The sequence below is a fragment of the Schistocerca nitens genome, chromosome 12 (assembly GCF_023898315.1).
Source record: "Schistocerca nitens isolate TAMUIC-IGC-003100 chromosome 12, iqSchNite1.1, whole genome shotgun sequence".
In the NCBI taxonomy this organism is placed as follows: domain Eukaryota; kingdom Metazoa; phylum Arthropoda; class Insecta; order Orthoptera; family Acrididae; genus Schistocerca; species Schistocerca nitens.
The window spans coordinates 36,492,386-36,636,564 of NC_064625.1; the positions used below are offsets into that span (position 1 = coordinate 36,492,386).

General features: G+C 39.1%; 1 protein-coding gene across 1 annotated transcript; it reads right to left on the reverse strand.

Annotated features, from left to right (window-relative positions):
• Positions 1-281: 281 nt before the first annotated feature.
• Positions 282-117,270, reverse strand: LOC126214886 (DNA (cytosine-5)-methyltransferase 1-like). Its single transcript, XM_049941531.1, has 17 exons — positions 117,179-117,270; positions 109,555-109,704; positions 108,035-108,247; positions 105,188-105,256; positions 94,310-94,400; positions 84,057-84,300; positions 72,488-72,684; positions 55,973-56,066; positions 55,728-55,879; positions 42,497-42,628; positions 42,217-42,419; positions 32,183-32,294; positions 24,849-24,998; positions 24,560-24,747; positions 21,367-21,592; positions 510-626; positions 282-385 (listed from the first exon to the last, which is right to left on the reverse strand). Exons 1-17 carry the CDS (start codon positions 117,268-117,270, stop codon positions 290-292), a joined length of 2,526 nt encoding a protein of 841 aa, XP_049797488.1. The 3' UTR covers positions 282-289.
• Positions 117,271-144,179: the final 26,909 nt, after the last annotated feature.

The window sequence follows — 144,179 nt, forward strand, 5'->3', positions numbered from 1 at the left end:
TGAGATTGAAGCTTTTACCAGAGTTCTGAGAGACACAAAATGAAAACTTTGAAATATTCAGGAAGGAAAGAAAGTACACCTTACTGTTCACACCTTCTATAAATGTGTAATATCATCTTCCTTTCTTAATGGTTTACATAAACGCTGCAGTTTTACACTTGAAAACTGCATTGACAGTTCCTTTGCAAATCCTTGTCTGGTCTATCTTGTGTCATCTTTAATGGCATAGTGTTTTATTATCACTGTCACACCTAAAGTAGAAAAGTAATTAAATTTATAATATTCTTGTTCATTCACTGCACTGTCTTGCTGTGTGAATTACCAAGCATTTTGCTATTTCATGGCCAACAGCAGCACTCAGTGGTGGTGGGACAGCATTTCCAACCTGAAATACAAAAGTATATGCTTCAAACCATGAGCACGCACCCATGCATTCAGACACACACACACACACACACACACACACACACACACACACACACACATTGGAACTTTCATTAGCTTCTTACCTGACGGTACTTATCTGCCATTGATCCACAGAAAATAAAATTGTCAGGGAAGCCCTGCACTCTTGCAAATTCTCTAACACTCATTATTCTTGACTGTTTTGGATGAAGAACTCGACCCTGAAAATTGTTAATGTGCAATAGACGAGTTTAATTGCATGATAGGACAATATTTGATCTATGTTGTGATGATGATAGGTACTGAACATGAAATATTGTTTTGAATCATGCATGTGAAGCAACAATAGCTTAACCTACACAACATAACAGATAAATACTTCAAAAGAGCTAGCATTCTTGCTGGAGGTTCAGCCTGGAGTTGATATACAGGTGATACAGATGTTGTTGTTGTCGTCTTCAGTCCTGAGACTGGTTTGATGCAGCTCTCCATGCTACTCTATCCTGTGCAAGCTTCTTCATCTCCCAGTACCTACTGCAACCTACATCCTTCTGAATCTGCTTAGTGTATTCATCTCTTGGTCTCCCTCTATGATTTTTACCCTCCATGTTGCCCTCCAATGCTAAATTTGTGATCCCTTGATGCCTCAAAACATGTCCCACCAACTGATCCCTTCTTCTAGTCAAGTTGTGCCACAAACTTCTCCCCAATCCTATTCAATACCTCCTCATTAGTTATGTGATCTAACAATCTAATCTTCAGCATTCTTCTGTAGTACCACATTTCGAAAGCTTCTGTTCTCTTCTTGTCTAAAATATTTATCGTCCATGTTTCACTTCCATACATGGCTACACTCCATACAAATACTTTAAGAAACGACTTCCTGGAACTTAAATCAATACTCGATGTTATCAAATTTCTCTTCTTCAGAAATGCTTTCCGTGCCATTGCCACTCCACATTTTATATCCTCTCTACTTCAACCATCATCAGTTATTTTGCTCCCCAAATAGCAAAACTCCTTTACTACTTTAAGTGTCTCATTTCCTAATCTAATTCCCTCAGCATCACCCGACTTAATTCGACTACATTCCATTATCTTCGTTTTGCTTTTGTTGATGTTCATCTTATATCCTCCTTTCAAGACACTGTCCATTCCGTTCAACTGCTCTTCCAAGTCCTTTGCTGTCTCTGACAGAATTACAATGTCATCGGTGAACCTCAAAGTTTTTACTTCTTCTCCATGAATTTTAATACCTACTCCAAATTTTTCTTTTGTTTCCTTTACTGCTTGCTCAATATACAGATTGAATAACATCGGGGAGAGGCTACAACCCTGTCTCACTCCTTTCCCAACCACTGCTTCCCTTTCATGCCCCTCGACTCTTATAACTGCCATCTGGTTTCTGTACAAATTGTAAATAGCCTTTCGCTCCTTGTATTTTACCCCTGCCACCTTCAGAATTTGAAAGAGGGTATTCCAGTTAACGTTGTCAAAAGCTTTCTCTAAGTCTACAAATGCTGGAAACGTAGGTTTGCCTTTTCTTAATCTTTCTTCTAAGATAAGTCGTAAGGTTAGTATTGCCTCACGTGTTCCAACATTTCTACGGAATCCAAACTGATCTTCCCCGAGGTCCGCTTCTACCAGTTTTTCCATTCGTCTGTAAAGAATTCGCATTAGTATTTTGCAGCTGTGACTTATTAAACTGATAGTTCGGTAATTTTCACATCTGTCAACACCTGCTTTCTTTGGGATTGGAATTATTATATTCTTCTTGAAGTCTGTGGGTATTTCGCCTGTCTCATACATCTTGCTCACCAGATGGTAGAGTTTTGTCATGACTGGCTCTCCCAAGGCCATCAGTAGTTCTAATGGAATGTTGTCTACTCCCGGGGCCTTGTTTCGACTCAGGTCTTTCAGTGCTCTGTCAAACTCTTAACGCAGTATCTTATCTCCCATTTCGTCTTCATCTACATCCTCTTCCATTTCCATAATATGGGGTGATACAGATATAAAACAAAAATCAAATAATGCCCAGAAATTTAAAAAAAATAACTTATACATATAGCCACTTCCTTGTTTAAACTGAGGTGATCAAAGTCAAGGGATAATGATATGCACATATACAGATGGCTGTAGTATCACGGACACTAGGTATACAAGGGAAGTGCACTGGTGAAGCTGAATTGAATTGAATTGAATTTTATTTGATCCTATAAGATTACATTGTGTACAGTAAATGTACGTGTAATATAGGACGTGTTAAAGTATTAACATTCTTTATCACTTATTTTTCTACACCTTTAGCTTACATTTTTACATCACAGATAATGAGTAACAATATATACAAATTTAATGGCATAAGTATTCTGCGACACTGTAAAACTCTTTTTCAATGAGATAGTCTTTAAGTTTCTTTGGAAAGTCATTGTGAAGTACACTATCTTGCAGGTTTTGGGGCAGACTTCTTAGTAGTCTGATACTAGAGTACTGGGGTCCTTTTTCTAGCATTGCCAGTCGGTGGGGTATGCTCTGTACTTCATTCTTCTTTCTTGTATTGTTGGTGTGTACACTAGCATTTGTAATCCAGTCCTCACTACCTTTTGTGATGTACATTATTGTTTTGTATATATACAATGATGAAAAAGTTAAGATACCTAAATTCTTGAAACAGTTTCTGCACGTTTCAGAGGTCTTTCTTCTTAAAATGGTCCTAATTGCTTTTTTTTTGTAATGTGAACACTCGTTTTGTCTCTTGTTTGTTTGAGTTTCCCCACACAGTCACTCCATACTGTAAGTATGGTTCGAAAACTCCATGATACACTGTACACAGAAGGTTCTTGTCTGAATACTGTGATAGCTGCATCATTAAGAATATGACAGAGCTCAGTTTCTTACAGACATTATTAATATGTTTTTTCCATTTCAGTTCATTATCCACAAGAATACCTAAGAATCTAGCAGATTCTGCTTCTTCCAGCCTTGTTCCATCAACCTCTAAATCCATGTCTACAGCCTTTTCCTTGTTTTTAAACACTGCATACGTAGTCTTTTTTAGATTTATAACCAGTTCATTTTCCAACAGCCAGTGAGCTGTGACATTTGCAGATATGTATGCTCTTTTTCTGTTTCATATTTTGGTCACTATTTAGTATTGTCATGTCATCGTGTTGTTGTTGTTGTGGTCTTCAGTCCTGAGACTGGTTTGATGCAGCTCTCCATGCTACTCTATCCTGTGCAAGCTTCTTCATCTCCCAGTACCTACTGCAACCTACATCCTTCTGAATCTGCTTAGTGTATTCATCTCTTGGTCTCCCTCTACGATTTTTACCCTCCACGCTGCCCTCCAATGCTAAATTTGTGATCCCTTGATGCCTCAAAACATGTCCTACCAACTGATCCCTTCTTCTAGTCAAGTTGTGCCACAAACTTCTCTTCTCCCCAATCCTATTCAATACCTCCTCATTAGTTATGTGATCTACCCACCTGATCTTCAGCATTCTTCTGTAGCACCACATTTCGAAAGCTTCTATTCTCTTCTTGTCCAAACTGGTTATCGTCCATGTTTCACTTCCATACATGGCTACACTCCATACAAATACTTTCAGAAACGACTTCCTGACACTTAAATCTATACTCGATGTTAACAAATTTCTCTTCTTCAGAAACAATTTCCTTGCCATTGCCAGTCTACATTTTATATCCTCTCTACTTCGACCATCATCAGTTATTTTACTTCCTAAATAGCAAAACTCGTTTACTACTTTAAGCGTCTCATTCCCTAATCTAATTCCCGCAGCATGACCCGATTTAATACGACTACATTCCATTATTCTCGTTTTGCTTTTGTTGATGTTCATCTTATATCGCCCTTTCAAGACACTCTCCATTTCGTCCAGCTGCTCTTCCTTTGCTGTCTCTGACAGAATTACAATGTCATCGGCGAACCTCTTAAGTTTTTACTTCTTCTCCATGAATTTTAATACCTACTCCAAATTTTTCTTTTGTTTCCTTTACTGCTTGCTCAATATACAGATTGAATAACATCGGGGAGAGGCTACAACCCTGTCTCATGTCATCAGCATACAATATTTTCTTTTCTTCCTCCTCAACACCTATATCATTAACAAACACGTTAAATAAGAATGGCCCCATTACGGAACCCTGTGGCACTCCATGTTTGATGGATTTGGTTTCTGATTGGTACGAGTTTCCTAATGATACATAGTGCTCGCGGTTGCACAAGTATGATTTTATCCATTCCCCTGGTTGCCCCCGAATGCCATAGTTGCTTAATTTTTGTATCAGCATTTCATGGTCAATGGTGTCAAATGCCTTTGAAAGATCCAGAAACATTGCAGAGACAACCTTTTTCTCATCTAAGGACTGTAAAATGTATTCTGTTAGACTGACAATTGCTGATTCTGTAGATTTACCCTTTCTGAAACTATGTTGTGAGGGCATGAGAATGTTATGTTTGTCCAAATAGTTAACTAATCTGGTATACATAAGCATTTCTAGGATTTTTGAGAAACCTGATATCAGTGAAACTGGTCTGTAGTTGTTGGGATCATCCTTACACCCTTTCTTGTACACTGGCACTACCTTCGTTATCTTCAGTTTTCTGGAAAAATTGCATCTCTGAAAGAACAGTTTGCTATGTTCAGCAGTGGTGTTATTATCTCCTCACATACCAGCTTTATTACATGATTTGATATTTCATCATCACCAGCTGATTTCTTGGACTCCAGTTTCTGTATAGTTTTCCGCAATTCATCTTCCGTGACTGGTCTTTAGAACATAGTACTGCATGATCTTTTTGGTACCTTAATACCCTTCTGCTTTTTACTATTTCTTTCCAATTTTAGGTTTTCTACTACACTGATATAGTTATTATTCAGTATGTTTGCTATTTCCATACCATCTGTGACCACTGTGTTGTCTATTTTAATTGACCTAATACCTTCTTCTTTGTTTGACCCATCTTTTTCCTTTCTTTCAGCATTGATTGCGTTCCAAGCTGCCTTTGCCTTGCTTTTTGAGTTCACTATAGTGGTGTCAATTGCTCTTGCTTTCGCTTCTCTTATTGTTTTTCTATACTTCTTTTTTAACATTTTATATTTTTCAGCTTCGCCCATCCATCTCACGTCCTGAAGCTTCCTTCGCTGTTGTAGTATTTCACTGGTAACCCACTGTGTTTGATCTTGCTGCCTTTCTTGTCTCTTTACTTTGGGAAATGCTACATTAAAATGGTACTTAATTGTTGAAATAAATGCATCATATTTTTCATTTACACTCTGGGCCTGTAGGGTTTCATTCCAGGTTTCCTTACTTTAACATTGTTCTAAAGATGTTGATATTTTGTTCACTGATGATCCTAATTTCTTTGGTGGTTTGTTTTGGTTCTGATAGTGTGTCATTACTTCTGCAAAAGCTGATTAGTTGTCCATGATGATCAGACATTTCTGTCTGAACTACATGTGACTCATGGTTACTTATATTAGTAAGTATGTTGTCAATAATTGCCTCACTTTGTGAAGTCACTCTTGTTGGTGCAGTTATTGTCACTTTCATGTTATGCTGTATTAACAATTCTTCAAAATCCTGTCTTATTTTTGTGTCTTTTCCCATGTCAATGTTGAAGTCTCCACATATAATAAGATTTCTCTTCATATTCATTCTCAATAAGCTATCAATTTTTTTAGAAAGATGCTAATATTACCACATGGTGACCTGTACACACAAAACACTCTAAAATCCTCTGCCACTATACCAGTAACTTCAAAGTCTTTTTCTCTAGCTATGGGACATATAGCAGCTTCACTGTTTACATTCTTTGATAGAGTACCTGTTTTAATATATATACAAACGCCACCACCCTTATATTTAGATCTGCAGAAGTAACTAGCTAGTTTGTAGTCTTTTATTGCCACATTATGTATTTTATTTTCAGTTAGTCCATGTTCACTTATGCATAATATGTCTGGTCTTACTTCACTCAGGAGTACTTCTGCTTCTAATTTTTTGTTACCAAAGTATTGAATATTTTGATGAAGTACTTTTATGTAATTTTTCTTTTGTTGATTTACATGTTGTGAGCTGTATTCTGGGGCAAATTCTTTAGTATCGTCTTTTTTTGTGTGGTGCTTATATTTTTCTTTTCCAGCTGGAGTGTATGATTTTTCACCCCCTTCAGGTCATATTAGTTTCCCTTGCATCTAATAATTTTGCAGACATCTGCAAACATTCAGCTGAACATTACAGACCCCAATCTATTTAAATGCAAGCCATCCTTCGCTAGTGAGTTTTCACATAGGAATTCGTTTGGGTCTATAAAAATTGCCCCAAGACGATCACATTGTTCTTTAAGAGCACAGTTTATTTTGGCGATATATTTTTCACTCACCGACCTTCTGTTTATGATTCGAACTAAGTATCAGACGAGATCCTGCATACATATTTCTTGCAGCACGAATCATGTTTCTTGTTTCGCTTGCCATTTCTCCCTCACTGCTGCTCCTTAACGAATTCGTTCCAACATGTATAAACACCCCATTATAGTTATGTCTGGTTTCAGAATCTGGTTCTGTAGTATCTTGTCTTGCATTTACCATATTTTTAAAATGTTTACCGAGTTGATGCGTTCTAATACCAGGTCGTACGTCAATCTTGCAATTGGAGACAGCGATATTCTTCAGCAGCGAATCACCAATTATTAAAAAGTCATTTTCCTTTTGTTGCGTATCTGTCGCCTTGTTTTTCCTTTTGCTGTATGTCGCCACCTTCCATTTATATTTATCTTCCAGTTTTTGGCTTACTGAGCTTACCGAGACATCAACGGGACCACTTGAAATGTTGTTTTTAAAGTACGATCGGTCACTCGTATTTTCGCGATCTTCTTGCTTTTCCGTTTGATGGCTTTTACACACACAGGACTTCTTTTCTTGTATTAATGTATTGTTTTCTTTCTTGATGGTTGAAAGTTCGGTTTTTAATGCCTCAGTGTCACTTCGTAGTGATTTTATAATTTCGTTTTTTGTATCAACTGCACTTACAAGATCGGCCGTTTCGTCATGTAAACAACCGTGACATGTGCACGGAAAATCATTGCTGACGAACTTTAGATTTACTTTCGCGCACTTTTCATGTAACCAGAAGTTGCATTTGATACACAGAATACCCTTCACTACACGCTTTTTACATTCTCTACACGAAGAACTGTTCATTTCTCGCCTTTTTAGCGGGAGAGAAGCGTCACTACACTTTCCTATCGGCGCCATCTTGTTTTCAAAGTACTAAGGTGATTCATGTGAAATAGTTTCCAACATGATTATGGCCACACGAAGTGACTTAACAAACTCTGAATGAGGAATGGTAGTTGGAGCTGGATGTATGGGACATTCCATATTGGAAATCATTAAAGAACTCAATGCTCAGAGATCCACAGTGTCAAAAGTGTGCTTAGAAAACTAAATTTCAGGCATCACCTCTAAATACAGACAACGTAATGGCCGACGATTATCACTTAATGACTAAGAGTAGCGACATTTGTGTAGAGTTTTCAGATGACAAACAAGCAACATTGTGTGAAAATACAGGGTGTTACAAAAAGGTACAGCCAATCTTTCAGGAAACATTCCTCACACACAAAGAAAGAAAATATGTCATGTGGACATGTGTCTGGAAACGCTTACTTTCCATGTTAGAGATTTTATTACTTCTCTTCAAATCACATTAATCATGGAATAGAAACACACACACACACACACTTCAGACACTTTGTTACAGGAAATGTTCAAAATGTCCTCCGTTAGCAAGGATACATGCATCCACCCTCCGTTGCATGGAATCCTTGATGCGCTGATGCAGCCCTGGAGAATGGCGTATTGTATCACAGTCGTCCACAATACAAGCATGAAGAGTCTCTACATTTGGTACCGGGGTTATGTAGACAAGAGCTTTCAAATGCCCCCATAAATGAAAGTCAAGAGAGTTGAGGTCAGGAGAGCGTGGAGGCCATGGAAGTGGTCCGCCTCTACCAATCCATCGGTCATCGAATCTGTTGTTGAGAAGCGTACGAACACTTCGACTGAAATGTGCAGGAGCTCCATCGTGCATGAACCACATGTTGAGTTGTACTTTTAAAGTTACATGTTCTAGCAGCACATGTAGAGTATCTCGTATGAAATCATGATAACATACTCCATTGAGCGTAGGTGGAAGAACACGGGGCCCAATCAAGACATCACCAACAATGCCTGCCCAAACGTTCACAGAAAATCTGTGTTGATGACGTGATTGCACAATTGCGTGTGGATTTTCGTCAGCCCACACATGTTGATTGTGAAAATTTACAATTTGATCACGTTGGAATGAAGCCTCATCCGTAAAGAGAACATTTGCACTGAAATGAGGATTGACACATTGTTGGATGAACCATTCGCAGAAGTGTACCTGTGGAGGCCAACCAGCTGCTGATAGTGACTGCACACGCTGTACATGGTATGGAAACAACTGGTTCTCCCGTAGCACTCTCCATACAGCTACGTAGTCAACGTTACCTTGTACAGCAGCAACTTCTCTGACACTGACATTAGGGTTATCGTCAACTGCACGAAGAATTGCCTCATCCATTGCAGGTGTCCTCGTCATTCTAGGTCTTCCCCAGTCACGAGTCATAGGCTGGAATGTTACGTGCTCCCTAAGACGCCGATCAGTTGCTTCCTATCAGGACATCTTCGTTCTGGAAATCTGTCTCGATACAAACATACCGTGCTGCAGCTATTGCCCCGTGCTAATCCATACATCAAATGGGCATGTGCCAACTCCGCATTTGTAAACATTGCACTGACTGCAAAACCACGTTCGTGATGAACACTAACCTGTTGATGCTACATACTGATGTGCTTGATGCTAGTACTGTAGAGCAATGAGTCGCATGTCAACATAAACACCAAAGTCAACATTACCTTCCTTCAGTTGGGCCAACTGGCGGTGAATCGAGGAAGTACAGTACATACTGATGAAACTAAAATGAGCTCTAACATGGAAATTAAGCATTTCTGGACACATGTCCACATAACATCTTTTCTTTATTTGTGTGTGAGGAATGTTTCCTGAAAGTTTGGCCGTACCTTTTTGTAATACCCTGTATAGAGAAGTCAATGTGGGACATATGACAAATTATCCTTTAGGACAGTGCAGCAAAATTAGACATTACTGGGTTATGGCAGCAAATGGCCAATGAGAGTGCCCCTGCTAACAGTACATCATCACCTGTGGCGCCTCTCCTTCAGTGTTCCCAAACAATGATGAAATTTTTATGCATGACAATCCACCATGTCACTGGGCCACAATCATTGTGATTGGTTTGAAGAACATTCTGGACAGTTCAAGCAATGATTTGGCAACCCAGATCACCTGACATGAATCTCACTTTTGGGACATAATCAAGAGGTCAGTTTGTGCATAAAATACTGCTCCGGCTACACTTTCACAATTATGCACAGCTGTAGAGGCAACATGGCTCAGACTTTCAGCATGGGACTTCCAACAACTTGTTTAGTCCATGCCACATAGAGTTGCTGCACTATGGCAGGTAAAAGGAGCCTTCACTTGATATTGGTGGTATCCCCAGCTCCTTTCTCGTGTGTGTATATCAGACTACATGGAGTTTTAGCATTGTAAGAGCAACTGTAAATATGACTCAGTGGCTAGTGCCACAATATGAGTCCAGAAGTCTCAGTTTTCGTTGCTGGTCAGTACTAGGATTTCAATGTGTCTCTTATCACTGCTTTCACCTCTGAAATGTTTGTTGATGTGAAAAATGCCAAGGTGAACCGCGGTTCAGAGTTCTCGTTAAACTGTCATATCCCTTTATTTTTATTTTTTGGATTGTTAAAGCAAACACAGAAGAAAAGAGCTTCAATCCCAAGATGTCATATCCCCCTATAACTTGCAGTTCAAAAACTGTAGGACGGTAACAGGATAATGCCTAGTAAAGCACCATGATGTTCAAAATAATTTTTGGCTAACGACAGCTTTGTGTTAGAGTAAATGACATATAAAAGAGCCTCCTATTTTACCAGGTGTAGAAGTATGAAACCAGAATTTTGTTGCAATAATTACACACCTGTTGTTTGAAACTGATAAACGATATTTTATTCAAAATAATCTCCATTGCTATTTATATATTTCTCCCACCTCTCCGGTGAAGAGAAACAGCTTTCTGCATCACATTCAATTGTTCCACAACTTCCTGTTCAGTTAGAGTATCACCTCCATCCAATAAAGCTTGCAATTCATTGTATTTGAACTTTTTAGTTGTTTCCCACGCTCATCAATTCTTGCATCAAAATCGGCTCTTTTGAATTGTTTGAACCACTTGAAACATTGTGCTTTCCCAAGAGCACGTTCACCGAAAGCTTCGAAGCACTCGATACAATTCTGCACCAGTTTCTTTCAAATGATAACAGAAAATCAAAGCTGTCCACAGATCATTGTTCGTAGGCACAAAACTCGACATGTTTACAGTTTTGAAACAGATACCAGTGTATGGAACTTGGGTTACTGTGTGTTGACATTCATTATCAGCCATTGCAGGAAGCAGATGCCACTGCAAATGTGGTCTCACGGGCCCTACACTGACGGCTAGTACCATGTATAGGGAAATTATGGTTTCATACATCTACACCTGGCATATTGCACAAAAATTTGTTTTCCATCAATTTAAGGAAATATTGAGATTTTATTGATATTACTCCAATAACTTGATCCACCAAGAGTGAAAATAACAAGGGAATGTACATTTTTACAGACTACTGGACATGGGACTCAAGCTTGTAAAAAATCTGCCTGACAGGCAAGGAAGCAACTGCAAGACACGATCAGATGTCACTGTAACTTCACACATGTTGACACCATCAGCTGTCGTGTAGGTGATTAGAGCTGCATCTCTCTCTGACAGAGTGGCCACCACATTGCATTACTGTTGTTCATGTTTAGTGTTTTCACCAGCCATGGTAGGGCATATAAGGGAGGTGGGGGAAGGCGGGAGCAATGTCAGATGTTGAGTGATCATTGTGGATGACATGAAGAAGCACTCATATGGATGTTTCAGCAGGGGCTGATATCTGGTATCTCAGAACCACTTGTACTATTGATCTGTAAATGATTTCATGCACTCCATAATACATACTGTTGCAACAATAAATCTTGAGTGAATTGGAAACCTCTAAAAGGGAGTACTAATTTTTTTTTCCTGACAGTGTATGTTCTTAGCAGCCTCCAGCCACCAATCTTCATGAAGTGTTTATCCAGCATATATTTCATGAATGGCAAAAAAATTCCTAAATAGGACATTTCAAGGTTGTTTGCTTCCATACCACAAACAATTAGGGAGCGTAGTTCTGCTCACAACCCTTTCAATGCTATAGGTGTGCTCTCTGCATTACAAGCTGAGTGCAGCTCTGTTGTGGTGGCACTGCTTACTAAATACCAATACCTGTGATGAGTCGTGATGTTCTGGCCACGATGAGATACTTATCTGATTTTAAGAAAACTATTCACCGAAAAAATTTGAGTTTTGTGCATATTACAGTCCAATATCTTTGCTCAATAAAGGACTCAATTTCTTTTGATTATTCCACATAGTTACTGCACTGCAGCAAGTTAAGTAAAACATGTACACTACTTTAAAGAGTTTGCAGATGTAGAAGTACAGTGCATTAACTTTGTGTATGGTTGATTTTATCTCATACACTTCAATGTATAAAACCTAAATAAGATATCAAAATTTTACTAAAAACTGAGCAAAATGATATCTCAGTCCATTCTCAAATTATTGATTTTTATACGTGATGGACAATTGCATGCAGTGTGCCCAGTTCTGTCCATAAGTACTTGCTGGCTGCTATGAAATACTTATCATTCAATTTTAAGAAAATTATTTGCCAAAAACATTTGATTTTTGCCCATCTTTTAGTCTGATAGTTTCACTCAAAAAAAGGACTGAATTTCTTTTCATTATACTCGTACATCATAGTTACTGTACTGCATCAAATTAAATATTATTTAAAATTGAGAGTAGAACAATATGTAATTTATCTTTCTAATTATTGATTTTTATATTTGACAGACAGTTGATGCACCCATTTCTGCCCCTGTGAATTGGGAATCATGTGGTCATAACAACTTTATTATTTCATAAACAGTTCAAGATATCAAAACATCTTTTGCAAATTATAGCACGCAAAGAGGCACATATGTTATACGATAAATACTCAAAACCTTTTTATTCACCATGGTATGAAGTAACTTGTCAACAGCCATGTGAAGTTAGTGGTACAGTATACATAAACATGTCAACAGTGCTTTAGGAAAACCAAGGGGTCATGCTTAAACAAGTCCCCATCACCTGGGGGACGACGGGGCATTACAAGTTAACTTGTTCATAAAGGTGGTTTTACATGAGTGACTTATTGGTCTAAATCAACTACTTGAAGTGTGTGCACCTTTTGTACTTGTGTACAAATGAGCAACCAACCATGATGCAAGTGTGTATGTGCTGAATGTGGAGTTCCACATTTCTGAATATGCTGCATCCTGCGCTTGTGCAGAGACAAGGGACTTAGGAAGCATCTGCTAACACTGGGAGTTATAACCTATTCTGGTAGAGTTCAGTCCTATTACAGAAATGGATTTTGTGATTTTGCGTCTTCTCAAGCTTTATTGTGTTCTTTTTGTGGCACACTGAAAAGTTACACAATGTCCTGGTATTTTTTTCTACTAGTGTTCTCCTACAAGAAAGATGAAACATCTGAAAGCAAAAACTATTTATATTTTACAAGGAAAAAACTACACTATACATAAATAAGAAAATAAATAGATAAACATGTTTTAATGAAAGGTATTTCAATAGTGAAAAGTCAAAATTATTGGACAAGAAAAATAATTTTGTTGTTGTTTGGCACTTAGCAAGAAATTGAGATACAAAGGATAAAGCAAAGCATTTTACATATTGTCTGATGTGTTGGCAAGCATATATTTTCTCAAGCAAATAAATGTGCATGTTCTGAAATGTTTGGATGATACTTTTCCCACTCTTCAGTTCTCAGGAATGTGAAGAATTTACCAAACGACCTCTGACATGAAATTCCATTAGCAATTCTTCTTTGGTCATTAATAACTTCTATTTTCACAGCTCTTTCCCACATTTTGTTACTATGGTTGATTTTTCTGTAAAAAGCATAATCCTTCATAACCTCACTTTCTCCATTCACATGCCAAACTCCACAGTAGATAGCTTTCACTACACCGGCAATTTTGGTGCTGATGTGTGAAAGAAAATGACCACTCAACACAGATGAGACTTGGTAAGGAAATAAAGTGCCATGGGTATTGCAGTTGACACATTGGTTTTGAGTAATCAACTGAGACAAAAAAAATAATTGTATAAAAGGGGCTTAACAGTTAATGGGGTAAGGGTCATACCTCATACTGATGTTGAGAATGATAAAAATGAGTTTGAAATAAAATACAAAGTTTAATCTTTCAGTAGTTTCTCCCTAATAAACACCTCTGCAAAGTTCTATAAATTTCCAGTTTTGTCTTAATAACGATATTGGTGGAATTACATTCTGAGTACTTAGGAATCTGAAACTTCCTATAACTTTTATCTCATGTCACCTTTGTCTCTTAGACAGCTACTATTTCTACTACCCAAACTCAGACAATCTTCATTCCTTTAATATTTTCCAACTAAATTACATTTTTCATTACCAACACAGCTAGGTTCCTTCTGTACAAAATTGGAGTAAGTCTCAAAATATTAAATATTTCACTTTTATACACATTACGTTTTAGACCTTCCCTCAGACAAACTTCCTCTCCTTTCCTATCAAAACATTGCAGTGAGTTAGCAGAGACTGAGAAAGGAGTATTGTGGGAGTAAAGGATGTGCTTCAAGAATAATTCCCATTGGTGTTGCATAGTTCATAAAAGCCGGTACTGTGGAGAATTATCCAAATGGCACAGGTTGTGAATGAGCCATTGAATTGGAGCATGTTATGCTTAGCTGCATTTTCTGTCAGTGGGTGGTCAACTCTGCTCTAGGTCACAGTTTGGCAGTAGCCATTCGTTCAGGTTGACAGCTAGTTGGAGGTCATGCACACGAAAAACACTGTGCAGAAATTTCAGTGGAACAGGTATACGCTGTCCATTCAAAAAGTTTTAGGATTGATTTTATTCTTGGTGTGTACAAAAATTAGCGCAGTAACTATGGTGGCAGGTTCAACTAACAACTGCAGACAACATAAGTGCATTCAACCAGTCAGTTGTGATCAGGCAGTGTTAAGTAGTGAACATGCAACCTTACTGTGTCAACAATGTTCTGTCACAAATCACAAAAGAGAAATGTCTGCGCAAATTCCATGTACAAGGGGTGTTTGAAAAGTCTGTACAAAGTCTGAGAGATGGCACCACCAGCGCATATCAAGGCCATGTTTAGTCAGTAGCATCTTTGGAAAGAACACACACCAAGTTTCAGCCATATTGGTGTATTTCTTTGTGTTTGGCATTCATGTGAATCAAGGAAGTTGAGTGACTGTCAAAAAATGGACGAAAAAGAATTTCGTGTGGTGATTAAACATTACTTTATACCTCAGGATACTAAAGAGAAACTTGATAAACATTACAGTGACTCTGCACCTTTGATTAGAACAGTTTATAAGTGGTTTCAAGATTTTCGGAGTGGCCATATGGGCACAAGTTATGCTGAACATTCTGGATGTCCTGTGGAGGTTACGACTCCAGAAATCATTGATAAAATCCATGATATGGTGATGGATGACAGAAGAGTTAAGGTGCATGAGATTGCTAGTGCTGTAGGCATCTCGAATGAATGGGTACATAATATTTTGCATAAACATTTGGACATGAGAAAGCTATCCGCAAGATGGATTCCACGATTGCTCAAGCTTGAGCAAAAATGGAATCATGTGAAGTGTTGCAAGGATGGTTTGCAGCTCTTCAGGAAGAATCCAAAGGACTTTACGCATCATTTTGTCACTGTGGATGAAACATGGATACATTACTATACACCTGAGACCAAAGAACAATCTAAACATTGAGAAAACAGGGAGAATCTGCACCAAAAAAGGCAAAGACCAATCCTTCGGCCGGAAAGGTTATGGCAACTGTCTTTTGGGATTCGCAAGGGATAATCCTCATTGACTATCTGGAAAGCAGTAAAACTATTACAGGTGCATATTATTGATTGTTATTGGCCTATTTGAGAACAGAACTGCAACAAAAACGCCGGTGATTGGACCTCAAAAAAGTCCTTTTCCATCACAACAATGCACCAGCACACACCTCAGTAGTTGTTGTCACAAAATTAATGGAAATAGGATTCCAACTCATTTCGCATCCCCCCCCCCCCCCCCCCCCTCCCCTCCTATTCTCCAGACTTGGCTCCCTCGGACTACTATTTGTTCCCCCAATTTGAAGAAATGGCTGGTGGGACAAAGATTTTATTCAAACGAGGAGGTGATTGCAGCAACTAATAGCTATTTTGCAGACTTGGACAATTCCTATTATTTGGAAGGGATCAACAAATTAGAACAGTGTTGGATGAAGTGTGTAAGTCTAAAAGGAGACTATATGGAAAAATAAAAAAGGTTTACCCCGCTCATGTAAGTAGTTTTTATTTTTGCACGTACTTTTCAAACGCCCCTCGTACCTTGACTGTTGAACAAAAACAGTGATATGTAGACACCTGCCATGACCTTATTGGAATGCAAAATGCAGACAATTACCTGGTACAGTCACATTACTCTAACCACCACCTAAGTTTGACATTAATGTGCAATAACCACTCATCAATGGCAGGTAGCAGCACTACCAGTGGAGGCATATCAGGGGACATGATGCGCTCCATCCTCCAGCCTGGATCCTTCCAACAAGTGTTACAGGATGTTTGCTTTCAGACGTTTCACTCTTTACATGTCAGCAGCCACCTGTCTAATGGAGCATAAAACATGATTCATCTGAAATAGTCACCTGTCACCATTCAGTGGACATCCAGTTGCATCACTGATGTGCAATTCCAACTTTCATCACCAATGAACAGCAGTCATCATAGGTGCATGAATCGGGCACCTGCTGCGAAGGCCTATATGCAGCTATGTTTGCTGAACGTTCTGTGAGGAGACAGTGTTGGTAGCCCCTCAGTTCATCTGGGCAGTCAATTGGTCAATAGTTACATACCTGATCACCCGTACACATCTCCACAGCCATCGTTCATGCCTTTCCTGTATGGCCCATCGTGCACTGGTTTTCTCAGTACCAGTTTTGGATGGTGGCCATTTTTCCATGCACAGTATACTTTAACCACAGTGATACATGAAGAGTTTACAAACTTAGCCCCACCCTAGACCCGAAAGTCAATTATTGTGCCTTTTGATGTCGGATAAATCATTCTGTTTCCACATTTTCCATGTCTGCTGATACGCTTTGCGTAGCCTCCACTGGTAGTGCTGCTACCTGCCATTGATGAGTGGTTACTGCACAGTAACGTCAAACTTAGGCGATGGTTAGAGTAATGTGATTGGACCAGGTCATTGTCTGCATTTTGTATTTCAATCAGATCATGGCAGGTGTCTACATACCACTGTTTTTGCTCAGCAGTCAAGGTACTTTCTTTCTTTATTTCTTTCTCGGGCCTTTGTCCTGGTCCAATGCGGGGTCAGCTCTGTTATGACAGATTTGGCAGTGTTAATTGCAGGGGGTGGCCATATGCCCTTCCTGCCGCCACCCCGAACTCCCCGGGATGGAAGTACTGTACCTCAGCTGCCTGTGTCTAGTGTAAGTCATGAAATAGTGCGAACGTTTTTCAAATGTCTGTGAGTCGTTTAACTGAGGTGGAACTTGGGGACCGGCCCAGTATTCACCTAGCGGGATGTGGGAAACAGCCTGAAAAGCACATCCAGGCTGGCCGGCATACCGGCCCTCATCGTTAATCCACCGGGCGGATTCGATCCGGGGCCGGCGCGCCTACCCGAGTCCAGGAAGCAGTGCACTAGCGCTCTCGGCTACCCTGGCGGGTCCAGCAGTCAAGGTACGTGGGACAAATTTGCGCAGACATTTCTCTTTTGTGATTTGTGACAGAACATTGTTGACACAGTACAGTCGCATGTCTACTACTTGTGGCATTTCCTGCATGATCTTGTCATTCTGAAAGGCACAATGGATCAACAGAAGCATGCATCTATCACTGGTGATCACATCCATCCCTACATGCTGTTCATTTTTTCTCAGCACAATGGCAACTTTCAGCAGGACAATGCAACATGTCAAACAGCTCGCAGTGTATGTGCACGTTTTGAAGAGCATCAGGATGAGTTTACTGTACTCCTCTCGCCACCAAACTCAGCAGATTATAACTCGGTCAAGAAACTGTGGGACTACCTAGAGTGGGCCGTTTGCACTACAGATCCTCAACCGAGAAACCTATCACAGCTGGCCACAGCAGTGGAGTCAGCACGGCTCCGTATTGCTGTCGGTGCTTTCAGAACCTCACTGACTCTCATACTGCTTGTCTCGCAGTGGTCCACACTGCAAAATGTGGTTATTCAGGCATTTGAAAAGTGGTCACATTAATGTGACTAGACAGCGCATTTTCTGGAAGAAAAATGATCACAGGTGACAAAACACAGTGTTACAAATACTAACAGATAGAGGGGCTGGTCAGTACTTACCTCAGCTCAGTACAGCCGATAGATACACAAAAAAGAACAGAAAATTTTTATCCTAGCTTTCGGAACTTGGTTTCTTTGTCAGGGACGAGAGAGGGGAAAAAGGGGAAGTGGATTCAATTACTCACAATCCAGGTTATGAAGCAACAGGGGAAAGGTAAACAGGGAGGGTAGCAAAGAAGGGGGCATGGGTGGCAGAGGGAAGCCAAAGATATTCTACTGTAAGTACTGTGCCAGCTTCAAACCAAAGAGGTAAAGAGGTATATAGTATAAAGATAAACACAACTATGTAGGATGAAAAGATGCATGAATCGCTAAAGAGGAAAGGGAAAGAGGAGAAGACTGAAGAGTAAATGGGAGTGACGTTGGTTAACGTAGGTTCAGTCCAGGGGGATGGCGGGATGTGTTGATGTGCAAGTTCCCATCTCCGCAGTTCTGAGGGACTGGTGTTGGGTGGGAGAAGCCAAATGGCACGTACAGTGTAGCACGTTCCTAGGTCCCTAGAATCGTGCTGGAGGGCATGCTGTGCTACTGGATATTGGACATCTCCTAGGCAGACAGTTTGTCTGTGCCCGTTCATGCGCTCAGCCAGTTTAGTTGTCGTCATGCCAATGTAAAAAGCTGTGCATTGCAGGCATGTCAGCTAATAAATGACATTGTGGCCCTGGCTTGAATTGTGTATGTTTTACCCGTAGCGAGGCTGGGGTATGTGGTTGTCGGGGGGGGGGGGGGGGGGCAGGTTTTGCAGCAGGGTTGGTTACAGGGGTAGGAACCACTGGGTAGAGAAGGTGGTCTGGGAATATTGTAGGGTTTGACAAGGACTTTATGGAGGTTGGGTGGGGGGGGGGGGGCGACAAAACACCACTCTGGGTGGTGTGGGAGAATATTGTCAAGGAATGATCTCATTTCAGGACTTGACTTGAGAAAGTCATATCCCTGGCGGAGTAATTTTTTGATGTATTCGAGGCCAGGGTAATACTGGGTGACAAGGGGGATGCTTCTGTGTGGTCTGGGGGTAGGAACATTGTTGTTGGACGCAGAGGAATGTATTGCTCGGGAGATACATTTGTGGACAAGGTCTGCAGGATAGTTGCGAGAGAGGAAAGCACTGGTCAGGTTATTCGTGTAATTGTTGAGGGATTTGTCACTGGAGCAGATAAGTTTGCCACGAATACCTAGGCTGCAGGGAAGGGAGCGTTTGATGTGAAATGGATGGCAGCTATCAAAGTGAAGGTACTGTTGTTTGTTTGTGGGTTTGATGTGGACAGAGGTGTGTATGTGAGCTTCAACAAGATGAAGGTCAACACCCAGGAAGGTGGCTTGGGTTTTGGAGAAGGACCAGGTGAAATTCAGATTCGAAAAGGAGTTGAGGTTATGGAGGAAATTAAAGAGTGTTTCTTCACCATGAGTCCAGACCACAAAGGTGTCATCTATAAACCTATACCAGGCCAGGGGAGGCAGCTGTTGGGTCTTCAGGAAAGCTCTTCCATGCGGCCCATGAAGAGGTTGGCATACTATATACCTCTTTGCTTCTGTATGCATGCTCTTTGGTTTGAAGCTGGCACAGTACTTACAGCAGAATATCTTTGGCTTCCCTCTGACACCCATGCCTCCATCTTTGCTACCCTCCCTGTTTACCTTTCCCCTGTTGCTTTGTAACCTGAGTTGTGAGTAACTGAATCCACTCTCCCTTCTTCCCCTTTTTTCCCTCTCTCCTCCTTGATGAAGGAACAAAGTTCTGAAAGCTAGGATAAAAATTTTCTGTTCTGTTTTCTGTATCTATCAGCTGTACTGAGCTGATGTAAGTACTGGCCAGCCCCTCTATCTCTTTGTTAGTATTTGTTTCACATCTTTATATGAGATTTTCCATAATCATTTAAAAGATAGTGTTATCGGCATGATCCAGGCACAAAACAATATAGTGCAGAAATTCACATGAATGATTAATGCTCTGATGACATAACCAACATTCAAGCCAATTTGATGGGAGAACTGAGCAAGATCACAAAGAAGGCCTTTTCTGACTGTTTCTCATAGTTGTATATACGTTCTGTGCATTGTAGGGAAGTGTGGGCAGACAATGTAGAAGACATGAAGCATTAAAACCATCATCTCAACATTTCTTTTCTTTTTTATTAACCCAGTCTCATAACTTTTTCAATTGATGGGGTATGGCATTGCTCCTTTCAGAGGTGGCCTTGCCTCTTATGCAACAGGATAGGCCTGTGATGCAAGAGGAATAGAATGAGCTGAGTAAGTGGGTCTTCCACAACGATATCCTCGACTGATGTGGCAAGGGGTTGGGAGTGGAAGTGGCACAGGGATGGAATGGGTGGGTGTAGAATGCCACTTTAAGAGGGGTGGTGGTCACAGTTGAAGGAGGTCACATGTTGGACAGAGGAGGGCCAGGTGAAGTGAATGGGCTCTGATGGCTGGAGAACTGCAGTCCTAGTACTGTGTATTTAACCAGCATAATGTAGCTGCTTGTGTGTGTGTGTGTGTGTGTGTGTGTGTGTGTGTGTGTGTGTGTGCTCAAGCTCATCTGAAAGCTAGCAAAGTTTTCAGCCTTTCTTGTGTGCCTGACAGCTACTTAATCCCTCTGGAATTTGATGAGTTGTTATCTACATTCCTAAATTAGTTATATATCATTTTACAAACTGTTATTTTTATATAATTTCTTCTTAGTACATTGTATTATTTCTTTGCATGTAACTGATAATGGTACATAAGCCGAAACTGCAATAGTGTAATGAAAACAGTTACAGCTAAAAACTGAGAATGACATCACTTAAGAATCTGAATTCTCTCTAAATAGATTGATAGTTGCAGCAGATGGATGACTAGTTAGATCACCAGCCCTGTACATCTGATTCTGTACATTTATACCAGGTTTACATTAATTATCTTCTCCATGAAACGTCACATAATATCCTGAGTATGGCATATGAACACATTTTGCACACTTATTAAAAATTCTAGTATTATTTCAATGAATTTTGACTGGATTTCAATGCTTTTTATTTCTGTACCAAAAGCTTAATGGGAACTTGAAAACTGTTGCAATTGACCATCTTGAACTAACTTGACAGAGCAAAAATACCATCTATGTTGATTTTTATGGTTATGAATAATGAAAAAATATCAATCTAAGCACACAAACAATTAAACCAAATAAAATGTTTACTGAAGTTCAAAATGTGTGTAATACCTGTATTCCTGATGGATCTGGATTTGTTGTTATTGTGCTGAAGAAACCATTCCAGTTTACACGGCCAAACCTCCCTCGCCAGTTGTTGTGGTCATAGGCAGTGTGAACATAAGACCAAGGGATGAGTGTGTTATTCTGCTTGTATGCAGGATCACATTCCTTGCCTTCAGCACAAGGACAAACACCACGCATCTGTCCACTTTTTGGGTCATAGTTGGTATACATGCTGCAAGTAAAAGGAATATTTTGGACTAAAGCTTAATAAACTACTTATTAATCAATTTTATTATTTTTATTTTTCATATGCGCACGGGGGCGCGCGCGCGCACGCGCTCACACACACACACACACACACACACACACACACACACACACACACACAATGTCTCATTATATAAATCAAATTGATCTTTCCACTGCACAGTACAATATCACAAATTCCCTATTTGCGAGGTACAGTAGCATTCAAAAACATTATACAAAGTTTTTCACTCTTGCGTGTCGTAAATCCTACAAGGTGTACAACTTTGCTTCTGCCGTTTTTCCCCAACATTTGAGGCTTTAATGAAACAAATTTGTTATACATGTGATTTTCCATCACTGGCCAGTACTTTCTCCCATCTTTCGGGCAGTATATGAATCCCGTGTCGAAAAAATTGTTCATCTCTTGAAGGGATCCACAAATCGATCCAATTTGTAACTTCTTCATGAGATCGGAAGTGTTGGTCAGCCAGGCCATGCACCATTGACCTAAACAAGTGATAGTCAGAGGGAGCAATGTCTGTAGAATATGACGGGTTGGGTAGGACTTCCCATTTTAACATTTCCAAGTATGTTTTGTCCTCCTTTGCAATGTGGGGTCGAGTGTTGTCATGCTGCAAAATCACTTTATCTTGCCTCTCGCTGTATTGTGGCCATTTGGCTTTTAATGCTCTGCTCAAATGCATTAATTGCATTCGATAACAAGCACCAGTGATTGTTCCACTTCGTTTTAACACCTCATAGTACATGACGCCGAGCTGGTCCCACCAAATGCAGAGCATGATCCTGCAGCCGTGAATATTCAGTTTGGCTGTTGACATGGAAGCATGGCTGGGATATCCCCATGATTTTTTGCATTTAGGGTTATTGTAATGAACCCATTTTTCATCCCTGGTCACAATACGATTCAGGAATCCCTTCTGTTTTTGCCTCTGAATCAACTGTTGACAAACACACAAACGCCGTTCAACGTCTCTTGGTTTCAGCTCACACAGGACCTAAGTTCCTTCTTTCTGAATCATGCCCATAGCCTTGAGATGTTTTGAAATGGTTTGCTATGTCACTCCCACAAATCGTGCCAATTCTTCTTGGGTTTGATGTGAGTCTTCACTCAGCAATGTAGTTAGACCTGGAAAACCAAGGTAAGTGCCATTGCCAACAACCTAAAAAGCAGGCTAAGTGCTACGATCATTTTTAGTTGAGCATATAAGACCAGAAAGATAGACTGAGCAGTATGTGCTGGCCCACTGGTGAGGCTAAAGTGGGCCGAGTGGCACAAAGCTTTGTAATTGTTTGCAGCGAGTGGCAGGGATTTTACCCAGACTGGAAAACGTAAGAGACTGGAAGACTGTCAGAGTGTTAAGCACCTAAGGTCCTTGAAAATGTATGAGAAATGTAACACCTGAAAATCCATTTTTGGTTGCTACGCTCCAGCCTGAGGACTTCTTTTATTTTAAAAAAGCAGCTGATATACATATTAACACAACAACAATAAATATTTCAAAATTTAGTTTGAGTCAATTGTCATCAAGGCAAGAACAATGTTTAGTGAACTTGAAGAGCAGAGCACCTACAAGATTTTCATGAAAGGAATTACCACTGACATAATAAACAACTTTGTTTTACCATCACAACAATGTAAAAACAACTTGTCAGCTGAAAAGAATGTGGATCTGCTACAGATGCTGCTATATTTGAATGTAGCTAATAGCACATTTTTTGAACACTAAATCAATTTAAATTGCTTTGTGCTCTAGAAAATGAAACTAAGAATTAAAAATAATTTAATCACAGGACAGTGTACCTACAAAACATATCTAAAATTTTTATCATTGGAAAAAAAACTAATAACTGTGTGAAAGATAGATTGCTGCTCACCATATAGCAGAGATGTTGAGTCACAGACAGGCATGACAAACAGCAGCCAGAGACTGTGGTCATGTGTATTTAGCTGTGTTTGCATGAGTGTGTATGTGTATGTATGTGCGTGTGTGTGTGTGTGTGTGTATTTTGGAAGGAGGAAATCTGGCAGAAAGCTTATGTGTTTAGTAGTCTTTTTGTTCTGCCTGCCTGTGACTCAACATCTCCAATATACAGTGAGTAGCAATCTGTCCTCCTCATAATATTGTCATTATTTCATCCTGGAGTTTTCATTATTTGCTTGAGATTTCTTTCATTGGTATTTACCTCATTTTTGCTGATACCTTTATGGTATTTAGCATGTTTGGCATTTTCCTGAAGAAAATACATATTTTCATTGATAAAAGAAAGAGAACTTCAAGCATATCACAATAGTTGTGTGACTCTTTACTGTAGACAATAAATAAAAAAATCATGTTGAGGTTTTTCATTAAAATATTTTCGTCAAAAAAAAAAAAAAACCTTGGAATCAGTTTTCAGGAAAGTCACTCATCTCAAAAACAATCCTCCTTAAAATAAGAGAACTATTTTCTTGTCATGCTCTGACCAGTGGCATTATCCCCATGCATGCACCAAGTGTTTCTGGCTGCCTCTGCTGCTTTCACCTCTCTATTGAACTCAAACAGAAGAATATGAGGGAAATGTTTTGATTGCTGCAGTCAGCTCTCCATTTTCTAGTGTCAACATCGCCACTTATCCCCAAGTGACAAAATGACAATACGAAAACTCTTATAACGACAGTGAACTACAAATGAAAAAGGACAATCCATAAATAAACCCATTGCAACCAGAATACCAACATACAAAACTAAAATGTTATGAACATTATGCGTCAACCTAATACATAATTCCTTAATTCTTTGCAATTAGAACTAAATTAGTTACATCAGCATAACTGCAACCTACAGTTGATTACTGAAAATAAAGCTTGAAGTATGTAAGTTAAAATGTAAAAATGTGACATTAAATAAATAGGCAGAATGTAACAATGTGAAATAGCTGTGCATCTTACAGTTCCTTCAGGTAAGAGCCATCACAAAGCCGCATGGAAATATTCGGCAAATCCCTCCAGTCAGCTCCTGCATTTTTAGGGATATTTGCAACACGTGCTTCATTTAGAGGGTTCAACTTCTTGCAGATGTGATCTCGCAACATCATCATATGACAAAATTGCACCTTCTGTTTCTCATTGCCACGGACCTTACAAGTAATGCAGAAAAAAAATTACAGAATGTAGTAAAAGGTAATTACAACTCATAAAATATTCTATACATTTTCTTTTCATAACTAACAAAACATACCAAACGCTGGAAATGTGTCAGTGGTCTTTTCTTGTAATGAATTTCACATTTATCATGCCCGTTTGGAATTTCTGGAAGATCAGAAAGAGCATCACGCACTGTTACAGTGCGCATTGGGGCTGAATACATCCGATTACAATTTGAGTAGTACTGTGAAAAATAAAGAACAGAAAAGAAGTTCTATATACAGAAGTAATACAAATAAACAGATAATATAGGACAGATCAACAAGATATCAGTTTTATTAACTGTGACACAATACGAGAAGTATCAAAAAGACAACCTCCATCAAAAATGCAGAACAGAATTCAAGAAACTGAAATAAAATTTAAAAAACTGATTCAGAATGGAGTATTAAAAATGGCTATTGAACATGGATGGAAGCAAATGTCAGCTTACAAGGGGACTGTCTTCCCTGAAGAGTCAGATATGCAAAGTTTTCTGTGCCCTTGTCATCTATAAATGAACAAGTGTGTTGTTTATTAGTGTCATGTCACAGAGTATGACTCAGATCATGCACAGGGATGTAGTTTTATACATATTATGGCATGTGTTGCACAAATATTTATTTGTATTGTATTTGCCTGAGGTACTCCTTGGGTGGCGTGGAGTTTGCCGAGAAATGCATTTGCATCACAGTACATACGGCATGGAGCCACCAATACCGTAAGAACTGCTGTATAAAGAGCCCCCTAGAATAAGGAATGACTAAAATCATTGCCATTTCAGTGCTGCCTGTGTTGTTGACCTGACTTGCTCTGTTCATCTGCAGTGATTTTTTTTGCTAGTGCTGTTTTGTTCTTGTTTTGTCTATTACAATTGTAACTTTAAGTGAACAATGTGCAGCTGTGAAATTTTGGTTTCCAATCAGTAAAAATGTTTCTGACACTGTTTTAATGTTGAAAGAAGCTTAAAAAGTTGACACTAATAGAAAAACTCAAGTGTACAAGTGGTTTACACAATTTAAAAATGGTGACATGTCAATTGATGACAACCTTGTTCTGGATGTCCGTCAACTGCCCAAATTGACAAAAACATTGAAAAAACATGAGATCTTGTGCTCACAGACTGCTGACAGATCAACTGCAAGAGATCAGTGGGTATCTTGAACCTCGGTTCAGTGAATTTTAATGGAAGATTTGGGAATGAAAAGGATTGCTGCCAACTTTGTTCCTCGGGTTCTGACTGACAATCATAAGGAACATCGAGTTGAAACGTGTCATGCTTTGAAACAACAGCTTGAAATTGACCTAGATTTTCTGTCAAAGGTCATTAGTGGTAATGAGTTATGGTGGTATAGTTACAACCCAGAAACTAAGCAACAGTCAAGCCAATGGGAGACATCATCATCACCCTGTCCTAAAAAAAATGTCGTCAAGTCAAATCACACAACAAAACAATTTTTTCATGCCACAGGAATAGTTCATTTGGAGTTTATTCCCCCAGGTCAGACCATCAATCAAACATTTTATTTGGAAGTTTTAAGAAAATTGTGCAATAGTGTTCATCAAAAAAGACCTGATTTGTGGCACACATGAGACTGGTTCTTCCACCATGACAATGCACCTGCACACACAGCCATCCCTGTTACATAGTTTTTGGCTAAAAATTGCATGGTTCCATGGCCCCATGCACCTTACTCACTTGACATGGCTTGGTGCAACTTTTTCTTATTTCCGTGCATGAAAATGGGAATGAAAGGACACCGATTTAACAACATTGAAGAAATCATTTCGGTACCCCGTCTTAACATTTAGTCTTATAGGTCCTTTGAGGTTCACATTGTAACCACAATTGAGTATAAATCTGAAAGCAGAGTTGTGAATTTATGATATTTAGAACTGAAATCACATTTGTTACAACAGCCAGACTAGAAGTGCCTCCTGGAGGGAGATTGCTGCTATGTAGATAAGCATCAAATTTTCCAGAATATGGATCTATTATAATCATGGAGGGGAAACAGCTACAGATGATTCATCATTTTAGATATCTTGGCAGTGTTATCTGCAATACTGGTTCTATAGACAAAGTAATCACTCAAAGGATTCAAGCAGGTAGTATCTTCTATCAAACAGTTAAAGGCCCAATATGAAATGAGAAAGTAGCACTAATGTGTAACAGAGGCATCTATGAAACCTATTGGTAGTGAAATATTGACCATGAAAAATATAGAAATTAGCAGAATTCAGGAAGCTGAGATGAGTTTTGCTCGTAGCACGGTAGGAAGAACATGGAGGGATGGAATCCAGACTGAGGAAATCTGTAAACATGTTCAAGTTATAAGACTACAAGACAAAATAGCCTTGCAGGGGCTGAGATAGTATGGACATATGCAACACATGTACGCTAACAGGCTACCGAGACTAATGTACAATCTAAGACTCAGAGATAAAAGATCAAGAGGGCAACCAAGATTTGGGTACAAGGATATAGGAAAATCTGACATAAAGCAGAGAGGACACAACTGTGACAGCCTCAAAGAATGACAGAAGTTCAAGAACCATAACTGGTCGAGACACCTCACATGCTGACCCATCAAATAAGATGCAACCAACAAATTGAAAAACCATAAAGCACCAGGATCAGACTGCATAACTGCAGAATTAGTTAAAAATGGGGGACAGAAATTGGTGAAGGTAGTTCACAAAGTGATAACTGAAGTATGGAACTCAGAGATGATACCTGAAGAGTGGCAGGAGTCGATTCTGATCCCAATTTTTAAGAAGGGCAACAAAATAGATTGTAGTAATTATAGAGGGATATCGCTATTACCAGTATGTTCCAAAATTTTCTCGAATATTCTGCTAAGCAGGATTACACCATATGCAGATGAAATTGTGGAGGATTACCAAGCTGGCTATCGAAGAGACAGATCAACTATAGACCAAATATTCACCCTGTGTCAAATTTTGGAAAAGAAGAGGGAATACAATAAACCAGTTCATAATCTTTTCATAGATTTTACAAAAGCATATGATTCAGTATTGCAGTCAAAATTGTACCAAATTCTTTTGGAACTTGGAATACCAAAGAAGTATGTTAGACTTATAGAAGCAAGTTTGAAAAACACAAAAGGTAGAGTATGCGTGGGGAAATTGGAGTCAGAAGAATTTGTAATAAAGAATGGACTTAAGCAGGGAGATGCCCTGTTTCCGCTACTTTTTAATTTAGTCCTAGAATATATTGTACGAATGGCAGCAGATAATTCAGAGGGTGTGGAGTTAAATGGAAATATTAAGATATTAGGGTATGCAGATGATCTAAATTCATTAGCGATAGGAAAGAATCTGTAACAGCAAATGTGAATGCGTTAATCAAGGCTTGTGAAGATGTAGGTCTAAGGATAAGTGAAGACAAAACTAAATACCTGGTTACTACTAGAATGCCAACAGCAGTAGATCAGGAAATGTTATGAGTTGGAGACATGCAGTTTGAAAAAGTGAACACATTTAAGTATCTAGGCGTGGACATCACTTCAAGAAATGAGATTGAATCCGAACTGAAGAAGAGATTACGGGCGGGAAATGTATGCTACTTCTCACTGAATAGATTACTTTCATCACGGATATTGTCTAGGAGTTTAAAGATTAGAATATACAAAACTATTATTCTACCAGTTATGCTGTATGGGTGTGAGACTTGGTCTCTCACAGTGCAAAATGAAAAGCCGTTTTGAGTATTTGAAAACAAAATTTTGAGGAAAATTTTTGGAGCAAAAAGGGATGACATTAGTGCAAAGTGGCAAAAACTGCATAACAAAGAGGTTCACGAACTCTATTCAACGCCTGACATAATCAGTATTATTAAATCACATAGGCTGCAATGGGCGGGTCACATAGCTCGAATGGATGAGGGCAGGGCAGTGCGCAGAGTACTGGTCGGGCAATTAGAGGGAAAACGTCCTGTGGGGAGACCGAGGCGTAGATGGGAGGACAATGTGGAGGCTGATTTGAGGAGCTTAGGTATTGAAGGTGAATGGAAGGAAATAGCCCAAAGACAGGGACAGATGGCGAAAATACGTTGCTGCGGTAATGGACTCTCAAGTCCGGTATGACCAGTGAGTGAGTGAATGATCAAATAAGATGGAATGACTTGGGATATGGTGAGGACCATATTTTTATATTGATACTTTAACTAACAGCGACAATTCATGGGTATGTAGCAAGGTGGCGGAGCCTCACTGGCCTTGCTAAAATCACACTGATTAAAAGCAATGGTACATTAAAAGCAATGGTACATCAAAAACAGTAAGAAGTCCAGTTCTTCATTCCTTTGGCTTTAAAAGTATGCCCAGCAGACTATTCTCTTTGCCTTTGAAACAGAGCTAGTGTCATTTATGTTTATTTTTTATTAATTTATTTACAACACGTTTTACCACATTTATGATGCAGGACTTGTCAAAATACAAGATAGTATACAATTTTAAATCCAGATATGTAGAAAATACAGGCACTTATAAGTTATGATATTAGATGTAGACCAGTAGCTTTCTTATCAACATATCTTGACTGTAATTAATTATCATTTCCACAATATTACTTATGCCTATTATCTATGCTGATTAAAGGTCCCATGTGCCTGACATAGTAGCTCCATTTCTGGCAACTCATAAGTATAAGATTCCTTTCTGTCTCAGTGTAATCAATTAATTATCACTGCTATGGTGTGTTGTCTCATACAAGAGGTGCATCCAGAAAGTAAGTTCTGATGACATCCATAGATGGCATGAGAAGTTGGATACAAAAATTACATCTATAGATGGCATCAGAAGTTGGATACAAATGTGCAAACACAAGAGCAGAGAGTAGGTACATGGGGATAATGCAGTGCAGTTTGTCTTGTGAGGGATGTGGTTACTGCACAGTGCTAGGGTATAATGGCTGATACTGTCTGCCACCAACTGCAAGGTTTGTGCAGTTATCTTTTTTCACTTTCAGAAGCACTCTGCAGCAGAGATCTTTCACCAGTTGTGCCCTGTGCATGGACACAAAATTATGAGCAAGAGCACGGTCTGATGATGGTTCAGGACGAACCATATTTGTGATGAAGACCATAGTGGCTTACTGCCCCAGTGACACAAGAACTGAAGGAAAATGTGCTGCAAGCAATTTTGCAGAACCAGCACTTCATGATTTGAGAATTCTCTCATCAATTCCTGCAGCTGTTGCACGCAATTGTGCCCCAATAGCTCAGCTTTCGGAAAGTATATGCCAGATGGGTGCCAAGGCAACAGACAGATGAACACAAAACCAAACATCCAGTCACAGCAGTAGGCAGTAGCAGAGATCCTCAAACGTGTTGTTACTGGTGATGAAATGTAGGAATAGCACGGCACACTAGAAACAAAACAACAGTCCTTGCATTGGCGGCATTGTGGTTCACCTGTGAAGACCAAATCCAAGCTATCTCTGTCAAAAATCATGTGTACTGTCTTCTGGGACCAAGGTGGTGACCTCCTGGCAAGTTTTTACCATGAAGGGAGACTGCTATTGCACACCAACCATGTATAGGACAGTAAAATGGCTAAAATTTTCATAGACCCTGAGCAAAGCTATCTCACTACATTACAGCAATGTCGAGATGAAGTGGTTACAATGAAAACATTTCACCTTGGAGACTGTGTCATGGCAAAACACAACATTGGCATTTCTGGTGAGCCAGGCAGCAGACTAAAGCAATGTAGTGGGCCAGAGCAACCAGACAGGGTCACATCACCTTTGTTCTATGACAAAAGAAAGGCTAAGGCAAATGCAACAAATGGTACCAAGAGCTTTTATGAATCATTTCTACACTCTAACAGACTTATTAAGCAAGCATGGCAGAAGGAAAACTGCTGATACCTTCATAATAGCAAGCCCTATGATGTGGTCACAATGAATGATGTTGGGTAAACTTTAGCCTCCATCTCCCTCCATAAATACCGCAGCAGTTTAGCTCATAAGGCAGTTGGTCAGACGGATTGAGGGCATACATAATGTTCACACTCGATTTCCTCATTGCAGAAAAGTGACATCTTGCAACGCACAACTCTGTTGTAGATTACCTGCAAATTACTGACAACAACAGCTGCTACTCAGAGAGATGTGTATCAAACCATAATCACGAATCACTGAGTTCAACACCACAGTCTGCTTCTATCACAGATGGGAGGGCCTGGAGCTCTTTCCATCCCACCAGGGTCAGGACACCAGTGTTCCTCACATTCCAGCAGGCTGAACAGAGCATTCCTGGATGGCACACCAGTATCATCGAACTTCGTGGCTAGACGGCAATTATTATCGTGGTATGACAGACGATGAAGAATGGTGGTGAGCGGGGCGAGACAGAGCACCTCCCAAGTCAGCGTGTGTAAGTTCAATACACACACCCGCCATCACTCACTGCTGTGGCATCATGGTACAGCCAGTGCTGGGTCCACCAAAACAGCAAACCACCAGTGTCACAGTGTGCAGTGTCAGTTGCCTCAAGCGGGGTGAAGGCCACTTATGATGCAATTCCTTGGCGGGCATTGACAGACAGGGCCAACCGTGTGTCAAAATGCTACCTGTATGTTTATGGAAATGAATAACTAATTTTGAATCTTCTTTCACTGTGCCTACCAGAGACCACAGGTCACTACCATCCTATTGAGGAAAACAGGCAAGGAGCTAAATGGGAGAGTGCCTCGTGAAATAAAACCAACTCTACTTATGCCCTCCCAATAGTCACCTTTCCCACTGTAAATGCTGGTCAGTGTTGTCAGACACTGAAAAATTGGAGTAGGATGGTCCAGAACAGGAGATGTGGGATGTTGACAAGAAGTATTACACTTTTGCACAACAATGCAAGGCCCCGTGCAGCCAACATCACACAAAATGTGTCGAATCAGTTCAGAAGGGAGATCTATGACTGCCTTGCTATGGTCCTGACCCCAGCCCAACTGACTTTCATGTCTTCCATCTCGTGAAGCCTTTTCTGGCAGGAAAACATTTTGACAGAGCTGCAGACTGAAGTGACTTTGTGGCTCCACACATTGGTGACAGTCTCTTATGACACAGGCACACAACTGACAGTGCAAAACAGTAAATGCCTCAACAGTGGTGGTGACTATATTGAGAAGTACCCAGTGAATTCATGTAAATATTCCTATAAACATTTCTCACTTAGTGATGTTTTGGCTTTCTTTACTGGTCATCGGATTCTGCTTTATGGACACACCTTGTAACATGTTCATTTAGAGGTGCCTGCTCCAGGTATTCATCACAACGGAAATTGTATTTTCAGTGTGATACTTGATGATAAAGGTCTTCTTTTTGTACTAACCAATATATATACTATGATTTAGTAACACTTACTGTCTGTCCATTTACTGCAGCGTTCAGCTGACACAAACTTTGACTAAATGCATGTGTCGGTTCTGGAAAGCTAGGCAGGAGCTCTCCAGGGGCTGCGGCAAGGAGTATTACCCTGGAAAACAATATATTTACCTTAGTGCGATGTTAATTTTATACCGAATTAAAGACTTTGTGGTACTGCAAGAAGATTACTTAATTTTGCTTTACTTTTTACATAGTTTCAGTTCAACAGATATCAAATTTTTGAGTATGAGTAGCAAATTAAAAGTATTCATTTCTGTCACATAACATAAAACAAATTACAGTCTAACATCAAACAGGTTGGAAGTCAGTCCTCAAAGAAGTATATTCACATGATTTTTGGAGATTCAAGAAAGTGAATTAATTCAGAAGCATTGAAAAACATTTGATGTAGCTCAGACTGAATCGGCTATGATACTTGGCCGGATGTCTGTTATGTCTTTATTTATATTTCAAGTGAGTGGTTTATTACTGAAACTGTTTTGTCACAAATCCTTTACAATTGTTATACAACATAACACAATGAAACAAAACAGATTTGCAAAATTATCAGCTAAAATTTTTACTACCCCTGGTTTGTTTCTTTCTTATCCAGCTCAATACTATTTCTGTTTACAGATTTTTTATGTTTCAGTCACAGTATACTCAACATGGACAAGTAAATGGAAAATCACAGAGACATATGTATGGACAAGTAAATGGAACATCACAGACACATATTATTAAACTTTAAAAAGATGAAGTTTTAAATTTATTCTCATGAAATGCTAAGAACTATTCATGGCATAAGCAGCAGACACATTTTGTCAGTTACTGCCATGATTATTATTGCAGCACTACACATCACGATGAATTTAGACAGTCATTAAACCTGATGCTGATTCCACAAAAGTTTGAATCCTCTGTGCAGACTAATTAAAATGAGTCTACAATGTAGACCAAAATGACAGCTATTGATAATTATAGAAATTAAAACAAAAATTAGGAAATACAGTTACTTTCAACATTCAAAACCAGTATATCATAACTGCTTCATTAGAAAACAGTGCAAGTAAGACGCAACATCAATTTGCTTTGAGCCTTCACTTGTATGTCAGGAAGATAATGTGAAGTATGTAGTTGCTGCATGAATGACTTACAGATACATTCTGATGTGTATTATATTCACATATAAAGAAATATAGAAGTAATTTCTGTAAGAATGACTTTGAGCAGGTTAACACTAGGCATAATTTGTTGTTAGTATACTTTAAAAAAGTTGCCTGTAGTGCCTGCTTCTGCCAGTTAATGCAGAACTTGACTCTTTCTAGATCCATGTACGATGTGCTTAGGCTATCAGTTTGCTCAAAACACTTCTTGTTTATCATAAATCTCAATACTATACGAATATATATTTTTCATCAGTACAATTTAAAAAATTAAATCTTTTGAAAACTAATATTTACCAAATTTAGCACAATAGTTATGTTAGCATATTTTTTCTGAACTCAATCACATAATTTACACTGGTGTGCAAAACTAGGATGAAAGTAACTTTAGCATGATGTGTCCACTACAAAGGAATGCAGATCAACAAAGCTTCGATTATACATAGGTATACATAGGGAGAAGTGCTCCACAATAGTACAGAAAATAACTGAAAGAAATACATAAGGAGACAAACAGAAATGACACTTTTACTTAAAGACAATGATTTCTATGTATTATGGTCTCGTGGACATTACAAAACAAAAGGTGGGACATGGTTCTTAATAGTATGTATGATCACCATGGGTGGCAATGCATGCTCTGTCATGTGCTCCCATGCTGTCCCTGTGGTTCCTAAGGAGTTCTTGTGGTAGGAAGTTCCATTCCTCAACCAGCATATTGATGGCTGGTGGATGGTTGAGAGAGAGGAAGAGAAGTAAAAAGATTGTAGGTACGATGTGGAATAGCATGCTGTGTAGCTGTGTAGTGCTGGAATTGGAACAGGGGAGGTGATAGGTGGGTGAAGGACAGTGACTAACAAAGATTGAGGCTAGGAAGGTTACTGGAACATGGGATATTCTGCAGGGAGAGGTCCCCCTGTGCAATTTGGAAAAGTTGGTGTTGGTGGGAAGGATCCAGATGGTACAGGCTGTGAACCCATTGAAATGAAGAACTTCATGTTGGGCAGTTGTTTCTCAGCCACAGTTTATTAGTGGCCATTCGTGCAGATAGACTGCTTGTCAGTCATCGTGCCAATGTAGAATACAGCAAAGTGATTGTAGCTTAGCTTCTAAATCCCATGACTGGTTTCACAGGTAGCGCTGCCTTTGATGGGATAGGTGATGTTAGTAACTGGACTGGTGTAGGTGGTGGTAGGAGGATGTATGGGACAGGTCTTGCACCAAGGTCTATTACAGAGGTGTGAGTGATGAGGCAAGGGGTTGGGAGCAGGTGTTGTGTAGGGATGGACGATGATATTGTGTAGGTTTGGTGGATGGCAGAATACCACTGTGGGAGGGGTGGGAAGGATAGTGCATAGGACATCCTTCATTTCAGTGCACCCAGTATGCTCCCCCACGTGGCATTTCATCATTCCCCACGCTTACCCTGCTATCCCTCCCCCTCTCCACCCCAGCCTCCTCTTTACCCCCAACACCCAGACTGCTTCTCCCATCGTGCACTGCTGCTCACAATCTGGCCTCGGCAGCCAGAGACAGTGGTCATGTGTGTGTGGGACACACTTACATGAATATGTATGTGTGTGTGTGTGTGTGTGTGTGTGTGTGTGTGTGTGTGTTTGTCTATTGTCTATTTCAGAAGAAGGCCTTGGATGAAAGGTTAATTGTTTAGCAGTATTTCATTGTGACTGCCTGTGAGCCAACATCACTACATGATGAGTAGCAATCTATTCTTTTCATAATACTTTTATATTAATGCTTTTTGGTTACACTGAGATTCATAATGTCAGTTCATGGAATATAGTGTTCCATGGTTACATGTACCACTGAAATATGAAAAATCTGTTGCATTCGTTAACTTGTCAGAACTACTCTTACCCTCCATCACCAAAGTTAACTTCACTTAGCCTTGCACTCATTTAACAATTGTGCAGCCAACAGAACTGAATTGACATATGAGATCAATAAAAATAAAATGAAATAAGATAATACACCAAAAATGCATAAAATAAGAAGAGTGTTTACTGAACAGTACTGATGAGATTATTGCTGAACAGCAGTGTTAACACAGAAATATAGCATGGAACAATACTGTAAACAGACAGCATAACTGGGTGAGAGCCACAAGATGAAAGAGTGGCTGCAGGCTGATACTTCACCCCAGATTGAGTGTGAAGGGGAACTAAGGAAACAAACAGAATAACACAGGGATTATTAAGTGTTGTGGGTAGTGTCAATTCTGTATTCAAAGTGATAACAGAGAAAAATCTGAATAGAGAGAGAGAGACAGGCCTTTCAAATGGGAACTCATGGTGTACGACATTCAGTAGTACTATGTGCAGATTTAAGGAACACTTATACATGTGTTAAAGATGACATCTATAAACAAAATTCAGACAAACTAAATGAAATATGCAAACAGGAGAAACAGATTTACACTAATGCAAGTAGGAAAGTGACTGAAGGTTCAGAAGTGTGCAACGATTCATTCACACCACCATTAAAAGGGGCAGTCAAAAACAGTTGACAGTGTAGTGGACAGTTTTGAAGGGAAAGAGAGAATACAGATGGTGGTGTGGCACAGACAGTAGCAGCAAAATTAAAAGTTCTAGAGAAAGTCTGGCCCAAAAGGAGAATATAACTAGGCAGCAAAAATTCTGTTAAAAAAAAAAAGGAGTATGATTACACAAATTATCTTACAAATTTTCTCTAAATCATGTATCAGTGTGCCTCTTTACACAGTGTTAGGACTGTGTATGAAGTCTGCTCAAAAAATTCTGGAACTTTGTCCACAAAATTTTTCTACATTTAGCTTTTGCTTATTGTGCACAATCTACTTTGAAATACTCTCCTCCACAATTTATACAGGGCTCCCAATGTAGTTTCCCCTCCCGGGAGCATTCTCGGTACGCCTCTTGCTGGATCATGTGAAATGCCATCTGCGAATATTATTTTGTGGATCATTGCAAATCTTCATCCTTTCTATAGAGTTTTTAACTTTGGAAATAAAAAAAATATCCACAGGGGCCAGGTGTGGAGGGTATGGAGGACAAGGCAGCACAGTGATTTTGTTTTCTGTACAATAGTTAAGCACCAACAGGGATGAATGTGTGAGTGCCATCATCATGATGCAAGAGCCACAAATTGTCTCGCCACATTTCAGGCTGTTTCCTTCTCACATTTTCTTGCAGGCATTGCAACATATCCCAATAGTACCATTGACCAGCACTTTGTCCCTGTGGCATGAAATCATGATGAACTAATCCTTCAAAGTCAATGAAAAGTATCAGCATGGCTTTAACATTTGACCTGACCTGGCAAGCATTTTTTGGTCTTGAAGAACCATTCCTGACCCATTGTTAAGACTGAATGTTGGTCGTGGTCCATAGACTCACATCTCATCACCAGTTATGACTCTCTTAAAGAACATCTCGTTCTCATTAGCATGATCCAAAAACTCTTCACAGATTGCAAGGCGAAGGTATTTCTGGTCTGGGCTTATGAGCTGTGGGACGAATTTGGGGGCAACACAGTGCATTCCAAGATGCTGTGTCAAGATTTCATGATATGATCCAACTGAAATGTTACATTATTCTGCAATCTCTCAGACAGTCAGTCTTTGATTGGCATGCACAATTCCTTTGACGTTCCTGTCACGAGTGTCATCAGTAGACATCGAAGGGCATCCTAAACAAGGGTCATCTTTAACTTCTGTCTGGCCATTTGTAGCACCAAGTATGGCTAAAGCACTCATCACTGTAGGCCTCCTGCATCATTTGGTGTGTCTCTGTAAAGGTTTTCTTGAGTTTCACATAAAATTTAATGCAAATGCATTGCTTCTCTAACTCTGCCATCTTGAAATTCACAAACTGTATGACACAACATTCTACTCAATACAGCACTGAACAATAACTAATAGACATACAACAATGAAACTTCTGGCAGTTACACATTAAACACAGGTGTGCAGGGATGCCAAATGCATTTCACTCCAACACATCATTGGCCCAAAATTACAAATTTTCCAGAATTTTTTGAACAGACCTTATTTGCTGCACCATTTTCAGTTCTAAAACAGTTTTTGGTTATTAAGTGACCTCGGCGTGCATGCAGTTCAAACCTTATCAAAAGGGCAGTGTATTGCATGAAAATTGTGAAACTATTATCACATTTACCCATTTTTTGCCACATTCCTCACTCAAAAAACACAGTGTCATCTAATCTCAGACGGAACTGTTTACATTGTTTCATTCAACAATAGTATACATCCAGATAGGGGTCAGTGCCATACTAATGTACCTGTGTCACCTCTCATCATAAGGTATGATGGGGGCAAAAGACGGTGTGTCAACAGCTGGTTCTACGTCGTCAGTGTGAAAACAAGAGGAAGAATACATCTTTGGAAGAGAGATGAAGGAATACTGTCACATCAGTGTAGATGCTACATGCTAAGTGGTTACAATTAAAGTGCTGGCACACACAGAAGTCCAGTGTGGGCTGTAATTGTTCTATGATAGCAGAACTAGTTAGATATTCTAATGCATTATAGCAGAACAGATTTCTGTTGGAAAAAACTTAGTTCAAATTTTGACCAGCACGTGCAGACCTGGTGGTTGGAATGCGAGAAAGACATATCAAAATGTTTCCATATGTGATGATTAGGAATGGTATTTGGGCAGGAAAAGTTAAACAAGTTAGAAAGGCGTAATGTTGACTTTATTATTCACTGCTGCTTACACAGTTTCTTCAGTATGAGCATCAGAGACATCAAAAAGGTGCTGTACAGTGCCAGATTTGCACCTGGTGGCCAAATTGGAATTAATTTTTCTCCAGCGTAAGTCAGTTCCATATTAACACTTTGGCATATCTACCAAGTTTCACTGCTGTATGATAATTACAGCACACAGGAGCTACATGAGTAACTGCACTTTAATTATAGTCAACCAGTAATTACTCAGAAAAAAACAGATGGGTTCTCAGGTCTCACTATAACAATCACATCAAAAATTGCAACATATTCAGAAGAAACAGCAAAATAATAGGTGCGGAAGATGTGTGTGAAATCTCCACCAGCAATACAAATTTATTCACAGCGATATAAAAAAATACATCAATTTACAATGCTTACAGTCTAAAATGACCATCAGTTGAAAATGACATCATGCAGGTGGCTGCCATTTTCCTTCAGATACATTTCAGCCTTTTATGGAAATTTGACATCACATCTTGCAGGACTGACACTAGAATTTGATTAACTTCCTTCCGAATAAGATCCTTCACTCCTGGATGGTGTGTGTGAGTCACATCAGAAGATCTGAGATTTCTAATGAACCCACAGAAAGTAATCACATGTCAGAGGCAAGGAAATGTCTCCTTCTCGAAGATGAGATGAGAAGGAAAGATGTTCTGTACTACATTAATGGAATGTTGCGAGGTACGGTTTGCAGCCCCATCTCATTGGAAGAATGCATTCACAGTTACAGGAAGGTCGGTGAACTGTCACACATGGAAATGGTTTGACTTGCGAACACAATGTTCTGCATAACGCCGAGCAAGGTGGCGCAGTGGTTAAACACTGGACTCGCATTCGGGAGGACGACGGTTCAATCCCGCGTCCGGCCATCCCGATGTAGGTTTTCCGTGATTTCCCTAAATCGCTCCAGGCAAATGCCGGGATGGTTCCTTTCAAAGGGCACGGCCGACTTCCTTCCCTAATCCGACGAGACCGATGACCTCGCTGTCTGGTCTTCTTCCCCAAAACAACCCGACCTCCTCTGCATAACAGCATTGCCGCAGTTGTCTTCAAATAAATAAGGCTCTGTGATGTGGAATGATGATATGCCACACCTCATTATCACTTTCTAACTTTAATGAAATACAATGTTGAATCAAATATAATTCAATTTTTGTTCCTAAGCATCAACAATTCACAGGGCCAGTCTCATGCTTCTAGTATTGTTTGGTGGGACTGTTAGGAGTGGGGAGAGCCAGCCGTTACATACTCCCAACAGCTTCATCAGTAACACTCATGATGGCAGAGCAACAGGTGCAACCCTCGACTGTGCAGCACATAGCTATAAAATTTCTTGTTCATGAAGGAGTTCAAGTCCTCAAAATTTTCCAGAGACTGACTGCATAGTTTGGTGACCACACATTGTCAAATACATGTGTGTTTGCCTGGCATAAAGAGTTCAGGTAAGGATGAGAAGATGTGGAAAATCAGCAATACGATCACTGTCCTTGGACCAGCATTAGAGAGGAAAACATTTGTGCAGTTTGAGACAGCCTTCAAGGTGATCGATGGATGGGAGAATCATAAATTACAGAACAGGTCAGGATAAGCTACAGGAGCTGTCAAGTGATCATCACAAATGATCTACAGTTCCATGAAGTGTGATCCGAATGGGTTTCTCACTTTTTGACCAAATATAAGAAGTTGAGATATTTGAAGGTCTGTCAGAGACTTTACAGCAAGGTTTGTGAAAAAAGGCAATGCATTTTTGAGTTAAATTATCACCTGTGATGAAATGTGGGTCCTCCACTACACTCACAAATTTAAAAGAGGCAGCAAGGTATGGGAGAGGGAGGGGGAGAACTCCAGTGTAAGCCAAGACTTGACTGTCAGTTGGTAAGAATCTTTCAACTGTGTGTGTGTTCTCCCCGCCACCCCCTTCCAGCCAGGACTCATTGATATTTTACATGAGCAATTCGTAAATAAAAAAAATAAAAAAAATTGTAAATCTATGGTAAGATCTTATGGGACCAAACTCAAACCTCGATGGGGGGAGCCACGCGGCCCATGACAGGACGCCTCAGACAGCACAGCTACCCCACATGGCAATGCACTACTGCATGCTGTTGAAGAAGTTGAGGAATGGATATCGACATAAAAGACGAGATGAACCAATTCAACAGGTCATCCTCCTCCATGACAATGCCTCATACTGCAGCTCTAACGGTCTTCAAACTACAGGAAATGCATTAGACTCAACTCCATCATCCCCCTTACAGTCTGCATCTATCATACTGTGATTTCTGTTTGTCTGTACCACTTAAAGAAGCTCTAGGAGGGCACCAATTTCAAGATGATGAGGGCACAGTGGAATCCACTGCACAGATGGCTCCTGATGCAACCAGCTTCATTCTACAGTGCTGTGATAGAAAAACCCTTCCTTCTCATTGGAAAAAATTTATTTATATTGGGAGAAACTGTGTGGAAAAATAAACTGTGACTGCTTTTTGTTTTTCAATAACTGAATTTTTAAAAATAAAATCCCATTTATACTTGATTCACGTTCGTATTTCAGGTTTTTCCCATGGACAGTATCTAATGGTTTGCTTGTTAACAAATCATGACAAAACTGGCCTCTTGACTTATGAGCAAATTGTCGCAAAGACCTGGATTGTCACTCATGAGTTCCAACCGTTCACAGCAAACGTATAGTCTCGTTGGGAGGTCCTCCATATTCAGTTTTTGCACTATCCAAATTTTGTACGACGGTTCAATCCCGTCTCCAGCCATCCCGATTTAGGTTTTCTGTGATTTCCCTAAATCGTTTCAGGCAAATGCCGGGATGGTCCCTTTGAAAGGGCACGGCCGATTTCCTTCCCAATCCTTCCCTAACCCGAGCTTGCGCTCTGTCTCTAATGACACCGTTGTCGACGGGACGTTAAACACTAACCACCACCACCACAAAATTTTGTATGGGTTTTATTACAGTTCCTTGTGCAATATTTGCCTTACATTGCAATCTTATACATCAAGTTCCAGTGCACGCTTGCATGCATAATGCGTGGGACTTCGGCTGAAGACTTCTTCCACACTCTGGCTTCCCCATGTGTTTTGTACTTCCGTCCTTCCTTTGCACCAAGTCACGTGCTTCCTCACAGTTCTGTACCCATATTTTCATAACGTGCCAACAGGACTGGAGCACTATATGTGATCTTGTGATAAGCATGAAATACACACAGTGTGGCCACATAGCTCTTATTGGTTTTCTAAAATGTCTTCATTGCAACAGTCCACAATGCCATCTTAACTGAACATTGATACTGGGGTCAGTAGCAAAAGTTTGTTGTCCCAGTTTCTGATTCCTAATGTAATGTATTTCCAGGGTTGCCAAATTGCCCATTTCACTCTTGCACCTGTTAATTGTGGCAGCCAAGATTCTTCATTGATGTCCATTTCACTTTCAGTAATTTCAGCTGTGAACTGTGCTGTTGGCATGATAATGATTAAGAACAGTGATACCACAGATAGCTAGCTTAGAAAGTAATCAAAAAAAGGAGGTGAAACAAAAATTAGTGTAAACCATTTCTTTGTGTTTATTTTATTTCTCCTTCCATTATAAAAATATAGACTATCAATAAATTGCATAAGTTTAGAACAGGTAAAATTTTAACTTGTTTAAGCAGATTATTTCTAAATCAGTAAAACAGTATGTAATTCTGATTAATCAGAAGATGTTGAAAATAAATTTTTCATAAGGAGCCTCTTGAAAAAGGGGGTTGTTTTATATTCAGGGTCTTCTTACATTTGGTTAATACAGCATTCTAAATACAAATAGCTTACATTGTAGCCCATTCAGTAACTATATGTATTTTCTTCTATTTACAAAGGTGAAATTGGAGTCCTAGCAGATTTCATACCCTTCATTTTCTGAAGTATACTTTCTAATAGATATTTTATAGGAATGAATGTTAACACCAAAATATTGTCTGTGTACACTTACAGTAAATTCTAAATGCAAACTGTTTTCTTAATTACAAAATAAAGGTTAATAATTCAGTTTATTTACATGGGGAACTACTGTACTTAAGTAAATTATGAGAATGTAACTACTCCTGCTATTGGGTGAGTATACTGACCTCTTTCTGCTCTGTGGCACACCAAAATTCCCTGCCTGAAGTACTGTGAATGTACACTGGTAACCAATCTCCAGCAAGGCTCTAAGAGTCAAATTTAAAACCACACTCTGCTTAAATGCTACAAAATTGCGAACATTCTCCATGATAACAAATCTTGGCCGGTAATAATCACAGTATGACAGGAAAGATGCAACCAGAGAATTCTGAAATGAAAAGTTGCTATGTGATTTTTGGTAACAGATTTCGTGTACTTTACATAATACACTTTATATATACAAACCTGGAAACGTGAGTATAGCTTTTCGCTAAACCTATTCATTCCACTGAAACCTTGGCATGGTGGTCCTCCACATATCAGGTCAACTTCTCCTTTTTGTGGGAGCTGCTGACGTTTACTATTTTCTATGCCTCCCTGAAATGAACAATACTATAAACATTTCTTTGTACCTTAGTGAAATGATATCCTCTGTCTCTGACATGACAGTGTAATTCATGCCTGCGTCCAGTGGGAAGTCTACCAAGAAGATTTCTTCTCCGTAGATGAATTTCTTGTCTGGTTACACTAAATATTGGGTTAGTGCTTAAAAGCATTTTTCCATTTAACAAACATAACAGATACACATAACAGACACTGTAGTCACCAATAATATATTCTCCTTCACTATTTATAACAGTCAGCCAGTGTTGGGGTAACTTTTCAATTCAATGGCTGTTAAAATGAAATCACATGGTTCTAAGATGAGGCCATGATTGGAGGTCATTTTCATCCATGTATGAGCTTCCATGAAGGTTTTTCAATAAATAGTGGGAAAGGTTAAGCTCTGAAGGTACAAGATCAAATGAATAAGGTGGGTGCAGAGTGACTTCCCAAAAACTGCTCTATACTGTTTTTTATCAGTCTAGCTGAATGCAGCAGGGCGTTATTGTGGAGTAGCATCACTTCGTGCAGTCTCCCTGGTCATAGTTCCTTCATTGTGTCTGCAAGATGTCTCAGTTGTTAACAATAAATGTCAGCATCAATGGTTATGCCTTGGGGAAGCAATTAGTAGTGCAACACATCATCACTGTTCCATAAGATGCATAACATTATCTTTTGTGGATGCTGGCTAGTCGTCGTACAGGGAATGAAAGTGAAATTTGTACATAGTATTTGTACATGGATCATTGTGGATTAATGTGTTTAAATGATCATTATTTCCTGAATGTGGAGGGCCACAAACAGAAAAATATGGCAGAAATTTTCCGATTTCTCCATTTAGCACTCCATTTTCTAGCATCTGTAGCTCCACTCACCATCTCCAAATTTCAAAATGACAATATGAAAACTCAAATAGCAACAGATAACTACAAATAAAAAATGACAGTTGATAAATAAGCCCATAGTGACTGGAATATCAAGAGCAAAATAAAAATGCTATAAAATTATGTACCAATCTAATACAATTGTGTGTTTCTGTGTGTTTTTTTTTTTTTTTTGGGGGGGGGGGGTGTTTCTGCACTGGGATTGGATAAATATGTCTATGTAACAATAGGTAGCCAGAGAGCCATTTAAGGGATAGAACTCACAAAAAAGTTACATATCACAACAAATTATTATTATTATGTGTATGACGAACTAACTGCCAAACATAAATAGAATTATTTTGGAGATTTCATAAACAGATTTCTTTAATTTGGCCTGACATGTACTCATATATAGATTATTTGGGATGAAAGTATAAGTAAAAATGATGTGTATACTTCGCCCACAAATTTCATTCCTTATGGGAAGTCTTATGAATAACAATGGTGAATACTACATGTCAATAATTGAACTAGCCCAAATATGGCTATGTAGACTGTGTTTCTTATGTATTCAGAATGTAACAAATGTTTTTGCAGAATGTATAAACTCTTGCAAATTTCACATACATTCACCTCATGCAGAAATAAACCTTCGGCACTCTTATGGCTAGGTCACAGATTGCACTTGGTGAAGCAATCAACTACCAACAGACTCTCAATTAATAACAAATTTAACTGGTCCTTGGATCTTTAATATTACGTTATTAAATAAACTTTTGTGGAGATGCTGAGTTGCAGATAGGCACAACAAAAAGACTGTCAGAAAGTGAGCTTTTGGCCAACAAGTCCTTTGTCAAAAATAGACAAAACACACACACACACACACACACAGTTATACAAATGCAACTCACACACACATGACAGCAGTCTCTGGGCAGCTGGAGCCAGTCTCTGGCTTTTCATCAGTCTTTTTGTTGTGTCTATCTGTGACTCAGTATCTCCATGACATGGTGAGTAGCAACTATCATTTTGAAATGGATTTTCCTTTGTTTCATTTTAAATAAACTTTTGGCTATCTCAGAACTTCACTGGTTTCTGAAAACAACATTGACATGTTAAAATGAAAAGAATTTAATGGACAGTTAGGACATATAAATTAATTGAAAATTCAGAATGAAATGCAAATCTCTACATCAGAACATACCACTACTTCTGAATTAAAACACACACACACACACACACACACACACACAGAGAGAGAGAGAGAGAGAGAGAGAGAGAGAGAGAGAGAGAGGGGGGGGGGGAGGGAGAGAGAGAGAGAGAGAGAGAGAGAGAGAGAGATGTGGAGTGTCTAAGAAGTTACAAACAAATGTTCTTTATTGCCCTTCAAAATAGTCGCCACCCGCTACACACACTTCTGACAACGTTCGTACAGCTTCTGGAAACTATCAGCAAAGGCCTCCTGGGGAATCGATCACAGAACAGCTGTCACATGATCTTTGATGGCATTCATGTCTGCACAACATTCACCTTTCATGGCCACCTTCAAGCAGAAAAACAGGAAGAAGTCCACAGAAGCCAGATCAGGGCAGTACGGAACTGGCACACACAGGTTGTGCAGTGTGCAGGGGCATTGCCATGGAGCAGCATCCATTTTACAGTCCTGTGCCACCCTGGCCAAACCCACCAGATACACTGTAGCAAGTGGCTCAAAACAGACTGTTTAAACTAGCATTAATTGTTTCACCTGCAGGAACAAAATCCTTGTGGATGATGTCATTGTTGTCGAAGGAGGCTATCGACAATGTTTCCACCTCAGATTCTTTCAGCAGGCTTTTTTTTTGGTCATTCGGAAGACAGTGAATAACATGACATCGATTGTTGTTTTGATCCCGAATCAAACTGGTAGCACCAGGTCTCACCTCCTGTGACAATGGTGTTCTGAAGCAATGGATTTTGGGCACACATGGAAATTAAATCACCAGACATTTCCATTTGTTTTGCTTTCTGCTCATCTGTGAGCTTGTGCAGCACAAATCGGGAGCAGATCTCCCACTTACCCAAATCATCATGGATGATGGTGTGCACGGTGTCCTTGCTAATGCCCAATTCCTCCACAATCAATCTGAGAGTCTGTCACTGATCTTGTGCCAGCATTTGTCGCACTTTCCCAGTCTTTTCTGGGATGGGCAACCTAAATGTCTCTCATCCTCAGTTGTATTTAAACCATTCATAAACACATTTTCCGCTGACAGATTTCCTTCCCAACATCAGCACTAACATTCCATGTGTCTCCATTGCAGTCTTCCACAATTTGTAACAGTACTTGATGTTTACTTGTTGCCCCATTGCACTGTGACACTTCCTCTCACACTGACTACGTGCAACTGGTTGCAGTCGTTTTACACAGCCAGTCACATACAGTGCATGCAGTGTATCAATTCTCTTCAAGTCTCTGAAGACCCATGCGCGTGCACATACACACATGCAATAAGTTACCGTTCAGATATGACACCATTCACTGAACTTTTTAGACACACCACATACTTCAACTCTGTCAGCAATAAAATCTTGTTGATAATCTGGCAGTCTATATTCATGTACTCAGATTTTTGGAGGTAACGCTGTTACCTATAATGTAGTATTATCTGTAAAACACAAAATAATTATTCAAGCAGATCTTTATAACATTTCAAAACAGTGCAAAGTTTGACAACTTGCTTCAAATGTTCAAAAATGTAAAAATTTTGCACTTCACAAACTGCAGAAATATACACTCCTGGAAATGGAAAAAAGAACACATTGACACCGGTGTGTCAGACCCACCATACTTGCTCCGGACACTGCGAGAGGGCTGTACAAGCAATGATCACACGCACGGCACAGCGGACACACCAGGAACCGCGGTGTTGGCCGTCGAATGGTGCTAGCTGCGCAGCATTTGTGCACCGCCGCCGTCAGTGTCAGCCAGTTTGCCATGGCATACGGAGCTCCATCGCAGTCTTTAACACTGGTAGCATGCCGCGACAGCGTGGACGTGAACCGTATGTGCAGTTGACGGACTTTGAGCGAGGGCGTATAGTGGGCATGCGGGAGGCCGGGTGGACGTACCGCCGAATTGCTCAACACGTGGGGCGTGAGGTCTCCACAGTACATCGATGTTGTCGCCAGTGGTCGGCGGAAGGTGCACGTGCCCGTCGACCTGGGACCGGACCGCAGTGACGCATGGATGCACGCCAAGACCGTAGGATCCTACGCAGTGCCGTAGGGGACCGCACCACCACTTCCCAGCAAATTAGGGACACTGTTGCTCCTGGGGTATCGGCGAGGACCATTCGCAACCGTCTCCATGAAGCTGGGCTACGGTCCCGCACACCGTTAGGCCGTCTTCCGCTCACGCCCCAACATCGTGCAGCCCGCCTCCAGTGGTGTCGCGACAGGCGTGAATGGAGGGACGAATGGAGACGTGTCGTCTTCAGCGATGAGAGTCGCTTCTGCCTTGGTGCCAATGATGGTCGTATGCGTGTTTGGCGCCGTGCAGGTGAGCGCCACAATCAGGACTGCATACGACCGAGGCACACAGGGCCAACACCCGGCATCATGGTGTGGGGAGCGATCTCCTACACTGGCCGTACACCACTGGTGATCGTCGAGGGGACACTGAATAGTGCACGGTACATCCAAACCGTCATCGAACCCATCGTTCTACCATTCCTAGACCGGCAAGGGAACTTGCTGTTCCAACAGGACAATGCACGTCCGCATGTATCCCGTGCCACCCAACGTGCTCTAGAAGGTGTACGTCAACTACCCTGGCCAGCAAGATCTCCGGATCTGTCCCCCATTGAGCATGTTTGGGACTGGATGAAGTGTCGTCTCACGCGGTCTGCACGTCCAGCACGAACGCTGGTCCAACTGAGGCGCCAGGTGGAAATGGCATGGCAAGCCGTTCCACAGGACTACATCCAGCATCTCTACGATGGTCTCCATGGGAGAATAGCAGCCTGCATTGCTGCGAAAGGTGGATATACACTGTACTAGTGCCGACATTGTGCATGCTCTGTTGCCTGTGTCTATGTGCCTGTGGTTCTGTCAGTGTGATCATGTGATGTATCTGACCCCAGGAATGTGTCAATAAAGTTTCCCCTTCCTGGGACAATGAATTCACGGTGTTCTTATTTCAATTTCCAGGAGTGTAGTATGACTATAATACTTATGATATGAAAGCAATAGATTGCTACTCACCAGAAAGATAAGACACTGAATTGCAGACAGGCATGATGAAAAGACTGTTAGAAATGAGATTTTGGCCAAAGCCTTCTTTAGAAAAGATAAATACACACACACAGTCACACAAGCAGGAACAGCACATATAGAGGTGACTACTACCTCTAGCCACTCTACCCAGATTGTCTGATTAGATTAGAATGTGACTATGTCATCAACAATAAAATACAGGGTGAAATCATTATCTATTTACTTATTTTATCACTATGACTGAAGAGATCAATAATGCAAGCAGGCCCTTTTCTTTTGCAATGAGACAACGGGGTGTACTACCAGCATTCATAGCCAAATTATTTCACATTGTTACAAATACTTTGTGTGCTAGCCTACATACCATAGACCATCAAATTACTGACTACTAACAAGGGAACCTCCCCATCGCACCCCCCTCAGATTTAGTTATAAGTTGGCACAGTGGATAGGCCTTGAAAAACTGAACACAGATCAATCGAGAAAACAGGAAGAAGTTGTGTGGAACTATGAAAAAATAAACAAAATATACAAACTGAGTAGTCCATGCGCAAGATAGGCAACATGAAGGAAAATATGAGCTTCGGAGCGCCGTGGTCCCGTGGTTAGCGTGAGCAGCTGCGGAACGAGAAGCCCTTGGTTCAAGTCGTCCTTCGAGTGAAAAGTTTAATTTTCTTTTTTCAGACAATTATCAAAGTTCAGGCACTCACACATAATCAACTTCACTCTCCAAAGTTCCAGGACATTTTCAGATTTGCTTGGACATATGCAGGATTTGACGGTCTACGCACGGAAAGATTTGAAAACGTTAAAAACATACGTTTTGACAGAGCACAGGGAAAACTGTGCGACTGTGAAACTGTTGCATTCATTTGCTGCAGTTTATGTGACAAACTCTTATGTTTTCATCACTTTTTTTGGAGTGATTATCACATCTACAAGAAAACCTAAATCGGGTAAGGCAAAAGAATCTTTTTACCCATTCGCCAAGTGTACAAGTTAGGTGGGTCGACAACATATTCCTGTCACGTGACGCACACGCCGTCACCAGTGTCGTATAGAATATATCAGAAATGTTTTCCTGTGGAGGAGTCGGTTGACCTATGACCTTGCGATCAAATGTTCTCGGTTCCCATTGGAGAGGCACGTCCTTTCGTCTACTAATCGCACGGTTTTGCGGTGCGGTCGCAAAACACAGACAGTAAACTTATTACAGTGAACAGAGACGTCAATGAATGAACGGAAAGATCATAACTTTGCGAAAATAAAGAAAGTAAAAATTTTCACTTGAGGGAAGACTTGAACCAAGGACCTCTCGTTCTGCAGCTGCTCACCCTAACCACAGGACCACAGCGCTACTAAGCCCACATCAGCCTTGATGTTGCATATCATACACATGGACTACTCAGTTTGTATATTTTGTTTATTTTTTTTTTCATAGTTCCACACAACTTCTTCCTGTTTTCTCGACTGATCTGTGTTCAGTTTTTCAAGGCCTATCCACTGTGCCAACTTGTAACTAAATCTGAGGGGGGTGCGATGGGGATGTTCCCTTGTAAGAGGTAGCCAGTATTCAGGCAAAACTGGCTCGGGACACGGTGGTGTAATGTTACCAACTGCCAGGCCTTGTACCTGTGTTCTGGATTACATTCCAGAGCCCTCTGCAGTGTCTCACAAAGTAAGAAAATAGAACACTGTTGATAGTGATCTGTGTGCTGACATAGGTTTCATACTCTCCCTTCACTCACCATCATACACAGCGAACATGACACACACACTATATGCACCCATTATAAATGCTTATACTCAGCAGATATGCTTTAGATGTAACTCACAAACATCACATGTAAAGGAGCCATTGTGCATGGAGGAAGCATGTCCATTGCAAACAGGCAGCTGAGTAATGCCTCCCAGATGTCCCAGACAAAAACACCATAAAACTGTTTCTTCATTTTCTCACTAGGCATCGGATGTTTATCTGAGTTTGGTAATATACTGTTACTGACACGTCTGTCAGTCTTACATGTCACTGAACATGTTGTATATCATCAAAATGTATCTATTATGTATGAGTGAAGCATAATGACTACATTTCAGCAAAAGGTTCAGTGTGTTGAATAGTTTATTCAGATCAAATCGGATACAGAGATTCAGAGGAATTTTCAAACATTATACAAAGTGTCAATCCTTGTGAATGTCAGTACGATGGTGGTACAGGAATTTTAGGTAGGCAGGAAGCATCGATGTGAAGCATCATACTGGCTGACAGAGAACAAGTGAAACCGACACAAAATGGAAATGATTGGCCTTTTGACATTAACACCAAAAATATGTTCAGAGGTCATCACATGAGCTGCAAAATCCCTAGGGTGACTGTGCATGAGGTCCTTCTGAAATGTTTACAGATGTATCCATACTGATAGCAACTGTTGCACCTACTGAAACAAGACAACAAGCCATAAAGTATGCAATTTGCTGTGGATGTTCTTCAATGTTTAGTGGAGGATGGAGATTTTTCAAACAATCCAGCATTTTCTTGTGAAGCAACATTCCACATGTGTGTTAAGGTAAACATATACAATGTTCATATTTGGGATACAACAATGTAACTGCCCAAAAGTAAATGTTTGGTGTTGTTTGAAGGTTCACTGCATTGTGGGACCTTTTTTTTTTCACAGAAAAAAATTAATTCTAACACTTATCCTGATATACTGGAGCTGTTTGCATTACAACAACTGCCTGGCCACCAAGATGTAGTCACTTTCCCACAAGATGGTGCACCGCCACACTGATCTTGGACTGTTCAAAATGTTCTAGACCGGTTGTTTCCAGGCCACTGGATTGGAAGGGATGGTCCAATTCCCTGGTATCCTAGGTTTCCTGGTATTGCACCGATAGACTTATTTCTATGGGAGTAGTCGAGGACAGAGTCTGGCAAACACATGTCAACTACATCAGTGATTTAAAGAACTAAATCACTGATGCAGGTGTAGGTAGAGCTCAAATACAGACTGGCTGTTGTGGATGCCACCAAACATGCACATGTTGAAATTGACTGAATGGCATAAAAACTCTGTGAGATAGTGTGCCCCAAAAGTCAAACACAGTGTTTGGATGCTACAGCACATTAAACTTGTACTGTATCTTTTCTTTTTTTGGAAACTGTTAATGATATAATTGTGAGCTGTACTAAAAATTATTCCATGAACAGTTTCCAACATGTCTTTGAAGACAAAGACCTATCAACTCAGCATGGTACAGATGTAAGAACCACAACAAAGGAAATTACTTTTTTTATATTATGAAGTTTATTTCTTTTTTATTTATTTATTTATTTGTTTGTTTGCTGTCCATATAGCAATCAGTTTTCGGATACTGTCATAAATTTTAGTTCATGTATACAAAGGCTAGTTGACATACATAAGTGCATACACTGATATAAATAGTGAAGGTCAGAAATCATCATTTTTTGTTGCAAAAACAAACTTATGCTATATACACAATTTTACAAATGGATATTACAACTTGAAATCTTCTGCCGAATAGCATCTTTTCTCTGTTAATAAATGCTCAAGTTTATACTTTAAAGTGATAAAATTAGCTTTCTTGAGGTCAGATGGAAGTTTGTTATAAAATACGGTTTCTATTGTATGTGGACTACAGTCTGTAGTCTTTTTTTACTTGCAATTCTGTGAAATTTTCCCTTCTCCATATATAGTACCTATGTACATTACTGTTTGTTACATTATAGTCTGGATTTTGTTTCACAAACATTAATTCTTGCAGGACGTACATAGAATAGATGGTTAATATTTTTCTTTTCCTGAAGAGTTCTCTACAAGGCTCTCTCCTGTTTACCTCAGCTACCACTCTTACTGCCTTTTTTGGTAGTCTGAAGAGCCTGTCTTCATAGACAGTTGATGCCCCACCCCATACCTCGATACCATACTAAAGATGTGGCTGTATCACTCAGAAGTATATTTTTCTCAAGCTATCATGGATAGGTTAAAGTTAGATATAGTGGGAATTAGTGTAGTTCGGTGGCAGGAGGAACAAGACTTTTGGTCAGGTGAGTACAGGGTTATAAATACAAAATTGAATAGGGGTAATGCAGGAGTAGGTTTAATAATGAATAAAAAAAATAGGAGTGCGTGTAAGCTACTACAAACAGCATAGTGAACGCATTATTGAGGCCAAGATAGACACGAAGCCCAGGCCTACTACAGTAGCACAAGTTTATATGCCAACTAGCTCTGCAGATGATGAAGAAATTGATGAAATGTATGATGAGATAAAAGAAATTATTCAGGTAGTGAAGGGAGACAAAAATTTAATAGTCATGGGTGACTGGAATTCGAGAGTAGGAAAAGGGAGAGAAGGAAACAAGTAGGTGGATATGGATTGGGGGAGAGAAATGAAAGAGGAAGCCGCCTGGTAGAATTTTGCACAGAGAATAACTTAATCATAGCTAACACTTGGTTCAAAAATCATGAAAGAAGGCTGTATACATGGAAGAACCCTGGAGATGCTAGGAGGTTTCAGATAGATTATATAATGCTAAGACAGAGATTTAGGAACCAGATTTTAAATTGTAAGATTTTCCAGAGGCAGATGTGGACTCTGACCACAATCTATTGGTTATGACCTGTTTTAACTGAAAAAACTGCAAAAAGGTGGGAATTTAAGGAGATGGGACCTGGATCAACTGAAAGAACCAGAGGTTGTACAGAGTTTCAGGGAGAGCATAAGGAAACAATTGACAGGAATGGGGGAAAGAAATACAGTAGAAGAAGAATAGGTAGCTTTGAGGAATGAAATAGTGAAGGCAGCAGAGGATCAAGTAGGTAAAAAGACGAGGGGTAGTAGAAATCCTTGGGTAACAGAAGAGATACTGAATTTAATTGATGAAAGGAGAAAATACAAAAATGCAGTAAGTGAAGCAGGCAAAAAAGAATACAAACGTCTCAAAAATGAGATCGACAGGAAGTGCAAAGTGGCTATGCAGGGATGGCTAGACGACAAATGTAAGGATGTAGAAGCTTATCTGACGAGGGGTAAGATAGATACTGCCTACAGGAAAATTAGAGAGGCCTTTGGAGAAGAGAGAACCACTTGCATGAATATCAAGAGCTCAGATGGAAACCCAATTCTAAGCAAAGAAGGGAAAGCAGAAAGGTGGAAGGAGTATATAGAGGGTCTATACAGGGGCAATGTTCTTGAGGGCAATATTATGGAAATGGAAGAGGAGGTAGATGAAGATGAAATGGGAGATATGATACTGCGTGAAGAGTTTGACAGAGCACTGAAAGACCTAAGTCAAAACAAGGCCCCGGTAGTAGACAACATTCCATTAGAACTACTGACGGCCTTGGGAGAGCCAGTCCTGACAAAACTCTACCATCTGGTGAGCAAGATGTATGAGACAGGCGAAATACCCTCAGACTTCAAGAAGAATATAATAATCCCAATCCCAAAGAAAGCAGGTGTTGACAGATGTGAAAATTACCGAACTATCAGTTTAATAAGTCACAGCTGCAAAATACTAATGCGAATTCTTTACAGAAGAATGGAAAAACTGGTAGAAGCTGACCTCGGGGAAGATCAGTTTGGATTCCGTAGAAATGTTAGAACATGTGATGCAATACTGACCCTACGACTTATCTTAGAAGAAAGATTAAGGAAAGGCAAACCTACATTTCTTGCATTTGTAGACTTAGAGAAAGCTTTTGACAACGTTGACTGGAATACTCTCTTTCAAATTCTGAAGGTGGCAGGGGTAAAATACAGGGAGTGAAAGGCTATTTACAATTTGTACAGAAAGCAGATGGCAGTTATAAGAGTCGAGGGGCACGAAAGGGAAGCAGTGGTTGGGAAGGGAGTGAGACAGGGTTGTAGCCTCTCCCCGATGCTATTCAATCTGTATATTGAGCAAGCAGTAAAGGAAACAAAAGAAAAGTTCGGAGTAGGTATTAAAATTCTTGGAGAAGAAATAAAAACTTTGAGGTTCACCAATGACATTGTAATTCTGACAGAGACAGCAAAGTACTTGCAAGAACAGTTGACCGGAATGGACAGTGTCTTGAAAGTAGGATACAAGATGAACACCAACAAATGGGAGGATATAAGATGAACATCAACAAAAGCAAAACGAGGACAATGGAATGTAGTCGAATTATGTTGGGTGATGCTGAGGGAATTAGATTAGGAAATAAGACACTTAAAGTAGTAAAGGAGTTTTGCTATTTGGGGAGCAAAATAACTGATGATGGTCAAAGTAGAGAGGATATAAAATGTATACTGGCAATGGCAAGGAAAGCGTTTCTGAAGAAGAGAAATTTGTTAACATCGAGTATAGATTTAAGTGTCGGGAAGTCGTTTCTGAAAGTATTTCTATGGAGTGTAGGCATGTATGGAAGTGAAACATGGACGATAAATAGTGTGGACAAGAAGAGAATAGAAGCTTTTGAAATGTGGTGCTACAGAAGAATGCTGAAGATTAGATGGGTAGATCACATAACTTATGAGGAGGTATTGAATAGAATTGGGGAGAAGAGGAGTTTGTGGCACAACTTGACTAGAAGAAGGGATTGGTTGGTAGGACATGTTCTGAGGCATCAAGGGATCACCAATTTAGTACTGGAGGGCAGTGTGGAGGGTAAAAATCGTAGAGGGAGACCAAGAGATAAATACACTAAGCAGATTCAGAAGGATGTAGGCTGCAGTAGGTACTGGGAGATGAAGAAGCTTGCACAGGATAGAGTAGCATGGAGAGCTGCATCAAACCAGTCTCAGGACTGAAGACCACAACAACAACATGAACTTCATTGCCATCACACTTCACACTTTCATGTTTATCACTAACACCTCGTTCTGCAGTAATTTCATTTGACTATCACTCATAAATGTGCATGATTTTTGTAGTGATAACAGTTCATAATATTTGTAGATGTTAGTTTTTTTCATATTCATATTTGGAACAGTTTGGCTATCATGTGAAAGTATACATGATTTTTTGATGGATCACATGTGTAGGTTTTTCACATCACTCATTAGGACTGTAATTGTTAGTTGAAGACTACTTGCATTATCATTTAGCTTTCTGGTTTGATCGCTACAACTCATGCACGTGCTACTTTTACTGGTATAATTTTCACTTTTTCATGTGAACACTAAGTATGTCTATACAAGCAGCCAACAAGGTGTCTTCTCATACTGTGGTAAATTTATGCAGTTTTAAACTGATGATATGTAACTGTGTAATTAGTTAGTTAGTTTCATGTTCCAGGAATCATCTGTATGATAAAACATAATGATGTGGAATGAGCCAGTTTAGACTGACATTACACATTCAATTGTAAATATGGCTACATGCTGACCATTTAAAAGTTATTTTTAATTTTTTTAATATATAATAATGTTAGTTAGTAATTCCTACGAACAATCTTTTACACATTATAATAATAGAAATTCTTCTACAGAATAGAAGGAGATATCAAATTTTACTCTGCTGCCTGTCAGACATTTTATATTACTGAGTAAGTGATCAAACATTTTGGTTCCAAAATTGTGCACCCCTTTTTGGCTAAACACAACCACACTGTGGAGTAACGTATATCATTTTTTTTCTTCTAGTATTGTAATTATGTACATCATTGTGGCTTTTAACAAACTTTATGAGGGAATAAATGTTTGGCAAAGCAGTGGTTAAAACAGATGTCTGCAAGGTGGTCATGGGTGAGTGCCACATATTATTCTTACAGCATGTTCTTGAACTATGGGCTTATTTTCTTAAAGATGAACTACCCCAGAACGTTATTCCAGATGACGTTATTGAATGAAAATATGCAAAATGTGTCAACTTACTGATTTGTCTCTCCAAAAGATGTACTATGATTAAACGAGTATATAGCTCTAAAGCTCCAGTCTAATTATTTAAGTAGGGTACCTACACTGTTGAAATGTTTACTCACATTCATTACAAGCTGGAGCAACAAATTGCAGTCATCCATTAAAACAGTGCAGTGTGGATGATTACGGCTGAAGGCTTCTGCAGCAGCCATATCTTTTTCTATTGCCCAGCATATTTCAGCAACACCTGACTGCTGAAGACCATATGAAAGACCTAGTAGGAGAGAGAAGGAAAGGAGTTCACAATAAATTTAAGGGGTCATGAATGACATACTTTAGCTGCTAATGACATACAAATATATGTTACCTCCACAACCAGCAAAAATATCCAATGTTCTCAACTTCCTGTTAACATCTGGCCAGTATTTCACCTCACTTACATCCATCCTACCCTGGCTGTCCTGCAAAACAAGAAATGGAAACAGATCTTATTAATATTGTCACCATCAAGACTTGATGCTTGCCGCAATGTTAATACACAATATTAGCCCTTTCATGGCTACAGGCATTTGTAGAAATCCCAGGTGGCTATCAGCAAACATGTATACAGAATAAGTAGAATGTCCAGAGAGCTATGGGCATTCATATACAGGGTGGTCCATTCATAGTAACCGGGCCAAATATCTCATGGAGTAAGCATCAAATGAAAAAACTACAAAGAACAAATCTCATCTATCTTGAAGGGGGAAACCAGATGGCGCTATGCTTCGCCCGCTAGATGGCGCTACCATAGGTCAAATGGATATCAACTGCATTTTTAAAAATAGGAACCCCCCTTTTTATATTACATATTGTGTAATACGTAAAGAAATATGAATGTTTTAGTTGGACCACTTTTTTCGCTTTGTGATAGATAGCACTGTAATGTTTGTGACTATTACAGTGCCATCTATCATAAAGCGAAAAAAAGTGGTCCAACTAAAACATTCATATTTCTTTACGTACTACACAAACATGTAATAAAAAATGGGGGTTCCTATTTTAAAAAAATGCAGTTGATATCCATTTGACCTACGGCAACACCATCTAGCGGGCCAACCATAACGCCATCTGATTGCCCCCTTCAAGCTAGACAAGTTTCGTTCTTTGCAGTTTTTTCGTTTGACACAATATTTCGTAAGACATTTGGCCCGGTCACGATCAATGGACCACCTTGTATACCAGGCAGGTAGGAACACCTGACACCTAAGAGCACTCATGTACTCCTCGGTATGGGAGCAGGTAAACTTTCACAATAGAATAGTGCCTCGCTATTGTCTACATTTCATCATTCTGGATGCCAATGCTATCACTATCTGCTCTTCTTATTAACATTGGAAAACACTACAGTTTTCACCTACTGCTGATTCCTTTCTCCTTATGAGCCAATCTAATAAATATAATTTGGTTTTCTAATTTCCACAAGACAAAGGCACAAATATATATAATCAGGAGGACATGAATTATCCTAATGAACTGACATATTAGATGTTATTCTTGAAGCTTTACTGGTGTACTGAATATTCTGAGGTTTTAGCATTGCAGTGACTTCTTACCACAATATTTAGTCTGGGAACTGACCAGCCATCTTCAGGTGAGTGCCTGCCACTGGAGATTGCTAGCTCACAGTGTCAGCTTTATAACAAAAAATGTCATGGAGACACATGCACATTACTGGCTGTCACAGGCGCATCCTTTACTGAAATCAGCACCCTCTCCCAATACTAATACTATTCCATCTGTGGTGCGCAGGCACATTACAACTGTATGTCCACCCCATATCACAATGCGCACTTGTGGTGCTAGAAACAAACATCAGATGTCACCAGATCTGTCATAATGAATAAAATGTTTTCTCCCAGAAGAAATTAAAGAGATCCCGGTGAGATCGTTTAGGAATTCAGTAATTAAATAATCTGTGGAAATATCTCTAACACACGATCTCACAAATCGTGATGGCGGCTTTCGTCTGGACAAGGTTTGGATCCTGTGATCTCTTTAATTTCTTCTGAGAGAAAACACTTCTTCATAATGACCCATCTGGTGCTATATAATGCTTTTTTTTTTCCCCACCATGAGCACACATTCTGACAGAGGGTAGATGTGTAGTTTCACCTTTACGCATGTGCCTATACACCACATATGGAACAGTATTTGCAGAGGGTGCAGATTTTGACCGAGGATGCTCCTATGATAGCCACCAATACACACACGTGTCTGCACTAAGTTTCGCTATAAAGCCGACACCGTGAATGAGCAGTCTCCAGTGGCAGACACTCATCTGAAGATGGCTGGACAGTTGCCAGCTGAAATATTGTGGCAATAAGTCAACATGATTTGGTGGCTCAGATGTTACAAAAGGAGAACAGTGCAGCAAAATAATAAAATTTCGCAGCAACTCCCGCAGCCACACAAAACTGCAAATGGTATGCACTGCCAAACAAATGAAGCTTCATTTCCTAATCTACAAAGTACACATGATACAAACATACATAATCTGAAAGGGCATGAATTATCCTATAGAACTAATGTATCAGATATTGAAAAAAGCAAACAGTGCAAGAAAAATATGTACAGTTTCTCAATAACACTTGATGCCACACAGAACAGAACATGGTCTGAGTTTTGGGTGTCTTTGCTAGGTACTGCTCACTTTGAAGATATGTATCTTGAAATGTATTTGTCTGATGTCAAAGAAATTTTAATCGGTTATAGGCACATATGTTGGTTGTGTAACTCTCTAGTTACAGGATTTTTCAGGTCCCAAATAAAAAAGTTCTTATAACCTTTCTAAAACAACTTTCTCTCAGCCCAGCATAAACTTATAATAGAAAGCTTGGATTAGTGTTGAAGCTTTCTTTCGTCGTTATCTGAAACTGCAACCACTGTGACCATACTGTGTGATACTGATTTTGTAAAGAGTATTGTTGCTGAGTGGTTCCATGCATTCTCGAAAGTGCTACTAGTCCACAGTGCCCATAGAGTACAGTGCTCCTGAGGTTGTGTCGGCTGGCAGCCCACCAGTCGCATAATATGTTCGCCCCCATCAGCCAGCTGGGCAAGCAGGACACTCAACCTCAACAGCTGCAAAAGGGTTAATATAGCTGAGATTGGCGCTCAACTTGTCAACTAATGTGTGTGTTTCTCACAGTGTGTTGATAAACTGTAGTACCACTACATTACAGTGTGTATGCACACTATGTCTGAACTCTTGCAGCAATCGGGTAAAGCTGTGAGCAATAAGAATAATGGACAGGCAATGCTACAAGCTGAGAATTTGGGTCAAGTAGCACATGCAGATAACAAAAGCAGTTAACGTGACCACTCACATAAAGTACACTCACATTTTTTACGCTCAAATGTTATGATTTTTTTGGAGAATGAAAATCTCCTCTATAAAAATCAACATGGATTCCACAAAGAGAAATCTTGCAAAACTCATCTCGCTCTGTTCCTCCACGACATGTGCGGTGCTCTCGTTAACACTGCTCAGGTTGATGCTGCATTTCTCGACTCATTTGACACTGTCCCACACTATATTTAGTGAAAAAAATACAAGCTTACTAAGTATCAGACCAGGTTTGTGACTGGATTCAAGACTTCCTCGCAGGTAGAACTCAACATGTCACCCTTAATGGAACAAAACCTACAGATGTAAAGGTCATTTCTGGACTACCCTAAGGAGCTGTTATAGGACCATTACTGTTCATAATGTACATAAATCAACTAGTAAAAAGTGTTGGAAGCTATTTAAGACTGTTTGTAGCTGATTCAGTTGTCTATAAGAAAGCAGCAATGCCAGAAGACTGATGAATGGTGCAGGCTCTGGCAGCTGATCCTAAACATAAATAAATGCAACGTATTGTGAATGCATACGAAAAGAAATCCACTACTCTATGACTGCACTATTTTTCTGGAAACAGTATCTACTGTGAAACATCTAGGAGTAACTACCCAAAATGATCTTAAGTGGAATGAGGGTTGCCTAGAAGTAATGAACTGCATTTTTTTTTCTCAGCCAAAAACAATGCCACAAATGCAAAGTAATTTTTTCATAATGTGGGTCTACAGTCATAATATATTTGTTTAAAGTCACTACCACCATCAATCATGATTTCGGCTTCAAAGTGCCATTATCAAGTGTTATAAATTGCCTAAGATGGCATACTGTCATATTAATAGTGTATTTTAATATGACAGTGTAAGTGTAAACGTAACACTGTAAATAAACAACAGTCTAATGGCAGTACTGACTTTAATGAAGCAAATGCAAAGCATTATGTATGTATTATTTGAAGTCTCCTGAGTGAGTGTGCCAAGCTTCCATCACTTCTGACAGATAGCGTAGCTGCAGGACAGTTTCAAAATGATGTTCATATGTGATGTACATTACAAGCAATGTGCCATCATCGAATTTGTCACTGCAGAGAAAAAAACTGTCGGGAATATTCACAAATGCTTGTGCAAAGTCTATGGAGCATCTATTGTTGACAGAAGTACAGTTAGTCACCGGGCACAGAGGGTGAGGTTAGAGTGGCACATAATGTCATGGGATCATTTATTTGGGATGAGAGCATTGCAGAGAGTCTCAACAAATTCCAATGGAAGACACTACAAGAGACGCACTGTGCATCAAGGAAAGGTTCCTGTTTGGAATCTAAGGAGAGCACTTCCTGGAAAGAGGCAGACAATGTACTACTTCTGTGGTATCATCCAGAGATCGCGATTGCACACCAAAGTTGGCAATGTGTATCTATAGTCGGTTGGTCGATTTGGGGGAGAGGACCAAACTGTAAGGTCATCGGTAACATGATCTAGAGTGGCAGAAATTGACAGAGGAACAACACAAACAGCACAGTCCAGTCAAAGGGTAAAGGATAACGTGCAAACAAAGAGTGAAAAGGGACATCAGGGCAGCAGGAAGAGGAAAGAACAGGACGGGGGTTGGTAAAAACAAGGAGACCAAGAGGCAAGGACAGACCAGCTAAATACAGATCACTGTGAGTGGAGCACCACAATTACAAAGGGGAGCAGGTCATTGCAGAGTGAAAAACTGTAGGTCAATCTAGTATGCCCAATACAAAGACAGAGTACAGTAGATTCCCACCAGGAGAGGCAGAAGGAAGAACATCACATGGTGGGAGTCTCCTCGATGGCGTGAAGTTTATTAGACAGGGGGTAGCCTTCAAAGCATCTGCCCATGATTGAGAAAAAAGGTATTTGATGTAAAGCCACAAAATGTGAATCAAAACCATAGACATTGACGAGGGCTCACTGCAACCCAAAATGACACGTGAGAGGCATTCCTGAAGACGATGCCTCCCCTCTCAGCATAACAGCACCCTCACACTGAGGTTAATACAGTGCCGAGAATTTGAGAGCTCTGCCCCAGTTCGAGATAGTGGCATCAAGTCGAACAGTGACAATCATTAAAGTTTCTGATGAAATGTACTTTGTAAATGTTGAATTTTGTATTTCAAGAGAACAATTTGTTAATCTGTGCATCAAGTGATGCTCTGTTAGTCCCTGACATTCGTAAATTATCCACTACTCCTATGGCAAAGAAGTTTGTCAAAGTTGAGTAAATCTTTTATTCATTTATGTAATAAAGTGAACTAATATTTCATGTGTTCTATTTTGGTGAGCCTTCTCCTAGATCAATCAAAGAACCCACAATTATGGTCAGATGAAAGTAGTATCACCTCATCACAAGAAATGCTGATGACGATCAGAGTTTAACTGGCTCATAATTTACACCAACTGCCTGCCTGTTGCATGTGTCGTTTTTCTAAATTTTGCTGCTCTGCTTCTAGTCACTTGTATTGTGTGTCCTATAACATTTTATTTCGCCATGTCTGAACCACCATGGGAAATGTCTCTAACCAATTTTCATTGTTTCACATGCAGCAGATACAACACTTGCTGCTTGCTGTCAGCCAACTGATATCCTTACTACACAAATGAGTAGCATTGCCATCAGTTGCTGCTCCAAAATTTAACCTGTACCACAGTCAGGGTGAAGAATGACCAGACTACAGGAAGCAATTTTAAGCCAATTTCCTGCCTAAAAAATAACAGATACGGAGTGCAATGCTTACTTTTTGTACACCGTTGGTCCTGAAGTGTAATGCCTTGCATTAAACTCTGTGGAGAAACTGTCAACAGCTCCTGGAACAGTGTTAGTACAAAAAGTCCCTTCTACAAACTGTTTAGATGATACTGTCACCACAGTTCATATGTCTCTTGATCATTTAGCAAATTTAGACTGTTGTTTAAAGTTCTTCCAGGAAGGATTGAACTATTTAGGTTATGTAACAAATGCACAGTGTAAACGCACAGCTACATCATACTCAGCTGCCATAAGAGATGTTCCTGCATCCCATGATACTAAGGAGCTATAATCACTCATGGAGAAGTTCACCTATTACATAAAATGTATTCCTAATGCTGCACAAATTCCTGTTCTACTTAACTGGCTGCTCCAGAGTAATGCTCCTTTTGTATACTCCAAGGAATTCCAGGATGCATTTCAGCAATTGAAAGAGGCACATTGTTAAGTTGTAGGTGTTTGATTCACTTTGTCCCAGCTAATCCTGTCATGTTACCTGTGGATGCATCTTCTTATGGGATTGGTTCTTCTGAGAGACTTATTGCTTTTGCCTTAAAAACTCTTCACAAAGTGTAGTTTAACTACAGTCAGCCTAAAAAAAGAGGCTCTCATCATTTTTTATGGTGTTATGAAATTCCACCAGTATTTGTATGGTCGGAAGTCCTATTTTCTGACACATCATCAGACTTTTACAGCCTCGTTCCATCCTGTCAAGCTCATCCCACCTTGGACAGCACAAAAATTGTAACATTGGGCTCTGTTAATTGTTTAATTGTCAATATAAGTCGTTTTACAGGCCCACTGCCCAAAATTCGAATGTTGACAAGTGATTTCGGTTAGCAATCAGTACTGACACAGTGTTAGATTCATCAGAGGAATCATACTTTCAAAGCTGTTTGCAGGATATTGAATGTCTCCAAAATTTTCCCCTTGATGTTCAGTGTGTAGTCACTGCAACTGCTTCTGTCTCAGCTCCTCAGGTTGTTTTGCAATACATGTGCCATGGGTGGTGATGCAGATTGAAAAGAATCCTCCACCCAGTGGCACAATTCTGTTTCTCAAATCATCACACACTTTTTGCACAGACAAGTGTTCTGCTCTTGCATACAGAGAATGATGATGTGCATGTAGTGATTCCCCAATCCCTACGCCGGCCGAAGTGGCCGTTCTAGGCGCTGCAGTCTGGAACCACGAGACCACTACAGTCGCAGGTTCGAATCCTGCCTCGGACATGGATGTGTGTGCTGTCCTTAGGTTAGTTAGGTTTAACTAGTTCTAAGTTCTAGGGAACTAATGACCTCAGAAGTTGAGTCCCATAGTGCTCAGAGCCATTTTGAACCAATCCCTACAGTGGGAAGTTCTGCCTTTCTTGCGACAAGGTCATGGGACCACAGTTTGCACAAAGCAACTCACCTGCCATAATCGTACTTGGCAGGGCATGGATGCTCAGATTGAGCAAATGACCACTTGCCATAAAGTTTGTGCAAAAAATCAGCCAGCTCTGCCACAACATCCATCCAGACTGTGACAGCACAATCACATTGATTTCATCCTCGGACTGAGGTCATTATAATGTCGAGCTAGTGAGACCTCCACCCCAGTCTGAGACCTCAGTCACAGCAGTCAACATCATTGAATAGGACAGTGATCAAATGTACTTGATATGTGTTGTGTTTTGTACTGCAAGAGAACAGTTTGTTAATCTGTGCATCAAGTGATGCTTTGTTAGCCCATGACATTCATAAATTATCTAGTACTCCTGTGGCTAAGAAGTATGTCAAAGTTAAGTAAATCTTTTATTCATTTATATAATAAAATTAACTAATATTTCATGTGTTCTAGGTTGATGTGCATTCTCCCAGAGCAATCAAAGAACCCACAGTAGTAGTTTCACCTGATCGTAAAAATTTCCTCCCAAATACATCTCACAAACTGACCACAATGAGAAAATTCAAGAAATTAAAGCCAATACAGAGGCTTACTGATGATCATTCTCCACAGACACAATTGGCAATCGAAACAGGGAACAGGGGAACAGTCAGTGGTACGAGAAGTGCCATCCGTTACACACTGAGAGATGCTTTGTGGAGTACTGATGTAAATGTAGAATGCAGAACAATGATTTACTGCTGAACACAGTGTGGCACCAGTCATTGGCAGTCCACACTTCCCAGTCACGGCACCATTCCAAATGTAGCCATTCATGTTGTGGTGTTAATGGCAGCTTACACATGGGGTGGTAATTCCCCAGTCCAGCTGCTTGTAGTCTCCAACCAGTGGAGTGGGACACCATGGACTGTTGCACAGAGCCAATGGAATGCACAGGTGTGAAAGGGTTACAACATGCTCAGTGCACGATACATCAAACCTTTCTAACAGAGATCGTATGTGATCAACCGAAATCTTGATGGTGGCGTGCACTTGTGTCCCTGTGCAGTCCGACATTGGGCTACTGACACACCTCAAGACCTGTAAATCTGAATACTGCACAATTCAAACAGCCAGCTGAACGGAGACCCACAATGAGGCCTCTTTCAAACTCGGTCAGGTGCTGATAATGCTGTCTCACATGAGTACATGGCATCTTCATACCCTTCACAGTGATCAGTCAAAAACAGGTGACATTGCTTACACTCCTTATATATATTACCAGGATTGATAACAACACTAAACATAAACAACACTACTGTACTCTGGAGGACATTCTCGCTATTGTAGAAAACTGCAGCTTTAATCATATATGTATCAGCCAACAGTGTGTACATGTACAAAGTCAGACCGAAATCCAACCACGTCATCTGGGTGCTCCTCTTTTTAACAGATAGTGTAAATAGTTTTTTACAAAAAACTGAGGCATCAGAGTTAAAGCAGCCAGTGGCTTACTCAAACACATTACACTGTGAATAAACATTGCCACAGTGGTAGTGTGGGAGCAATGCTGTCAAGCAATGCTTTTTAACAGTTGTGCTATGTAGAGCACTGTCACATGAATGTGCAGTTTCTGGAAATGCTCCACTTTTAACAGTCTACATCTGTATTCTGCAAACCACTGTGACATGCATGGGAGAGGATATGTCCCATTGTACCGGTTATTAGGGTTTCTTTCTGTTCCATTCCCATGTGGAGTGCTGGAAGAATGTTGTTTGAATGCCTCTGTGCATGCTGTAATTATTCTAATCTTATCCTCACAATCCGTATGTGAGTGACATGTAGGGGATTGTAGTATATTCCTAGAGTCATCATTTAAAGCTGGTCCTCGAAACTTTGTTTACGAACTTTCTCGGGATTGTTTACATCTATCTTTAAGAGTCTTCTAGTTCAGTTTCTTCAGTACCTCTGTGACACTATGCCATGGATTAAGCAATCCTGTGAACATTACTGCTGCCTTCTCTGTGTACATTCAAATATCCCCTGTTAGTCCTGTCTGGTATGGGACCCATACACTTGAGCAGTATTCTAGGATGGCTGGCACAAGTGATTTGTAAGCAACCTCCTTTGTAGACTGGTTGCATTTCCCCAGTATTCTACCAATAAACCAAAGTCTACTACCTACTTCACTCACAACTGACCCTATGTAGTCATTCCATTTTCTATCCCAACAGTGTTACACCCAGCTATTTCTATGAGTTGGCCAATTCTAATAGTGACTCACTGATATAGTAGTCAAAAGATACCATATTTTTTTTTATTTTGTGAAGTACACAGTTTTACACATCTGAAGATTCAAAGCAAGATGCCAATCTTTGCACTACTTTGAAATCTCATCAAGATCTGACTGAATATATATGCAGCTTCTTTCGGATAGTACTTCCATTATAGATAACCTCATGATCTCTAAAAAGCCTGATATTACTATTAATATTGTCTCAAGGTCATTATATACAACATGAACAGCAAGGGTCACAACACATTTCCATGGGGCGCACTCAAAGATATTTCTACATCTGACAATGACTCTCCATCCAAGATAACATGTTGCACCTGTACCACAAAGTCCTCAGTCCAGTAACAAATTTCATTTGATACCCCATATGAATGTACTTTTGACAATAAGCATAGGTGTGGTACTAAATCATATGCTTTTCAGAAATCAAGAAATACTGCATCTAAATCACTGCTTTCAGTATGACATGAGAGAAAAGTGAGAGCTGGGTTTCACGTTATTGATATTTTCGGAATCCATGGTGGCTGACATTAAAGAGGTTATTCTGTTCAAGATACCTTGTTATGTTTGAATTCAGAATATGTTCTAAGATTCTACAGCCAAAACATGTCAAGTATATTGTATGATAGTTTTGTGTATCACTTCTACTAACCTTCTTGCTGAGGGATGTGACATGTGCTCTTTCCCAACCCCTGGCCATGATTTTTTGTCTGAGGGACCTACAATAGGTTACATTTAGAAGAGGGCCTAACTCAGCTCCAAATTCAGTATAGAATCTGAAGGGATTCCATTGGGCCCTGGAACTTTGTTTAATTTTAACAACACCTCTGACACTAATACTTATTTCATTCATCTTTTCAGTGGTGTTAGAATTAAATTGGTAGCATTTCTCCTGGGTTTTCCTTCAAAAAGGAACATTTGAAAATGGAGTTAAGCATTTGAGGTTTTGCTTTGCTGCCCTCAATTTCAGTTCCTGTCCCATTCACTAGGGACTGGACACTTACTTTGGAGTCACTAATAGCCTTTACAAAGGACCAGAATTTCTTTGATTTTATGAAATGTCATTTGACAACGTTCTGCCACGGTAGTCATTCAAGGCATCACACATTACTCTCTTGATAGCCAAATCTGTCTCATTCAGCATCTCTCTATCTTTAGCCCTATGCTAATTATGACATACTCTCTGTTTCTTTAGAAGTTTCTTTACAGTGAATGTATACCACAGAGATTCCCTCCCATTATCAACTGTTCTACTGGGTCCTTATCTGTCCAGTGTTTAGTCAACTATTCTTTTAAACTCGAGCCAGAGTTCCTCTGCATGCTCCAGCCCTGTGCTGAAAGTTTCCAGTTCCTCACTGAGGTATGACACTATCGAGTTTTTATCTCATTTTTGAACATATATATCTTTCTGGTTGTTTTGGTTGTCCTTTGTATTTTGGTAATCATGGCTGCCAAAACTGTGTTATGGTCACTGATACCAGTTATGATGTGGGCATCCTCAAAGAGGTCAGGTCTCTTTGTTGCCAGTAGATCCAATATATTTCCATCATGAGCATTGTTTCTAACTATCTGTTCTAGATAGTTTTCAGAGAAGGCAAGTAGTAATATTTCGCAAGATGTCTTATCATGCCCACCACTAACTAAACTTTAATTTTCCCAATTAACTGTTGGATGACTAAAGTTTCAACCGATAATTACAGTATCAATGGGAAACTTATGTACAAGTGAACTGAGGTTGTTTCTAAAGTTTTCATTTACATCAGGAGAGGAGTCTGGAGGGCAGTAGAAGAATCCCATTATCATTTTATCCCTCCCCCGACACTGATGACTCTTGCCAAATCAGTCTCAAATGCAGCTTCAATTTCTATCTCAATGGATTTGAGTTACTTGTCTACTGTAACAAATACGCTCACCACCATTTCCCATTTGCCTATCCTTTCAATATACACTTAAATTTTCTTCAAATATTTCACTGCTGTCAATTTCCGGTTTCAACCAGCTTTCGTATCTCATATTATGTGAGCTTCATTGCTCTTCATGAGCACTACAAACTCTGGCACTCTGATGCAAATGTGTCTGCAGCTTATCATTGGGATTGTAGTATTGGAAGGCATTTCTTTGACCTTACACTGATACTTCTGGGTTTCCTACAGTTACTGCTATCTGGATTCAATGAATCTAAAAAATCCTTGTGTGCACCCCACACACAGTCAGCTACCTGCGTAGCAGTCTCTGATGTGTAGTGCACACCTGACCCATTTAGGGGAACCCTATAGTTCTCAACCCTATGGCACAAGTCCAGGAAGTCACAGCATAGCTTATCACAGAACCTTCAAAGTCTCTGGTTTGGTCCTTCCATTCGACTCAGAACCAAAGGATCACAATCAGTTCTGGGGACAATGCTGCAAACTGTGAACTTTGTTGAAACTCCATGCACAAAGCTGGTCTTCTCAACATTCTCTGCCAGTCACTGTAATGACCCAAGAATGACTTCAGAGTCCAGATGACAGGCATCATTTGTTCCAATGTGCACCACAATCTGCAATTGGTTGCACCCTGTTCCCTCAATGTCTGCTGGAATAGCCTCTTCAAGATGTTGAATGTGGCCCACAGGCAAACACACTCAGCATTCCAGGTGTCCTTTCCTCTCTCTTTCTGCCATTTGCTTAAGCATACCACCATTAACCAAACGTTTGAACTGCCGGTGATTAAGAGACCTGTACCCTTTTGAGTTTGCCTCTTCTTGACACTGGACAAAACAGGTGTCCCCAAAACAGGTAAAATGAGTCCCATTGCCTCAGTTTCACTTTCAGTGAAAGATAGAACCTCATACTTGTAGGTTAGGGGGATCAGTGCAACACCCTGAGTTCTCCCTGGTCCCCATCCACCCTATACAGGATGCCTAGATCTACCATGGACATGCCACTCACAGTCATGTGAACAAGTAATCACAGATCCTGTACTTTCTGCAGATGAGACAGGATCCACAAGAGAGAATAGTACTTGAGGTACCTCTGGTACGGGTATCACAGGTACACAAGTCTCTGGAGCTCTTCCAACACACCAAATCATAGCAGCTGTCAATTGTTTGACAGTAATCAGGGTGATTTCCTGCTGCTTACAAACTTCAACCTACTCACGCCGTGTTTGAGAACAGCATTCCAAGTGCAGCTGCATTTTGGCTGGTGCAATTTATTACAAGGCAGTGAACAAATAACTTTAAATTAAGCCTGTTGATATAAAACTTTGAACACAGCTGCTAAGGTTCAGTGACCATGTCAGAATTATATTAGAACAAATAAGCCCTCGGTCACAATTATTAAGTCAAAACTGACCAGGTTTCGATGCTACTATAAGCATCGTCTTCAGAACCCTTGTTGCAACCCTTGTTCACTAAAGTACGAGCAGCCTTTAGCGGCTCATCATCTTACTTACAACTATTCATGACGTCACTTTTCCGGCTTAAATCTTTTTTAATATGTAACTTGTAAGTATTGCATCTTTTTCCAGTCAGTACAAACTTTATTTTTTTAAGGTATTATATACCTAATATGTTTTAGAACAGTTAGCCTAATTCTGAAGATGACACTCATAGTAGCGTCAAAACCTGGTCAATTTTGACTTAATATTTGTGACGGAGGGCTTATTTGTTCTAATATAATCCTGTTGACTATCTTTTAATCTGTGTTGAGCTAAAAAGTTGCTAATTCCCTATAAGAATTGAAGCAAATGCACAAAACAAATTTATATTAAGGCAACACAAAATTCTGTTCTAAAAGTTTTCTAAAATGTTTTGTGGTTAATTATAGTTGTTAGCAAACTGGAGAAAAAAGTAAATTTATGAAAAATGCTGATAATGTGCAGGGCTACTCCTCTTTAAGGGAAAGCTAGATGTAATACAATGTATTAATTATAAAATCTGCTCAATAACTAAATCACAAATGCCAATTTTCTGCAAATTGGTCTTAGATTATGTATAGGACATTGGTAGCTTCCGAAAATTCTCAAAAATGCACATTTATTTTTGTTGATATACAATGAAATTCTGGGGTGATGTATTCTTTGGCAGAACTGTGAACTGAAAATGCTGAATTGCTATGAAATAAATTATGTATCCAACACGTTCGTATTGGTAACTTACAAAAATATAGTGTCCAATAAATCTCAAAAATAACCAATTTCTCACATAATTGTACAATGAAATTAGAGAACGATTGTTCTGAACAAAGACAGGCCTACTGTTCTCAAAAATTTTAAAAGAGCACAATTAAGTTTAAGCCTATAAGTGAAAATAACAGTATGAGTTTATTGCGGCACTTGCAAACATCCGAAATTTCACAATATATAACAATACAAATGGGTATTGATACAATCAATGAAACATTATGCAGGAGCAATGCAAACAGTAAATATGCAAATCTAGAACTTCAAATCAGACCACGAGTCTTGTATGTCTTGTGCACATGGTCTCACACTTGGGAAACTTTCGAAGTCAGCTTTTATTTTCACTTAGCTTGAATCTAGAACTTCAAATCAGCACATGAGTCTTGTACAGCTTGTATGCATGGTCTCACACAAAGGACATGCCTACTGCACAGATTTTTCACTTAGCTGATTCTGTGGACACTTCTACACTGACATGCTGAAGAAGAACTCCGCAGAATGAGTTTATCTCAGTCAAAATTGCTAAAATGTCAGCACCAACATAGCATGTCTTCTGCCTGTTGCAGCTAACAATGCTAACAATATTGGAGGGTTCACTATTACTAGTTTTACTGCCCATTCATCACGTGAAAGTGATGCTGTTACTATGGCTAGATCTCCCATTCACTTTGCCTTGTAATGCAAAGAATATATCTAAGAAACAGCAATATTAAAAACAGCTGTACAGCTTTTGCTGAGACTTGGAAGAAGCATGACCATGAAACACCAAACATGGAACAGACATGAGACTTATTATGCAGAGCAATGGCAACAGAGAGCTAACTTACAACAGAAATTTCATATACAAAAAGGTCCTTGAACAAGAATGCAATGAAAAACCAGATTAATGTAAGCAATGAGCTAGTGATATTGTAATCTACTAAAACAAAACAGAGAGATAAAACAAAGCCATATCCAGGTACCTAATAACACTGACCCCCTCCCCTCCCCTCCCCTCCCCTCCCCTCACACATCAACGCTACTTCCACCAATATACAGGGCCCGGAAGAATGAATAGCAGCATTTGAGTCACATAATATGGTGTTGTTGTCGTGCCTGCATGAAATAAGTATCTGTGAGCTGCTCTATGGAAGGGTGGACATTTGTAATTATAGTCTTGCAGGGATGAGAACAATGAGCACTCACCACTGAGGTTTATTCAAAAAATAACATGTCTCCCATCACAGTGCAGTAACTCTTTTGTCACCATTTTGAGTTGAAATGACATGATAAAATTCTGGATCATTGAACAATTGTACAGTGAGTGCAACAATTGATTAATACTGTATCTAGCAGAAGAAGAAAATTCCAGGGCAATGAAGAACACAGAGGACCACGGTAAGAGTGGAGAAGACAAGTCAAGGACTCACCTGAAGGCCTCACCATTCTGCTGCCAGACACACCTTGGTGCCAACAATGCCAGATCATTCCTTGCACTTCAATCCAAAAAAATAACATGTTGTACAGAAACTAAACAAACAAGATAAATTTGTACAACTAACCTTCACCTGGAACTTTAATTACTGATGCCAGATGATGTCCATTTTCATGTAGACACTGGTGTAAATAAACAGAGCTACAGGTATTGTGTACCATGTAATCAACATAATCCTCATCCGCTGCATGAGAGAACCCTGCACTGTGAATGTGTGACTGTGTAGTGCAGTGTGGCTTTGTTTGGCACCATGAGTCCATATTTTGATAAGGATCTACAGTACAGATTACTAGTGACGACTGGTTTGAATGAACAACAACCTTCGGTTCCAACAGGAAGGGCCAACATGTCATTTCGCCTGCCCATCCGTGAATGTCTCGTGGTGTCATTTTCCTCGTTTCCCAGTTCGGAGACATTCATTGGGCAGCATGATTTGAGGGCCCCTGACTTCTTGTGGGGATACTTAAGAATTGAGTCTGCGCTCCTCTCCTCATATGGTGGCTGAAACGAGCAAAAGGAATGGAATGGAATAGAAAGGCAATCATTTGTATGGTGGTCTACTGAAAACCAAGTAAAGGGCATATATGATTTGTAATGGCATATAGTTTTCTTTGTTTTCAGTGTGTGTTTCAATAATTCTCTCAATTTACTACCAGTTTCTGTCCTTTTTATATACTACTATTCATTCTGTCAGACTCCGTATAAGTACCAAACACATGTGTATTGGAGAGGACTACAGTGGGTTGAAATGTCGAAAAATAAAGTATTGGAGAAAAGAGAAGATTGGAAGATTCAGGAGGAAGAAGAATTAATAGCTCCTACCCAAATTCCCCCTCTTTTCTCAATTCCTACCTCCCCCCCCTCCCCCTCACCACCACCACAGAACAACAACAAACTAACTAAAATTGGAATGCATACATCCACCAAAAAATAAGAAAAAGACAATAGAAGAACACTTTGCAGGAAGTAAACACAAAGATTATACACATGTTTTTAAAAACACACTTGTGAGAATGTGAAGAGTACGTAGGAAAGTATGCATAAAAATACATAGGTTAAGACATGCTGGACTGTGCAGGATACCACATTTCCACAAGGGCACATGAGTAAAGAAAAAACTATATGAATTTGTAAGTGGAACCAAAAACTTTTAAAACCCAGTATAATCTGGGCACCAAAAATCTGTTTTCAATCAGACAGCAGCAAAAACCCTATAATATAGAAACACATTTAGCACTATTTTATCCCGTATCCTTTACATACATATATCAGGTATCAAAATATGTATGACATACTTCTGGAGATACTTTGAAATAAAATTAAATCAACCAAGCAAAATTGCTTATATACTGAGAAGATTCTAACAATCAATTATGTGATTAAGATACAGCAGAACATATACATTATAAACAGTATGCTGTGTTATCTGTACCTTGATTCGCTTTCCAAGAAGGGATGCTTCTCCTCGAGGTGTAGGCCTACTGAATGTCTTTGTCGATGAATTAAAAGTTTCTGTGAAGTAAAATCTGTCTGGTCCTTCACGTGACCACTTCATTACTGGTACAGTCACATTGTTACTGTACACCACACAGCATTTTCCAACAACATTTTCAAAAGGCACTATACACTCTATAACAAACACACAAAAGGTGAACAGTACACATAAAAAAATTCATATGTATCTATGTAAAAAGGGACATAAAAATAGCACACTAATAATTAGATAATAATAAACACTCAAGCAGTAATCAAGAATGGGTTGCACTTGTGTTCTGTATGTGGTCTCATTTACAGATGAATCACACTTTCCCAAATTTTTTCCCAGTAAATTGATTTCAACCATTCACATTCCCTACTACTGTTCTTACATGCTTCATCCATTTCATATCTGTTTGCTACATTGTGTGTGTGTGTGTGTGTGTGTGTGTGTGTGTGTGTATTTAATCAATGTTACTGTGTCAAACAACACACAACTAATGCTGTGTCCAAACATTATGGGATTGTTTTTCCTGCTCATCTGCATCAACTTACATTTTTCTGCCTTTCGAGCAATCTGCCAGCCATCGCACTATTAGAAATATTGTCTAAGTCATTTTGTATTCTCCTAAAGTCACTCAACAATGACAACACCCTCCCATATACCACAGCATCAATGATAAACATACATAGATTAGTGCTCATTCTTCAGATCATTAGATTGTTTATGTGTATGGTAACTAACAGCAGTCCTATCACCTATTCCCAGGGCAGTCCTGACAATACCCTCGTCTCTGATGAACGCTCGCCATTGAGGACAACATACCGTGTTCGATTACTTGAGATGCCTAAGAGCTACTCACATAGCTGGAAAGCGATTCTGTAAGCTCATAGCTCCATTAATAGTCTCCTGTGGGGCATCATGTCAAATTCTTTGGAAATCTTAGGACATGGAGTTCCCTCATCACCCTTCATCCTCCATAGGACATTGCACGATAAAAGGGTGAGCTGCGTTTCACACGAGTAATGCTTTCTAAAACCATGCTGATTTGTTGACAGTTTTCCCATCCATGGAAATGTATTATATTCAAACTGAGAATATGTTCAAAAATTCTGCAGCAAACCAGTGTTAATGATAATTAATTTTGCGAGTCCTTTATTTTACACTTCTTACATATAGTATTCACCTGCACATTTTGCAGTCACTGGGACTTCGCACTGGATGAAAGATTTCTGATAAATGCAAGCTGAGTAAGAGGCCAGTGGGGAAGAGTACTTTCAGAAAAATCAAACTGGAGTTCCATCTTTCAGTCCTTCTCCACAACAGGGATGCTTATTTCTATACTCTTCATACAAGTGTCTGTATGAGGGTAATATGAAGATACGTTTGTATGATCCTTCTGTGTGAATGAATTCTTAACTGCAAAACTTAAATTGGCTTCCCTTTGGTTGTCTCCTTCTGCCACACCAGACTTGATAAGTGACCGGATGTATGCCTTCAACCTGCTTAGCAATTTTACGTAGGACTGTAATTTTCTCGGGTGCTCGGCAAGATCTTTTGCTGAGGTGTGATGGTAGTAGTTGTCTGCAACCCGCACAAATCTTTTTACAGACGTGTGTATTTCTTCTAAATTTTGCCTATCGCTACCTTTGAATTGAGAGCACAACAGTCTGTTTTCTCAACAATTTCTGAACATTGTTATTAAACCGCAGTCGGTCTTTTCTTTCTTTAATCCATTTACTTGGTACATACTTCTCCAGAGCAAGATTTACAATCTGTTTAAACTTTGTACATAATTCCTCTGTATCTATCATACTAGAACTAAATGGTGTCTGTTCATTTTCTGAGAGGGATGCTAATAACTGCTTACCTGCTCTTTCTAGCCAAAATACACTCCTAGTCTTCTTAATGGATTTATTAACTTTAGTAACCCTCATTGGTATGATGACTTTATGACCATTAATCCCTCTCTCTATGCTGTCACACTCTATAAAGTAATGTCTGTTTGAAGCTACAAGGTCTAAAATATTTCCATAGTATGTATACTGTTGAACTAGCTGCTCAAGACAGTTTTTGGAAAATCCTGATGTTTTGCCTGTCAATGACTCCATCTGAGATAATACACTATGACCTCATACATAATACACTATGAGGAATTCCCAATCCAGTTACAAATTTCATTTGACATCCTGTGAGATCACGTTTTCATAATAATCACTGGTGTGGTACTCTGCTTGGATGTAAAGAAATATTACACTGAAGAGCCAAACAAACTGGTGAACCAGCCTAATATCATGTAGGGCCCTCATGAGCACGCAGAAGTGCCACAACACAACATGGCATGAACTTGACTAATGTCTGAAGTAGTGCTGGAGGGAACTGACACCACAGATCCTACAGGGCTGTCCATAAATCTGTAAGAGTACGAGCGGGTGGAGATCTCTTCTCAACACCACGTTGCAAGGCATCCCAGATATGCTCAATAATGTTCATGTCTGGGGAGTTTGGTGGCCAGCGGAAGTGTTTAAACTCAGAAGGACATGTGGGGTGTAACATTGTCCTATAAGAATTGCCCAAGTCTGTCATAATGCACAATTAACATGAATGGATGCTGCTGATCAGATAGGATCATATTCTTAAATATGTGTCACCTTTCAGAGTCATATCTAGACATGTCAGTGTTCCCATATCACTCCATATGAACATTCCCCACACCAGGATGAAGCCTCCACCAGCTTGAACAGTCCCCTGCTGACGTGTAGGGTCCATGAATTCATGAGGGTGTCTCCATACCTATACACATCCATCCACTCGATACAATTTGAAACGAGACTCATCCGACCAGACAACATGTTTCCAGTCATCAACAGTCCAATGTCAGTGTTGATGGACCCAGGTAAGGCATAAAGCTTTGTGTCATGCAGTCATCAAGGGTACATGAGCAGGACTTTGGCTCCAAAAGCCTACATTGATGATGTTTTGTTGAATGGTTCGCATGCTGCCACTTGTTGATGGCCCAGCACTGAAATCTGCAGCAATTTGTGGAAGGGTTGTACTTCTGTCATATTGACCAATTCCCTTCAGTCACCATTGGTCCTGTTCTTTCAGGATCTTTTTCCAGCTGCAGCAATCTTGGAGAACTGATGTTTTATCAGATTCCTGATATTCACAGTACATTCATGAAATGGCCGTATGGGAGAATCCCCACTTCATCGCTACCTTGGAGATGCTGTGTCCCACCACTATTGTACCCACTATAGCACCACATTCAAACTCACTTAAATCTTGATAACTTGCCATTGTAGGAGAAGTAACTGATCTAACAACTGCACCAGACACTTATTGTCTTATATAGGTGTTGCCGACTGCAGTGCATTATTCTGCCTGTTTACATATACCTGTATTTGAAAACGCATGTCTATACCAGTTTCTTTGTCACTTCAGTGTATATCCATCTCATAGCTTGAGCTATGGTTTTGAGGATGCCATGTGAAAGCTCATGGATTGAATCTTGTATAGCAATGTTTTTGCAATTCGAACCAGTGCAATGCAGGAGGTCTTTCTCTTCGAGGTACCTCATTATGTTTAAATTCTGAATATGTTTAAGATTCCATATCAGATGGATGTCAGAGATAGTGGACGGTAGTGTTTGTGGATTACTTCTGCTACCCTTCTCTAGACAAGTGTGGCCTGTGCTTTCTTCCAACCACTGGGCACAATTTTTTGTTGTAGAGTTCTACAGCATATTATGGCTAATATAGGCGAAAACACAGCTACAAATTATATATAAGATCTGACTGTGCTTCCATTGGACTGTCTGACCTAATTCACTCTACATGATTTGATTTGTTTCTCAATGGCAGTGACTGTAATATCTGCATCATTCTTTTTTAATTAGTTTTTCTATGTTTGGATGATGCTGATACTGCAACTGTTGTTCAAAGTCATTCCAGTTGCTTAACTGAAACATTATTAAGTCTATACAAAGTATTTCAGCCTTTTTATTAGGTCACTATCAAGTGTATCTGACACTGACAAATGTTAATACATAATATGATAGATATATAGATCTTTTTTAATAACACGAAATGAGAAACAATGCTTATGTATGTACAGCACAGTGCAGAAAGAAAATACAACGTATGTTACACTGTAGAGGTGCCACATCAAATGACAAAGTACAGTAGAAGTAAAGTGAATTCAAAAAAACGTTTTGCATCCAACGATGCCAAGAGAAAAATTGGTGTGTCATAATTACAAAAACTGTACAATCTGATATCTTAAAATTGTTAACATTGTTTAGCTTAAAGGGAGTTATCATTGCACATTTTTAAAATAAAATGCCAATAGTAAATAATAAAACACTAAAATTCAAGTAGATTTTAGAAATTTTCATGCCCAGTGACAAATTTATGCTCATTTGAAAAATGCCAAGGGAAAGACTCTTAACAAGCAATGCAGATTATGGAGCACCAATTTCCTGGATATCTGCCTCCAATTTATTGTCAACTCCATTTAAATATACTCTGCTACAGGTAGTAGCAGTTGTTTGTTGTATGTTTGTAAACATACTTCTGTAAGCAATCGATGATGCATGCAAGCTGTGCTTGAGCTCTCAGCAGTTCTCGGTGATTCAAATTTTACTCATTATGGATACCTTTAACCTCTACTTGGAAGCCTCATTCATTGCAACTATTTTACACTTTTATTAATTGCAAATAATTACTTCCAGTATTTTGTTTGAAAAACATGCAATTGTAACTCTGAAACATGTCGGAATATAGCTCTTTTACACTAAAGCATGTCAACAGTTTTTCAGATTGTGCATTTTTTATAATTATGATATGCCCATTACCTCATGATGTCATTGGGTGGAAAACTTTTAAAAAAAAATTTGACTTTTACAGTTTTATCATTTGCTATTAGCATTTTACCTCTAAAACATACCATGTAATTTTGAAACATGTTAGATAACTTTTTTAAGCTAATCATATTAATAGTGTCAAAGTATCAGATTGTAGAGTTTCTGTAATTACAATGTGCCCATTTCATTGGGCACGAGACTTCTTCTGTTTCTAATCATTTGACATTGCTTCTCTACAGCATAACATAAGTTGTATATCCTTTCTGCATTGTATTGTACATGTATAAGCACTGTCTCTCATTTCCTATTATAAAAAATGGAAATAATCATCACACACAGCTGGAAAAAAAATTAGTACACCCCTTTGGAGGTTTTCAATTCACTCAAGGTTTTTGTTACAGCAGTGCACATGGAATACATGAAAATATTACATTTACGGATCAATAGCATCAAGCAATCCGCATGTACCACATATCAACCCATGCTGACACACTCATGTTAGTATGTGGTGTAGCCTCTATGGGTGACAATGCATGTGCTGACTCTGGCATCAAGTAGATCATACAGACGGTTAATACTGTCCTGGGATATGTTTCGCATGCCCACTTGACTTGTTCAGGAAATTCTACAAGAGTTGTTGGTCGACGAGTTGCACCAGTCATTTCTTATCCCATTTTATCCCAAATGTGCTTGATTGTAGACAAGTCTGGAGATTGTACTGGCCAGGGAAGTTGCCACACATCTTGCAGAGCACATTGAGTTTCACAGGCAGTGTGTGGGCGAGCGTAATCCTGCCGGAATGACAAATCACCTTCCTGTTACAAGAATGGCAAAGAACAGGTCTACCAACAATCTGCATGTACTGAACACTGGTCAGTGTCTCCTCTAAAACCAGCAAATGTGAACAAGAGTCATAGCTTGTAGTACCTCAGACCATAAGGTCTGGGGTGAGGTCAGTGTGTCTCAGACGAATGGACTCTACATGACAGAACTCACCAGATCTACATCGTACACACAAACAACCATCACTTGCTAGTAGGCACAATCTGCTTTCATCACCAAAGACTACAGCATACCATTTCATTTTCTGTTTGATCCTCTGACCCCACCAGTCAAGCCATGCACATCAATATTGTAGCATGGATGGAAGACAGGCCAGAGGTGTATGTGCCCGTAGCCCCACTGCTAATAACTTGTTTGCAACTGTTTTTGTTGATACGTCTGTGCTCACAAGCCTTCTTGTCTGTACTGTGGTAGCTGTACAATCTGCTGCAGCTGCCCTTATAATACAACAATCCTGGCGGGCATCTGCACTGCATGGATGTCCAGAACCTTGTCTACAGGTGTGACATTGTTCACTTGACCACTGAAACCTGCATCATTGCATCACTAGTACAGCATGTCCAATTTGTTTGGCAATTCTCTGAAAGGACTATCCCACCACTCTGAACCCCGCAATTTGATCCCTTTCAAACTCACTCAGTTGGCTGTAGGAAGCATGAGTGGCATGGCTGCTTGCACCACACTGAGCCTTCTGGTTTTGAGCATTTCCTATTAAAAAGTAGACACAGATTTCACTCCGGTAGCTATGCCACTATGCTATCTGTAGGTGGATGACACTGACACTATTATCAGTACATCTACCATTGCCCAGAAGGCAAATGCCATCATCAGATAAGTAGATGTCATTCTACCACCTGTACAGCCTTTGCAGTGTAATTGGAATTAACAAAAGTGTAAAATAGTTTCAGTGAATGAGGCATACAAGTCAGACATACAGGTATGGCCTCTAATGAGTAAAATGCAAATCAGCGGGAACTTTAAGGGCTCTATTATAGCTTGGGTGCACTGTCAATTGGTTACAAAAGTACATTTACAAGCAACTAGCTACAGCTGTAAGCTTACAGAATACCTTTAAAGCAAATTGTCAATAACTGGGTGGCAGATATCCAAGAAATTGGTGCTCTTTAATGTGCACGGTTCATTAAGCACCCTTTCCTTCACTGTTTTCATGCGAGTGTAAATTTCACACGGGGCATGAAACTTTTTAAAATCTACTTGACTTCTACTGTTTTATCATTTACTTTTCACCATTTTGTCCAGAAAATATGCAATGTAATTTCAAAAAATATCAGATAAGTACTTTTATGCTAAACTTTTTTAAGGCATCAGATTCTGCAGTTTTTATATTGCAAGTGCCCATTTTTCTTATGATGCCTTTGGACACAATACTTTTTAAAATCCACTTGACTTCTATAATTTTTATCACATGACATTGCTTCTCTACAACCCAACATACTTTATATATTCTTTCTGAACTGTACTGTACATATATGTAAGCATTGTCTCACATTACCTGTTATTAAAAAAAACATCTATAGACCCATCATAGTATGTATTAACATTTGGTAGTTTCAGATACACCTGATAATGGCCTAATATAAAGGCTGAAACTGGTCATGTGTGCTTAATAAAGTTCTAAATAAACAACTGGAGCTGCTTTTCATTAATGTTTTATTTTCACAAATCTAAGATCCCATACATTCACAGGTATGCAGTACTTGTTTTAAGCACCTTGTAACGTGTGTTTTAGAAGTCAACTTGTGACATTGTAGGTGGATCCTTCCCATTTGTTGTTTTTCTACACCCAGAAATAACTAAATTTTTTTGCTGATTTTTACTTTATTTTCAAAAAAATTATCTAATGGTACGTAAAATTTACATAAAAATCTCAACTAATTATTTACACTTAACTTCACTGGAATTTATTTTTCAGATTTATATGTTGACTGTTCCAATCAAACTGATGTAACTGATCTTCATTGGGGTACTTATAATTACAAATTACAGTTAATTGTATCTACAGTTCACTACATGCATAAAATCTGTGAACCAACCAATATATTCAAGAAATGTGGTCTACACTATTCAAAAGTTAAGCATTCCAAATTACCAGCAACTTATTTTAAATTACCCAAAACTAATTATCTTGTGCAATAATCAAACTTATAGATTGGTCAGAAAATAAAAGGTACAGATATAGTTTCTAGACCCCTTTTATTGTTTTATATACCTTTTATTTTCTAACCTGTCTATTCCCTACCCCTCCATCCCCTACCTTCCCCTCACGTGCCAACCATGTATAATGCACTTGCCTTTTGCTCATATTAGTTCTTGCATGATGTTTTATCCGTAATTCTGTTTTGCTACTATCCTATCTTCCATCTTTAAGCACTCCGGTTTTAAAACTGATTCGTGCAGGCCCCAACAGTCTGTCTTTCCTCCTCATCATGTCCGGTAAGTCTCCCCTGACCTGGATTATGGGCAACTTTTCCATAGTTCTCCCCATTTCGTAAACCTCAACAGCCATTTTCCATCATCCCTTTCCCTTCTTCTTCCAACCCTTTTGTCAGAAGATGGAGCTGCTGGTTCTGGAAGCTTGCACGTTTTATTAACTTTCATACAGGTTTTCTACTGCCGCCAATCGGTGAATATATTTTTTTATCTATCCAATTATATTATAAAACTGGCAGTTTATGCATTGTAAGACCTACATTTGAGTGCACTCTTAGTGTTGACGCATGCCACACCAGCCACTGTGAATCTTGGGAACCCTAATAACTTTTGAGTGGACTCTATAAACTAATTAATGAATATTTTAAATGGACTGTGTTGTGATACACATTAAGTTTGGAATGTCATTGGTACCAGAGTGAGGTTTTGTTGGACACGGTGATGTTTATTAGCGATTGAGTTCATTGAACTGCCCCAGTGTATAGTACTACCAAATTACTGCAGGTCAATGCTTATTACAAACTGCACTGATTTTATGTAAATGTGTCGGGTGTTTTTTGATGCTGCAAAAGAACAGTGAACTTCACAACTGGATAGTGACCTTAAGGTATTGTAGAGTCTACCCTGATGTGTGTGCTAATTAGTCCTTGTACACCAATGTGCCAAAACTTTGTGACCATGTGTTTAATAGCACATTGTTCCACTTTTCAACCACAGTACATCAGAGATTCTGATTTGCATGAAACCTATAAATCCTTGAAAGGATTCCAAAAGTATGTGGCACCAAATGTCTACGCACAGGTCAAGCAATTCTCGCAAATTACGGAATGGTGGTTTGTGGGAAAACAGCTGGTGCCTGATATGTGTTCCAGTGGCTACAGATAAGGGACATTTGCTGGCCAAGACATCAATGTGAGTTCACTGTAATGCCCCTCAAACAACTGTAGCATAATTCTGATCTTGCAACAGGGACAGTTATCCTGCTGGAAGATGTCGTTGCAGTAAGAGGATACCTCAAGCAGGAAACGATCCATGTGGTCCGCAATAATGTGCACATAGTTCACTGCTTTCATGGTGCCTTCGATTACCACCACAGTTTCCATGGAAGCCCAGCTCATTGTACCCCGTATAGCATAACTCTGCCCTCACTTGCTGGCATCTGTGGCACGGTGCATGTTTTTTGCAGCCATTCACCTCGATGACAGCATATAAGGACCCAGTCATCGCTCTGGTGCAACAAGAAATGTGATTCATTTGACAGGCTACACATTTCTATTGACCCACACTGAAAACTTAGTAATTCTGTGTCCACTGCATTCATAACTGATGACATCGTAGGGTCAACACAGGAACACTTAGTGACATGGAGCTCCATGTTCAACATTGGTCTGGTGTATTCTGAAACCCTTGCACCCACACCAGCATAGTATTCCATCATCACATCTGTCACAGATCACTGCATATCCTGGATTATACAGTGGGGGATCCTCCAACCTCTACATTTTTTGGTGAGATGTGGTTGTCCAACACCATACCTCCTACTTGTTATTTCACCATCCTTCAACCACTTTCCATAGGTGCTCATGGCAGTTGTACACCAACATTTCAGAACTTCTCATTTCCAGCCACAGCACCATAACAATATGCTCTTTGTTAAAACTGCTTATATACAGGATTTCTGCAATTGCAGCCCATGTCTTCACTATAATGACTGCCCGCTCATGGCTCTTCCGCTAACATTCTTTCCTTACTGTGTCACGTGCCCACAACACCAGCAGGAGGCATTCAACCTCACGGTGGGCAGTGGTCACAGATTCTCTGACCTATACATTTTTTGATGAGATGTGGTTGTCCAATACCAGATGGCCTACTCATTATTTCACCATCCTTCAACCACTTTCATTAGGTTCTCATGAAGGTTGTACACTGACAGGCGTCCACCCCGATAGCTGAATGGTCAGCGTGATGGACTGTCGTCCTAAGGGGCCCGGGTGCGATTCCCGGCTGGGTCAGGGATTTTCTCTGCTCGGGGACTGGGTGTTGTGTTGTCTTCATCACTATTTCATCCCCATCTGGTGCACAGGTCGCCCAATGTGGCGTCGAATGTAATAAGACCTGCACCAAGGCGGCTGGACCTGCCCCTGAAGGGGTCAAATGCTCATTTCCATTTTTCCACTGACAGGCAACCATCTTTGCCATTTCAAAGATTCTCATTTCCAGCCAAAGCAGTATAACAATGTGGCTTTTGTCAAAACCACTAATATCAGTGGATTTCAGCATTTGTGTCCTGCATCTTCACTATAATGACTGCCCATTTGTCTGCCTTTCATTTACATTCTTTCCTTACTGTGTCACATGCCTGCAACACCACCAGGAGGCATTCAACCTCACAGTGGGCAGTAGTCATAATGTTTTGGATTCAAAATTAAAAGGAAGGTCAGCATTTGCTGTAATATTGATGGTTTATTGATAGCAAAATCGATTTTCAATCACATAGTGATCATCTTCAGTGCTGTGGTGTACAAATTAAACTCATAGGCACTGGTATCAAGTTATTACCCGTAACCAAAACTGAAAAACAATCACAAATAATTATTTGTGATTGTTTCTCAGTTTTGGTTACTGATAATAAGTTGATACCAGTGCCTATGAGTTTAATTTGTACACCACAGCACTGAAGATGATCAATATGTGATTGAAAATCAATTTTGCTATCAATAAGCCATCAATATTACAGCCAATACTGACTTTCCTTTTAATTGAACATACATGGTCGTTGTGCACACAGCATTCCGTGGAGTCGTCAATCAATAATGGTTTAGTTCATCAGTGTATATCTCATTAACTGGTCATCACCTTAATGAAGTATGCTAAAGATGGATAAAATCGTTAATCAGTGAAACTAAAATTGATGAGTTCTGTGTGTTATTGAGGAGAAACAATCTAATAGCCACAAAGACTTTTACAGCTTTGTTTCATCAGTGAAGTGAAGAGCACTACTTAGGGGCCTCTAAGACAGGCAGCATCAGGTTAGATTCCTTCTGTTACTACCTCTATTTATAGCCAGCAAACTGCAGAACTTCAGGAATCAAAGATACATAAGTATATTTGGAATACCAAATGTGATCTATTACGGTTATCAGCAGTAAGGCCAAAGCATGAGGAGTCCATATTACAGTCAGGGTCTATGTCTTAAAACAAAGTAACAGAGCAAAGTCAAAAAGATATAATTGTTATAAACAACAGATATTGGAGGAATCTCAGATAAAAGGAGGGAGGAGCTAACATGCAACACTGAATTCCTTTTCTATATTGTTTGTTATCACAATACAATGTGATACTCTAACAAAAATATGAATTACTAACCATCGTCACTCCAATACAACTTGTTAAGATCTGCTTTTAAGACATCTTCTATTTCATTCATTACATTTTCTGGCCTGTAAAACATTTTTACTCTTAATTTAATATCCTTTGCACAGTTCTCACTATTTTCTACAAATATGCACGTAATAAGGCCAATACAGAATGGCTCAGGTGTGTCTTCATTGGAACCCTTAATGCCATCTTCCATCTTTCGATAAAACTCTGTGTAAATATCTTCATTTACCTTCAACAAACAGAAATGGATATTGTAAAATACATTTAAAATGATTCAATTTCTCACTAATAGTGAAAACATGGATTTAAAGTAGTTTACAACAGTATGAAATGAATCCCAATGAAAACATAATTCACTTTCAGGATATCAGTGCAAGTGGCAGTAGTTCTTTTGTAAATTCTTTACAAACATACAGGCTTGTCAGAAACAGTCTGAAAAGCTTGTAAGAGTGTTGCAGGGTAGGTTGTGCTGGGAAATAATTGTCAAGGAAAAAATTGATATCTTGCACTGTTTCCAAGTTAATTAACATTGATATTAGCTAATTAGGTCATTGTGCATGCAAATTTGAGCTGCCCACCAGAGATGGTGTCTGAAATGTGTTCTCCAATTGGTTTCCTAAAACCACAGTAGAGAGCGATACAAAAACTGGACATGGGACAGCATTAAGGACTGAACCCAAGCCGAAGGCTGAGCTGTCTCATGTGCCATAATCTACACTATGAGAACTACCGACACTAATTTAATTTGGTGGGCCACTTGAATTTGTGCACAAAATGGCCTGGTTGGCTAACTTCAATGATGGGACAATCTACCGTGCAACACACTTACCAGGTTTTTAGACTGTTTCTGGCCATCGTGTGTAAAGGCACAGCAGAGTTTAGCTGTTATTTGATATAGTGTTACTCAGCCATATTGTTATGGGCTTTGAATAGCTTCAATATATCCTTGAACTCTGAAAACACTACTTCCATCACAGACCAGTCTGCAGGTAATCAAAAGAAGTTGCCTTTAAGTGCATAAAAAAGTAAACCCTTTATTGTATACAGAACATCCTGATGTTTTGATTGCAGGCTGCAATACAAGTCAGTTTCACAAAAAGAGTCAAATATGGAAATACAAAGTCAAATATGGCACCTACTAGCCTCGAGAGTCTGTACAATGCCCTTTCTCTGAGTCAGGATGATAGTTTAACTTCTGACTACAAATTTCACTGCATACTTTAACTTTTAGTAGGCTAAAGGCTAAGTGAATGCTATGCGCTTTCTAAAGTCAGATACTTGACTAAATAGAGCTGATATATCATGACCTTTTGGGAATATGATGGGTTACTATCCTGAAATCAAACACTTCATTTTATATTTCGATACAGATGTATATTTCAGCACAGGCATCTACATGTGTATATACAACATGTCGCATAAGCAGACTGAATCATCTCAAACTTTTTGTCCAAAGAACTTCCGAGGAGGAGAGAGAGTCCACATTGCAGGTCAATGTTTATATTGATGCCACACAGCCCTCCCATCCCCGCAGTACGGTGTACTTGTGATTAGTCTTGGGGAGTAGCATATACGCCATATTCAAGGATGTCCTGGGGTCTGGGAGATAGACCATTGGTACCTCCACATTGTGCAGCAATGAAGTCGGTGGTGGCACATGAAGTGGTAGGTCCATCACAAAGTTCTGCAGACGGCACGGCTGGGTGAGGTGACAGCCGGCTCGAGAGAAAGCTGTTGGGCTGAGGTGTGGAGAAGAACCAAAGTGCAGAGAGATGGTTCGAATCTCGCCAAGTGGAGAGATGAAGGCATGTTGGAGGGCAGGGTCACAGTGTTGACTGAGGACAAAACACTGTAGTACCTTGACTTCCAACTGCTCATCTGATGACAATGGGTTTGCATCCATCAGGTGGATGAGAACGTGGCAGTTATCTACTGCCAGCGAGATGTCTTCCACGTGCTGTGGAAGAACTGAGGCATGAAACGCGATAGTAGGAGGGTCGGCTCAGTGTGGGTGGTGTGAGTTGGAAAACCTGCATACGGAGGGTCACTTGAACTGTCTGGGAAACCAGTAAAAGGAGAGTCGCTAGGGCTGGACATTGGTGAGGGACCGTGAGCCTGAGTGACTTGTGCCATATCATTCAAGGAGTCTGAAACATGTTGGGGCCTAGGTCGTCATCCATGTCAGGAGAGCCTGATACCAGAGAATTGGAGTCCATGTTGGGTCACCACTGTGGAAATGTGATGGGTTACTATCCCAAAATCAAATACTTCCACTTTATATTTCGATACAGATGTATATTTAAGTATAAGCATCTACATGTGTATGTACAGCAAGTTGCATAAACAGACTGAATCATCTCAAACTTTTTGTCCAAAGAACTCACGAGCAGAGTGAGTCCTCATTTGCAGGTCGATGTTTATATCAATGCCACAACCTGTATTATAATCATATACACACAGGGGGTACTCATTGTCTTGAACATTCATGACAACTTTATACTGGACAGGCATTGAGAAAGTGGTTGTTGGTCCATCAATAAGAAATTTCTGCATTGCTTTCTAACAAGAGCAATGGCAGTAAAAGGCAGGTCTCTGGGTATGAAACCTAGTTCAGAAAAATTTTAATCTGTCATGTTCAAATTAAGCTGAGAGCAGAGACCTCACAAAAACTAGGATTATCAAAAAGTACTCAGGTATAATGAAACATGGTGGCTTTACAAAATTAGTTCTTCAGGGACACTAATGCTAATGTGTATGATTCATTATATGTCTCTACTTGACATTATACTGAATAGGGTATATGATGTGGCATCCTACTTATTTATCATTCTGGCTTCTATAATAATTTTACAATTTGCCACTCTGTTTGAAGAAATGTGGCCTTTGATGCACAAAGGCAGTAACTCAATATGCAAAAGGAAGTACTGCCAATCAACAGATCACTATGTAGAAGAGGAAAATTCTTACAGATATTTTACAGTTATTGGATTATTATGAAAATACATAAACACAGATGTTCTTATTTTCGAAACATTTACCATAATTTTTAAAATACTAGGGTAATCCACAGATAAATTGCTAGTAACAGATTTGAAAAATGTTGTGCAGAAAACATTAATAACTTACAGTGGCACACTGTCTTTGCAATTACTGGTCGAGTGCTAATAAAATTATACAAATTACCTCTTATCTGCAATAACATGAATATCTGGCACAAACATTTACACAAATACGTGTAACAGCTGCACATATTGCAGACATGTTAATTTCTTCACATAAAAATTACAATCCTTTGTACAATAATTTGTACACATGACTAAAATTACCAAATTTAATAGAACAGATAGTAACAAATAGCTAGATCAAGAGAATATGAGATTTTAGTTTGGTATTTTCATGGTCTGTGGATCATAAATCCAATTTCTCACAATTGTGTGATTCATCAGCTGTAAGAACAAAATTATATAAGCTGAAGAGGAAAAGAGAAACAAACATTTTTATAAGCTGTGCCTTGGATAGGAACAGAATACCGAGAGTAAGGTGAAGAAAAGGCAGTTCCACAGTATTTTACATAAGTATGTATGGTGCTAAACATGAAAAAAATAAGAAATTCAGAATGTCAGAAGAAACTTCGAAATAATAATAATAATATTATAATAAAAAGACTGAGAAATATTAACAAGCACACTTAAGTATAACACCAAATCTCAGATGGCTGTTATTAAAATAAAGTTTTGTGTAATGAGCCATTTCCTATTCTGTTTATGTCTCTTGAAGCATAACATATCTTAAGGACTCATCTTCATTCCCTAACGCTACAGCTGCCAGTATGTCATGTAGATGGCGATATAAATTTTACATTTGTTATGTTGCAAAAATAATTGTTTACTGTGTAGAAGAGAAACAAAGCAAGAGATAGTTATTTATTTAATTCGTTCACTTTAATTTGTTTTTCCAGTAAGTGAACTGTCCACAGAATCTGGGTCATACATATAGGTTTTACAACTTACAAATGAATTTCATTACATTTTTCATAATAAATGGGATGTCATGTAATGAATCAATAGAGCAACAGTTTCATTTACATATACTGTAGACATACTACTTATTTGTAGAATTACAAATGGATGAGTTACATATTTTCATGCAATAAGTTCTGTTAGATTATTGAGTAGAAGCTCTACTGAACAAAGTAAGGACCGCAGATAGTTTTAAACAAATAAGATAATAGCAGATGAAAAAGGACATTTCATTCAGAAACAGATTTTATATGTCTGGGTGATCTCTTGTACACCTTTTTCCTACAAGATGTACACCTTTTTTGCACAAGGTTGTGTCTCAGTAAGTAATAGATGTCTCTGATCAGGTATTATAATCATGAAGACTTTCATTTTGGATAAATAAATGTTGTTTCATCAGTACACTTTATTTGACATGCATAACTGCTTCCAGTGTACAAAAGCAGGGATGGAAGTATTTTATTTCCTTAAAAAAAAAAAAAGTTTACTTTCTTTCCTGCTGCTGGCAAGTTTCATTATTCTTTTAAATGTTTTTTATTTCCTGAAAACAGTTTTGGTCTGCTCTATAACCATCTCTTCCTCTGAAAGAAATGCATAACACAATGTTTTACAGCTCTCTAAAGATATTGGTCATCAGTTGTGTCATATACCATGGGCAACACCACGACTGATTGACACACTCCCTGGACAGACATCATGTCAAGAGGGTTTAAAAAGAATAACCCAAACCTGCTATCTCAAACTTGTAACTGCTTCAAGTGACTGATATGATAGATACACTGGCTCATTATGTGGCATCAATTATTGGCTGTTTACCTGGACTCACCAAGCCCTTATTTTGGCCAACAGAATTGTAATAGCATTAAGATAACCTGGTTTGAACTCTGTCTTATCTTTTGCACGCTTATTCTGTGCAACATGACTAGTGTCAATAAAAACTGTTCAAGAAAACAGCCTTTTACAGTCTGTACTAAATTTTCAGAAAATTATATTGTAACACACTGATGAATGTAGATAAGCAAAGTTTATGACTGTAATTATTGATGAACTAGTTTTGTCACACAGAGTTCTTAGTACATAACACTATAAAATGACAAATGAAATCCAAATATTTAGTAACAATCTGTAATAAAGTTTGTTAATGTACCTTCCTCTTTTCTGGTTTATCATAAAAGGTAGTGCACAGATTTTTTAATTTGAAGGACCCTGGTTGAAGGTACACACTGTTTCCTACTCGGTACTCTGTGTTCCTCCATCTAACAACACTGTACTGTACCTGTGAACAGAAGAAGAGATCTCCTAACAATCTGAAGTAAAACAATTGCAATGTAACAAAAACATGTTAAATGAAAAGAAGAAGATGAAGAAAACCACAAAGAAACTCTGCATTGCACCCTCAACACTGTATCCTTCGGCATTACCAATACAAATATTTCTGAATTTGACAGAATGTAAGCGAACAGAATTATAGTATCTTCTAATGCGAATTTCATGTCACAAGCACAACTCCTAAGGAACAGAATTTCCTTATAATAACATTTTTACACACAGTTGGATAATAGAATGCATTTTACTCACATAAACCCATATATTAGAAGTACTGCTGTAATACCTAAAAGTGTCATAGAAGGTTTTTCTTTTGTGTCTTTTATGACAGTAGGTTTGCTTGTTTTTGGACACATTTTTTCCACAAAAATCTTATCAAGCAAGATCTGAGAAACTTTTTTTGCTGTGTCTTTCAGAAAATATGAACTCATTCCTGCATGCCTTTATGGAAATTGATGGTCCTTTCTAGTGGGCATTTGGCAAGCCCATATACACTCACTTTCTTTAGTACATTTCTTAAATGCAGCACAGTAATGTGAATAATTGTACTAAAAATAAACTCCTCACTTTCAACAGCATGTAATGGTCCAAATTTAGTTTCAGTCACTTCTAAATCAAAAGAAATGTTTAATTCATAGCATGTGACCATATAGATAACTTTTTTCATTTCATTTAGTATCTCAATATTTTAGCAATTAGGCTACTTCTGTGACACTACATGGCAATCATCATGAAAATGAAACTATGCACATTTTTATATAAACTCACTCAAAAGATACCTTCCACCATCGCAGTATGTTGGGATAATTAGTAAGAATATTGGTTATACAGTATTCCCAACCATTATGAAAATGCACAGTAGGGATATCTATACTACTATATAAAGAAAAGTCATTGTTTAATGTTGTTACCAAAAACGTTCTTGGCCAATTTACTTCATATTTTCACACAATGCTCTAATAAACATTTGGACAGGCATAGGTATATACATTTTTAATATATATAACATATAAATATGCACATCTATCTATACTTACTGTATAGAGAGAAGTCATTACCAAAAATCTCAAGAAGTTGTTGACTGATTTACTTCAAATTTTTACTCAATATTCTAATAAACACTGGTATGGACACAGACATATACCTATAACATTATTAGTAAAAGTCTCAAGAAGTTTTTGACTGATTTACTTCAAATTTTTTCATGCTACTCTAATAAAAGTTCAGACAGAGATAGGCTACATGTGTTTTTAAACAACAATGTATAGGCTATCTGTTAAAAGAAACTGTGAGAAAGAAAATACTGTGTTGTGAAAATGCTTGTTTTAGTTTTCTTTCTCACAGTCAGTTTTAACAGGAAACAGGAAGGTCGTATTTATGACTTATCGGCTTACTATTAGAGTACTACTACGGAATCCAAATCATTTGAAACATTGTGATCCTATCCATTTGCAAATTATAACTATGCAAAAAACTGTCATTGAAGCTACAACCCCATAGATCCAGCATCTAAAGATGTCTCTCTCACATACCACGTCATTTACCCACTCATTTTAAGCAACTTCAGTTCCCAATCAAGGTTTTGTTTGCAATGGAAATTGGGCCAGGAGAATTGCAGGAGTGCAAGATGTGTTGCAATGTTCATTACCATCACTGATTTTGTCCTCTAAGTAATGATGTAGCTGTATTTCAATGAAAAGTTGCAAAACTCAGACTATGTTACATTGAAAACATGTGACAGAAACTTAAATAGGAGCCAGATAATAAAATATAGAGCAACAAGTGAAAGGGAGAAATGAGGTGAAGAGGGCATACCAGTTACTTTTGGGACAATAGTCACAAGGGCACAGAGCTAGACCACAAAGAACTGCATTAGAACACAGCATGTTGCACAGAGCAGTACAGAAATTATCTGTCTGAAAGGCACTGTTTGACAAAGACCAAATGTCCACACAGATTGGCTGCAGCTCACAGCAAGCAGCCCAGTGGGAGAGAAGTTTTCTCCAGGCAGGCAGGACAGGAACAATCTAACATCCTTAAATAGTTATAAGACACAGATGGAGATTCATAACAACAACAAAAAAGACAGAAAATCCACTCAGGGCCATGCTAAATGTAAAAATTGCTATTTATCATGTCACAAGACAAAACATGATAAACTCAGCCCAATTGTGAAAAACAAAAACAGTTGAGTTTGAATGCTGGTTTTGTTCATTCAGCAGCACTTGATCACCAGGCAGTTCATCAGAGAATGAGATCTTACTTAAAAAGATTACTTCAAAAACAACATTGAAACGTTCTCCATGTTGGTGACTTAAGATCTGAATTTTTGTAGTGACCATACAATGATTAAAATTTTGTGTCAACAACATTTCAGTTTTACTGACATTGCCTGAGTCCCCACTTATCAGAGTTTAAACAAAACTGTTGTGTTTTGAAATTCTATTCAGTGATTTTGATCTGCCTTATCTTCAAGTTGACAATGAAATAGTGCCACACTGTTGGTTTCCCAGACATTGTAAGGGCAATGACATTGCATGCCCATGTCACCCTAAGGTGATAATTCACTTCCTTCTACATCTACCTCTACATTCTGTAAACCACTGTAAAGTGCACAGCAGAGTGGGCATTGCACTGTACCAGTTATTAAGGCTTTCTTGCATTCAATTCATGTATGGAGTGCAGCAAAAATGATTGTTTAAATGCCTCCATGTGTGCTGTAATTGATCTAATCTTGTTCTCACAATCACTATGCGAACAATATGTGTGGGGTTGCAGTATATTCCTTGAGTCATCGTTTAAAGCCGTTCTTGCAATTTTGTTAGCAGACTTCCTCGGAATAGTGTCCGCCTCCGTAGTGTAGCGGTAGCATTACTGCCTACCACGCCAAGGGGCCCGGGTTCGATTCCCGGCTGGGGCATGAGTTTTTCTCCGCTCAGGGACTGGGTGTCGTGTTGTCCTCATCATCATTTCATCTCCATCTCTGTCACACAAGTCGCCCAATGTGGCGTCGAATGCAATAAGTACTTGCCCTCAGCGGCCAGACTTCCTCGAATGGGGGACTCCCAGCCCACAATGCCGTACGCTCATTTCATTTCTTGGAATAGTTCCTGTCTATCTTCAAGAGTCTGCTAGTCCAGTTCTTTCTACATCTAAGTGATTCTTCCCCATGGATTAAACAAATCTTTGACCATTTGTGCTCCCCTTCTCTATATACGTTCAATATCCCCTGTTGGTCCTATTTGAACAATGTTCTAGCTTGGGTTGTGCAAGTGATTTGTAACCTATTTCCTTTGTAGACTGACTGCATTTCCCCAATATTCTGCCAGTAAACTGAAGTCTGCTACCCGCTTTATCCACGACTGAGCCTATGTGATCATTCTACTTCATGTTCCTCCTCTAAGTATTACACCCAAGTATTTGTACAAGGAGTTTGCAGATTCCAACTCTGACGCACTTATATTCGTAGGATACTATGGTTTTTTTCATGAAATGCACAATTTTACATTTTTTAACATTTAAAGCAAGCTACCAGCATTGCACCACTTTGAAATCTTATCAAGGTCTGACTCAGTATTTATACAGCTTCATCCAAACTGTATTTTGTTGTAGACAACTGCATCATCTGTGAAAAGTCTGAGGTTTCTATTAATACTGCCTGCAAGATTGTCAATATACAACATGAACTGAAAGGGATGTGACACCCATCCCTGGAGTACACCAGACGTTACTTTTACATCTGTTGATGACTCTCCATCAAAGATAACATACTGCGTCCTCACCACCAAGAAATCTTCAATCCAGTCAGATATATCACCTGATATCCTATGTGATCAAAGTTTTGATAATGCAATTTTTTCATTATTTCCATTTCGCATTAAAAAACATATTTTTCCTCCTTTCAACAATGCTGTTGACAATGAACAGGACTGCTTTCAACAGTCATGGTCAGTCATCTAATGTGGTACATACATCAACACTGACATAGCAACATTCATAATGATGCTACTGTCAGTGGCTGTGCAGCTATCGTGGCACCTCCTTCCACTGCTCCTCACACATTGCTGGCAGGTGCCAAACTCGAGATTTTTGGTTAGACACAGCATATCTATGTTGGATGGCTCTGGCAAATCAGTTCAGAAATAAGGGTGTAAATTTTGACAGTCAACTTGAGGTGGATGTTATGGAAAGATCTCAGGTCCAGATCATTCCACAGTGACAAAAACAACACCATGCACAGACACAATGGACCAACCTTGTGGTTCAGCCAGCAGATACTCACAATCCAGTATCAACACTGCCATCACACTCATACTCCCTCAGTGCCTGAAGGACTGTCTGACAGTGTAATGGTGGCTTACTGAAAGCACTGTTATATGACTTCTGTAGAGGATGTTTTCCCTTGATTGCCCATCAACAATAAAGTCTGTTACCTCTTCAAGAGGGGGTATGAAATATATTACACATAACTCTCTCTCAAATGAAAATATTGCTTGTGATTACTTATGTTTTAAAACATAATTGAAATACATGGGAAGTATATCATGACAAAACAACTTGGGATGAACTTAACACTAGCAGCAGCATTAAACTACTTCAGTTCAGTCATTACATGCTGGGAATTCATATTGTGCAAGAAAAAAATGAAAGAAGACTTTTAAACAAAGGAAATGATGACAAAATAAGTCTTTTTTTTTTTGGTGTAACAAAAATAAGATGTTATCTGCAGATAATAATTGCTGTGAAAACAAGATATTCAAAGTCTTTTTTAATATTTCTGTGTATTCAAGTGACATCAGATAAAATTCTACCAAATACTGGATGTCTGGAAGACCAAAGTAAGTATTTAACCCACAATGCTTGGTGTATGTATAATTAGCATGTAATACATACCTGATTCTTTGAACTGGAGGGAATCTCTTCATCAACCACTGGAGTTGTGAACACCTTTCTCTGCTCCACTCGCTTACAGGTGTTACAGTGCCTTGAAAATAACAGCACAGGTTAATGGTGCAAACTTTCACACAAAACTCTCTGTGACACAATGAGTGGTTAATTACAAGTTTTTCTTGCACTGTGATGTACCTGTACTGAACATGAGATAGCATGTGATAGGAGCACATCCAAGTGGAGGTGCTCAGGGGTCAGTGCTGGGGCTACTACTGTTTCTTATATATATTGTATATATAAATGATATTCCCTCTAATATGAAAGGTGATTCTAAAATATTTCTATTTGTTGAGGGCAACTTAGGAAATTTATCAAATAATGCAATTCAAGAGATAATTTCATTGTTTGTAGAAAATAAATTGCTGCTAAGTCAAAGTGAGACTCAGTTTTTACAGTTTCTAACTGACATTTTGATTACAGGGATGGGTATATGACTGAACAATTCAAGTTTCTGGGTGTTCGGACAGAAGTTTAGCTGATATAGAAAGACTGTATTGAAGAACTTCAAGAACTGAGTGCTGCTGTACTTACAATTAGGACAGTATCTGCACTTTGCTTGGTTTCATTTGCTTATGACATATTACAGGATATTCTGGGATAACTGTTCCCATTTGCAAAGGATTTTTTGGATCAGAAATAACCAGTTATAGCAATATATGGTGTAAGTACATGCAACTCTTGCTAGCCCCTGTTCAGGAGTCTGCCAATTCTGACAACAGCCTCACAATATATACACTCTACGACAAAAGAAACGACACACCATGAAGGAATTATCAGAACGGGACACAAATCAGTAGATGTGATGTAAATGTACAGACAAACAAATGATTATTGTGGTGTCACCGCCAGACACCACACTTGCTAGGTGGTAGCTTAAATCGGCCGCGGTCCATTAGTACATGTCGGACACACGTGTCGCCACTGTCAGGATCGCAGATCGAGCGCCACCACACGGCAGGTCTCGAGAGACTGACTAGCACTCGCCCCAGTTGTACGACAACATTGCTAGCGACTACACTGACGAAGCCTTTCTCTCATTTGCCGAGAGACAGTTAGAATAGCCTTCAGCTAAGTTAATGGCTACGACCTAGCAAGGCGCCATTAACCATTTGTAACGTTGCATGTACCTCAAGATAGAGTCTCACTTGTATCATCCAGAATGCTGTAGACCAAAGGACAATATAAAAGTTAAGTGTTCTAGTAGCTACGTTCTTTTCTTTATCACATTCATTACGAATCCTGTTCCAGACTTAACGCCAGACGGCGTGAGTTGACGCGTGCCCTTTCGGCTACTTCACTGTGGACTGGCTGCTTTAACAGTCCATTACAATTACAATTTCAGAAAAATTAGATTATTTATTGAAGGGAAAGAGCTCCACAAATTTAGTAAGAGAATAACACATTGGTCCACCTTTGGCCCTTATGCAAGTAGTTATTCAGCTTGGAATAAAATGTAGTCAACATACCGCTGTGCTGTAAGCATGCTGCAGATGACGAACAAAGGGGCCATGCTAGGAAAACAAATGGCACCCCAGACCATCTCTCCCGGTTGCCAGTCTGTACAACATGCGACAATCAGTTTGGTACCCCCTCTTCCCTGAGCCATCTCCACACATATATTTGGCCTGGGATACCACTGACTGGTGTAGAATTGTCTTCAATGATGAGTTCCATTTTGAACTGTGACATGATGACTGGTGAAGATGTGCCTGAAGATGCCCAGGACTGTGGTGGGATACTAACCTGACTGTCACCCTCCATGCTGACTAACAGCCAGGAGTGGTGGCCTGGTGTGCCATTTCATTTTATAGCAGCAGGGCCCCTTTGTTTGTCACTCATGGCATCCTTACAGCACAGTGGTCCTCCGATGATATTCTATGCCCTGTTTTGTAGCCCTTCGTGGGAATCCATCCTGGGCTTACGATTTAGCAGGATAATGGCCACCAGTACAAGGCAAAAGTTCCTATTGCTTTTCTTTATGCTTGCCAAACCCTATCTTGCCCAGAAAGATCACCAGATACCTCCCCAACTGAGAACATTTGGAGCATTATGGATACGAACCTCCAACGGGGTTAGGATTTTGATGATCTAATTCGTCAATTGGACAGAATTTGTTACGATATCCCTCAGGAGGACATTCAACAACTCTGTTAATCAACGCCAAGCTGAATAATTACTTGCGTAAGTGCCAGAGGTGCACCAACACATTACTGACTTGCTCAGTTTGTGAAGCTCTCACTCTTGATTAAATCATCCATTTTTTCTTATTGTTAACAATATGAGCTTATTCTCAAGAATCAGCAACTTTCACTCAGGTAATACTAGGTAGAAATCCAATCTGTATTTGGATCACACTACTTTGGCTCTTCTTCAAAAAGGCATACAGTATTCCACCGCATGCATTTTCAAAAAGCTACCTCAAGAATTAAAAAATCTTAGCAGTGATTCTTTCAGTTTTAAGTCTAAATTGAAGGCTGCCCTCATGGCTCAGTCTTTCTGTTCTGCTGGGGTGTTTGGAAAAAAAAATCAATTTCCTGTGCTATGTTTTCAAATATGCTTGTTGTCTGTGTATGATTTATGTAAATTTTACTTTACTTATAATTAACTTTTCTGATGTTATTTTTATGTACCGACTGCTTCTGTGACCATAGAGATTGGCCCCTGAGTGTGGTCCTATGAAACAAGATAAGGAAAGAAAAAAAAAAAAAGAGTTGAAACATTTTTGAGCCTCTCACTTACATATCCGTACCTCTTGGTGACTGTGTAGTGAATTGCCAGACTACAAATCCAAAGGTTCTAGGTTTGATACTTGATAATTCCTACAATTTTAACCCATCAGTTAGCACTACTTTTGTTGTGACCAGCCAAAACTACTTTCAATTGGCCGTAACTGTGGACTCTTTGACTGTTTTGGGAGAAGGCTCATCAAATTAGATCACATGAAATATTAGTTCACTTCATGACATAAATGAATGAAAGATTTGCTCAACTTTAACACAGTTCTTTTCCACAGGACTGCTTGATAAGTTACAGCTGTCCTTGACTATGGAGGCATCACTTGATTCACCAGTTAACAAACTGTTCCCTTACAGTACAAAATGCAACATTTATGACAGTACATTTCATCAGAAACTTTAACAACTGTCGCTGTCCTACATGATGGTGCTGACTGTTGTAGCTGAGGTCATGAACTGAGGTAGAGCTCTTGCATGCTAGTCACTATACTGACCTCAGTATGAAGGCGCTGCTATGCTGAGACGGAGGCATGTCTTCTGGAGCGTCTCCCACTTGTTGCTTTGGACTGCAATGAGCCCTCACAAATATCTGTGGTACTGATTGGAGTTGTTGATTTTGGTGTGACACCATGATCTCTGGACGACACCACAACTTTCCCATCCGGCCATGTTTGTTAAGATATGCATTTCCTTTTTCTCAATTTTAAACAACCTACTGATGGTTTTAACAGACCAGATAGTATAAAACACTAAAACAATTGCCCATCTGTGACAACCTAAGAAGGTTAGTTTAGTTAACAATGAAGGCAACAAAGTTGTAAGTAATGGTTAATGATCAAGAGCTTTACAAATGGACTGACACAAGGTGACAGTCTCTCTGTAGTCCTGCTCCACATAGCACAGCATAGTCTGATACAAAAAATAAGAAAGAGAGGTACAATAATGATGAAATCTAGTCAAATACATGCATATTTATATGACACTGCATTTGGCAAGAAATGGAAACACCCTAAAGAAATGTATGAACTACTGAAAGTAGAAGGAGTAAAAATTGGACCTAGTGTCAGTAAGACAAGATAAAATAGATGACAGTGCTGAATTCTAAGGTAAGAACAGCAACCACATCACTTGAAGGCGTCTAACAAATGTTTTAAAGCTGTCACTGTTTCCATTAGCTAGGTGTACTTGTGATACCGCTATGAGACAATGTATTAGAGAACGGATGAAATAAAAGTACTGCAAGCAATTTGCAGGCCTGTAAAATAGGTAGAGGGTTGGAAAGTAATAAATGATCATGAAGTGCAACAGCTTAAATGATCATGAAATACATCTTATGCAAGGAAGGGTAGAGTAAAATTCATTAAATATGAAAGAATACACTGGTTAGGACATAAGGAAAGGATGTGAGATGATAGGATGCCCAAAAAATGTGGTTCTGCGAACCATAATGGCAAAAACCACAGATACAAAGTTTTGAGAAAAATAGATGTTTGTGAAAATCAGATTTGTAGGCAAAGCACCAGTCTCACAGGTTTGTCCTGTTTTTTTTTAACCAAGTATCAATATCTCAAACTTCCTATAAAAATTACATACCTACTTTATTTTCTGAAATATTAATTAATATTTGGGATAATTATTATTAATGTTGATCCAGCTAATGGGAATAGTGTCTTTTTGACTGTTGTGTAGTTTGTAATCAATGTGAATCTAGGATCAGAACATGAAGAACAGATACTAAATGCACCACAAACACAATTATGGTCTATTACAGCACTTCATGCTCCGCATTATCATCAACTTTTGAATGGGTGTGCCTCTGTATAACGTGCGTCAAACACGAATAAAATTGTTTTGGACCATTCCATTGTTGTTTCAAAATGGTGAGCCTGTACCTATTCCTTCACTATCCCTTCAATTAACATAGTGATAAATTGTGTTGTCATATGTCAAAATTAGCAACAGTACATAAAACAAATAGCAAGTGAGGTAAGAAAATAATTAAGATCCATGCAAGAAAAGACCCACATTATGAGCTAGCAGCACACTCCACAATGAGGCAGTTGTCTATAAGTAATTGAATAAGCAGTTGGGCTGTGATTTGATGTAGTGTCCTTGTTTAATGCTGCAAGTAGGTGGTTACTGTGGGGTAATACCTGCTCATGGCAACAGAGTGACATAATTAAAGTTTATTTCATTTTTGTTTAATGAAACTGTGCTTTTAACAAGTATTATTTAACTGAAATAATATAAAACTATGATTTTGCTCTTACATGTTCACCTTGGTATCAGAAAGGCAGCTATTCTTTATGTGTGTACGAAGTACTTTGGGCATCAATTCATGTTTCGAAAATTGGTGTGTTTGCTCAAGGGTTAAGCACATCCAATGGTTTGAGGTTCATATAAAACTGTCTGTTTACTTTAAATCTAATAGTTTTGCTAAGGTTAAATGTTTCAAGTTTGATCTTGTACTTTTGTCAAGTCTTTTTGTTTCAAGGTTGAGATTTGCCTTGCCTCTACACATTTGGGCACTAGAAATTGCAAAGCATCTACAAGCTGTGGAGTAATCGTGGTCACCTTTGATGTGACTTGAAGAAAATGGTTGCCTCTCATAACTCATATTGACAATATGTTACCTTAAGCAACAGTTCAACGCAGCCTGTTGAAAATTGTAAAATTTCTGAAAGGTACACTGTTACCACAGACATCTACTTTCAGTTTGGTAGTGAGGTTGATAACACTCTGAAAGTTTCTGAAATCTTCAGCATTCATTTTACAGACTGGAATGCTGAAACCAAAGAATGTGAGGTTATGGTGGAGCTTTTATGAAGAAATGGCCATCAGTGTAGCCAGTGAGCATTCCTACAGCAAAGATACTTTGTGCTTTGAGCCCTTAAGGAAGCGAAGGTCAGAGAAATCTCTGAGACAGCTTCTCACAAATGTTCAGATACAGAGTGCAGTGATACAGCATTAAGAAAGCTGGTTCACTGTAAAATCAACAGATGTCAGGAACATGTATACATGCTACAATCTGAACATTGACGATGGTGTACTTTAGTTCCTCAAATGATGAAAGGAAGATTCTGCCCCATAAGAAAGAAGGGCTGAAAAAGAGCTAGACGGCTAGACAATGGGCTGACTGATCTTCCCAAAATGGAGATCTGATGATGGAACAGAAAAGCAGATGACAGAGATGTTCAGAAGCAGATTGTTGAGGAGACCAAAAGCCATCAACAGCTGTAGTATTTAACAACAACAACAAGAGGAAAAATCTTTGTTACTATGAGAAATGTTCAGTTGCATCATGGTTCAGATTCATTTTTAAACTGTAGGACCCCCTATAACTGTGTGTATAAGTCAGTTCAGAGACCAGAGTAAGACAGAGGCATAAAGCATCCTACAGGTCCATGCCTAGTAAACCACTGTGGTGTTCAAATCAACCTTCAAACTGATGGCAGCTTTACTTAAGAACAACCAACAAGTTAAGTTTCTACATCTATACTCTGCAACCTACTGTGAAGTGCACGGCATACGGTACATCCCATTGTACCGGCTATTAGAGTTTCATCCCATTCCATTCACGTATGGAGTGTGGGAAAAATGATTGTTTGCATGTCTCTGTACATGCAGTAATAATTCTAATCTTATCCTCACAATCTCTGTGTGAGAGATATGCAGAGGTTGTAGTATATCCCTAATCATTTAAAACTGGTTCATGAATCTTTATTAGTAGACTTTCTTGGGATAGACTCTTCAAATGTCTTCCAGTTTAGTTTATTTGGTATCTCTGACACTCTCCCATGGATAAACAAACCTGTAACCATTTGTCCTGCCCTTCTCTGTACATGTTCAATATCCCCTATTAATTCTATCTAGAATGGGTCTCACACATTTGAGTAGTACTCTAGGACCGATCGCACAAGTGATTTGTAGGCAATCTCCTTTTTAGTCTGATTGCATTTATCCAGTATTCCAACAGTAAACTGAACACTACCACCTGCTTTACCCACAACTGAACTGATGTTATCATTCAATTTCATATCCCTACAAAGCTATTTGTATGAGTTGGTCTTTCCAACAGTGGCTCACTGATATTATAGTCGTAGGATACAATGTTTTTTTTCATTTTATGAAGAGCAAAATTTTACATTTCTGATCATTTAGAGAAAGTTACCAGTCTCTGCACCAATTTGAAATCTTATCAAGGTCAGACTGAATATTTGTGCAGCTTCTTCCAGATAGTACTTCATTAAAGATATCTGCATCATTGGCAGAAAACCTGGTTTTCTACTAATATTGTCTGCAGGCTCATTAATATACAACATGAGCATAAAGGGTTCCAATACACTTCCCTGGGGCACACCTGAAGGTTCTTCTACTTCTGATGATGACTTTGCATCCAAGATAATATGCTGTGTGCTCCCTACCAAAAAGACCTCTATCCAGTAACAAATTTCATTTGACACCCCATGTGATCATACTTTTGACAAAAAGCATAGATGTGGTACTGAGTCAAATGCTGTTTGGAAATCAAGAAATACTGCATCCACCTGATTGCCTAGATCCAAAGCTTTGAGTATGTCATGTGAGAAAAGTGCAAATTGGATTTCACATGAATGTGTTTTTGAAATCCATGTTGGATGGCACTGAGAAGGTCATTCTGTTAAAGATACTTCATTACGTTTGAGCTCAGAATATTTTCTAAGATTCTGCAACAATTCAATGTCAAGGATAATGGACGGTAGTTTTGTGGATCACTTCTACTGCCCTTCTTGTATATGGAATTGACATGTGCTCTTTTCCAACTCCTGGCCATTGTCTTTTTTCTGAAGGATCTACAACACATTATAATTAAAAGAGAGGCTAACTCAGCTGCAAATTCAGTATAGAATCTGAAGGGATTCCATTGGGCCCTGGAGCTTTGTTCAATTTTAACAACACCACTGACACTAATACTTATTTCATTCATCTTTTCAGTGGTGTTAGAATTAAATTGGCGGCAATTGTCCTGGGTTTTCCTTCAAAAAGGAATTGAAAATGGAGTTAATCATCTGAGGTTTTGCTTTGCTGCCCTCAATTTCAGTTCCTTTCTCATTTGCTAGGGACTGGAAACTAACTTTTGTGCCACTCACAGCATTTATGTATGACCAGGATTTCTTTGGCTTCTGTGAAAGATCACTTGATAATATTTTGCTATGGTAGTTGAAGGCATCATACATTGCTCTCTTGACAGCCAAATGCATTTCATTCAGTATCTCTCTATCTATAGCCCTACATTTTGTTTTACACTTATTATGCAGTAATCCCTGTTTCTTTAGAAATTTCTTTACTGTGACTGTATACCATGGAGGTTCCCTCCCATTATTAACTGTACTACTGGGTACAAATATATCCAGTGTGTGGTCAACTATTCTTTTCAACTTGAGCCAGAGTTCCCCTACATGCTCCTGCCCTGTGCTGAAAGTTTCAAGTTCCTCACGGAGATATGATACTACCAATTTTTTATATTGTTTATGAACATACATATCTTTCTGCTTGTTTTATTTGTTCTTTGTACATTGGTAATCATTGTTGCCAGAACTGTGTCATTGTCAGTGATATCAGTTACATTGCGGACACACTTAAAAGAGGTATGGTCTATTTGTTGCCATTAGATCCAATATATTTTCATCATGAATGGGGTTTCTAACTATCTGTTAAAAGTAGTTTGCAAAGAAGGCTACTGTTTCACAGGATGTCTTGTGACACACACCACTAACAAAACTGTAATTTTCCCAATTAACTGTTGGATGATTAAAATCTCCACTGATGGTTATAGTTTGATTGAGGAATTTGTGTACAAGTGAACTGAGTTTTTTCTGAAGTCTATCTCCAGATGAGTGTGTAGTAATGGTTAACCTTAACCAGATGTTCGCAAACATCGTACTGCCCACATTCTGTGCGACCTCACTTCAGTGAAAGCTAACCTTAACCAGATGTTCGCAAACATCGTACTACCCACATTCTGTGCGACCTCACTTCAGTGAAAGCTAACCCTTAAGCAGAGATGGCAGTAGACCTTTTTTGTTGGCCATCTTGCTGGTGGGGGCATGGAGGGGCTCCACCTCTAGTTACAACAATTGTGGATAGGCTTGCCTCAGGAGAGGATGCAATTGGCTTAGGACACCTTCCCAACTGAATCAGTGCAGGCATCCATCGCAGAAGGAGTGCAACGTCATACTGATAAGTGGGTTTAGACTGTGAACTTCTTTGTAAATTTGACTGGCATTTTAATGACTGGAATAACAGCATGTACCCTCCCAACCCATGAAGTTTCATTTTGCTCTTTCTGCCTGCTTAATGTTTCAGTTTCCTTTCTCAGGCAGTGTTGTTATATGGCTTGCATAATCCAAAATAATCTATAAGAATTGGACACAATTCTGGTTGGGCACTCATTCAGTTTTTCTGTGTGTATATCATGTTTGGAGTGTGGTAGCAAGCCATTTTTTCCACACTCAGTGATACAAAAATCAGAGAACATTTGTGTGTTCAACTGCCATCATTATCATTCATTTTAAGTGATATGATGTATATAGTGGATGTAACAGTACTGCAGAAACCACTCACCAAATATTAGAGGTATTGAGTCATCAATAGGCTCGTAAACAAAACTGAAAACTGGCTAGCTTTTGGACAAATCTTTTTTCATGTTAGAGTACACACAAATGCACATCAACTATACAGCTACACTGAGCTGGCTGAATACAGAGTGTCAGAACTACAATTCTGCAGGTTGACTGAGATGAAGGGTTGTGTCACGTGGAGCTGGAGAGGGGAGAAATGAGGTGGGGAGAGGGAGGGAAGATTGAGGAAAGGTGGCTGATGGATTGGTGGAAGCCAGCAGGTGTATGGGGTGGAAATGTAGGATAGGAATGTGACACACAGGCAACAAATGATGATGATGGCCTTGAGTTGACTGGAAGGGAGAGACAGAACAAAGGTAGAGGAGACTGTGGGGAAGAGGGTGCCAAAAGATGATGATAACATGGGCTGGACTGGGAGGGAGAGATAGAAGAAAGAAAGAGTGGGGAAGAGTGTGGCAAGCAGAGGGACATGGTGCAGGGTGGAGGTAGTTATGAGGCTGGGGGCTAGTGGAGATTGAGGGGTTCAGCAAAGCTGGTGTTTGCCATTTAAATCTAGAATGTGTTCACAAGCACATTCCCAAATTGGGTAGTCATCTCTTCTCTCTGGCACAGTTTGGCAGTGGCTCAAAAATGGCTCTGAGCACTATGGGATTTAACTTCTGAGGTCATCAGTCCCCTAGAACCCAGAACTACTTAAACCTAATTAACCTAAGGACATCACACACATCCATGCCCGAGGCAGGATTTGAACCTGTGACCGCAGCGGTCGCGCAGTTCCAGACTGTAGCGCCTAGAACCGCTCGGCCACTCCGGCCGGCTGGCAGTACCTTTCATTCGGGTGGACAGCTGATGGGTGGTCATGCCCATGTAGGATGCTGTGCAGAAACTGCAGCTGACATGGCTCCTTTCACAGGCAGCCTTGATTCTGATGGAACAGGATAAGCCTTCAACGAGACTGGATAAGGATGTGCTGGATGGGTGTATTGGGCAGATGTGGCACCTGGGTCTTCCACAGTTATATCAGCTCTGTGGCAAGGAGTTAGGAGTGAGTGTGGCGTAGTGAAGGGCCATGATGTAGTGTAGATTGGGTGGCTGACGAAATACTACTTTAGAAGGGGTGGGAAAAATTACAGGTAGATGTTCCTGAATTTTGGGCACACTGATTCTCCACAATGATCTCATTTATACTATATGAATGTAACATAACACTTTTATTTTTCAAATACATTCCTAGACCAAACAACTATCTCACATTTGAATTGGGCTTCCATTTTTTTTTAAGTCATGTTTAAAGCTCCATTCTTTGGAAAAGATAGTCTGGACTTTGGATGTACGATTTCAGGTTCCATTTGTTATGTAAATCAGTGTAGTTTCCTCATCTTTGAAGTGCAATTTAAATAAATTATATTAAAGCTAATAAAATGCTAAACTTATGGCAATTTGTTGCATACTGAAGACCAAGTTACCTGAAGTCAGTATCTCCAGTAAGCTTCTCTTCCAAATAGTCTTCAAAGCGTGTATTTTCTCTGTCATACCTGAAATTGCAAATTTTTATGGGAAGTGCAATATAACAAATAATGAAATTATAAATTTGCAAGAGAAAATCTTATGTGGAATCAATAAACATGCAATATAAAAGAAATAAAGTTACTGGATGCATTTTGCAGCAAAAGTTACCTTTCCAATGACAAGCTGATGTAGCGAAATGCTGGATGACCTGAATATATGAAACTCAATATATGCTAAATGTAACTCACATACATCAACAATGATCAAAATTCTGGCAATAATTTCATGAAAGAAAGTCATGTACCAAACCTCCAAAGAACCTCATCAACAGTTACAAGACCACAGATATGTTAATTACATTCCTATCTCTGCCTCCATAGACGTGGAGTTATCAATCTCAGAGATAGTTGACTGTACTCATGTTGCCATTCTCCCAAGTGTTAAGCAGCAGTAGCTGTCAACCAAATTCTTAGGATGCCTTTCAACCAGTTTCTGTAGCCATGTTCACATAAAGCTCTCTAGAAAACTTTAAAAAAAGCCTACACCGAAGATGTAGATTTTGTTAAAACAGTCATGGGTGAACTAGAATTTTCCTCCCTCTTTCCAATCTACTGCCAGTAGAAATTCATGCAGAGTTGCACATGTGTGTAAGATAACTGCTTTTCTTTATTTTCAACAGTGAAGGAATGTGGGACAAAATTAAATGTGGCCATACTTCTCGCGATAAATGATCCACATGAAAAATGTTCTGTGTAAGATTTTGGTTATGCTTTCATTGCACCTATGTCAAAGCAACTGCACCATGAATACTTGCTGGATCTGTCTGTATGTATTTTGTATGTCAGCTAGTAGATATTTCCATTCCTCTTATCCCTCCAGGTAACATACTTAATTTTCTTGTAATAACAATGTAATTAATACAAATAATTCTACTGATAAGATCATTTTTAAATATGTACATAATTGCCATATTGTTAAATGTGATTATGAAGGTAATGTTGAATTATGAGAGCCATTATAACGTGAACTATGACTTTTTCTTGAATGGCTATATTATCGTAAGACTTTTCCCATTGTAGAATATAATCAGATACATATAATGGCTCATTTTTGCCAAAATACAGGAAAATAAGCTTGGGCATTGAAATTAGTTGAGCATAAGAATAAAAAAATAGAATTCCAAACCAGGAAGAATGCTTCTCAAGCATTTCCCATGTCAAGATAAAAACAGCAATGGTACCTCAAAGTGAATAATCATTTGGCTACAAATTATAGCTGTTTGATGCATAAGATGGTTCTCTTGCCATTGTTTTTCTTTCACCTCATATCCTGGTGGTGAAACGTGGAATTCATTTATCATAACAGTTCAATCTCTACTGTAGACTGATTTTCTGATTACGTAGATTAATCTTTCTTATTCTGATCTTACTTAACGAACAACATTAAGCATGGAACAATTATATCATTGGATTGACATCATGCATATTAGCAAAATATTCTGGATATTATAAGAGGGGAAGAATTTACAGTTCAGCTATCCAAACTTATATAGGTTCATAGGGTGAGTGGAACATGGGAGTAGTTAGTTACAGTGCAGAAGACAGAGATGTGTACTAATAGGAAAATGATTCTCCCTCTATTTCTCAATGTGTGTGTGTGTGTGTGTGTGTGTGTGTGTGTGTGTGCGCGCGCCCACATGTTGGGGGGGGGGGGGGGGGGGAGGCTATTATTTTAAGAGCTAATGTATGATCTCTGTCTTATGATGTAGGATGCAAAAAGTGACAATACTATCAAAAGGATAGACTGCTACTCACTATGTTGCAGAGCTGTTGAGTTGCAGATAGGCACAACAGAAAGACTGCTGTAAAAGTAAGCTTACGGCCAAAAAGGTCTTCTTCCGAATTAGAGAACACACACACACACACACACACACACACACACACACACGCAACTTACGCACACATGACCACTGTGTCTAGCTGCTGAGGCCAGTCTGTATGTTGTCTAATTTGGAAATGTTACTTGTTTGACAGTCTTTTTGTTGTGCCTATCTGCAACTCAACATCTTCGCTATAAGGTTCTTAGCAATCTATTCTTTTCATAAAACTGTCATTACTGCATTCTGGATTTTCCATTGGGATCCAAAAAGTGTCAGTTGTTTGACTGATGTTGTTGATAATAAGGTATAATATCAGGTTTGGCGTGGGATGCAGCATCTTTGATTTTGAGAAAGTTTTAGCAATAACTAACAAAACATCTCGTGTAAATTGAAACTATTCTGATTTCACCAAGAAAATGACAAAAATTACATGGAATAAATGCTCTGAGGAATTCAGATCTACAGTAGATCCAAATTTTCAATGGTGACACTGATGGAAGTAATTCACGGTCTCTGGGACAGAACAGTGGTTATCTCTCAAATTGGACCAGAAGGAAACCTTCTTTATGTGTTTGAAATAATGAACCATGACTGAATATGTAACTAAATTAATTTGATTCTTCAACAACATTTGCAATGGAAACAGAATGTTATTGGAATCTTATAATGAACCAGTTGGAGAATTACAGAAACATTCACTGATTTTGTCACCAAAATGTTTCACAAATCTGACTCAAACATAAGAGTGAAAAGTCAATCACATTCCTTTATCCTCATTAAAAGGTAGCCAAAATGAACAGAAATATTTATGTCTGGTTGTGAGCAACAACAATCACATAAAATCAGTATATGAATATAATGGTGATATAACTACTGAGTATCCGTACAATTTCCATAAAATAAAAATAGATGTGAACTTCCTTACCGTTTCTGGCAGTAGAATGTTCTCCCATTATCAATGAATGGAGAGCCATCACTTGATGAGATACCACCTATTTCTCTCCAGTTCTTGGGAACTGATCTATAATGTACAACAACTTTCGACTTAATTAGTGAAATTCTTGTGTTTTCACATTCATCGACTACAAAAAGTTCGAGAGGGTCAGCAGCTCTTCCAACAACTGTGTCCATTCCTCGGCTAGTAAATAAGAAAACACAATCAGAAACATATTGTACACCCATACTAGTGAATTGTATTTAGAAGAATATTTTCATAGCTATGAAAATTCCACATGTTTCAAATTAACACTATCAGCAAATTTTAGGAAACAAATTTATTGTAAGCTACGTACTGCAAATTTTTGTGGCTTTTTGTCATTATATTAGACAGTTCCATTTATCAGAATGTTAAGTTTGTGTGTCATATAGTGTAGCATGTAGCACAATATGTTTTCTGCCCCTGTTATAAGCAAAGACTGCACACTTAGTAATATCTGTTGTGTGAAATCTGATTCATTTACACAATAGTTCATATTAATGAACACTAGTCAGTCATTCACTGACAATGCTCTGAAGAACTGAAACCTATTTGTATTAAACAATTATTAGAACAACAATTTCAGTTTTTGCACATTCTTCTTCAGCTTTTTTTTTTTACCTGCACTGGTGCAGGATCAGCATGGCAATGAACAGATTTGTCATGGTTAGTTTAAGGTGTGGCCAGATGCCCTTCCTGTCACACCCCACTACACACCAGGACAGAATATGTGTACCCCAATTGTCTGTGTGAGGTGTTATTCATCTAAAAGTGAGCAAAAGATTTCAAAGTATTTGTGAATCATGTAACTGACATGGGATTTGGGTACCAGCCCAGTATTCACCTAGTGGGATGTGGGAAATGACCAAAAAACTACATGCAGGCTGGCTGGCATACTGACCCCCTTCAAACCACCAGTGGATTCAATCGGGGTGATGCATTTCACTGTCACAGCCGTGACACTTTAAAATACTGGGCAAATAGTTTTTGTGCATTTCACACCTTATAAAATAAAAATCACCCTCCTGAAAGCATACCAATAGTGATAATCATGCCAGACACTCCAGTAATTATTTACATATTCTTTGAGGAAATAATGGAGAAAGTGACACATTGTTTCTCTGTTGCATGATAGTGTGACAACAAAAACTACTGGTAAAAAACTACCTGAAGCATATGCATATAAATCACACTGATATCCCAAGCCCTTCAGTAAGTCACACTACAATCATCTTATAGAATGAAGTTATTTTTTCAATCAGAAAACGTCATACTACAATCATCTTATAGAATTAAGTTATTTTTTCAATCAGAAGTGGAACACATTCATCTTCTTTAGCTCAAGATGATTTCCTCTCGTGGGTTGCCATTTAGCAACTACAAAAAATGATATGTTTCCCATGAATGAATTACTACATTAAGTTTATAATAAACAATACAGCCAAATGTTACTTAGACGGTAAGCTAACCAATACCATGTTGCATGGAACCATTTAACTCGCTTTTCATCCTCCCACATGTACCGTATCTTTGCTACTAGAAATGGAGTACCTGGGAGGTTGGAATTGACAAGGACACAGTCGTTTACACAGATCACTTCACCATCAATAACAGCAGACCTGCAAAAATAATATGCAGCTTAGTTTACCATTAACTACATGACATCAAATATGTATTGAACCAGCATATAAAATAACACAATCACAAACAGCCCTTCTGGAATTTATGTTTCAATCATATTCTGCCATTCCTCTGGTCTGTGTCAATATAAATTATGTACATCTTTTCAATTTATGTAAAGAATTTCATTATGAATAAACAGATAGTTTCAAAACCAATGGCAGAAAGCAGAAATTTTCAATATTTCACACCTTGTATTAGATAAACTCACCAATAGAGGTGGTGCTGATTCACAAAGAGGCTCAATGAAAAAGACTGTTGAACATTTAAGCTTTCAGACAAGAAAGTCCTTTTTCCAAAATAGAAAACACACACATATTAACAAAAGTTCAACTCTCGTATATGGCCGAAGTCTCTGTGCGCTAGGGCCCAACTGCAGACTGAAACAGCATCTGACATGAGCTGCAGTCCACTGGGATGGGTGGTGGGGGCAAGAAGGGGGGTGGAGATGGTTGGATAGCAGGGTACGGATGGGGAAGTTGCTAATGCTGTCTTTAAGAGCGTGCAAGGGTGTGGTGAGGTTGTGCTATTTCAGAAAAGCTTTTCTGAACTGCAAAGGTGGGAACTCCCCAAACAACATATCCTTTGTTTCTGTAACCCCCTGGCCCCAACCTTCACTAGTCATTGTCTTCCATCGGCCTGTCCCCTTCCCTGCTATACACTACATACGCCTTCTATCCTACCAACAACCCTAGTAGTGTTCTCCGTTCATCTGCCCCCCCCCCCCCCCCCTTCAGCAGAGCTACCTCGCTTCAGGATTCTGCACCTAGCAGATGGTACACCACTGACAGTTGATGAATCCACTTTTAAAAGAATAGACATACTTAAATATTTGGGCAGCATCTTTCATGGACAAAATAGAATTGAAACTGGAACTAAACCAAGGATTTCAGTCACAAACAGAGCATATTTTGGCTAATGGGATATGCTGTGCAGTAGAGCTACTTTGAGACATTTTAAATCCAGACTGTACAAAATGTAATTTTCCTGGTAGCTTATAGTGTACAATACCACTTTGTTAAAGTGATGTGTTGCACGACATATTTAGGACTGATGAATGACAATCATTGACTGCTGAAGAAAATTTATTTAATGTAGGTTTCTCTGCACATGCACATTAACTGATCAGCAATGGAGATGGTGTTGCTACTGGATGGTTGATGTAAGCGGTGGTTCATGTCTGGCCACACTTGCTGTCTTAATGTACTGTATTACTCAGCAGAACTATCAAGGAGAAACCCAGGAAACATTTCAAACTATATATGAGTCTGAAACATTTACATTAAGGAAAGTAGATGAACAGAAACTGCTAGCCTTTAGGAGAAAGATTGTCAAGGAAAATAATTTACCCTAAGAGGGAAACCCCCTCCCATTTCCACTGTCACAGGATTGGAGAATGCCCGAAACCCAAGACCTAGTAGAGCTAAAGTAGAAAGCTGACATTGGCCAAATTAGGATGGATGAGGAAAGACTATCGTAAGTAGCAGGATATGTGTAGGGCACAAGGGGCTGCAGAAGGCTACAGAAAAAATGGAAGGATGATATCAACATGGATATGGAGGCAATGGGCCTGAGAAAAGGAGAATGGACCATGAAGTCCAGGAACAGAAATGACTGGTGGAGGAATTTAGAGAATGCACATGGCCTTCCTGGCCAAAGCAACATTTAAGAAGAGAAACAAGTCACAGAGTGAGTGTGACTGTTTTGTGGCAAGGTTAGTTTTCAAGTGTAGAAGTGAATAAGTACTGAAGTGCACTGTTTACTAGTAAATCAACTTCAGAACATATGAGAGCAGTTTATGTATTTATGTTGGTGCTCATGAAATTTGGAAATTATTACATATATTTCTGATATACAAGGCATTTTAAAAGATCCATATTTTGAGAGATGGTAGAATGGAACAAAACATGAAAAGAGGTCCAGTAAACATGATTTTAACGTGTATACTGTAAGAGCTATGAGCCCTTGTTCATTCGAAGAGATTTCTCTCACAGTAGCTGTGGTATTGTACGAAGATGGTGGTGCCATACAGAAGTCACCAATGCACATTGATACCATACACATTTGCGATGTCTCACCACCATCTGGGAAGCACTCCTGAAGACATGCCCTCCCTCAGCACATTACTGCCATCACACGAAGGCCAGTATAAAGCCAAGCAGGAACTTGCTCACCCCAGTTTGTGACCTCTGATGAAGCATCTGGTTAGTATGGTACATTAGTGCTATTCAAGTCTCAGGTGGGACTGGAGTTTTGTTAATGTTGAACTTGTACTTCAAGAGAGGAGTTTGTAATTAGGTGCATCAACTGATGCTTTACATTTAAAGACAGTTGAAAATATTTGACACACTCCTGTGGCAATGGAGTGAGAAAGTTAAGTAAATCTTTATGTCATTCATGTAATGAAGTGAACTAACATTTCATATGTCATAGTTACGATCAGCCATCTTCCACAGCAATCAAAAAACTCACACTTATGACCACACGATTGTAGTTTCATCAGGTTGTAGCAGTAGCAAAGAGGACAAGTGCTCATAACTCTTAAGATATGCATTTTAGAGCCTATGTTAACTAGACATTTTTCTCTTGATTTGGCCCCTACTACTACTTCCCAGATTGTGGAATATTTTTTAACACCCTGCATATACATGCAGAGATGAGTTAAAATTGTCATAGTCATTGTCATCACAATCAGCTGATTCTATCAAAAATGTATACTTCTAATTGTCACAGTCAAACAAAGAAACAATGACTTTATTTAATAACTTTGTATAGGGTTTCAATCCAAGTTTTAAGCCATGTTTTTTAATCTTTGTTTTTTTTTCCTTTTAAACTTCCGTTCATTGTGTGCCACCAGGCACATAAGGCCTGACTGAATACAGAAATTAATAAGTAAGTTGGCATTAAAACTGTCAATTGGATCTGAATTTTAACTTGGATCTATCCTAAGCCATGTGAGGAAGTTTCATGGTCAGCGTGACAGACTGCCGTCCTAAGGGGCCCGGGTTCGATTCCCAGCTGGGTCGGGGATTTTCTCTGCTCAGGGACTGAGTGTTGTGTTGTCTTCATCATCATCATTTAATCCCCATCTGGTGCACAGGTCACCCAATGTGGCGTCGAATGTAATAAGACCTGCACCTGCCCCGTAAAGGGCCTCCCAGCCAATGACACCAAATGCTCATTCCCATAGGCTGACATTAAAATAATGTACCAATATATCTTTCTTATCTTTCCAAAATTCATAGAGGTGCTCCTGAATGACCTTGCAGGCTACTATCTCTGGTAGAAAGGACACAGTACATAATGCCTCAAACACAGCCTGGGAAATCACTATCCATTATACTTTTCCTCCCAGGAACATCACTCAAGTGCTGTGTGAAAGACAACCTCTGTGGAATTGAAGAAAGAAATGATGTAGGAGGAGTATGAAACTTCCAGTCAGACTACAAGGTGTGCTCATCTGACTCAGAGAGTAGAACATTGCCCGTGAAATAGAAATGTCTAGACATACAGTCAGTTTTAGGACATAATTCAAATCTGTCACGAAATTTCATTTCAGCAAATTATGTCACAAAACAAAAATTTCAGTAGTTTGTTCATCTCTAAATGAATATGCAGTACAATTCTTATTTTCTTAGACAGAGAATGTTCATCTGTGGACAGTTTTTACGCCCAGAATATGTTCCAAGACACTGAAATGAATATAACCTACATCTATGACAAACGCCACATGACCAAAAGTAACCAGACACTCTGATGCAATGCAGAATTGAGTGCTAGATGCCATGAGAAGTGGATCCACCAGTGCAAAAGGAAGCGGGGATAGCAGGTGTGGAGTATTGTGTAACAGTAGAATTGGTCAGGCAGGAGTACTTGGTGGCTTCAAACGTGCACTAGTCACTGGATATCATGTGAGTAATAAATCCATCAGGGACATTTTAACTTTTCTAAAGCTGTCCAGGTCAGCTGTTGCTTATATGATTCTGAAGTGGAAATGCGAAGGAACAACTGCAACTAAACCCAGACCAGGCACGCTTCAGATACTGGTGGACATGGACTGTTGAGCACTGCAGAGGGTGGTAGTCAAAAATTGCATCAAATCAGTGGAAGGAATCACGCGTGAGTTACAAATTATTATAAGCAATCCAGTTAGCAAAACAACTGTGCACAGGGAGTTAAAAAATGGGGTAAAATGGTAGAACAACCTCACCATTTTTGGAGTTGATGCTAGGCAATGCCTGAGGTGGTGTAGAGTGTGGCATCAATGGATAGTGGATGACTGAAAACGAGTGGTTCAGAGCTATGAATCGTGCTGTACCCTGTAGCAATAAGATGGAAGGGTTTGTGTCTGATGAATGCCCGGGGAGCAGTACCTGCTGTCATGTGTTGTGTCACCAGTGAAAAACAGAGTAGGTGGTGTTACAGTATGGGGATGTTCTTTGTTGTTGGCGTGTGCTCCCCTTATTGTGCTTAGAAAAACATGAAATGTGGAATGACATGTGCACATTTTACATCATTGTGTACTGCATAAGTAGAACAGTTCAGAGATGATTGTCTTGAATGAAATGTGCCCTGTCATAAAACAGCATTTGTGATTTATTTATTTATTTCATGTTCTACAGCACCACATACCAAGTAAATTGCAAGGATGTGGAATGTCTCAAACTGCACATATTTCAGATGCAACTTACATAAATAGTATCAAAGATACAATGTACATAAGTTGTCAAATAAGTAACAGATATCCAGTTAACAGAATATTGTGGTACACTGAGGCAGGATCACATATGGGCTAATTTAGATGAATACAATAAAAGATACAATGTGGATAAGATACCAACTAAAGAACATGCAGTGAAACCCCACTTTTACACTTTCCAAGGGACTTTAAAAAAATGGTGTGAAATGCGGGAAAATGTAAAATGTGGGAAATGATGTCTTAAGCTGTGAAAGTTACATATAGGGTACCCCTCTTGCATTTCTTCACTTCATGTGTGTGTACATAATAGGCATCAAAATACACTTGTCAGAGACTTGTTTATTATCTAATAAAGGATTATTATCTACTAAAAACCGCTGATACAATAGCAACTGATAACTGTCTGGGAAGTAGAAACATTTGATTTAATTTCATATGTCATAATTGATGTTTTTGGAAAGCATGCAACTGTCATTCATTTTTTAAACAATGAAACACTGCACCAGTTATGTACTTTTTCATGCTTAGCACAGTGTATTTTGAGAATTTTTTCTCGTTGTCAAGGGCAAATATCTACCTAAGGATTTTGTGTGGTGTTTGCATATGTGTTGTTTTGTGTCTCTTGAACTGCAGTCATCTTTTTGAGGTTATCCAGTACTATGCCTCCTCAGTTATGTACAAAACAACACACATGCAAACTGTCACTCACATAATTTTTTTGTGTAATATCACAAAAAATATGTATGTAAATATTGTACTTAACAACGAGAATAAATTCTTGAAAAATGTTTTGTTCAGTATGGCAATATATGTAATTTTCATTGTGCTTAAACCAAAAACATTTGAGAAACGCAAATTGAATGGAGGTGTCAACTAGCACTAGAAGTGGCCAAAAGACTAAACATTCTAAATATGGTTTGACAGAGGTGTGACAACAATCACAAAACTGCACATGTGCTGTAGAGACAGTTTGGAAGTGTTTGCGATTGGTCACAATATTTTTATTCCAATGGACCTAGTTACTCCCATCAGCCAGAGTAGAATTTGGGTGTGGCAGGAGATATGGCACAAAATTGTTCCAACTTTTACATGTTTATTGGTTTAAATATGCTGAGTAGAGCACCCTGGTCTCAAGAAACTTAACCACGTAATGTTTGTAAACACTACTTGATGGCCAACATCATGCCATCATCATTTTATGTCAGTTTTTTCTCCATGAACATTTTCTTGCAAAGCATAAAGCATTGAAAAATTATTAATATGTTGACGCAAAATCAGGTGTGCATTAACATTATGGACATAGGAAATTTGATGTAAGCCATAACAAATGACATAAGCAGTGGGAAAACGTTAATTCCAGGAATGTTAAAAGCAGGATTAATTAACAGAATATTGAGTTACACTTATGAAGGACCTGTAATATACAGAGGAAGCAAAAATAATCTACAATAAATGTATACATGAATACAGAAAACCAAATTATTATATATCTCTGAGAGTGAGATTAAAAGTATTTGCAAAACAATTGAAAATTTAGTGGTGGTATTCATTTTCTCTCATAAATTCATTGACTGTACAAGATGATTTCTTTATCAAGTACTCTTTCAGAATTTGTTTGAATTTTGGTAATTGTTTATGCAGACATTTGATATGTCGTGGGACTGCATTAAACAGCTTAATGCTGAAATAATATGCTCCTTTTTGCACCAGATTTAAACTTCTCAGTTCAATGTGCAGACTGTACTCAGTTCTTTTGTCGCAGTTGTGATAGCTGCTGTTGTCTTTGTACAGAAAGAAGTTATTACAGACAAAGGTCAACAAGAAAAAAATATACTGTGAGGAGGTGGTAAGGATCTTCATCTTTCGAAATAAGTACTTGCAGGAGGGTCTATGAGGGACACCACCCATTATTCTGACAGCTTTTATTTAGCAGTGATTTTTTTCCTATTGAATGATAGCAGGCAAAATAAGAAGCTTTAATGGAATCCACTTCAGTCACAGAAGCAATAATTCATAGAGCATATATTGCTAATCTGTGTCTTTTATAGTGATGAAGGATGTGGGTACACCAATTATATTTGCTGTCTATGGATGCAACCATGAATTTTGTATCCTCAACTTTTTGTATTGCTTGATCTCTACATTTTATGTTAATTTCTTCAAGATTTCTTTGTGGCATGTGGAACACCATATAATGGGTTGTATCTGCATGGAGTGAGAGACCATTTGCAGAAAACCAGTTTAAAACTTCAGAGAAAACTTTGTAGTTTTTTCAACATTTCGTCAGACAATTCATCAATGAGAATTGATGTATCATCTGTAAAAAGAGTAGAATTACTCTTTGTATTGGGACAAAGAGGGAGGTCATTAATGAAAATAAGAAATAGCAGTGGATGGTAGTTTGTGGACAACAACATTCCTGAAATGACCTCAGACCAATGGAACAACTTCAGGATCAGTTAGGACCTCGACTTCACTCCAGACCCCAGCATCCAACATAATTACCTTCCATGTTTTGGGTCTTGAGGAAGAATGGGCTGCCATTCCTCCACAGACAGTCTGAAACTCATTGCATTAGTCCCCAAAGAGTTCAAGCTGTGGTAAAGGTGGAGACTGGACGCACCCCATAATAACATTCCCTAATAGATGTCCAGATATTTTTTGGCCATATACTACAGTTATGCAACCAGAGAAATTACAAAAATAGTACTTACTTCTTATTAGATACAAACCTGTAATACTTGTAAGGCCACGACTCAGCAACACTTTCTCCTCTCCAACGAACTAACTTTTGTACATGATACATAACGCTTCTATCCACCAGAGACTTTTTTTCATGGATACCTTCAAAGTAGTCCGAGTCGGATTCACTCTCCTCTTCAGATGTAGTGGAAGCACTTAGAGAATAGAAATTTTAAACAGCTGATTCAGTGTTTCCATTTTCAGTCAAAGTTTTTAGTCAATTGTGTAAGAACAAACACACTTACCCAGTTTCTGCATAAAATTGGTTATCTGAGTCAGTCTTGTACTTTTTATATCTGCTGCAGCCAAATTGTGAACAGGATACATCTCCGCCAAGCTCAGAATGTGGACCCTGTATAAGTAACATGCATCAGCATTATGAGAGACAGACACACAAAGCTCTACCTACAAGAGTAACACAATACACACAATAGACACTGTTGGACAGGAATAACCACAGGCAATGATGGAAGTCATGAAACCAGTACATACACAACAGAGGTGTACTGGTATATTTACAATGAAAAACGATACAGATTTCACCACATGGGAAACCAGGATAACAGACATATCTAATGTTCCATGTTTGACACAGATAAGACTCCCAACATAAAGATCAATATCAGACTCTCACTGATGAAACTGGTGTAACGTCCGTTTACAACAGTGATGTGTAAGGAAGGGACCTCCAGACGTATGTACCTCTACATCTACATAGATACTCCACAAGCCACTGTAGTGTGCATGGCAGAGGATACCCTGTACCACTGCTTGTCATTTTCCCTCCTGTTCCACTTTCAAATACAGCGAGGGAATAACGACTATCTGTATGCCTCCTTGTGAGCACTAATTTATTGAATCTTATCTTTGTGGTCCTTACGTGCGATGTATGTTGGAGGGAGCAGAAATATTGAGCAGTCAGCTTCAAATGCCAGTTCTGTAAATTTTCTCAATAATGTTTCCTGAAAAGAATGCAGCCTTCCCTCCAGGGATTGCCATTTGATTCCTGAAGCATCTCCGTAACACGTAAGAGTTTTGTTCAAACCTATGGGTAACAAATCTAGCAGCCCTCCTCTGAATTGCTTTGATCTCTTCCTTCAATCCAACCAGGTATGGATCCCAAACATCTGAGCAGTACTCAAGAATAGTTTGCACCAACAACCTATATCCGGTTCCTTTACAGGTGAACCATTCTTTCCTAGAATTCTCCCAATAAACTGAAGTCGACCATTTACCTTCCCTACCACAGTTTCCACATGCTCGTTCCACCTCATATCACTTTGTAATGCTATGCCCAGATATTTAAACCTTCTATTTGTTCTACACAAGTTCCACATGTTATGACTCTTGAATTCCTTTGTTGTAATGTAGTTCACACCTACTTATTTGTTGTCTTTCATTTCTGTGAGAGATCTATGCAGTATCTTGCCTGCTCTCACTATTCATCAGATTCACTTGAAATGGTAATATATTCTTACCGCATGATTTGCATTCTATAACCAATGTTGTTGTTGTAGTGGTCTTCAGTCCTGAGACTGGTTTGATGCTGCTCTCCATGCTACTCTATCCTGTGCAAGCTTCTTCATCTCCCAGTACCTACTGCAACCTATATCCTTCTGAATCTGCTTAGTGTATTCATCCCTTGGTCTCCCTCTATGATTTTTACCCTCCACGCTGCCCTCCAATGCTAAATTTGTGATCCCTTGATGCCTCAGAACATGTCCTACCAACCGGTCCCTTCTTCTCGTCAAGTTGTGCCACAAACTCCTCTTCTCCCAAATTCTATTCAATACCTCCTCATTAGTTATGTGATCTACCCATCTAATCTTCAGCATTCTTCTGTAGCACCACATTTCAAAAGCTTCTATTCTCCTCCTGTCTGAACTATTTATCTTCCATGTTTCACTTCCATACATGGCTACACTCCATACAAATACTTTCAGAAACGACTTCCTGACACTTAAATCGATACTCGATGTTAACAAATTTTTCTTCTTCAGAAATGATTTCCTTGCCATTGCCAGTCTACATTTTATATCCTCTCTACTTCGACCATCATCAGTTATTTTACTCCCTAAATAGCAAAACTCCTTTACTACTTTAAGTGTCTCATTTCCTAATCTAATTCCCTCAGCATCACCCGATTTAATTTGACTACATTCCATTATCCTCGTTTTGCTTTTGTTGATGTTCATCTTATATCCTCCTTTCAAGACACTGTCCATTCTGTTCAACTGCTCTTGCAAGTCCTTTGCTTTGCTAACCAATGTATAGTATCACAATTGCCAAGTCTACACAAGGAGGCTAGACATATCAATGACTGGATGGAAACTTCATAATTTTGTGTGTGTGGGGGGGTGGGGGTGGGGGTGGGGGGGGGAGGCAAGAGTGAGAGAGGGTTTGACACGGATCTCTCACTTTGCAGTCCAACGCCATGACCAAACAACCGCATTGCCGTGATTCTTGCAATTTGCTCAGTGTTGCACACCTTGAGCTTGGACCATTCACTGTTTCTATTTTGCTTCTTTTTTTCACAGTTCAGTACACACCTTCATCCTGTTTTCATGCCCAATCTGAGTTCAGTTTTTGACAATCTATCCACTGGGCCATTTTACTATGAAATCTGAGGGGTGTGCAATGGGAAGTTTCCCTTATCAGTAAAGGATATGCCCTCCTCGGGAACTAATGCATATTTCGCCCTTTCCAGTTGTCTGACAACTCAGCAATCCTGTGTGAGTGGGCACAGCCATCAACAAATGGAAAGCTGGGACTACTTCACCCCTAAGCAGATGGGCATGACCCAGGATAATCTCCCTGCAAAACCACTGTGCTGTAACGGTACCTCACGCACAGATATGCAATTAACTGTGACCATTGTGCCAATACCTCTGCCATACCGATGATGTTCATGAACATTCCATGGTGTGTAACATGCCCCCTCTCCCTCCATGCTAACTTGTGGACAGAATCACTTGCCACAGGGAAGCGGGATTTGTCAGACAGCATCACTCTGGACCATTGTTGCTGGCCCCACCCGACTTGCTCCCCGTACTGGTGAACTTTTTCTCAATGATGCAGAAGCTTCCTAGCATACAAACCAGCCTGATTTATTCACTGTGAAGTGGTTGTGGCAGTGACATTTGTACTGCAGTGGCTGTGAGGTCTTTGGTGATCTACCTAGGAGTGAGATGTCTGTTCCCTTTTACCGGTAGCACTAAGTCTCGACCTGTTACCGTACCACATAAGAGAGTCACACTGCTCTGTTCCACAACAACATTCATCAAATGCTGAACTGCATGAACTGTCAAACACATACAGAGTGTTCACACACACACACACACACACTTCACTGCAGTTAACAAATCTCACCCTCTACATTTCCTTTTACTATCATTGGTTGGATGTTCAGCAGCAACTGGAAGTTGTTGCTAAACAACTGTCAAGCAGTACAGGAACTCAGGCAGTCCTAGAAGAATTTAATGAATTTCAGACAATCTCAAACAAAAGTTCCTTTTTATGGTGAAATGGAGAAAAACAGAAGGAAAAGCATATGCAAAAGGAGGTGAAACAACTACAGGTGGGGACACTACGAAAAGTGGGAAAAGATCCAATCAGGATAAGTTATCAAGCAGTTGATACACATTCTATGTACACACAGATTTTGTGAACCAACCTCCACTACTTTTTTTTCTCCTGTAGCTTGAATAAACATATTTGAGAGTGGCAGGGGGATGTATTCACAATGTGCAGTTAGGTACATTTGATGGAGCTCTGCATAGATCTACAAAATATGCAACACACCTCTTCTCCCAAAGTTGTCCTTTTTGCTTTTATTGATTAGTTACAACTCCATTCCTTGCTCTTTTTGGCATATACAGAATGAGTTATAAATAGGCATATGACAATGTAGGATCTATTTTTGGCAAATATTAGCAACTATTTTGAACAAAATTTGCATAAGCTTTGGAGAAATTCACATCAATTTTTTTTTTTTAATTTTGGGTATTAATAAACCGCTTCAGCTGTATTTAGTCCTTTATTTTTAAATCACTACATGTTTCCTGGCACTAAAGGCCATGAACAACTCTATAACAATAAAACCAGAAGGAATAACAACCCTGAGACATCCACTGTTATGATAACTTTCTAAAATTATTTTAAGATTTTTAATTTAAAAAAGGCTATTAAAAACCTTCTACATGAGAAAATTAAAATAGTTATACTCACATAACTAAAAAATTAGAGCTAAAAGCTCAGAACTTCATACTCAACATGCAATGTCCATCAGAACAAAACACCACTAAAAGATGGTATGTCGCTAAATGAAACTAGCCGGATTTCAAAACAGTATGATAGATAAGTCCTAAATAAATTATACCATAGTGATTCATTGGTAAGGTGAAAATAAATGGAACATTATTAAGACTTAATTTGTGGCTAGTATGAAAAATCAAGAAGTGGTTGCAAGAACATGGACGGATGTTCTACCTCAGCAAAACCCTTCCAGTAAATAGCTATTGACAGAAATTTAGAACCTGAAAACTGCACTTACCACTTCTCCAGTCTATACGCAATCACAAAGAGGAGACATAGCTGTGCGCTGTCTTAGTGATGGCAAGAAAGTAAATATCATGCCTATAGACAGCACACACATGTGTTGATGATGTGCAGGCCCAACAGAATGATCAGTGGTCTTCTTGAGGGGCACACAAATGCTGAATGATAACAAGGATATTGGGAAAAAAAGTACAAAAACTCTTTTGAAAAACAGTCCATGGAAAATAGTAGTGACAGTTAACACATATTTTCAGCAGTAATGCCCGTATGTTATGCTAACCTAAATGAACTCTTGAACAGTTAACGGCTTTAAAGAGGTACATCAGATGTATGTATTATGCCAATGAAACAGATCTTCCACCAGTGTCCACTGAATACACCTTAAAACTTTAAAAAACTTTAGGGGCTTTAAAATACTGAAATTATTATTTTGTAAAATTCATTCAAAACTTCTTCACACTTTTTACAGTTAAATGATCCAAGACTGCAGTGAGTTTTGATGATTTTTAAGTTAGATAAAACTTGAGGAAGTTTTTAAAAACATACTTGAAAGGAAGAAGGGCAATACCTAAGATAATAATGGGGTGTATAGGAGGTGGGTTGATGAGGTAGTAAAGGGGGCAATGGAGTCAGAGATGGGGGATGGGGGTGGGGTGGGGGGGTGGGGGGGATGGAAAGGCCCAGGAGGAATAAAATGGAACTAGGTAAAGGAGGTACAGAGTATTGTATCAGTTAACTTAAGCAGTCAAGATTTGCCAAAATACTATGATCACCAAAGGTAATAGGGGGTTGGGCAGGGGGAAGGGTGGGGATGGTGACCTGTAAACATTATACTGAGCTCTGTTTTCGCGAACACATGAACATAATGCAGAATTGTTAATGATTGCATTTTACACAAAGTCAGATGTTTTGTCCAGCACAATGGTTACAAAGACTGCTGATTTTATTTTCTATTCCAGTGATTCCCTGACTATCTCAGAAATGGCTTTAATAATGTCATTTTGTATCCAGAATGAGATTTTCACTCTGCAGCGGAGTGTGCGCTGATATGAAACTTCCTGGCAGATTAAAACTGTGTGCCCGACCGAGACTCGAACTCGGGACCTTTTCCTTTCGCGGGCAAGTGCTCTACCAACTGAGCTACCGAAGCACGACTCACGCCCGGTCCTCACAGCTTTACTTCTGCCAGTATCTCGTCTCCTACCTTCCAAACTTTACAGAAGCTCTCCTGCGAACCATGCAGAACTAGCACTCCTAAAAGAAAGGATATTGTGGAGACATGGCTTAGCCACAGCCTGGGCATTCTGGAAACATCCCCCAGGCTGTGGCTAAGCCATGTCTCCACAATATCCTTTCTTTCAGGAGTGCTAGTTCTGCATGGTTCACAGGAGAGCTTCTGTAAAGTTTGGAAGGTAGGAGACGAGATACTGGCAGAAGTAAAGCTGTGAGGACCGGGCGTGAGTCGTGCTTCGGTAGCTCAGATGGTAGAGCACTTGCCCGCGAAAGGCAAAGGTCCCGAGTTCGAGTCTCAGTCGGGCACACAGTTTTAATCTGCCAGGAAGTGTCATTTTGTATGTTTGTATAAGTTTCTCAAAATACTGCAAATGCAGTCTAGTATCCCTCTAACAAGAATCAAAGCTTTTCAAAACATTTAATAATTCTGTTGTCATCAGAAGCATCTGATTCATTAGCCTATGTCCTCAGAATGGGAAGACTCATTTAACTAAATAACACACTACATCAATGACTCTTTTCAAAATGCCCCTGTTCCTTTTAACTTGTTTGTTGTTCTGGCTAATATTCCTTCAGCGTTAATCATTTTTTAAGAATCAAATCTTTGTCCTCCGCAAACATTTTCAACTGCAGAAATGAATGAACATAATACTGTAATTTTGAATGTCTTTGTTGATTGACCAACATACGATTTAAACCCAAGAAATAGTGTTTATTCCAAGCCAATTTTTCTCTGGAAAATAGCAGACATGGCAAACAGAAAAATTTATTTGACATGGGACACCTGTCAAACATTCATTACTTTCATAGAGTGAAACAGAAAAATGCCTAATGTAGTTTCTTTTTGCCCTTATGCCCTCAAACTAGCTTTGGCCTACTTCCATCGTCAATTTTGAATTGAAAAAATGCTAAAAGCTATTTTAGTTTTCAAAATAAAACACTACATTGTGTTTCATATGATTACAAACATTAATAACCAAAAGCATATCAATGAACGTGTCTAGAACACACAACACCCACACGCGAAAGTTAGCGTGCGTGGCTTTCACCACACATCGTCAGTGATGTCAAGTCACAGCTATCTCCCCTTCTATCCTCATTTTCTCGACAGATGTGTGCGGCCTGGCCACTGCACGCTTCCCTCTCCACAAAGCTGAGCTTACCTGCTGGCAGACGACATTCCCTCTGTTCCCCTCTGACCGCAATCTGCCACCCTACAGGCCCAGGTTAGATTCCCAGCTGCGTCGGAGATTTTCTCCACTCAAGGACTGGGTGTTGTGTTGTCTTCATCATCAATTCATCCCCATCTGGTGTGCAGGTCGCCCAATGTGGCGTCGACTGTAATAAGACCTACACCGAGGCGGCCGGACCTGCCCCGCAAGGGGCCTCCCGGCCAATGATGCCAAACGCTCATTTCATTTCCATACTCATTCTTTGTCCTAAGATAATAGGTCCCATAGTCTTGCATTGCATTATGTGCCATGTATCTTACAGAGCACTGTTCTACCACCCACAGTTTAAGTGGCACCAGCATACTGAGTGCACAGATACATGATTCCATTTGTGCACTTTTATACTGCAAACATTGTTATATACATTATATTTACAAATTTGAATTCACCAGATGATGTGCAATACTTGTAACCAAAAACTGGTTAAATTTCTGATATTTATATGCAGAAAATAAAGTTTATTTCAAAATATCTCTGATAAAATATTTCATCTAGATACACTTCACTATGAAATAGTATTTATCAAGTAACTTCAATTTTTTGCATTTTGAGACAGAATTAACATCTATTTACACATTTATCACAAAATCAATTCTTCAGTTCCCTACTTATAAAGCAACTGCAACACATTCTATGGTCCTATTTTTCTTCCCCTAACCTCTATGTTCCATCTCCTCTGCCTGTGTTGTCATTCCTTTAATTCCACACCTCATTCCTGTTGCTTTCAGGCTTTCCTAACTATCCCCCTGTAATTTCTTATCTTCAGTAAGCCATCTAAATGTATACTATGCAAACCACCATGAGGCGCATGACAGAGGGAAAATCCCCTCGTACAAGTTATAAGTGTTTCTTCCTGTTTCATTCACATATGGAGTGGGGGAAGAATGATCCCTTCAAATGCCTCTGTGAGTGCAGTAATTATTCTCCTCTTATCCTCACAACTGTGACTAATACATAGGGGGCTGTAGTATATTACCAGAATCATCATTTAAAGCTGGTTATTGGAACTTTGTTTACAGACTTTCTTTGGATAACTTACTTTTACTTTCAAGAGTCTGCCATTTCAAATCCTTTAGTATCTCTGTGACACTCTCCCACAGATCAAACGAACCTGTGACCATTCGTGCTGCCCTTCTTTGTATAAGTTCAATAGCCCCTGTTAGTCCTATTTGGTATTGTCTCACACACTTGAGCAATAGTCTAGAACTGGTCACATGAGTGATTTGTTAGAAATCTCCTTTGTATACTGACTGCACTGCCCCACTACTCTACCAATAAACCAAAGGCTACCACCTGCTCCACCCACAACTGAGCCTATGTGATCATTCCATTTCATATCCTTAAAAAGTTCTGCACCCAGTTATTTGTATGATCTGGCCAATTCCAACAGTGACTCACTGATATTGTTGTCAGAGGATACTACATTTTTTTCATTTTGTGAAGTGCACAATTCTACATTTCTGAACATTGAAAGCAAGTTGTCAATCTTTGCACCAGACTGAAATCTTATCAAGATCTAACAGAACATCTATGCAGTTTTTTCAGATAATAGTTCAGTACAGGTAACTGCATTATCTGCAAAAAGTCTGAAGTTACTATTCACACTGTCTACAAGGTCATTGATATACAACATGAACAGCAAGAATCCCAACACACTTCTCTGGGGCACATCTCAAGTTAGTTCTACACCTTTCGATGACTTTCCATTTAAGATAACATGCTATATTCTCCCTACCAAAAAGTCCTCAGTTAAGTCACAAATTTCACTTGCTGTTCCATATGATCATACTTTTGACAATAAGCATAGGTGTGCTATTGAGTAAAATGCTTTTCAGAAATCAAGAAACACTGCATCTACCTGACTGCCCTGATCCAAAGCTTTCAGTATGGTTGGCACAGAGGAGGCCATTCTGTTCAAGATACCTTTCTGTTTAAACTCAGAATATGTCATAACATTCTAAAACAAATCTTTTACATGTTTGTCCAGTGTTTTACTGAGTTTCTTTTTATTGTAAATTTGGTCAGCTCAAGAAGCTATCCCTACACCCCTATACTTATTACTGAGCCACTCTGTGGCCCCCACTCCCATTCTAAGCTATCCATTTCCCTCTCCCCTTCCCCATACTCAAGTAGGATGTTTCTTACAGCTGCATTAATTATGTACTTTTATCCTACCTGTTTCTTTTTATTTTCAAACATGGTCACTGTGAGAGTGCCAGACACTGACACATGGCAACACAAACCTCAGTAATATAAGGAGTGGACAATTATGAATACTGCAGACTTAAGAAATGTTTTTAGTCTTCGTTAAGTAAACTGCAAAAAATCATAACTATTAAGAGTGACTGCAGATGAAGTTTTCTTTTCTGAAAAAAAGCAAAATTGATTTGATCAAAATGAAGACTTTTGTACTTGCAAAAAATAAAATAATTGAGTCTTCATCTGTATTTGATATCAAGTCAAAATGCATTCTATAGCAAAAGTTGAAGTGTTTTATTGTGCATCTGATGAAAATTTATTGTCACTTCACCCACGTAGACATATAAAAATGCTGATTTGCCACAGATTTCTGAAATGATTAAGACAGTTATAGGCATCAAATAAGTACAGCTCCTACATAGTGTGACATCACTATACTAAAGAAGGTTTCCAGGCACATAATGTTACCTTTTCTTGCAAGTCTTCTCCTTGATAAATCTGCTTGTAGAAAATGGATGCAAAAAGTTTGTTTATCGTGGGTGTGGTTGTGGCCTTTGTAAATTGCAATTCATTTTCTGTCTTACTGCACTCATGTTGTTCAGCGTGCCTAACAGAGAAGAGAATAGGAAAATAAAATATTATATTGAGTATGATTTATATTTATTATAACCAAGAAGGAAAGTTGATGTGAGCATTTATTTTCCTTACAGTATATTATGAACAGATGACTTATGTAACTCAAAAAGAAAATACTGAGCAAAACTAAAATGTGCTAACAGTTTATATGTGAAACAGAGAAGCTGTACAAAAAGTAAATTAAAAAGCTGTGCACAGACAAACTGTTTTATATGCGTTGGCAATGGTGAAACCAATATTTCTTTTAAGCAATTTCTTATTTAAATGACTTGTGTTTGCTTTATACTTAAATCTTAAAATAATAAAAATGAAAACTGGATCACAGTGAAGTCAAAAAAGCATTGGCTGTTACACACAAGAAACTTTTCTCATGTTTGGCCTGACTTACATAAAACACATTTTTAATCATCATCAGTTTTCTGTCACATTAGTAGGTTCTTTGTGTCTCTGTTTCATGGGATCCATTGCTTCCTCCTTAATGCTGGTGTATGTGCTGCCATCCATCACATCATCCAGGTTGTAACATCTCTTCCACCCTCACCTCCTCTTTCCTCCCTCATACACTTCTATGACTGTTTATGACCCTCCTTCTTTCTTAATATATGCACAATCCGGTTTTGTTTCCTTGTTATTATTACACCCAAAAATTGTCTTTCCTCCCCCACTCTTCTCAGTAGCTCTTCATTTTTCACTCCATCCATTCAGTTCATAGTTTCCACCCTCCACCATGTCTACAATTCAAAAACCTCTGGGCTTGTTCTGTCTTTCTTCCTCAGTTTCCATGTTTCAGCGTCATACAGGAGGACACTCCATACAATACACTTTATTAGCCTTTTCCCCAAATCTTTTTCATGCTGCTGCATAAAATTCTATCTTTCTTATAAAATGCCTCTTTCAGCATTGCTACTCTGGTTTTAATTTCTGTGCTGCTCGTCCATTCATTTTCTGTCCTCCTTCTGAGGTATTTAAAGCTTTACATGTCTCCTAATGCTTCTTCAGTTAGCGTTATCTCTACCTTTTGTTTTCTTTGTATTGATTCTCATTCCATAGATATTTCCTTTAGCTTCAATGGTATCCACTACATCCTGTAATTATTTCTGGCCTGTTGTTAGGAGGGCTATGTTGTCTGTAAACCTCAAACATTATTTTCAAACAATGAAAAATCCAGGATGGAATGTAAAAATATTATAAAAAGGAAAGTTGCCACTCACCATATAGTGGAGATGCTGCATCGCAGATAGGCACAAAAAAAAAAGACTGTCACAAATAAACAAAGCTTTTAGCCAGTAAGACCTTCATCAAAAAGTGTCTGTCATCTATTTTTGACAAAAGTCTTACTGGCTGAAAGCTTTATTTATTTGTGACAGTTTTTTTCATTTACCTATCTTCAACTCAGCATCTCCACTATACAGTGAGTGGAAACTTTCCTTTTCATAATAATCAAACATTATTTTCTTCTTCCTCCAATTTTTAGCCCCTTGTCATCAAGTGGACAGTGGTCAGTTATATTTTCTAACTATAGATTGAAAAGGGTAGGAGACAGACTTACTCTTTTTCCTAGTTCTATCCAGTTGGTACTTCCTCCTCTCACTTTCACTAATGCTTTTTGGTTTAAGTGGTTTTCCAGTATACTCTCTTTTCCTTCAATACTTTGTATAGTTGCAAGCTTACCCCAAGCCACATTATCAAAGTACTTTTCCAAGTCTATAAAACACACACATAGCTTTCTTCCATTTTCAGTAAACCTCTCTCTCAAAATTTGCAAGGTTCCTATTGTGTCTGTTGTGCCTATATTCTGCCTAAACCAAATTGTTGTTCAACCAGGTTCCCTTCCATCCCCATTTCCAGTCTTTTATTAATGATTCTTAACATAATTTTCACTGCAGATGAAATAAGGCTAATTTCCTGTGCACACTGCAGTTCTTGGTTCTTGTTTCTCTGGTATTTGAATTGCTGTTGTCAGAAAATCCTTTAGCTATTCACCACAGTCATATATTTTGTTGCGTAACCTTAATACTTCTCTTACACATTCTTGGTTCAAACATTTTAGTATTTCTCTTGGTATTGTATCTGTATCTTCTGCTTTCCCATTTTTCACTGCAGCTGTTACACTCTTTACCTTTTCCATTATGATTGTTGGTCCTTTCTTGTCATCATTTACACTGTTCTCAGATTCAGTTTCCAGAGTTGTTGGTTTGTGCTGCCTCGTGATGACTGGGTGTTGTGTGATGTCCTTAGGTTAGTTAGGTTTAAGCAGTTCTAAGTTCTAGGGGACTGATGACCACAGATGTTAAGTCCCATTGTGCTCAGAGCCATTTGAACCTTTTTTTTTTTTTTTTTTTTTTTTTTTTTTTTTTTTTTTTTTTTTTTTTTTGTCTATACTGGGAATTTCCAGAGTAGCACTTCCTGGTCTGTTTTGATCCTATGTTGTAGTCTTTATTTTGTAGTACAGTAAATCATATCTTTTCCTTTCCAGCTCTTCAAATGAGCCACACTTCTCTTTCAGCCAGTTTTTCCAAGCCTGCTCTGTTGCTCTACATAGTTTAATATTCAGCCTTTGGTACAATTTTCTTGCATCTTCATTGTTTTTATTTTTGAATCTTCTTCCCGCTCTTCATTTTTAATATATTAACTCAAAATATTTCAGCACTGCTGTAGCACGATCAGTGCATTTTTATTGTATCCACTGAAGTTAATATTTATTTCCACATTTGCACATTTTTGTGATGGTTCTTCTTACCAATTAAAACACTGTAAGACATAATTTGATTGCAAATCTGTAATTACATCTGTGTGCCCACAGTACACCATACATAAAATAAGGATATTTGAAAATGTGTTTTATCAGCTTATTTGATTACAACCAGATTGTGGGTAGCCACCTCATGTGATGCTCCATCCTCGAGGTCATGTAAAAAGGGGCTTTTTATGTGCTACCAAGTCAAAGAGCATATCATGAGTATCTTGATTACTGTGGACAACAGGGAATCATCATTAACTATCAAAGATTGCAACAGTTAATAGATAGACTGTAACACAACAAACTGCCCACCAGTTCATTGCTGAACTGGTGTAACTGATGGGTAGTCATTCCATCAAGAGCCATCTTCTCATTATGGGCTACAGAAAATGCCACCCCACAAATGTATCTCTGCTCACTACCCTTCACAGACCACAGAGATTAACATGGGAATAGGGACACTATTATTGGAGACTCAGTAAATACAAGATGTATTCCAAAATTAAGGTCCAGTGACCAATGTTTACCAGTTGGTAGGGTTGAATAAAGTTTCATGCATGCAGACTGTCTACCAACTTTCTAGGAAATTACTACTGGTCTGATTCAGTAGTCATTTGCCGGTCAGTGAGAGCAGATTGCAATAGCCAAGACATTCATAGATCCCACCAGTTGTGAATTGTGTGGTGTGATTAGATTTTTGCTGGCAAAAGGATCCTTAGCTGCTGAAATTCATCATGAGTTGTGCCTAGTGTATGGACCTGAAATAATAAGTGATAAACAAGTTCAAAAATTGTGTCAATAATTTCAAAATGAACAGTGGAGTGGCAGTCCCATTATTCACACACATGAGATTGTTGATCAACTGAACCAAAACTTTGAAATGATCAGTGATTAACGATTAGTGGTCTAATGAATTCCAAAATCTTGCTTGAACATCAATTTGCAGGATTGTCACTGAACAGCTTGGATATCACAAATTGTGCATGTGGTGGGTTCCAAAAATGTTCAGTGATCAGTGCAAAGAGCATTGTGCATGATAGTTTTTGGAGTGCTATAGACAATATGGGGCTGATTTGTTAACACGCATTGTTACAGGTGATGAGGCATGGATATCATACACCAACACAAAATCATAACAACATTCAGTGCAGTGGTACCATTCAAGTTCACCCAAAACAGTACAGTTTAAGCAGTCTCCATTCTCAAACAAAAAATGATGGCTACAATTTTTAGGGGCCAATAAAGGTGTCCTCTTGCTTGATTTCATGGACTGTGGGGTCAACATTTACAGCTGACGTATACTGTGAAATGCTAACCAAACTGAGATGTGAGATCCAAAATCAACCCCACCAGAAATCTCCTTAATGATGAAGCACACCCTCACACCAATGCCAAAACCAAAAAGAAGATTCAAGATTTTCATTGGGAACTTTTCGATCATCCTCTGTAGAATCCTGAGTGACTATTTCCTCTACTTGCAATTGATGAAATGACTCGGCAGACCACAATTTCAAAACAATGATGAACTCAAGACAGGTATTACCAACTGGTTCAATTCTAAGGCAGCAGACTTCTATGCTGAGGTGTAAAAGAAGCTGGTACAGGGTTACAGAAAGTGTTTAGATGTGAATAGCGATTATTGGGAAAGGAAAGTAGATATACAGTAAAATATTACTGCCAATAAAACCTTTCTTCTTGAGCGTATTCTTTTTATTGACCAAACAGGCCTCAGTTTTGGAATATGCCTCATAGAAAAATATATCAATGCTGTTGAGTCTTGGTTGACAAGGCATGGGTGCACCAAAAGCAGCTGACATTTCCATTTGACAATAGCATTCCATTCAGTCAGAGGGTACATGTATTTTCATGTGAAGGATGCTTTCATGGGATGAAATGGGCACCTCGAAATGTCCACCATTATCTATTACTCGCAAACCAGACAGGAACCTACTGTCATGTGCATTTTGTCTTTTGTTTTTGTCTATACCATCGGACAGTAAGTAACCCATGCCTTAATACAATGCACTGCATGTCAATCACACATTCTGTCAGAATGGTTTGACGAGCAGCCCACAGATATGAGGGAGCCTATATGATTCCACCTGTCACCTGACCTACACCCTACTCAGCATATTTGGGACAAGATAAATGTGTGCACATCAGACCCAGCTCTGCCCAGTTTCCATGAGGGATGGACAATTGGCAACATTGTTAAGGTGAAAGAGTGCTACACACTGAAAGATAGGTGTTTTCAATTTGTCTTATAGTGTCTGATGATTTTATCTTGCAAGAGATTGTGCCCATGGTATCACTGAGTAATATTGGAATTTCAGTAGCATTTACTACCTTCAAAATGTGTTCAGCACAAATTTTTATTAGTCACAAGTGCAACAGCACTAGGTCAGTCCAATCAATGATTGGGCACTATTCAGGCTCACTACTCCTTATAGTGCTTGGCATTGGAAACCTCCCAGTGGTGGCTGGCCATCATGTGCCAATGTACTATGGCACATGGTAAATATCACACTAAAATTAGGTGATTTTTCTTCAAATGTGAGCCAGAAGTCACAATAAAATTATACCATTTCTTTTTTGAATGTGAGTCACAAATCACACTAAAACTATGCCATTTCTCTTTGAACACATGCTGATACACAAATAAAATGGACAAAAACAAGTTTTGTAGCACTCCCTCCACAATAATTAGGAACCAAGTTTGAGTGCTGAAATGACAGTCATCCATGCTACAATCAACTCAGAGAAGTGGCGCGACTGTCGGTTTTGTACTCGGACACTCTGGTGTGACATCATCCCTTCTGGCACTGCAAGTTCTATGTTGCTCGCAGATCCAGATGAACATATTTCTCCGAAACTTCCTGTAACGTTTTGTGCATATGTGTGTATGAGGACTTTTTGAAAAGAACTGTTATTGAGACACAGCTGTGGGTGAGTGGTCTAAAGCACACTCTAGTACTTTGCTGACCCAGGTCTGATTCCTGCTAACACCAATTATATTATAAGATTTAAAAACAACAGTTCAATTTGTAGATGAAAAATTGATATACTCAGTTTAGGCTAGGTGGTGAGAAAACAAGTGAGTATATGAAGAAATTTAGTACAAAAATGTTTTCTGTACATGATCTGTAGGTGATCTGCTAAAGAAACTCTTTTTCCAGTAGATATCTGAAGGAGGAAGCGAGATTTAAAGAGTTAGGTAGATCTTCTCCAAATGTAAATCTAACAGCATGAGGGTGTAAGATGAGGCTCGCCAATTTGGCATATGTAACACTGGAAATTTCAAAATACTTGCAAAATATTTTGATCACCTTCTTAATTATCCAGAACCAAACAAGAAACTCAAATACTCATGGAAATCTAGAAAGCAGTCTTTTGAAATGGTCTCAATCAAAAACAAAAAAGAGGTAAAATTAAACTCTGAGAAAACTTGGAAAACAGAAAACCTCCCAGGAGAGTGGAAGGTGGCTTGATACATGCCGACACGGTAACTCAGCGTGTTCAGTCAGAGGGTTAGCTGCCCTCTGTAATAAAAATCTGAGTTAATGGATCAACAATGAACTTAAATGGGTGTCTTGTGACGTCTGCCCCAAGCAGATACAATGAACAAAATGAGATATTAGCCGGCACAGTAGCTCAGTGTGCTTGGTCAGAGGGTTAGCTACCCTCTGTAATAAAAAACTGAGTGAATGGATCAAACGGACGTCTGCCACGAACAAATTCATCGATCAATATAGAGCAAAATGAGATTAAAAAAAAAAAAAAAGCATACACTAGTATTTTGCAGACCCAGAGTCAATTCCTGCAGATAATTTTTTTTAATAATATTTTATTCCTCACAATGTTAAGGTATTAATTATGAAGTTTCAATACATTTAAACAGTTCCGTTCATATACGTAAAATTAACGTATTCAATTTAGTTACAATTACTACCATTGCAAGTCAAAGGCCTATGGGGCACCACATTGGTATAATTTTGTGTGAGCTGCCAGTGCTCTCACTGGAATCTAGAATGATCAGGAATTTTTGCCATATATGTGTAATGTTGAAAACTTCTCAAAGATTTATTGCACAATTCTGCATTCGTTGTCTCTGCTCCTATGCAGGAAAGCACTACTTTACCAGATGACCCTGTACAGTCGGTGCTCATTAATGCGAAATAACAGAATTCACAAAATAGAAACCCACGTCTGGTCAATGAGAAACTATGCAGATGCGTATGGTCGATTCTGTGAACACAATGCTCCACTAAACTGATAGGAGGATTTTGCTCCCAGTTAGCACTTATGAAGAAGAAATTATGTTTCACGTTGACACAGGTGTCTGAAATACAATTATCAAACATGAGAGATATCAACACTACCAATTAAAGTCTTTAGTAACACAAGTTCTGTATTTTTCAGTATTAGATGTCCTGACACATAAATTGATGTATTGATGATGATGAACAGACTACAATTACCAAGTATATTATCATCTACATGCTCCACTCACATTAATGTGACCACCTGTCAAAAGCTTGAATAACCACCTTTTGCAGTGCAGATGTGTTGGAAGAGAGTCAGTGAAGTACTGGAAGGTACTGACAGGGTTGTGGATCCATATCAAAACCAGTGCCATGGACAGCCGAGCTAGGTTTGTCAGTTGAGGATCCATGGTACAAACAGTCCAATCGAGGTGGTCCCACAGAATCGTCGGATTTAAATCTGGGGAGTTTGGTGGTCAGGGCAGCACAGTCAGCTCATCCTAGTGCTCTTCAAAGCACGCAAGTACACTACAAGCTATGTGGCACAATGCACTGTCCTGCTAGTAGATGCCATCATGCCAAGGAAAAACAAACTCCACATAGGGGGTAATTGGATAGATAAAAAAATCTACTCACCAAGCGGCGGCAGGAGATCACGCACACAAATGTTGTTGTTGTGGTCTTCGGTCCTGAGACTGGTTTGATGCAGCTCTCCATGCTACTCTATCCTGTGCAAGCTTCTTCATCTCCCAGTACCTACTGCAGCCTACATCCTTCTGAATCTGCTTAGTGTATTCATCTCTTGGTCTCCCTCTACGATTTTTACCCTCCACGCTGCCCTCCAATACCAAATTGGTGATCCCTTGATGCCTCAGAACATGTCCTACCAACCAATCCCTTCTTCTAGCCAAGTTGTGCCACAAACTTCTCTTCTCCCCAATCCTATTCAGTACTTCCTCATTAGTTATGTGATCTGCCCATCTAATCTTCAGCATTCTTCTGTAGCACCACATTTCAATAGCTTCTATTCTCTTCTTGTCCAAACTATTTATCGACCATGTTTCACTTCCATATAGGGCTACACTCCATACAAATACTTTCAGAAACGACTTCCTGACACTTAAATCTATACTCGATGTTAACAAATTTCTCTTCTTCAGAAATGCTTTCCTTGCCATTGCCAGTCTACATTTTATACGCTCTCTACTTCGACCATCATCAGTTATATTGCTCCCCAAATAGCAAAACTCCTTTACTATTTTAAGTGCCTCATTTCCTAATCTAATTCCTTCAGCATCACCAAACTTAATTCAACTACATTCCATTATCCTCGTTTTGCTTTTGTTGATGTTCATCTTATACCCTCCTTTCAGGACACTGTCCATTCCGTTCAGCTGCTCTTTCAAGTCCTTTGCTGTCTCTGACAGAATTACAATATCATTGACGAACCTCAAAGTTTTTATTTCTTCTCCATGGATTTTAATACCTACTCCAATTTTTCTTTTGATTCCTTCACTGCTTGCTCAATATAGAGATTGAATAACATCGGGGAGAGGCTACAACCCTGTCTCACTCCCTTCCCAACCACTGCTTTCTGTCTCTCGACTCTTATAACTGCCATCTGGTTTCTGTACAAATTGTAAATAGCTTTTCGCTCCCAGTATTTTACCCCTGCCACCTTCAGAATTTGAAAGAGAGTATTCCAGTCAACATTGTCAAAAGCTTTCTCTGAGTCTACAAATGCTAGAAACGTAGGTTTGCCTTTCCTTAATCTAGCTTCTAAGATAAGCCGTAGGGTCAGTATTGCCTCACGTGTTCCAACATTTCTACGGAATCCAAACTGATCTTCCCCGAGGTCAGCTTCTACCAGTTTTTCCATTCGTCTGTAAAGAATTCGCATTAGTATTTTTCAGCCGTGACTTATTAAACTGATAGTTCGGTAATTTTCACATCTGTCAACACCTGCTTTCTTTGGGATTGGAGTTATTATATTCTTCTTGAAGTCTGAGGGTATTTCGCCTGTCTCATACATCTTGCTCACCAGATGGTAGAGTTTTGTCAGGACTGACTCTCCCAAGGCTGTCAGTAGTTCTAATGGAATGTTGTCTACTCCCGGGGCCTTGTTTTGACTTAGGTCTTTCAGTGCTCTGTCAAATTCTTCACGCAGTATCGTATCTCCTATTTCATCTACATCTACATCCTCTTCCATTTCCATAATATTGTCCTGAAGTACATTGCCCTTGTATCGATCCTCTATATACTCCTTCCACCTTTCTGCTTTCCCTTCTTTGCTTAGAACTGGGTTGCCATCTGAGCTCTTGATATTCATAAAAGTGGTTCTCTTTTCTCCAAAGGTCTCTTTAATTTTCCTGTAGGCAGTATCTATCTTACCCCTTGAGAGATAAGCCTCAACATCCTTACATTTGTCCTCTAGCCATCCCTGCTTAGCCATTTTGCACTTCCTGTTGATCTCATTTTTGAGACGTTTGTATTACTTTTTGCCTGCTCGTGTTGAGCAGTTACACGAGCATCGAGGGTCAACGGAACTCATCTAGCAGTATCCATCCACCACTCTGGAGTCTGAAGATGACTCTTTCATAGAGTCAAAACTGGTCACTCACTCCAATAAAAAAATATTTCAACAAGATTGTGATCAAGACTGTTTTAAATGTTAATTTTAACTACTTTTAAGATCACTGACTATGTTTTCAAAAATCTTATTCAGGAATGTTCACTGAGCGGTCATTGAGAAGACACTGTCAATAGCCACTTGGTTCCTCTGGGCTGTTAGTCAATCAACAATTGCACATCTATTCACCTGTACGCATCTCTGCATCCGTCAGTCACCCCTGTCATCTATAGCCTGTGATGCAACACAATTGCTTTTGCATGGGTTTTGGACAGTGTCCTCTAGCCATGTACAGTATATTTTAATTCTGATGGCATGGGAACAGTTTACAGACTTAGCCATTTCAGAAAATCTTCCAACCTGGGCCTGAAAGTCAATGATCATGAGCTTTTGGACATCAGATAAATTACTCTTTTCCCAGATTATGATAATGATTGTACTGTTTCCTGTCCCCCCCCCCCCCCCAAAAAAAAATGCTTTATATGTCCTCCACTGCTAGTGCTGCCACATGCCATCTGTGAGTGATTATTGCACATTGACACTGGACATAGGTGGTGGTCACATGGTGGTGACTGGACCATGTATTAGATGTTATTTGTTTAGAAGCTACAAATTCTAATGAGAAATATCATCATAAGTCACTAAGAGAAAGTTGAAAACCAACATTGGCATAGCATGGATATTATTTTTTAAAAGGGATGTGTATATTCTTACCTTCTTTTAAGTCTTGATTGTGAGCATGCACTGCATGACCTAGTGGACAGGAAATAAATGTTTATACTTACAGTACAACTGATTATTATAAGACAAGTGTTTTCTACACGTAAGTGTAATTACAAATTTATTTAAAGAGTTTGATAAATTAAACATCAGTCTTCCAGATATGTCCAACTAATAAGCGTGAAACCACGAATCTTCCTGGTTAATAACAGAATTTCACGTCAGATTCTTCAGGAATAATATGTGATACAACAAAAGCTATATTCTACTTTTAATGCATATTAAATGCATTACAAAATGTGAAAAAGACAATATCAGTAACCTGTGCAGCTTACTTCTCCATGTGATATCTGATCCATTTGTCTAGCAATTAATACATAAGTTTCTCTCTCACAGACATCACTCACACCAAACAGATCAACAAAATGTTGGTACATAACATATAACTGAGAGTTCCAAACAGTATTCTCCAGGGTGTAGGAAAATCCTCACATAATATTCCACAATTTTCTTGCACTAAGCACTGGTGTCTTTTAGTGAAGCTCTGAATTTTTCAGAACGTACTGAATGCAGTAGTAACACTTCTGAGAACAACATTGTGTTGGCATCCTAATACATAGAATATTACTAGTAGACTCCTTGATTTCATCTTTTCTCCACAATCAAAGTGATTACTGAGTTTCAAAATCCGTGCCAAAAACCAGGCACAGCTCATTGTTGAATGCTCTGAAGCACAGCTCTACTGAAGTATACAGGGTGTTACAAAAAGGTACGGCCAAACTTTCAGGAAACATTCCTCACACACAAATAAAGAAAAGATGTTATGTGGACATGTGTCCGGAAACACTTAATTTCCATGTTAGAGCTCATTTTAGTTTCGTTCTTCCACCTATGCTCAATGGAGCACGTTATCATGATTTCATACGGGATACTCTACCTGTGCTGCTAGAACACTTGCCTTTACAAGTATGACACAACATGTGCTTCATGCACGATGGAGCTCCTGCACATTTCAGTCGAAGTGTTCGTACGCTTTTCAACAACAGATTCGGTGACCGATGGATTGGTAGAGGCGGACCAATTCCATGGCCTCCACGCTCTCCTGACCTCAACCCTCTTGACTTTCATTTATGGGGGCATTTGAAAGCTCTTGTCTATGCAGCCCCGGTACCAAATGTAGAGACTCTTCGTGCTCGTATTGTGGACGGCTGTGATACAATACGCCATTCTCCAGGGCTGCATCAGTGCATCAGGGATTCCATGCGATTGATGGTGGATGCATGTATCCTCGCTAACGGAGGACATTTTGAACATTTCCTATAGCAAAGTGTTTGAAGTCACGCTGGTACGTTCTGTTGCTGTGTGTTTCCATTCCATGATTAATGTGATTTGAAGAGAAGTAATAAAATGAGCTCTAACATGGAAAGTAAGCATTTCCGGGCACATGTCCACATAACATATTTTCTTTCTTTGTGTGTGAGGAATGTTTCCTGAAAGTTTGGCCATACCTTTTTGTAACACCCTGTATACCGAAATCCATTTCTCAATAATGGATTACAGATTTTAAATTATCAGGACACATTTTGAATATTTTCCACACATATTTATGTAATGAAAGTCAACATTTTTGGGACTGTTGATACTGAGTATGTTTCTCTAACAGGTAGCAGCTAGTCTCGAAATGTCGGTTAGCTCTATCTAGCAGAGTTTTGAGGGCATGGCTCCTACAAAGTACAGATCTTATTTGCTTCCTGGAGGCTCAGTTCCTTAAGTTTAGTTGTCCTATGTTATGTCTACATCACAAGAAGAACTTAGAAGACACCGTATTAGATTTTAACCTAACCACTTGAAGCCCATATTTGGTGGGTTTTGTATTACAGTGTAACAGCACGTCAAAGATGTCTCAGAAATGTGTCATTCTTAGTACAATTTGTTATAATTAAATGTTAGTTAATGGCATATCAGCAATTAATGCTTTGGAGATCACATAATATAAGAACTGTATATGTGGAAGTTTGGAGCAGTGTAGTGTATAAGGATGCTGACCAACCACGCCAAAGTTCACTGATTCACATCCTCTATCCAATATGTTTTATTCACCTTCACATTTTCTAAAAGATTCTGGGATTTTATTATTAATTTAATAGATAGCAGTAAAGATCTCTCCACAATGCATATTTCTGTACAATTTGTGATTCTGTGCTCTCTCCCCACCATTCCCTGAGATCTCAGTTGTTGTGACAGACTATCCACAGTGCAACCTGTGGTCTAAATCAATTCTGATCAATAAATGTGACAGCCTCCCTCAGTACAGAAACAACAAGCCACACCTGCTGAAAACTCACATTACTGGAACTATGGGAGGGGGAGGGGGCTAATCGTGAAGTTTTAATTACCACGCAAATCAAGCTGCATCTATGAAACCTTCTTGTGGTGTCAGTTTCTCACTACATATTCACACATAAATGAGACACATTTTCCACAGTGATGCATCACTTGGTGGTGATATCAGTTGTGGAAGTCTGCATTTTGGCTGTTCAGGACACATTCTCCATCAAAAATCATCTCGCTGCTATTCTGGGAATACCTGCATGCAATGGTTTCTTCACGAAAGGAAATTGGAACAAGACACTGACTGCCTTGTCATGTTGTCATGTTTTCCCTCTGTTATATTTGTAGTGCCACCTTCCCCACCAAAAAAAAATCACATTTTTTATTTGTTTATTTTTTGCAAATATTTTCAACAGTGTTATTTTTACGACATGTGCACAGTATCTAAAACTCTGAAATATTGTCAAAGGGCTTTTATAAACTAACTTTAGTATTTATTACATTCCTCTGGCTATCAGAAGTTACTGAGCTAATGAGTTTAGCTAAAAACTGTGCTATTTCAGTCACAGTAATTTTACAGCTTCATTATCATTATTCATATGTAAACATATAAACAATAATTGAGTTATGTCAATGAACTTCCAGTTCCATATTCAATGGGTTGCTTTGTAACTGCAACAAATAACATGAAGATGGGCAGCTGGCCTAAAACTTGTCATGTGGAAATAAAGAAAAGAGCTCTCGAGACTGAATTTGGACAGTTCTGTAGTAAGTCAAATGACTGATGAGTGCTTGGCTCTGGTACGAAGTAAATATAGCTACTGCACTGCAATCACCTCCTCCAAGATTTCCACTTACAGCAAATTATTGTGAAAGACATGGTTCAACTTCAAACCCACACAGAAACTAAAAAACGACTAAATTTAATGATACTTTAGTCAAAGTCCAATTTATGAATGTGCTCAGGATTTTATTAATGGTGATCTTCAAAACATTATTAACTCATTATTTTGTGCTTTCAAAGCCATCTTTTATATGTCTATGTGAAGTGTCAATTGTTAAAGGACATTTTTCACTAATAACAAAATACTATTTTTTTAATGTCATTTGAAAAAAGAACTGCTATGTTAGGGGATAGTCAACAACGATGTGTGTCTCAAATTAGCCTCCCATTCTTTGGAACCAGCAAAGCAGTATGTGATGTCATTAAGCAAACAGAGAACTGCAGTCTTAGGCATGTTCATTACTAAAGCCATGACAAAGAAGCATCAAATACCATCACAATCTTAGCAGTGGTGCAACTGGTAGTAATAAATATACAGTATTTGGACTCAATGTTTTTTTACACTTTTCTGTTTGTAATTGAAGACACAGGAAGAAGTATAAATCACATAATTGAGCGGAATAGGGAATTGGGTGCACCATTGGTACTATCTGAGAAACCCAATGGATTTCTGAGGCTTTGTGGAAACCATAAATTCCCAGTCAACAATAAAACCATCCAGAGAAGAACCAAATGTGAAAAACAATATACATTGGTCAATGTCCTTGCTACCATAAACTGAAAAAATAAAAAAAACTCTGAAAAAGCAGACAGATTCTGGCACTAGCTAGAGTGTGAACTACAAAGAACTTCAACTGGCAATGCCAAAACTTCAATGAGTGATTTCAACACATAAGCTGTAAAGGAATGACAGTTTTAAAACTCCATTGGTAACTACCCTGCTCACAACAGAATAAATAAAAATGGTTGAAGACTTATTGTCATGTGTAATGCCTTTGATCTTCAACTTGTGTCTACTTATTTCATACAACATCCCAATGAGAAGACCTTGGTGAATTTCTGGTGGACCAGGTCACAAAGTCAGAATGGGACATTGGTGAAATTATGAATGTAGAAGTGAGGAAAACAGGCAGTCTAGATGCAGATCACTTCCTTGCCCACAGTAAGATTAAATTTCTTCGATTAAGTAAGAAAACCACTGCCTCAGAGTATAGTTATAAGAGTCAACCCTGAAAAGCTAAAGCAAAATAAAGATAACTGTCAAAAGATGTTATAACAAAGAAATCAGAGACCTGCCAGGATACTCAATAAAGTATGGCACATATTGTAAAAGAAGTGGTGCATTTATGATGAAGGTGTAGATTTTCATGGTGGACTGAAGACTGTGATAAGGCAAGTAGTTGTTCAGATTCCAGTGGCTCGATTCATGATGAAATACTTCATGGGTGAATGGCTGGATGTCACTGTCCTATGGACACAATATGAGGCGTGTTTTTTAAGTAAGTACCATTTTGAAATTAAGAAAAGACGTGCTAAGATATCTCAATAATTTTATTTTTACGTGAAAACCTGTACCTTAATCTACTTTTCTCCATAATTTCTGTCAATATTGAGGCATTTGTCATAACGCTGTACTAGTTTTTGAATACCCTCATCATAGAAGTCTGCCACCTGAATTGTTAACCATTGCATCAACACTGTTTTGACTTCGACATCGTCTTGAAGACGCTGACTGCCCAGATGTTTCTTCAAGTGCAGGAACAGATGGTAGTCACTGGGTGCAACATCTGGGCTGTACCGAAGATGATCTAGAGTTTCCCATTGAAAAGATGTGATGAGATCTTTGGTCTGATTCGCCACATGCGGACAGGCATTGTCTTGCAGCAAAACAATGCCCTTGCCCAACTTGCCAGGTCTTTTGTTCTGAATTGGACGGCGCAGATTGTGCAATATCTTACAGTAAGCTGCTGCATTGATTGTCTCATTACGAGGCAGAAATTCCACAAGCAATACTCCTTTTCTGTCCCAAAAAACTGTGCACATGATTTTCCGGGCAGAAATTGTGTGCTTAAACTACACTTTTCTGGGTGAATCTGAATGCCGCCATTCCGTACACTGTTGCTTTGATTCTGGTGTGACATAGGCCACCTATGTTTCATCATCCATAACAATTTGGCTTAAGAAATCATCACTGTCATTGTGGTACCACTCAAGGAAAGTCAATGCACTGTCTAAACATTTAGTTTTGTGCACATCCGTCAACATTTTCGGTACCCAACATGCACACAATTCGCGGTAATTCAAGTGAACGGTCACAATGCCATACAAAATAATATGAGAAACATTAGGAAAGTCATCCCGCAAGAAGGAAATTGTAAAGCGTCTGTTTTCTCTCACCTTATTGTCCACTACCTCCACCAAACTTTCATTAACAACTGAAGGAGGCCCACTCCATTGTTCATCATGCACCTTTGTGCGGCCATCTTTAAATGCTATCACCCACTTTCTTACCATTCCATCACTCATAATGTTTTCTCTGTAAACTGCACAGATCTCACGATGAATATCGATCACTTTTAGGCCTTTAGCACTAAGAAATCTTATAACAGCCCGTACTTCACAGTCGGCGGGACTCGCGAATATTGGAGGCATCTTAAACACTCAGTGCACAACATAAACAATGAAGAATCAGACTGTAATGGTGTCAGTGCGTAGACAACAGATGGTACTTACTTAAAAAACATGCCTCGTATTTTGGCAAGCAGCCATACTGCTGTGATAAGTGTGCTGATGAACTACTGCTTCAGGAGTGGTGCAGTGCTTTTCTCTCTTCCCCATCTCCCTCTGTTCTGCACTGTCTGTAGTCCACATCTGGCAACTCCTCCCCCTCCCCCAAGTCCTTCCATCAACACATTGCTTTCACACTCAAGGATGCCTGCTGTCAGCATCGCTGCTGTGTTATCAGCTCAATGGATATCTAGTGTTTCGTCCAGTTTGCAGAAGACACATTCATCATATTGCCATACGGAAAAAGTGAGCTGAATGATTTCCTCATACACCTGAATTTCATATGCCAGAAGATCAGTTTACCGTGGAAATCAAAGTGGATGGAGTGCTCCCCTTTCTGGATGTCCCATCAAGAATGAGAGAAGGTGCCACATTTTGCCACAGTGTGTACCAGAAGATGCACAGCGGCCTATACCTACGTACAGACTGCTGCCATCTCCCAGCACACAGGAACAGAGTACTTACACAATTGGTACGTAGTGTTTGCACACTCTCTGAGAATGAAAGTTTCAACTAAAAATTGAACATCAGAGAATGGAGGCAGGAGAACAGCTACACTCAGCGGCAAATTTGGAGAGCCCTGTGTCCTACACTCATGATACAAAAAGCAGAAACAGAAGAGTAATCTCAGGAGGATGTGGCCATTCTGTTTATTCCATTTTGTGGCACATTATCGGGAAAGATAGAACAAATTCTCGATAAACACCAGGTGAAGACAGTCTGCTGACTACCAGCTAAAAAATGGGTACAGCTTGTAGTGCTAAAGAGCACCTTGGACTACTGAAGCCTGGGTTTGTCACATGTCCTGCAAATACGGCAAGACATATGAGCTGTGATCAAAAAATAATGGGCATCCTTGAAGA

What these genes read in the sequence shown, in the direction of transcription:
- LOC126214886 (XM_049941531.1), bottom strand. Translation starts at nt 117,270, where the DNA reads ATGTATCATGTACAAAAGTTAGTTCGTTGGAGAGGAGAAAGTGTTGCT. An exon ending in TTCTTGGAAAGCGAATCAAG is followed by an intron (nt 56,067 to 72,487) that starts GTACAGATAACA and finishes CTTGTTTTGCAG; the next exon opens with GACAGCCAGGGTAGGATGGA. An exon ending in TATTTTTGCTGGTTGTGGAG is followed by an intron (nt 55,880 to 55,972) that starts GTAACATATATT and finishes CTCTCCTACTAG; the next exon opens with GTCTTTCATATGGTCTTCAG.